At 44.4% G+C, this 144,179-nt stretch overlaps 2 protein-coding genes and 1 long non-coding RNA gene across 4 annotated transcripts; 1 reads left to right on the top strand and 2 right to left on the bottom strand.

The window, feature by feature from the left end:
* Positions 1-64,237: 64,237 nt before the first annotated feature.
* TMED3 (transmembrane p24 trafficking protein 3) lies at positions 64,238-75,465 on the bottom strand. Its single transcript, XM_004278339.4, has 3 exons — positions 74,896-75,465; positions 72,957-73,205; positions 64,238-65,099 (listed from the first exon to the last, which is right to left on the bottom strand). The coding sequence occupies exons 1-3, from the start codon at positions 75,448-75,450 to the stop codon at positions 64,863-64,865; spliced, it is 1,041 nt and encodes a 346-aa protein (XP_004278387.3). The 5' UTR covers positions 75,451-75,465; the 3' UTR covers positions 64,238-64,862.
* Positions 75,436-142,549, top strand: LOC117196013 (uncharacterized). Of its 2 annotated transcripts, none has more exons than XR_007474924.1 (4): positions 75,436-75,552; positions 102,193-102,306; positions 113,836-113,935; positions 125,747-142,549. It is a non-coding gene; the product is annotated as an uncharacterized LOC117196013 (long non-coding RNA). The 2 variants fall into 2 exon arrangements; XR_007474925.1 differs by lacking the exon at positions 75,436-75,552 and adding an exon at positions 96,569-99,577.
* ANKRD34C (ankyrin repeat domain 34C) lies at positions 82,752-89,621 on the bottom strand. The gene has a single exon (XM_049705061.1). The coding sequence runs from the start codon at positions 89,588-89,590 to the stop codon at positions 87,983-87,985; it is 1,608 nt and encodes a 535-aa protein (XP_049561018.1). The 5' UTR covers positions 89,591-89,621; the 3' UTR covers positions 82,752-87,982.
* Positions 142,550-144,179: the final 1,630 nt, after the last annotated feature.

Below are 144,179 nucleotides of genomic sequence, written 5' to 3'. Positions count from 1 at the left end.
TGTTTCAGAGTCTCTTTCTCACCGATATCCTCCAGATACTCTCTAAGTACATAGCATACATCTTTCTGCTTCTCCCCCTTCCTTCCCTTACTCTGCAATGTAGATCTACCTATTTTCTCCTCCCTCTAGACAGGGAAAGGGAAAACTGTGGTCGAAATCAGAATTCTCTTTAGTGGTAGAGGTAGGGGAGAAGGCTGTGTATATTCACACATTAATACCTTTTGGTCCATCATAATTAGATCTCCTCTGGGTACATTTTAAGTATATTGAAGTATTAGAAAAAGGCACTGGATGTGGTACCATTAGGCAAACATTTTTATCTCCAACTCACCTGCTGACTTGACACACACAGTTTCTTAACCTTTTCTGAGTTTCTGTTTCATCATCTCCAGAAGAGGAATAGGAACTTTCATAGGGTCATTGGGAAGACCGAACAAGTGCAAAGTTGGAAGTATCATAATAGGCACTCAGCAGATGTTTGTGGCTTTTCAGATGGCAGGAAGGAACGAAGAAAAGAAGGAAGGGAGGGAGGGAGGGAGGGAGGGAGGTTGGAGGGGAGGGAGAAGGGAGGAAGGAGAAGGCCTTGCATCTTGTGCGTCTAGACAAAATCTTGTTTGTACCAAAGAAAAAGAAATTGAAGCACAGGGAAACTGTTCCCTCCTCTGGCCTGAAAGGCTGAGCTGTAATCTACTTCTAGATCCCGAGAGGAGATGTTGCTTTGCTGGCCTGACATCATGCCCCTGGCATGGGTGCCCCATGGCTAATGCTTCGCACCTCACTCTCTGATTCTCCTCTGAGCAGCCCAAGAATCCTGTATCCTTACTGCTCCTGTGTATTCCAGGCTTTTCACCTGCCAGTACAGAACTCAGTAGGCCTCGCCCTGAACCTGGGTCTTCCTAGATCCCATCCTATTAAGGCTCACTTGTCCTGCATCAGAACTGACAACTTAAAAAGATATCTATCGAGCAGAAATAAATCCCAGAGATCATTTCAGACGTTGGTTTCAAACTATAGGAAGACAGTAGTCTCTACTTTACCTCCCAAAGAAAGCCTTTCTGATGTAACATCTTTTCCCAGGGGAATTGCAGCAGTGGCAGGGATTTCAAGTACAGTGACAGGCTTTCAAGACAACTTGGAGGTGTGGGTGTGGGGTACACAGTCACTCCCCACCCCCAATTACTTCACGGTGAGTTACATGGGTAGAGACTGTGTCAGCAGCTTACCAGTCATGAAATGAGGCCCAGAGGAGCTGTAAACTTCGAAGTCAAGCTGTGAATTAGTAACGGATCTGAAACTGGGACTGAGATCTTATGAATCCTCCGCCAGGGTTCACAGTGGGCTGCGGCCCAAATGTCCTGAAATGCTGCCGGGGGTGGGACGGGGCACGAGTTGTTCTCAGGCACCGCCATGCTGCCTAGGAACTTCCCTGACTCAGGCTGCAGACCAGGGCCTCTTCAGACCAAGCTGAGTCTCTCAGCACCCGTGGTCATTTTCTGAAGCCTGGGCCTTAGGTTGGACATACCCTAGTCGAATATGAACCCTTGGGTTCTACTCTCCGCTTTGCATGTGGCCCCTTCCAAGCAGAAGCTGTTGCGGTGGGCTGTTTGCCAGGTGGAAAGGACATTTGTTAACTTCTTTGGCTGCCCAGATTCTGAATTCTCTTCTTATTTCGGAGGAAGTTGACCCTTCGTGAAACTTCAATACCCCCTCTCCTCCCGAACCCCGGCGGATAGGGCATGTGGCTGAAGCTTGGCCAACCCAACGCTCTTGCCTGATGCTATGAATCTGAAGCCAGTGATGGTGCAAAAGAATCTGGTGACAGTCTGGTGACTGTCCTCTGTGCATCCCAGAATCCTTGCAAGCTTCTCACGGACGAGCTGAGGAAACAGAGGCCCGGAGAGTACAGTGCCTTTCCCAGGTGACACAGCCAGAGAGGAGAGAGGTGGGCCCGAGCCCAGACCGCCTGCCTACTTGGTCAGTGCACACCAGGCAGCTCATGCCTTGTGCACCGTGGCCCTGTGCCCCATGCAGGAGAGGGGGCTGCAGGAAGCGCTCTTTGCCTGGTGAGTTCAGCTCCCTTGTGGCTGGATGCTCGGAGCCGGACCTCATCCTGGTCTGCTGTCTGGGATTTCTACTCCCTTGGGGGTAGTGACCTCTAGGGTGCAATGCCCTGAGTTCAGTACTGGGAACAGCAGAGCCCTAAACAAGGCTTTGACTGTGATTCAGTCTTCACCCCACCCCCAGTTTCCCTCAGTGCATTTCCCAAGCCTGATTTTCTGGCCTTCCCACTCATTCAGTCAACTCCTAGGATCCTTCCAATAAACTCCCTTCTCACCCATGTAGACCAGAGTCAGGACCTGAGGTTGGCAACCCAGAGTCCTGACTGGCAATGAGAGGTTGGCTTTCCACTCTTGGAAATTCTCATACTCTGGAAGTCTCAGGGGTGCCCAGAAGAGAGTCCCTGAACCCTGTCCTAACTGCTAGGTTTTATCCCCTCAAAAAGTGAGGCTTCTGGGAGTGAGGGGGGAAGGTGGTGGGAAGGGAAAAGGAGTTCTGTCCATGGTTTGAGTGGTTTTTAAAAATTATCTATTATTTATTTATTTTTGGCAGCACCATGTGGCAGGTGGGACCTTAGTTCCTCAACCAGGGATGGAACCTGGGCCCCCTGCAGTGGAAATGCAGAGTCTTAACCACTGGACCACCAGGGAAGTCCCTGAGTTTTTTCATTTCATTGTGTGAGATGGGAGAGGAGAGAGACCAGGTGCTCTGGAACAAGGGTGAGTGGGGAAACCAAGAACTTTTGGGCATCGCGGTCTGGGGGACACAGTGCCTCCTAATTGCCTACTGATCTGCAGGGTCCGGATGAGATAAGAGTCACGCATTGTTACAGAAAAACTATGACTCCTTCTTACTGAGACCATAATTACACAAGGATGTTTAGACAATCCATAGATGTTATTGCTTATGGTAGAAGATGAGAATTGAAATAGGAATCCCCAAGGGAAATAATTAGGCTTCTCTTCTATTTCTTTTCAACAGCACCCAAGTATCTGACAGCATCCAATTTACTTGGAAAGCAAAAGGATGACTTTTTGTGGATTCTGACCACTATGTATCTCAGGCAGTGAAACAGTGCCTGAAACATAGTTTGGGGCTCAGTAAATATTTTTCAAATGATTTAGGTGTTCTTAGAAAATTATTTAACATGAATCTCATTAGTTTTTAAGTCCCCAGATCCAAGTAGAAGGACTGGCACACAGTATGTGCTCAGCCTGTCTGTAGAATCAGCTCTATATTTCCACAGTGTTTTATCTGGGCAGTTCCCAGCCCAAGCTTGATGTTAACCTCACAGTATCCTCGTGATGTCAGGGAGCAGGGGTTTGGTTTATATGTTTGTTGTCTTATCATGACTTGACAGACAGGAGAAGAAAGCCACAGCACTATGTATGAAATGACTCCACCAAGGTCATCCAGAAAGTAGGAATTCTCTAATGCTGATCTAACATTTTCTCCACTTGACTGAACTTCAAAAAGAAACTGGATTTCAATTCAGCCAACCTAAATAATATTTCCTGACAAAGAGGAGTTCATTGAAGGGAAACTCATTGGAGAAGAGTACTTAAGAAAAATCCATTTATGCTGTACTTGAATTGCTGGCATTTCAGGTGCTATTTTGTGATCAGATAAAGGCTGGCCTCTCTAGCTGAAAGTCTGGTAACTAAGCCTCATTCTGAGATCACATTATCTCCCTGGAGTTATCTGGATCCTTGAGATAAACAAAAATTTTTTAGGGTTGACACAAATGGGCATGCCTCCAGGTTTCTACCGAAATAACCATCTCCTTTATCATGTCAGGGATGTCAGGTTACTGGACAACTTGAATCATCCAGAATTATCAACCAGCTAAGCAAAAAGAAAGGCAGCTTTGTGAGCACTGGATCACAGCGGGGTATGCACCTGTTTATTCCTTGAAAACACCGAGTGCCACAATGTGCCAGGCCCTCTGTTAGCTGCCCCTGAGTGCAGAGATGTCACCAAGAGCTGACAGTCATTTGGAATTTAGTACATGCCAGATATCAGTTCTGAGTCTTACCTTACTTAATCCATACAAGAATCCTGTAAGATGGATAATACTATTATCCCCATTTACAGATGGAAAATTGAGGTGCATAGAGGTTAATTACTTCCTGAGGTCACAGACCTGGAGCAGGGATTTGAGCCTAGGTAGTCTGACTCTAGAACCTATGTTTTGAACCTTTACACTATACTGAGATGAGTGACATATGGCCCTCAAAAGTCTCACTGTCCACTGGGAAAGACAGATGCCAAGAAGCCCTTATAATTCAGGGTGATCAGTGAGTGCAGAATGGCGTGGGGACACCGAGGAGGCCATCGAGGAGTCATGGGAGTGGTACTTTGTTTATTGTTAAATAAATTGTTTAATTTATTGTTTTAAATAAGTAATACATTTACAACAGACAACAGTGCAAAATTTTACAATATTCTAAAGATACCAACCAGTTACCCTGTCTGGAGACAGCTGACTCACCAGTTTCTTACTTGTCCCTCCAAAGACAGACTATGAAAATAAAAGTAAATCAGCATAGTCTTTTATTTTTTTACACAACGACAACATTCTATACACGTTGTCTTATAAATTAATTTTTTTCACCATCAACAAGATATTTGGGGGATCAAACATCTATCAAGCTCCCTTCTTTTTTTAAATTAAACTTTTTATTTTGAGATATATGTAGATTTACATGTAATTGTCTTATTCTATTTTATGGTTGCATAATATTCCATTGTACAGACGCCCATAATTTATTTAATGAGTCTCCATGAATGGATATGTAGGTAATTTCAAAAGTTCTACTATTAAAACATTGATACAATGAATATTCTTGGTCAGATGATTTCACACCTTTGAGAGTAAACATCTGTAGGATAAATCCTCAAAAGTAGAACTGATGAGTCAAAGGGTAGATGTAATTTAACTTATCAATATTAAAAATTTACCCTGCATCTCAATAGATGCAGAAAAAGCTTTTGACAAAATTCAACACCCATTTATGAGAAAAACCCTCCAGAAAGTAAGCATAGAGGGAACTTACCTCAACATAATAAAGGCTATATATGACAAACCCACAGCCAAAATCATTCTCAATGGTGAAAAACTGAAACCATTTCCTCTAAGATCAGGAACAAAACAAGGTTGTCCACTCTCACCACTATTATTCAACATAGTTTTGGAAGTTTTAGCCACAGCAATCAGGAAAAAAAAAGAAATACAAGGAATCTAAATCAGCGAAGAAGAAGTAAAGCTGTGACTGTTTGCAGATGACATGACACTATACATAGAGAATCCTAAAGATGCTACCAGAAAACTACTAGAGCTAATCAATGAATCTGGTAAAGTAGCAGGATACAAAATTAATGCACAGAAATCTCTTGCATTCCTATACACTAATGATGAAAAATCTGAAAGGGAAATTAAGGAAACACTCCCGTTTACCACTGCAACAAAAAGAATAAAATACCTAGGAAGAAACCTACCTAAGGAGACAAAATACCTGTATGCAGAAAACGATAAGACACTGATGAAAGAAATCAAAGATGATACAAACAGATGGAGAGATATACCATGTTCTTGGATTGGCAGAATCAACATTGTGAAAATGACTATACTACCCAAAGCAATCTACAGATTCAGTGCAATCCCTATCAAACTACCAATGACATTTTTCACAAAACTAGAACAAAAAATTTCACAATTTTTATGGAAACACAAAAGACTCCGAATAGCCAAAGCAATCTTGAGAAAGAAAAATGGAGCTGGAGGAATCAGGCGCCTTCACTTCAGACTATACTACAAAGCTACAGTAATCAGGACAGTATGGTACTGGCACAGAAACAGAAATATTGGTCAATGGAACAGGATAGAAAGCCCAGAGATAAACCCACACACATATGGTCAACTTATATTTGATAAAGGAAACAAGAATATACAATGGAGAAAAGACAGCCTCTTCAATAAGTAGTGCTTGGAAAACTGGACAGCTACATGTAAAAGAATGAAATTAGAACACTCCCTAAAACCATATACAAAAATAAACTCAAATTGCTTAAAGACCTAAATGTATGGCCAGACACTATAAAACTCTTAGAGGAAAACACAGGCAGAACACTCAATTACATATATCACAGCAAGATCCTTTTTACCCACCTCCTAGAGAAATAGAAATAAAAACAAAAACAAACAAATATGACCTAATGAAACTTAAAAGCTTTTGCACAGCAAAGGAAACCATAAACAAGATGAAAAGACAACCCTCAGAATGGGAGAAAATATTTGCAAATGAAGCAACTGACAAAGGATTAATCTCCAAAAATTACAAGCAGCTCATGCAGCTCAATATCAAAAAAATAAACAACCCAATCCAAAAATGGGCAGAAGACCTAAACAGACATTTCTCCAAAGAAGATATACAGATTGCCAACAAACACATGAAAGAATGCTCAACATCATTAATCATTAGACAAATGCAAATCAAAACTACAATGAGGTATCATCTCACACCAGTCAGAATGGCCATCATCAAAAAATCTACAAACAATAAATGCTGGAGAGGGTGTGGAGAAAAGGGAACCCTCTTGCACTGTTGGTGGGAATGTAAATTGATACAGCCACTATGGAGAACAGTATGGAGGTTCCTTAAAAAACTACAAATAGAACTACCATACGACCCAGCAATCCCACTACTGGGCATATACCCTGAGAAAATCATAATTCAAAAAGAGTCATGTACCACAATGTTCATTGCAGCTCTATTTACAATAGCCAGGACATGGAAGCAACCTAAGTGTCCATGGACAGATGAATGGATAAAGAAGGTATGACACATATATACAATGGAATATTACTCAGCCATAAAAAGAAACGGAATTGAATTATTTGTAGTTAGGTGGATGGACCTAGAGACTGTCATACAGAGTGAATTAAGCCAGAAAGAGAAAAACAAATACCGTATGCTAACACATATATATGGAATCTAAAAAAAATAAATAAATAAAATAACAGTTCTGAAGAACTTAGGGGCAGTACAGGAATAAAGACACAGATGTAGAGAATGGACTTGAGGACATGGGGAGGGGGAAGGGTAAGCTGGGATCAAGTGGGAGAGTGGCATGGACTTATATATACTACCAAATGTAAAATAGATAGCTACTGGGAAGCAGCTGCATAGCACAGGGAGATCAGCTCGGTGCTTTGTGACCACCTAGAGGGGTGGGATAGGGAGGGTGGGAGGGAGAGGCAAGAGGGAGGAGATATGAGGATATATGTATACATATAGCTGATTCACTTTGTTATAAAGCAGAAACTAACACACCATGGTAATGCAATTATACTCCAATAAAGATGTTAAAACAAAATAAGAAAAAAAAATTTTTACCCTCCATTTAGATTATACCAATACACACTCCCCACAGAATAGAAAAACTTATCTGCATGATTTCAATTTGGGGGACAATTTGACATTTTCTTCATGGCTTGAATAATGGTCAGATTTTCTGAATTTTTGTTTGCTGAGCATAGACTTCAAAATATATCAGTTTATACCTTTTAAATATGTTACTTAGATTTTTTTTAATGCTCACTTTTTCTCCCTTGCTCTGTCATTGACTGAAGTAAGCTTGCTTAGTAATCATATGTTTTTGTCTGTTTCACCGTTCAGTTTCCATAGTTTTTGCTTTATGAATGTCCCTTCCACGTTATTTGGTACAGAGATATTCCACCTTGTCTGAATTTAAGATGGTAACCTTTGCTCTTTTCGTTTGTTTGTCTCTATTTTCTCAGTATGCCTTTGTCCAGTCTTTAATTTTCAACTTTTGAAGTTACCTTGTTTTAAGAGAGTTTTCAAATGTCACTTCACCCCAAGTAAGCAAATAAGCATATAATGAAAGAAACTCTAATACTAGGAAGCATGACATAAAATACGACAACAGAATCAAAACTAAAACGTAGGTCCTATTAATCTTTGTGAGTATTTTAAACTTACTTATTAAAGGTTGGATTACTATGCAAAATTCAACCATCAACTCTCCCAGGAGACACTTGGAAACTCTGCTAAAACAAGGTGACTTCAAAGCCATACTGCATCAGAGCGTGATTAGGAAGATCAAATGAGAAAATTAAATTACTGAAACCATATACAGTAAGTCCCCTACATACGTACCTTCAAGTTGCGGACTTTCAAAGATGTGAACGTGCATTCCCATGTCCAACCGCATAAATTAGTTCACGTGTCTGGCGTACATTGTCACGTACGTGCATCCTCTACAAGTGGTTGTGCTTTTTAGTACTTTACTGTACAGTACTGTATAGAGTATGGTAGTACAGCATCTTTATTTCAAGCCCAGGATGTCCAGAAGCAAGCAAAAAACCAGCAGTGATGTATTGATAGCTGGTACTACTGTACTTTTCAAGGTACTGTACCATGATTAAAATGTTTATTTTTTGTGTCTGTTTGTTTTGTATGTATTATTTGTGTGAAAAGTATTATAAACCTATTACAGCACGGTACATACTACATAACCGACTGTGTAGTTGGGTACCTAGGCTAACTTCGTTGGACTTACAAATTGGACTTATGAACAAATTGGACTTAGCTAGGCTAACAAATTGGACTTAAGAATGCACTCTCTGGGGCTTCCCTGGTGGCGCAGTGTTTAAGAATCCGCCTGCCAATACAGCGACACGGGTTCGAGCCCTGGTCCGGGAACATCCCGCATGCCGCAGAGCAACTAAGCCTGAGAACCACAACTACTGAGCCTGCAATCTAGAGCCCCCGAGCCACAGCTACTGAGGCCACGTGCCACAACTACTGCTCTGCAACAAGAGAAGCCCATGCACCGCAACGAAGAGTAGCCCCTGCTCGCCACAACTAGAGAAAGCCTAGGCGCAGCAACGAAGACCCAACGCGGCCACAAATAAATAAATATTTTTAAAAAGAGTTCCTGATTAGCTTGTGTAATATTTAAGATATTTGTTTTATGGTCTCATCTAGTAGAATTTATTTACCAAGAAGAAATATTTTCTATAACAGCTGACATTTCTTTAGGAACTCCTTTTAGTCTACCTGCTAATATAACCAGATTTGAAAATATCTGTCATGAAAAAATGAATAAAACACATTTTAGTTGGGATAGAGACTCCCTCTTTTTTTAAACTTGTTGAGCAAAAAACTTAACTGAATATTTTTACCAAAACTCCTTTCCAGTGACAGAACTGACCTATGCTAGTGAAATGACCTCCCCCCATCAAAACTTTCTGTTTTGAAAGTGCTTTCTTGTCAGCTCCCTGCTTTGATCCACACAGCAAATGGGGTAGCCCAGGTTGTTTGGAGACCACTCTGACCTGAATTTCATCTCTTCTCTCTTTGTTTTCAGTTACTACAGTGCCAAGAAGCAATTACGTGCCTGCAGGATAGATGGCTGGGGTAAGGGTGTAGGGAATCCATTGGAAAGCAACTCGAACGTTCTGTTTAGTTCCATTTCATGCTTACGCGTTCAAAAAGATTTCTTTAAAGACTTTCATTATCTTGCTGTCCTTATGAAAGTGATACTTGGACTTCTGCGTGAATGACAAAATAAACTTATGTGGAAAGACCCACCTCTTGCTCCGAAAACATACAAATGTTGCATAAAATATAACAACAAAAAATTTTTGAAATATAAAGCCAAGTTCAAAATCAAGAAAGAAAAGCAATACCAGGTGCAGGAGATGAAATAGACTATAAGAGATGGAGGGATGTGCTGGAATAGAGCAAATTGTCTGTCAAAGACTCTGGCTTGAATATATCCCTTAGAACAGGGGATGGCAGACTACGACCCAGGGGCCAAATTCAGCTCACAGCCTATTTCTGTACAGTTTGGGAGGTAAGAATTTTTTCATGTTTAAATGGTTACAACTTACATGGTTATATTATAAGTACCCTTGATTTTGCTTCTTGGTCCAAAAAGCCTAAAATATTTACTATTTAGCTCCTTGCAGAAAAAGTCTGCCAACCCAGCCTTATAATACCAATGCCCTCATGGGCACAGTCTGAGTCAAGGCCTCCAGCCCAGCGGGAGTCTGTATGTGAGCGCTCTGCGTAGAGAGGGGAAGCCCCCAGAGGGGCTTCTCCACCTGTGCACAGAGGTAGAAAGACTGCCCACAAGTTAGAGGTGTGTGTAATGACAGGCCCTACCTGCGTCACGGAAGAAGGAGGCTCACCCTTGAGAGTCGAAGAATCTAAGCCTGCATGGACTGTGCATGTGGGGATGAATTTCTACACCCATCCCCAGGATGGGTGTAGAAATTCAGATCAGACTTAGTGGGAGAGGGGTGGAAGGGTGTACACATGGAGCACCCTTCCAGGCATCTCAAGTCTCTGATTCCATTTCTCTGGTGAACATTCCCTGTGTCTTCCTAGGGAGAGACCTGGCTGCCTGTGTCCTGTGCAGAGGAGTGGACAGAGGGTGTGGAGGGTCATCTGGTCTCCAGTCTGAGTCTCCCCCATCTCCCTCTTTTCAGCCCTCTACCTCTTCTCTTGTGCCTCCGAGTGCCAGCCTCTCCAGGTTTTGTTGGGTAAACTGGCTCTCACCTCGGTACTCACCACAAGAAAACGGTTTCTTCCCTGGGTTAGATCACTTACCACTCCCCTATTTCCTTTCTTTTTCCAAAAAAAAAAAAAGTGTTTTTTCAGCTGATTTCCCCTCTCATACTCACACTGTTCTTTGGAATCTGTGCCTTTTTTTTATTCCCTTACCATCATTTTAGTGGATTTCATAAGAGAGAGGGTGATAACCTCATATGGTCAATAGACCATCTTTGTCTGAGTTCATTGCGAACTGAAAGCCTTAAAATTGTTTTAGAGATTTTCTGAAATGGCTCTATGGTGTAAATATATTGTCTAGACTTTAAACATCAAATATATGGTTGTTTCCTTTTCCACTATAACATATTTAGGATTTTCAGTTTAATTAAAGCTATATTTTTAAGCTATCTTTCAAAAATTATTTTTAATTGCACAAGTAATGTATGAATATATTCTCCATTTATAATTGATTCTTTTTCTCCCTACTAGTCTCTTCCTTATTCCTGCTGGAATATATCCTGTAGCCATTCTTTCAGGAGCATCTGTAGGTGGCAAGTTTACCTGAGTCCTTAGAAAAGTGCCTATATTTCATTCTTCCTGTAGAATGATAATCTACTGGATAGACCATTCTAGAAGCAAAAGGTTTTCTCCCCTCCCTCAGCACCTTAAAGATTTTCCTTCATTGTCTTTCATCCAATGTTGCTCAGGTAAATGTGATTCTCATTCATGCATAAATCTTCTATCTTTATTTCCTGGAAGTTTTTAGAATTTTCCTTATTTATCCTTGAAGTTTTGAAATTTCACTGCAGTTTGTCCAGGTGTTGTCTGTGGGTTTGTTTTCTAATTCATCCAACTCAACAAACAGTAGACGTTTTCAATCTGAAGATGAATGTCTTTCTATAGTTGTAGAAAATTCTTAGCTTTTTTTTTTTCCAGATCTTGCATCCCCCCCACCCCAACCCCCTTTCTGTCTATTCTCTTCTAAAACTGTTATTAGAAGGATTTTTTAATTTCTGGATTTATCCTTCATGTCTTTGAATATTTCCTTTAACCTGTCACTTTCTCCTTTAACCGTGACCTCAGAGAATTCCTCAGTTCAATCTGCAGTTCATTGATTCATTCTTCAATTCTATTCATTTGGCTATGCAACTCACTAATTGGAATTTTTATTTTAGCATTTATTTTTTTATTTCCAAGATCATTGTTATAAATTTATTTCTTATATCATAATTATATCTGCTCTTTGGGTGGGGGAAGTTCGAGGCTATTTTACTTACACAGGAAAGCCCTCTCAATGCAGGGGTGCATAATGGCGCAATCAGTGAAAGACCAGGGCCCAAACCAGCACGGCTGGCCTGCTGAGACGCACAGCGGTGCAACTATAAAATCCAAGTCCATCTAAGTTCCAGCTGAAGTATGGTACCAACCTGAGAGTGGTTGTCCGCTTTGGTTTGAATATCAGTAGAGACTCTTTCGAGTCATGTGGCTTCTGAGGTTTCCAGGGCATCAGGAATACCCCCAGAATTCTCCTAGCTAGTTAGGGTCATTTAATCAGCTCAGTCTCAGAATAATACCTGAGCATGAGGACTCTGCTCCCAGCTTCCCTGCCAGCCTTTTCCCTACCCCGTCTTGCCCTCTCTCCCCATCCCCACAAAGGCAAGAATGATATCCCGTGGCAGAAGTGGACCCACGCCAGTCACTTTACATCCAAAGTCACAGCATGGCAGCGTGTGCTACCTTAGGATTAAATTCGTCCTTTTTTTGAATGTCTTGTATCTTTTGCACGAGTTGCATGGCTCTTCTCAACTGTTAGCTGACTCTCATCTTATTAGCTGAGACTCCTAGTTAGCTGATCTGCGGCTGGCCCGGGAGGGGTCGGGGGAGAGGAAGAAGCATTCCTGCAGTCTGCACCGTGCTCAGTACAGTTAGGCAAGCTGGCCAGGCTCCCAGCGCAGTTTGGTCATCTAGGTGTGCATGTTCCCAATTCTCCCAGGAACAGGCTCTGCCTGTCCTTTCCAGTCCAAGTACCTGCAGTCATTCTTCCCACTGGAGGAAAACATAATTCCTGCTGCTTGGGGAAAGGAGAGAATGTTTGTATGGGGTCAACCCACCTGACTCTCTCCCCCACCCCCAGCTTCTCCCACCTCCTGACAGAAAGCAGCCTCAGTACTGTTCCCACCTTTCTGTGCCAGCACTCACTCACCCCTGGTGTCCTGAGCCATCTCTTCTGCAGGCTTGCCTTGCTGGTTCCTGACTGGTTTTGTTTTTTGGAGTATAGTTGCTTACAATGTTGTGTTGGTTTCTGCTCTACAGAAAAGTGAATCAGCTATACATATACATATATCCCCTCGTTTTTAGATTTTCTTCCCATTTAGGTCACCACTGAGCACTGAGTAGAGTTCCCTGTGCTACACAGTAGGTTCTCATTGGTTATCTATTTTCTACATAGTAGTGTATATCGGTCCTGACCATTTTTGATCTTTCAGGGACCCTTCACAGATTCAAGGCTGAGAGCATCCAGTGTTGTTTACAAAGGTGACTACACTTAAAAAAAAAAAAAGAAAAGAAAAGGCTTTTCTATCATTTCTATGGAGTTTGTCGATGGGCAGGGTGGACGCAGGGTCAGGGCAGAGGACCGCCCAAGTCAAAGGCATTAAAACCAGTCTTCACAGAGGTGTTTTTAAAAGCCAGTTTAAACCTAAATATCTTATTTAAATAACATCTGTTTAGGGCCCTTAATAGCTTTTCTGTGTGACTTGGGGCAAATCATTCTACCTCCTTGATTGCCTTTTTTCACCTGCAAAATGAAAGACGTAGACAAGATGATCTTAAGCTTCTTTCTCTCTGAAATCCTATATTTATATTTTAAACGCAGCTGCGTGTAACCAATGCAGTCAGGCTTCCTACCTCCAGATTCCCATAAACAATTCATAGCTTTCCTATCCTTTATTGCTAAGGAAAATCACACGATCCATTCTACCCTTCCTAGTCCCTGCGTCTGCACTTGGCATTACATTAAAACTCATTAACTTGGATGACACTAATTTAAATATATGATAATTCAGTGACTGGAGCAAAGTTTATCTTTGTTTAGTAAAACATGACTTCATCGCAAGTGCAGATAAACAGCATCAATAGCACTGCCAAACCAGTGTTCAATAGCCTTAAGAAGTAGCTATTTTTCAAGTCCCTGTGAGCATTTGCAACATATGCATTTATATCTACCCGGAACCAGCTTTTAACCCAGAGCATCAAACCAAATCTCCTGATGGTCAGGACTCTTGTCTGCTCTAAGCCTGGCTTCTTTCCCATTGGCACTGCTGTGTGCTTGCTCCATACTTTTGAAAATGGAAAAAATTCCCTGCCTCGTAAAAGGCGGAGTAACCCATGTTGCAGTGGAAATGAGATAGTCAGACAGAGACACTCTGGTCCTGCAGCAGCATATAGAGAATTTCTAACTGCAGCTGCTGCAGCCTAATGGAACGGGTACAACAGACTGAAGAGGGAATCTCTAATTAATGAGGGACAAGCCCTTCCGGGTGGCATTTACCATCACGGTCAGAGCCTGGCCAGTCATTTCAGCAGAAAGCCTTGCAGCTTTGGAGGAGAATCCTGTCTTCAGGATGTACATATTTCACAAGTGCCATAGGTGATGTCTAAGCCCACTCCTAGTTGAGAAATATTACGCTGATAAGAAGGTATTATTAACTGGTAGTTAATAAGACTCACCCTGCAGTGATGCCTGGAACTTATCTGGAATTTAATAGACAGGTGCTTAAGTTAATAGTTTGCTAAACTGTGTGATTTATATTCTTACTATTGTTAATGAGATATAGCTGAACTTTGTGAACTCAAACAATATTTGCAACCCAAATCCTTATGTCTGGAGCGGACAGAAAAGTTAAAAGCAGCCCCTTGCCAGGAATTGAACTTGGACAGAGAGTCTGTCCCTTTTGGAGCGTGTCAGCCCTCTCTGCAGGAAGACAAGGCCAGGTGAGCTGATTCAAGTTTACTTGTGCTGTAAATACGGTGCATGGCAGCTGTTCCCCTAAAGGGAAACTTTACAATTTCCTGGGAAGAGGGAGATTTTCCAGATTCCCTAGAGGAAAGAATTCATTGTCAGCTAACATCACAAGCTACCCTGGGTCCAGATGGGGTAGTCACGGTAAGGATGCCGAGTGGAGGGGGATCACATTGGGCATTTGGCTTCTTTTACTGTATAAATCTGAGGGGGAGGACGTCCTTAGAGACTGGGCAAACTTGTGAGCTGAGACGGTAGACCCTCAATGTCCCTATTAGCCAGCCACCGTGTCCCCAGTCTGTTCCACTCTTATGAATTTATAGCAGTCAGGAGTATGTTGTTAGATTTATTCTCACTTGTCCCATTTTCTACTCTAACTCCCTTCAGTGTCTTAAGTTATTTCCATAATAGTCCTCCCCACCACCACCACCTTCAAATTCGCCTTAGAGATCAAACTTTGCACGATGCTTGGAGATTTCTTTACTGTTCCATGAATCTGAAAGTAAACGACCCCATCAGAGAACACTGCTATCATCAGGGAAGTGATTCTCTCCTGGTAAGATGAGACTGAGAGCCCCTGGAAAGAGATCACGGAGCTGGTAAGCTGGGAATTTCTGATAATGGGCAGCTGATCCTGGCTGGCTGGGATTTCGGGCCAAGAAGTCTGTCCTATCACAAATCAGACCCTCCTCCCCAGAAGTGTCAGGCAAGAAACTTGCCAGATGCTTGAAATTTCCATACCAGGGGCCCAATTAACAGGCCAAACTGAGAATTTTAAGTCTGATTTATAAAAAGCCAGAGTAGGAAGCCAAGAGTGACATTTCCCCAAAGCTGTCCACCACGATATCTGCGACCGCTTTGTCTAGGATAGAAAAAAGTTTCCAGTGTTAAGAGAAGGGTTCTGAAAAGTGTGGTACGCTCTCTTAGATGGCATGTTCTTCAGTGCTAAACTCAAATTAATGTGGTATCTGAAAAAGAAAAAAGTTTATGGTGTGCTATGCTTAAAAACTACAAAAGGAATTATACACGTTACCATGGCAACAAAGAAAATACCTTTGCATGAGGACAAGGATTGGGAAGTATGGAGTAGGAAGGGAGATAAGAGTTGCTAGTTTTTGCTATAAAATTTTCATTAAAAGTATTACCTTACTCCAAAAAAAAAATTTTTCCTGTCACACCATGGTACCTTTGCTTATTAAATCCCCTGAGCTGTTTCCTGAGCTCTATGTTCTCAGCATATGGCCTGCAATTAAAATTTGTTTTGTGTTTCTTGACCTTGCTGGGAGCACTGCTTTTTTTTTTTTTTTTCCATTTTTGCGTTACACAGGCCTCTCACTGTTGTGGTCTCTCACTGGAGCACAGGCTCTGGACGCGCAGGCTCAGTAGTTGTGGCTCATGGGTCTAGTCGCTCCGCAGCACGTGGGATCCTCCCAGACCGAGGCACGAACCCGTGTCCCCTGCATCGGCCGGCAGACTCTCAACCACCGCGCCACCAGGGAAGCCCAGAGCACTGCTTTTTATATGGCTTTGATCTACTTAGACATCAGACCCTGGAACAACGCATACGGAAAGATCCAGCCAGTCCCAAGTGACCTGGTTTGACGGTGCCTGCATTGAGTTTCCACAACTACTATTGATTTTGATTTGTGACTTCAAAAAATTCAGCCACCGTGGGTAGAAAAATAATAAGTAATAAATCCATCCCCCAATTGTAATGACAAATGTGACTAGGAAATTGCTAATAACAAGGCAAACAACCTAAACTGGGCCACCTGCAGGCCCCTTCCTGCTTTGGAGCAAGAAGTTACATGTGTTGCTTTGCTAAAAATGGCTCATGGCCTGATCAAGCCACTGACATGTTCAGAGAGCGTCGGTGGCTGCTCCCCACTGCTGACCTTGCTAAGGCAGACCCCTCAACCCCGCTGTCGTGGGCCTCCCAGTAGTTGCCTGTTGGTCCCTGGGTGTGCCTGTCTCCATTTGAGCCAAAGGGCAACTCTCGGCTCTTCACGTAGATCCTGTGCTTTCCCCGCTCTGCTCTGCTGGACCTTGTCACTCCTTCCCCTGTGTGAGACCCATCCCGGAACCTCATTGGACTGTGTTAGGAACCCAATGTGGTATCTCTGTGAGTTCCCCATCCTGACATGAGCAACCTCTAAGATTCAATCTATGGTTTCTGAACACAGGCCTGCTGTTGAAATTTATGACTTACTTTTCTTACTCTTGCTGGAAAGCTCTGCTTTTCGTCACGAGTGGGATATGCTCAGGCTCTAAACCCCTCTGGAGCCCCAGCGTGCTGGCTTGCACCCCTCCCTGGAGCACTCGTTGAGTACTGCACTGAGCTATAATGATGGGTATCCTCCGGGTAATTTCCCCAACCTACCCCAACATGACCTGGTTTTATTCATCTCTGAATCTACAGTGCCTCCCTAGGCACACAGTAGGTCCTCAACAAATATTTATGAAATCGAGGTGACTAGTCCAAGGAGGCCACACGATGCCTTGAACCATGCTAGGATCAGCCCCCTCTACAGCTGTGCCATCCTCGTTCTTTCTTAACCTCCTTGTCCACCATACCCCAAACTGGATCTGTCCATCAAGACTCAGCTCATGGGCTTCCCTGGTGGCGCAGTGGTTGAGAGTCCGCCTGCCGATGCAATGGACGCGGGTTCGTGCCCCGGTCCGGGAAGATCCCACATGCCGCGGAGTGGCTGGGCCCATGAGCCATGGCCGCTGAGCCTGCGCGTCCGGAGCCTGTGCTCCGCAACGGGAGAGGCCACAACAGTGAGTGCGAGGCCCACATACCGAAAAAAAAAAAAAAAACAGCCTGGTGTGTCCAGTTCTGTAATTGGGTCAGTTCTGCCACTTATGACTGTCACGATAAGGCTAGTGTTAAGGCATCCCCACCCCTGCATGGTGCTGGGATGGGCACTGCCCAAGACTTGCATCTCCCTCTTTATCCCAACTAGACAGTGCGGTTCCTGCTAGAACAGGACCTACATAAAGTCCATTCCTGAGTCCTCCCACTTTCCAGCAATGATCTGTGCTCAATGAACATGCCTTTGCACAACTGAACTGGGACAAAGCAAGGGTTCCTTACCTGGATGACAGTTTCCCATCTTCAAACCTCATCCTCCATTTATTTTGAGAAGATGACTACTCCAAGAAGTTCATTGAAAGAATGAATCAAAACTTCCTGGTTGGGACTTCCCCGGTGGCACAGTTGTTAAGAATTTGCCTGTTGATGCAGGGGACACAGGTTCGTTCCCTGGTCCAGGAAGATCCCACATGCCGCAGAGCAACTAAGCCCGTGTGCCACAACTAGTGAGCCTGCGCCTTGGAGCCTGCAAGCCACAACTACTGAGCCCGTGTGCTGCAACTACTGAAGTCCGCGTGCCTAGAGCCCGTGCTCTGCAACAAGAGAAGCCACCGCGATGAGAAGCCCGCGCACCACAACGAAGAGTAGGCCCCGTTCGCCGCAACTAGAGAAAGACCTAATGCAGCCTAAATAAATAAATAAACAAAAAGCTTCCTGGTTGTTTCCACGGAAGAGCAGCTCCTCCCCTGGGTTCCGCAGAGCATCTGGCATGTGTCATACTCCTTGATGGGTCAATAATGGGACGAATCACAGAGCTCTAAGGGTAGCTGCCAATGTTGGAAAGTGATTGTCAGTGCATTTGGGGAGCAGCGTCTACAACTACAACCCTTCTCTGAATCTGACAATTGTTAAAAAGGACAAAAGGATTCAAATGACCAAATTCAGAGCCGTGAATGGGCCTGGATAAAGCCCTCCACTTGCATGCTGTATTTCTGTTGGTTACCCAGGCTCTTTGGGGAATAATTTACTTTGAATGGTGACCCGAATGATCTTCCCCTACCCAGGAAGGTCACACCTTCACCATTCAGAAGCTGCCAGCTCCTGGGAACCATCAAGTGTATTGAACAAGTTCTAGTTCTTGCTTTGTCCCTGTTGGCTGTGTGACCCTAGGTGAGTTACCCAACCTCTCTGAAAGTGTTTCTTCCTGCATACATTAAGTGATTAAACGCAATTATCAGGCCTGGAGTTCTGCAAATCTCTTTGCTGTTGCCAAGTGTGAAAAACCAAGATGTTTCCAGCGCTCAGGTTTCAAATCTGAAAGACAAAAACACAGAGGATGCTTTGAGGTCAGAGGTCAACAAGACTCACATCAAACACCTTATGGTAATGACGTGATCTTCCTGTCAACACATTCTGCATTCAAAAGGCAGGAACTGTTTCTGGAAATTTATTGTGATCGACTTGGGAAATTATAATTTAGATTGAATCTCTTCAAATCATTGCTTCTGAGATGTTGCTGCCAACATTCATAACTGTGTTTCTCCTTTATCCCAGGTACCCTCATTCCTACATATACATTTGTAAGAACATATATATGTCACACATCTATCTTATATTTTCCCCCTAATCTGAAGCTTAAACGCCTATGGGATATCATCAGGCAGCATTTCATAGGTCCCAAACAGCAGGCATTTCCTGTTAAATTAAGTTGGTCGTGGAATTTATTATGTTAACTAAACCAATGTCCTTGCAATTTCAGGGAAAATTCTGTCTGGTGTCTCGGCTCTCTGTGGTGCTGGCAGTCCTTTTCTGACCACATCACGGTAGCCCCTGCAAGGGTTCCCGCCAGTTAAGAAGATGCAATTTGACGGCAGCGTCCTCTTCTCTGCTGCCAGCAAAAGGGAATGGAGGCTTCATTCTCACAGACAGAACTAGGCTTTTTCACACTTATTAATAACCCGCATTAGAACGGGATGCGTTCTTTGTCATTTGACTTGGTTTGTATAGAGCTATCATGTTTAATGCCTTGTTTATAAAATCATGAGGTGATAAATGAAGGGAATGTTATAAACCATTCTCAGCAGACAGCATCATGGGCAAGAAATACAATAGTATGTTCTGTTTCCAGGAGGAAATATACAAACTCCCTAGGTCTATGGACTTAGTTCATTTTAAACATGTATTTGTTTAATGAATAGGTGGTATAAGTGTGTGTATGAAATTCATAGGGTCCAAAAGGTACGCAGGGTACGGTGCAAAGTACCTATCTGATGGAGTATGGCTCTTATGCAAATTCAGCACACCATTTCCTAAAACTGATCCCCAGCTAATCCGTTTACTTCTCTAGGGGCAACTAAGGTTACCAGCTTCTTGTATGTCCTATGGCTTGTTTTACGGTTAAGGAAAGCAAGGCTCAGAACAGCAAAATGCTTAATCGAAAGCCACCCAGGGAGTTTTTTGCTGCAGCCAGACCGGGGCCCCTTCTCCTCTGGAACACATTTGCACCCACAATATGTAGCTGTCAGCAAGCCCTAGGCAAACCAAAGACATTCTTTTCTTAAAAGGCAAACCAGAACTTTCTAATAAAACAGAAGGTTGAGGAAAACATTCAGACAAAGCGCCTGTATCTGGCTGAATGTTCAATAAAGGCACAGGATATATATTCTGAAAGAGAAGTGTAGGAAATCTATTCTAATGGCCTCAGCTGACAGTGGAGGAAACTGAGGCTCAGATAGGGAAATAAGTGTCCATCAAATAACTGTTGAGTGGGCCTATTTTCATGAACTCTGAGCAGTGCTTTTGACTTTGCAAATGCAGCCTAAGTTCCCCCTCACCCCAGCCCAGTCATTAGCTCTGGGTTCCCCTGGCTGTATCTGGGGCATTATAGCTGAGTTATACTGGAAAATGCAGGAGCACATTGATTTCCTATAATGGTTTTATCTATAGAAACTTGTGAGGACATCTTTTGGCCAGAGGATTTGGCATTGAATATCTGAAAATCTTGAACTGTTCCAAAACACTGCTTCCCAATTGAGACCAAATAAACCTTTGCTCCTCCAGAAAAGCCTTTTCTGCACCTGCAGACTGTAACTCCTTCACTTGTTCTTATTATAAGAGGCATCATGTTGGAAATGGGTTGCTAGACATTCAGGACATCTTGCTGTTTTCTTAGTAATGCAAGCTATAGGCTTCAGAAAAAAAACAATCACAGAATCAAGCTTTGGAGAGAAGCTATGTACTAACAAGGGGATCTGTGTGAAGTTTTCTCCTATCTTTCTAATTTAGATTGTATTAAGACAATGGAATTACAGAGACCCAAAGGGAGATTGAGAGCAAGATGAAAATGTAAACACAGTGAAGCCGCGGACGCTCCTTCCCTGTGCTGGGGAAGATGCTGAGTTTTTTAAAATGCCCCTACATGCAGTACTTCTACAGTCCTTTCTCTTCTGAATCTCACAATAAACCTGGGAGGCAGGAATTCTCACCATTTCCATTTTAAAGCTGAGAAAAATCAAAGCCCAGAGAGATCGAGTGATTTATCCAGAGTCGCACAACAAGGAAATGACAATCCCAGAATTAAACACAGGGTTTCTGACTTCCAGGTGCCATTCTTTCTGAACACCACCCCACCTCCCATTTCCCTTTTCACTCCTTCTCTAGCTCCTTGGTTCAATCCTTTCCTCCTTACGCTCACTGAAATTTAGGCATCCTTGTAGTTTCTCTCCTAGGAGCACTTCTCTTTTCTCTCCTCAAATGATTTTGTTTACAATACATTTATAGTTTCAAGCAGCACCTCTTTGAAGACCCCCTATCACTACCACCACCCCAAGTCAGTATCGAAAGTTCAAAACCCTCCTCTGCACCCATATCATAGATACTGTGGGTCTCTGAAAAGATTCTGGGGTTCACACATCAGGTGGGAGTCTGCAGAAGGTGAGAGCCAGCCTGGCAGAAGACCTGAGGCTGCAGCCCTGAGATTAGGGCTGAAGACCAAACCTGCAGGTCCTCCTGAGATGACCTGCACAGTCAGACAGGAAGGGGCTGATGAAGGACCTTTTCCCCAGCTGTGGCTTTGAAGGTCATGACATGGAGTAGCAAATAATGTAACTCCAAATTTTCCAGCCCTTTGTAGTTTTCCAGGTGATTTTTATATCCATCATATTATTTGGTCTTTATGTCAGCTTTGTAAAGTAGAAGGCATAGAAACTAGTACTTTCAGGTTTATAAACGAGAAAACTGAGGCTTCAAGATGTTGGGTGACTTGTCCCAGGTCTCGCAGTTAGTAACAGGCAGTGCTGTAAGGCTGGACAAATCCAGTCTGGTTCTCTACCCGTGCATGGCCCACTTCCTTGCCTACCTAACTCCTCTCTTCTTTGTTATGTTTCATTAGGCAGATATTATAAATCCTTAATGGAATCTATAGGCTCCAGGAAAAAGCAGGGGTTAGCCAACTTTTTCTGTAAAAGACCAGATAGGAAATGTTCTAGGCTTTGCAGACCAGAGTCTATCGCAACTATTCAACTCTGTTGTTTCAGCCTGGGAGCAGCTATAGGCAATACATAAATGAGCGGGGAGATGTTCCAATAAAACTTTATTTTCAAAAACAGGTGGTGAGGACTTCCCTGGCGGTCCAGTGGTTAAGACTCTGTGCTTCCACTGCAGGGGGCACAGGTTCGATCCCTGGTCGGGGAACTAAGATCCCACATGCCACGAGGCATGGCCAAAAAAAAGGGAGGGGGAGCCAGATTTGGCCTGCAGACTGTAGTTTGTCAGCCTTTGGCCTAAAACCCTGCAAGATGATATTTGCTTCCCCAAGGTCTGCCTCAAGGTCTGCCCCTCCTTCCCTCGTTGCCTCCAGACCAATAACAAAGGCCAGGCTTCAGCATGACCAGAACAGGGAAATAGGGTTCCTACTCCAGGAAGACACAGTGTGCAACCTCAAGACATTTCCAGACCTGGGTAACCCGTGCTGGCAGGAACTGGGGGAGCAAATGGCCCAGGGTCTTGGGCAGGGAAGGGGGGGTGAGGAGAATATAAAGCTGCCCTGGGGGGAATTGGCTGGCATAGAAGCACCACCTCACGAAGCAGCGTTTAATGCTCTCCTAAGGTCATGGGGAACAAGTCAAACGTGCTGCTGGCATATCTCCTCGAAGTTGTTTTTTTTTTTTTAATTATTTAACTTTATTTTTTATTTCTTTTTATTTTATTTTTTGCAGTATGTGGGCCTCTCACTGTTGCGGCCTCTCCCGTTGCGTAGCACAGGCTCCCGACGCGCAGGCTCAGCGGCCATGGCTCACGGGCCCAGCCGCTCCGCGGCATGTGGGATCCTCCCGGACCGAGGCACGAACCCGTGTCCCCTGCATCGGCAGGCGGACTCTCAATCACTGCGCCACCAGGGAAGCCCTTAATTTATTTTTTTTTAACATCTTTATTGGAGTATAATTGCTTTACGCTGGTGTGTTAGTTTCTGCTTTATAACAAAGTGAATCAGCTATTCCTCGAAGCTTCGACACAACAATAGCCGTCAGGAAACGAAGTAGAGATACTACATCAGCGTGGGCAGCATACTAACGAGGGGTCGGGGAGTTGGGAGAAAGGGAGAATCCATCACATGATGACGTCCCCGGAAAGGTGCCGAAGGCAATCAAAATCTGCTGACGGCAGAAGCATCTTTGAGACGCTCAGCGGCCACCGTGATCTGTTAGCCTGGATTGACGGTACACAATTCTGCCATAGAACTAGGCGATGGAGGTGACAGCATAAATAGTAAATGGAGGCGATAGAATTGCCACATAGCAAGCAACCCGTGGTCAGGGGCGAGATAAGCGTTTCCCCCAGTCCTTCTCCAAAGCGACTTGTGCCTATTTACCAGAGTAATTCTGTGTGTGCACTTTTTTTTTTAATTACTTAATTCTTATTTATTTATCTGGCCATGCTGCACAGCACGCAGGATCTTCACCAATTAGGGATCGAACCCAGGCCTCTTGCAGTGGAAGCCTGGTAAGGAATCCAAAATGCTGTCAAGGGTCCCTGCCTTCCCAGTTAGGGATTTAGGAGATGAGTTGGAGCTCGAGCCCAAGTTCTCTCACAGTGGATCCCTTGTATCCACAGATCTACCCTCCAGTTATTTTTCCTGGTTGCAAGTATATAATTATGCTGCATAGCTGGCAGAACTTCTCATTCATTCCCTGACCTGTGGAGGAAGAGATAAAAGAGGAAGGACAAGCAGAAGCCCCTGAAACAGCCTTTCACTCCAACCAAGACAGCAAATTAGAAGCCATACCACCTCCTGGGTGAAATGGCAAATACTAGTGCCACCCTCCAAGATTCCAAGAATGCAAGGGTGGTGGTTTTCATCATGTCTCTGTTATTCAATTCATCCACGTGTCTTTTGCAAAACATAGAAGGATTTAGTAGCTGCTGGTGGACGCTATAAACCAAGCCAAATGATAGCCCCAATTGCAGCTGCTGTGCTGGATGTGGTATCTTTACCCGAAGACGTAAACACAGCTTTGGGCACTAGGAATGTGGTTATTGATCTGGCACCTATGTTCCTTTCAAACCCCGTCAGTAAAGAGAATAAAAATCAGCTCACCTTTCTGTGGGAAGGACGAGAGTTCACATTCACCGTCTCGCTGTAGGGCCCATGGTAACCCTCTTGCTCTCTGTCGCAACAGAGCCCACAGAGATCTTGATTGTCTTGACATTCACAAAACGTCCTGATGGTCCACTATGTGGATGACATCAGGCTAACTGGACCTGATGAGCAGGAAGTGGTGCATATTTGAAAACACGTGCTGCCGGAATATGGAAGATAAAAGCCATGGAAATTCAGAGGATGGTCACACTGGTGCAGTTTCCAGGCATTTTGTGGTCTGAGCCTTGCTAGGCGTTCCCCTCTAAGGTGGGCTGTTAACCCTTGCACCCTCTACCACTGAGAATGAGGTTTGGTAGGCTTTTTTGGATTTTGAAAGCAGCATATACCCAGCCCTTGGGAATATTACTCCAGCCCGTTTCTCAGGCATGCTGGAAGGCTTCCAGTTTTGAGCAGGGCAAGAGTGAGAGAGAGGATTCTCTAATACATCCCAGTTTACATTGACACCCATTTGCACCAAGCTCCGTATCACTCAGGCCATAAGACTGGAGGATCCAGCTGGGCTTGAAGAACCTGTGGTGGGTAAGAATGCTCTGCGGATTCTCTGGCAAGCCTTATGGGAGAGATGTGGCTCAGAGCCCTAGAGTTCTAGATCAAGGCCATACTATCTGCAGCAGGAAGCCGCTTGCCGTCGGAAAAACATGGCTAGCGCGCAGCTGGTCGTGCCTGCCTTTCTGACCACGGGTTGCAAGGGACTATGGGATTAGAGCTAAGTAATTGTAAGCTGGTATTTTTGGCTGCGCTGAGTCATAATGGAGGTTATATATTCAGAATCGAGTCCAAACAGGTTCAGAGGTGGCCTCGATGGGAAGCCCAAAGCCCCAAGTCTCCTACCTGTGATGCAGCTCCTCAACTGATACCATGGCCTAGGGCAGGGGGCAGGGGAGGTTAATTGATTAACTGACGGAGGAAGAAAAACTCGGCCCTCGTTTATAAATGGATTGGCTCGCGCAAAAACAGGAATGCTGCCACCAACGTCCCCACTCAAGGGTGGTGCTGAAGGACATCCGTGAAGGGAATTCCTCCAGGCGAGCAGCGCTGAGCACATCAAACCTAGACGTCGGGACTTCCCTGGTGGTCCAGTGATTAAGACTTTGCCTTCCAATGCAGGGGGTGCTGGTTCGATCCTTGGATGGGGAGCTAAGATCCCACATGCCTCAGGGCCAAAAAAGCAAAACATAAAACAGAAGCAATATTGTAACATGTTCAGTGAAGACTTTAAAAATGGTCCACATCAAAAAATCTTAAAAAAAAAAAAACCATAGACAGAGAAGTGGCCTGAAGTTAGAGTGCACGTCAGCTTCTGAGTAGGGACAAATGCTTGGCTAATTAGTCAGGGGTCTGGAAGGAGCAACATGGGGAGAGCAGAGATCAGAAAGACTGAGGAAGAGACCTGAGGACAGACACACGGGAAGAGCATAGAGGGTACAGAATTTGTCTTACATGAAGCCGGTACAGAGGAGGCATTCAGCTAACTGCCATGGGGACAGGCTACTGTATCCTGTGAGTGGTAGCCAAGGTCTCTTCAACCGTCCCAGACCTTGGACAATGAGCTCATGGAGGGAGAGACTACAGAGGCAGGTGTAAATGCTACAAATGGGCACCACCTCATGGGCTCTCCCTCATCAACATGAATCCAACTACAGTAAGTCCCCCACATACGAACAAGCTCCGTTCCGAGAGCGCATTCGTAAGTCCAATTCGTTCGTTAAGTCCAACAAAGTTAGCCTAGGTACCCAACTAACACAATTGTCTATATACCACTGTTTTATGCTTGCTTCTAGACATTCTGGGCTTGAAACAAAGGTACTGTACTACTGTACTCTCTACAGTACTGTACAGTAAAGTACACAAAACACAACCACTTGCAGAGGATGCACACATGTGACAATGTACTCCAGGCTCGTGAACTAACTTACGTGATTGGACATGAAAATGCACGTTCGCAATTTTGAGAGTAAATGCCGAATTGGGGACAACGCCTGGAGAATTAGGGCTCTTTCCTCCAGAGAGAAATACGTGCAGTGAACCAAGGGCCATTCTGGTGCTATGCCCCCAGCATATAGAAAGTTCATGTTTGGGAACCAAGAGGCAGAAGTAGCAGTGGCCTCTCTTATCATCATTCCCAATGACTTTCTTGCAAAACATATGCTTCTGTCCCCATAGCTCTAAATTCTGCTGGGTCATAGGTTGTGATTCCCAGCAAGGGAGGACTTCTGCCAGGAATACAGTAAGGTTCCAGCTTCCACTGGAAGCTATGACTACCAGCTGGTCACGTGGGGCTTCTCAGGCCAGTAGACCGGCAGGAAGGAAAAGAGTTACCACATTGGCAGGATCACTGTCTCTGATTAACACTGGAAACGAGGGTTGTGGCTGCACAATGGGGTCTGAAAGGTGTATTAAGGAACCTCTGGGACTCTCTGAGATGTTCTTGGTGCTTTTTCACACAGGGATGAATCGTAAAAGGGCAAATGTAGCAATTACCAGCCTTGAGTATGCCTAGTGATGGACATTCTAGCAGTAACGGTAATTAGATAGTTTGCATCAGTTCTAGACCCTGGAAGTTATTTTTGCATCGCTCATTTAATTAGCAAATATTTATCAAATGCCTTTATGCACCAGGAAATGTTGTATTGGAAACTTGAAGGTGAACAAGGTAGTCCAAATTCCTGCCTTCATGGTACCTTCAATTTAGTAGGAGAGGTGGACAAGAAATAACTAAATACAGTAATAGGTGAAATGATTACAGTTCGTCAAAGAATCTGGGAAGGAAAAAAAACAAATGTTATGACAAAGAATAACAGAGTGATTTACTTGGATGAGGTAGTAAAGGAGGGCCTCTCTGTGGAAGTGACATCGAAGCTGAGACCTAAAGAATTAGAAGGAACCAGTGATGTGAGGAGTCAGAGCAAAATGCTCCCGCAACGGGAAGAGCAGGTACAAAGGTCCTGAGGCTGGAGTGTAGCATGTTTCACAGAGAGAAAGGAGGCTCCTGTGCCTGGAGCACAGTGAGATGGGCTAAAGAGAAAAGCAGGAGCTGGGCTTTGAGGTGGGGTTAGGTGTTTGGAGTTTATCCCTAGGACAGTAAGTCCCCTACATATGAACCTTCAAGTAGCGAACTTTCAAAGATGCGAAAGTGTGTTCGCATGTCCCATCATGTAAGTAGAATGGTACATGAAGGTTGCAGCAGCCATTCAGAATGCAATCCAGTGCTACCATGTCATCTATGACAAGAAAAAAAGAGCTACTACCCAGACATCGCTGGATCATTTTTTCAAGAGGGTAGATAGAATTGAATCCAGCGAGGAACCAGACCCTGTGCCATCCACGTCAGGCGTGAGTGACGTCACAGCTCGCCTTCCGTCTCCTGTTGCTGACGATCCTTCAGCTCTAGCATCTCCCACCTCCTCTCCCTCCTCCAGTCAGTAACTCTTCTTTCCTGTTCACTCCATGCCAGCCCCTGGATGCCAGCTGTTGTACTGTGCTACTGCACTTTTCAAGGTACTGTACTGTAAGAGTCAAAATGTTTTCTTTACTTTTTGTGTTTGTTTTTTATGTATTATTTGTGCGAAAATTATTATAAACCTATTATAGTACAGTACCATATAGCCGATTGCATTAGTTGGGTACCTAGGCTAACTTTGCTGGACTTAACAAACAAATTGGACTTATGAACGCGCTCTCAGAACGGAACTTGTTCATAGGTAGGGGGCTTACTGTACAGTGGAAAGCCATTGGTGTTGGGGGGTATGGGAGGGGAAGCAGTTTCCTGATCTCGTGTACCTTGTAAATCACCCAAGTTGCTAGGTAGAGAGGGGTCCTTGGCTGTAACAGGAGCTCAAAGGGTGGGAGAGGCTCTGCTCCCATGGGGACCGAAGCATCCCAAAGCGTGTACCAGCCCAGCTGGCTTGGATCCACACTCCCCAATTGCAGCTGGAGCTGCAGATAAGAGCAGGAGTACATTTGACAGTTCTCACAGATGCAATTCTGATTTAGCCTTTCCAGAGCCCGTTTAGGTTGGCATTTGAGTAATGAATACCAGGAGTGTTCCACCCAATACAGCGAGGCAGGTCGGAGACGTTTCTAAAATGCAAATCAGATTAAAACCCTGGCTTAAAACCCTTCATTGCATGCTGGATAAAGGACACATTGCCTGGCATGAAATTCAAGGTCCTCCAAGGTGTGGCCCTGGGTGCCATTCTTGCTCTTATCTGCCACCACTCCCGGCCCCATTCCCCCAGACCTTGAACTTCTGAGCCCCCTGAACACGTTATGTGGGTTCCATGCCCCCCAGGACTTCTCTTTCCTCTTCTTCCTTGGCTTTTTGGGCTCATGCAATGTAGGATGGGCAACTCACGCCAGGACTTTTTCAGTTGTAACCCTGGAGTCCCAGTTTGGGAAACCTTTCAGTCTGGGGCACATCAGAACAGTGGGTGTAGCTATGAATTTTGTGTGTAAACTGGACTGGGCCACAGGGTGCCCAGTTATTTGGTTGAATGTTCTTTTGGGTGTGTCTGTGAGAATGATTTTGGATGAGATTAACACTTCTATCAGTAGACTGAATAAAACAGACTGCCCTCCCTGGTGTGGGTGGGCCTCATCCGATCAGTTGAAGGCCCAGAACAAAAAACCCTGACTCTCCCCCAAGTAAGAGACAATTCCTCCCGCCTGACTGCCTTCAAACTGGGGTATCAGCTTTTTCCCACCTTTGGACTCAAACTGAAACATTGATTTTTTTTTTTTTTTGGAGTATAGTTGCTTTACAATGTTGTGTTAGTTTCTACTGTACAGCAAAGTGAAGCAGCTATACATATACATATATCCCCTCTTTTCTGGACTTCCTTCCCATTTAGTTCACGGCAGGGCATTTGAGTAGAGCTCTTTGTGCTATAGAGTAGGTTTTCATTAGTTATCTATTTTATACATATTATCAATAGTGTATATATGTCAATCCCCTTCTCCCAATTCATCCCACCTCCTCCCCTGCCCCCTTGGTATCCATACATTTGTTCTGTACACCTGTGTCTCTATTTCTGCTTTGTAAATAAGATCGTCTATACCACTTTTTTCAGATTCCACATATATGCGTTAATATACGATATTTGTTCTTCTCTTTCTGAGTTACTTCACTCTGCGTGACAGACCCATTATTCTTAATCACCATGTTCTACAGGTCCAGGTGGGGAGAGAAATTTGCACACAAAATATTATACACCGGGGGCTGGGGATCTGAGACAGTAGAGTAGAGAATAGAAAACAGGTTTAAAAGACTGAATGGGGGCTTCCCTGGTGGCGCAGTGGTTGAGAGTCCGTCTGCCGATGCAGGGGACACGGGTTCGTGCCCCGGTCCGGGAAGATCCCACATGCCGCGGAGAGGCTGGGCCCGTGAGCCACGACCGCTGAGCCTGCGCGTCCGGAGCCTGTGCTCCACAACGGGAGAGGCCACAACAGTGAGAGGCCCGCGTACCGCAAAAAAAAAAAAAAAAAAAAAGACTGAATGAATTCAAAATGACTCCTATTAACTCTCTGCAGATCCACTATTCAGGGGCCACTTTCCCCATCTCTGCCTCACTGGGCCTTTGTAGCAAAAAGGTCTGATTATTTCGTGTTATTGTAGGCTACATTATCCCCACCACCTCATCACCTAGCACACTAGACACAGTAGACAGGAGGGAATTTTGTTGCATTTGATTTCCCTTAAGCCCAAGGTATATTGCCAGGCGATTTCAGAATAAATCTCGCAGCTCTTGGCATCGCATAGGAAGCCCTTCCAGATCCGGCCCCTGCCCCATCTTCAGCCTCATCTCTGGCCACACATTTCTCCTCCAGCTGTACAAGCACCCTCACCTTTCCCAGACATGCTGCTCTTTCTCCAAGTCCTCCCTCTCCCTCTCCCTCCAAGTCCTTCATTCAGTATTAATCACATAGTACTGTAATTATTCATTTGCATTACTGTGTCTCCTGCTAGATGGTCAACTCTTCAAGGGGAGGGGCTTGGTCTCCCTGGGAATCAATCCTCTGCCTCCTCCCAGGAGATCCCATGCGGGATTTTCTCTGGAAATACAATGGAATAGGACAGAAGCTTAGAGATGCCAGAATGGAGGCAGTAAATTCTGAACAGAAGAAAGAAGGCAGCCTGGCGTGGGTCCCTGAGGTTCGGGACTGTTGCAGAAATATGAAGGTGTACATTACTTGGTACCTCTACCCTACTCGCGGTGGACAGGAAGCTATCAGGACCCCTGGGCCAGCTCAGAGCCCACCACTCTCGCATATGCATTGGAATTTTCCTCCCAGAGTTTTGCAGGATGGAAGATTCAGGGGCTCTTTGATGGTGGGAGATGAGTTTCTCCAATCTCCCCTCAGGACTGAATTATTCCCAGGAAACAGGACCATGGAATTATTGGGATCTTAATGCTTGTGCAGTAAAGGATGAACCTTACCCAAAAAAGGCTTGGCCCTTTGCCCCCAGCTCCTGCGACGGAACCTTTAAGCTGTGGAATGTTAAAAGAGGTTTTGTTTACCTTGGGCCAAGCCAGAGAGTCTACACCAACAGCGTGATTCATGGTGGGGGCCATGGGCCACATAATGTCACCTTGACCTCTGAGGCTAGAGACTAAGTTTGGCTGGAACAGTGTAGCCATGACTACAGCTCCAACTCCCCCAATAAAAACTCAGGTCTCCAAGACTCAAGTGAGCTGCCCTCACTGGCAATACTCCATGCATGTTGTCACACATCTACATGACTTCACAGGGAGAGGACACCTGGAAACCCCAGGCCTTACATTCTGCTCTATGTACCTCTTCCCTTTACCAATTCGAATCTGTATCCTTTGCTGTAATAGGTATAACCATGAGAAAAACAGCTTTGCTAAGTTCTGTGAGTCCCAGTGAATCATTGAACCTGTGAGTGGTCTTGGAGACCTAAACTTTCAGAGCTCCTGTTCAGTGCATTTCTTTTCTCCATCTAAGGGGGCACCATGGGGTCAAAAAGATATGATCTTTGAAAGCCTTGAAAATTGTCTCCCAAACCAGGAAATAGTGAACCACGTTGGAAATCAGGTGGCTGGCTGGTCCCTGGAGACGGATGATTGTACAGATAACAAGACCAGCAATGACCGGTGCATGGGAGAGGGACAAGGTGTGGCAGTAGAGCTGTTGGTGCCTCGTGCTCTAACTCTTAGAGGGCCATGACCCATGGAGCACGTGCTGGCAATAAACAGGCAGAACAGGTAAATCCCAGATGGCGATCACACTGGAACTCTTTGTGGTGGTCTTGGTATTGGTGGAGCCCTGAGGCCCTTGGAGAGGAAATTGGTCATACTGATGTCATTACAGTTGACTTTGGGTCAATGGGAATAAAGAACATACTCTTTTGTTAGGAACAAGCATATGAGACACTCATGAAATATAATCCAAAGGAAGCTCCCAGCCTCTGTGTCTAAAAACACTACTCCATAAGCAGAGGATCTGATCAAAATTCCAGGAATAGGGGATGAGGCAGGATAGATGGCTGGTGAAGCCAACAGCAGTGATGGTAGAAATTCAGTGAAGTGGAGGACACAGGAAAGAGTAAAAGTAAGGATTTCCAGCAGGGACCAGAGGGGGCGCGGTCAGAATCAACCACCTTGTAAATCTGATACCAACCAACGTTCTTGGCCTTCCCCAGTCAATAGATATTGATCAGAGGCCAGACAAGAAATTCAGGCAAGGCTTTATTGGGCCCCCCCGCCTTCCCCTGGGGAGAGCTTGCTCCTTATATGGGGTGAGGGTAGGGGTGCGTCCAGGGGTCGGGCCAGAGGGTTGGCTTAGATGTTCTGCCCATCCCCTTAGGTGGTGTTGTGTGCAGGGGGCATGCGCAGTACCCTGCGTTTGCTCCTGGCTCTTCAGAAATGGCAGTTGGGTTTTTTGGTCTTTTGTATCTTTTGTCCCGAATTTGCCCTAACTGCGCATGCACGCAGTTATTTTTAGTTCCATACAGTTTCCTCGTATTTTGTTGCTAGAGGAGAGGTGTGTCCAGGTGCCAGCACTGCAGCAAAGGGTCCCAGGTCCCAGCCGGTCTCAAACCAAAACAGCTAAGTACAAGAGGAACTGTGAGAAGCAGATGACAGACCACACCAGACTCTGGTAATTTGGGGAAGGCCAGCAGTGCCCCGTGGGGTGCACGCTGCCAGTGCAGACCAGACGTCCGCTGGCAGGATGGCTCATCCCTCTGCACCAGCATTTAGCGATGTTCTGGCCTGGTCCTCTCCCTGTGGGTATCAGCAGACGCAGCTGCAAGCAAGTACTGCTGTCAACTAAGAGAAGCTAGGGCTAGTCGCAGCTATTGTTTTCTGTAAGACAGATCAGAGAGGAAATGTCGGAGGTCCAGCCAGCTTAGGGCCTTCCTAGAAAGAAGTTCCTTCCAGGAGCGATGCCCGGGATAGGTGATCATTTCATTCTGGCTCCTGAGGACAGAGTCAGAAGCCAGCCGTGTAGAGAGCCCACGGCCTCCACGGGAGCTTGCATTGTAGTCTCGGTTTCTGTCTGTTCCTGGTCTTAGACTGCTGAGGGCTACCAGGAGGTTTGAGTGAGTTTCACGTCACCAACTGCAGAGCACAAAACTAAGAAGGGAGGGGATCCCTTCAGGTAAAGTCCAGGGAAATCCAAGCCTTAATCCTCGGGGGATGTGTTGCGGATAGAAGCTCCTCTAAAGCAGCTAGTTTAGAGGAGAACTCAATGCAGAATTCAATGCAAATAATTTTACGGATGAGAAAACTGAGGCACAGAAGGCTTAACTCACCTCCCGGCTAGTGGCAGAAATGGTCACGTTTGGGGGCAACGTTCCTGACTTCACAGGCTGCCTCTCAGCATTGACAGCCCCCTAAGCTCTGGGGGTGGGGTGGGGGGAGGAGACGGGGCTGTGGGGACAGGAGGGACACCTCTGATGTTGGTGAGCAGAGAGTCAGGGCTGACTTTGCAATCACACCGCACATAGAGCCTTTTAAGCAGTGTCAGAGTCAGACAAAGGAAAGTGCTTGTCACCCCCTCAGGGGCAGCAAGGAGCGCCATCGCGGTGCGTCCAGGTCAGAGTGGCCGTGGCATCACTTGTCCTCTCCGAAGTGTTCGGGCAAGGTACCAAATCTGGCCTCCCAGCCTGGGCCCCCTGGTGCAGGGAACAGACCCTCTGTGACAGCCAGCAATTGTTCTAGACAAAAGCTACTACCCAAGTGAGTTGGTCAGGAGCTAACGGCACAGGGCTTCCCTACGGGGAAAAAATGCGGACTCTTCCCACAGATCACTTGCTCCCTGCTCCCTGCGAGGACCTTTTAAGCTTCATCCTGTTCTGCTAATTGTGCACCTCCTGAGCCGTGCGTGCTGAAGTGAGCAGAAAATGAGGCTCAGAGATGTTCACCTTAGCTTCTGTCTTTGGTGGCTTTTTTCCCTTTGGGTTCATGAGGCTTGTGTGCACTTTGCCCTGGCTCAGGCCATGGGGTCAAGGCTGTCGAGGTTACAGACCTGCCCCGGTTTCTTCCCCTCCTTAAAGCTCACCAGCAATTAGGGGATGCTGCCACCCGGCAGTGGGAACTGCCTCCCATGGGGCAATTAAGCCAGTGAGCATCAAACCGTGATAAAAGAAGACTTTGCAAAAAATAAAAATAAAACATATAAAACTTCCAGAGCAAGAGTGAGCAAAACAGTGAGTCTTCCAAGTTAAGCAGATGTGATAAAAGCACGTTCATTTGATGTCTGTTTGGCTAATGAGAGCAAAAGCTTAATATACATTGTAGATTTCTCTTTCCTTCTTCCACTTGTTAAATTGTTGGTTGGTTTAAAAAGGAAATTATAAGAGCATGTTTAAATCATGTATCAATCATGTTTAAAAAGGAAATTATAAGAATATACTCTGCTTGAAATAGAGACACAGACATAGAGAACAAACATATGGATACCAAGGGGGGAGCGGGGGTGGGATGAACTGGGAGATTAGGATTGACATATATACACTACTATGTATAAAATAGATAACTAATGAGAACCTACTGTATAGCACAGGGAACTCTGCTCAATGCTCTGTGGTGACCTAAATGGGAAGGAAATCCAAAAAAGGGATATATGTATACGTATGGCTGATTCACTTTGCTGTACAGTAGAAAGTGACACAACATTGTAAAGCAACTATACTCCATTAAAAATTAATTTAAAAGAGTGAAAACTATGAAACCATAAAGATTCTAGAGGAAAGAAAAAGAATATACTCTGCTTTAAGATCTGAAAATTCATGTATCCTCGACTGAGTGAAATATATACACATATTTTTTTTATTAATGCATTGTCTGTCTTATCCAGGAATTAAGAGGTTGTAATTTATTGACAATTATCTTCAATAGTTTTAGTTGTGTGTTAAGCTGAGGAGGCTTAATGAGTTCAAATTTATATGTAAAAGGAACATTCAAGTCTCTCAGAACTGATTTCTAAGACTGAAGTCTCCTTAAGGATGCCTTAGTCACCCTTGGCCTATATAATTGATCTTTAAGTTATAAAATGAGATTTTCTGTTATTTTAGAAAAAGTGGGGGAGGAGGAGGAGGAGGGATATTTGGAGGAAAAGGGGAGGGGAGGGGGAGGGGGGGAGGGGAGGGGGGAGAGACTCGGCAAGGATCCCCCTTGCTTAGAGAGTTAAAAGGGGATCAATTTCTAGATGCCTCAACTCCCATTCCTAAAATCTGCCTGAGAACAGGTCGGAATGACCATGGAGATTTTTCCTTTCCCAGCTTCCCTTTCACAGTGGCTTTTTTGACAAAGAAGAAAGGAACGCCTTCGCCCATCCTTAATCTTACTACTGTACATTGCGCCGAGCTGTAAAAAACTGCGGGTGTCAAAGAGACAATTTAAAATACTGCCTTGGGAACAGCTCCTTTAATCAAAGCACAGTGGGCTTGTCTATGGCCCAGTCTCTGTCTGCAGGTCTTGGAGGCATTTCTATGAGGGTGAAGTAAAGCATTAGAACCCAGATGTGTCGGCCTGTGTTAGGATGCTCTGAAGTGGGATATATTGCAGAGAGAGGCAGTGAGAGGGGTTTCACCTCTTCCATCTCCCAAATACTGTCCAATAAAGGATCACTCTTGAGGGAGAATCCCCTGAGAACAGAGCAAAGAGCCCCAGAAAATGTGTTTCCTCCCGGTATTTAATGGTAAATGATTATTTTCAGATATATTTATGTCTGAAGGACAGGGGCAGCTGAGTGATGCTGATTCCTTTAGGCATGACTAGAATGCTTTCTGAGCTACCAGCATTTTTCAATATCCATTAAAGCCACCTGCAGATAAAAACATTCTGTGAATTTTCAGATTTGGTGGGCTTCATTCTGTAAGGTAGTGAAAGCCCATTCTAACACATCATATCACAAAATGTGTTATGTCATTTCATAAAGTGTTTAATATTTTTCTATCTCCTTTTAACAAAAAACAAAATTATGTGCCAGTTGTCAGGTTGATTTATGCTCACACTTTCATTAAATACATAAAAAAAGTTTGCTTGTGACACCTAACATAATTAATCATTTCTGATTTTTATACATGATTCTTACTGAATTATTTCAAAAAGCTCGACACCAGTGTTCAATATACAAGCACATACTTTGCAAATACCATGCTTCCTATACCTTGTTTCAAAAATAACAATATTTTAACTACACTTTACATTGCATATTAGTAAATAAAGAGTAATATGTTATATATATATATCACTTTGTTATTGATTGCTTTTGGTAATATATCCCACTAGATGTGCTGTTTAAGTTCTTTCTCAATTGTTCTTTTAAAAATAATGTTCTTTAAAACACATCAGAAAATGAAGTTGGTGTTCTCTAATTTTATTAAATGAAGAAAGTAAGCTCGAGTTGACTGACTGGTTTGCCAACAAGGACTGACTTTGCTATTTTGGTTATGTGGCAAATATCTTCCATCAACTTAATACACTAAATCTGAAGTCCCAAGATGTCCACCAAAATTAAAATACTTATAAAGCAGGTAACAATCCAAAAATGGGCAGAAGACCTAAACAGACATTTCTCCAAAGAAGATATACAGATTGCCAACAAACGCATGGAAGGATGCTCAACATCACTAATCATTAGAGAAATGCAAATCAAAACTGCAATGAGGTATCACCTCACACCGGTCAGAATGGCCGTCATCAAAAAATCTACAAACAATAAATGCTGGAGAGGGTGTGGAGAAAAGGGAACCCTCTTGCACTGTTGTAAAGTGGTACAGCCACTATGGAGAACAGTATGGAGGTTCCTTAAAAAACTAAAAATAGAACTACCATACGACCCAGCAATCCTACTACTGGGCATATACCCTGAGAAAACCATAATTCAAAAAGAGTCATGTACCACAATGTTCACTGCAGCTCTATTTACAATAGCCAGGACATGGAAGCAACCTAAGTGTCCATCGACAGATGAATGGATAAAGAAGATGTGGCACATATATACAATGGAATATTACTCAGCCATAAAAAGAAATGAAATTGAGTTATTTGTAGTGAGGTGGATGGACCTAGAGTCTATCATACAGAGTGAAGTAAGTCAGAAAGAGAAAAACAAATACCATATGCTAACACATATATATGGAATCTAAAAAAAAAAAAATGGTTCTGATGAACCTAGGGGCAGGACAGGAATAAAGACACAGATGTAGAGAATGGACTTGAGGACACGGGGAGGGGGAAGGGTAAGCTGGGACAAAGTGAGAGAGTAGCATTGACATATATACACTACCAAATGTAAAATAGATAGCTAGTGGGAAGCAGCTGCACAGCACAGGGAGACCAGCTTGGTGCTTTGTGACCACCTAGAGGTGTGGGATAGGGAGGGTGGGAGGGAGATGCAAGAGGGAGGGGATATATATATACATATAGCTGATTCATTTTGTTATACAGCAGAAACTAACACAACATTGTAAAGCAATTATACTCCAATAAAGATGTTAAACAAATAAAGTAAAATAAAGCAGGTAAAATAGTAAAGACATTTTATAAACTAATATTGTGTTGACAAAATTATATTGAAATTAAAATTTCAATTTTCCCAATCCTTTCTGATTAAATAAGGTGCCTGTAAGTGAAGGGGTGACATCATCACTTAATACAAATTGAGAAAGCTTTTTAGTTATTCCTCCCAGAAATTTAAATAAGGAATAACTTTGATGAAAGGGTAACATGCATTTACAAAAAGATAGTTCTATTTTTAATTTTTTGAGGAACTTCCATACTGTTTTCCATACCGGCTGCACCAACTTAACATTCCCAACAGTGAACAAGGTTCCTTTTCTTCCACATTCTCACCAACGCTTGTTATTTCTTGTCTTTTTAATAATAACCATTCTAGGGGCTTCCCTGGTGGCGCAGTGGTTGAGAGTCCGCCTGCCGATGCAGGGGACATGGGTTTGTGCTCCGGTCCGGGAGGATCCCACATGCCGCGGAACGGCTGGGCCCGTGAGCCATGGCCGCTGAGCCTACGCGTCCGGAGCCTGTGCTCCGCAACGGGAGAGGCCACAGCAGTGAGAGGCCCGCGTACCGCAAAATAATAATAATAATAATAATAATAATAATAATAATAACCATTCTAACAGGTGTGAGGTGATATCTTGCGGTTTTGATGTGCATTTCCCTAACGATTAGTGATCTTAAGCACATTTTCATATACCTATTGGTTATTTATATGTCTTCTTTGGAAAAATATCTATTCAGGGTCCTTTGCCCATTTTTCATTTGGGTTATTTGGTTTTTTTTGCTATTGAGTTGTATGAGTTCCTTGTGTATTTTGGATATCACCCCTTTATCGGATATGTGATTTAGAAATATTTTCTCCCATTCTGTAGATTGACTTTGCACTTTGTTGATTGTTCCCTTTGCTGTACAGAGCTTTTTAATGTGATGTAGTTCCACTTGTTTATTTTTGCTTTTTTTTTTTTTTTTACTGCGCTTTTAGTGTCATGCCAAAAAAATCATTGCCAAACCAAAGTCAAGGAACATTTTCCCTATGGAAAAAGGAGTTTTATGGTTTCAGGTCTTATATTTAAGTCTTTTTATTATTATTATTAATTTTTAAATTTATTTTTGGCTGCGTTGCGTCTTCGTTGCTGCGTGAGGGCTTCCTCTAGTTGCGGTGAACGAGAGCTACTCTTCATTGCGGTGCGCGGGCTTGTCACTGCAGTGGCTTCTCTTGTTGTGGAGCACCGGCTCTAGGCATGCGGGCTTCAGTAGTTGTGGCTCGTGGGCTCTAGAGCACAGGCTCAGTAGTTGTGGCGCACGGGCTTAGTTGCTCCACGGCACATGGGATCTTCCTGGACCAGGGCTCGAACCCATGTTCCCTGCATTGGCAGGCGGATTCTTAACCACTGCACCACCAGGGAAGCCCATATTTAAGTCTTTAATCCATTTGGAGTTGCTATTTGAATACCTCAGATGGTACATCCACTCCACCTCACAAAATGGGCCTGTGTAAACAAGAAAATGGTCCAACTTAAAATCGTAAAGAAAAGAGTTATCATGTTTATCGAGACATTCTGTACTTTTTTTTTTTTTTTTTTGCGGTACGCGGGCCTCTCACTGTTGTGGCCTTTCCCATTGCGGAGTACAGGCTCCGGACGCACAGGCTCAGCGGCCATGGCTCACGGGCCTAGCCGCTCCACGGCGTGTGGGATCTTCCCGGACTGGGGCACGAACCTGCGTCCCCTGCATCGGCAGGCGGACTCTCAACCACTGCGCCACCAGGGAAGCCCCATTCTGTACTTTTTAATGGCAGCTGTGATCTTTACTCTGTAATCTCTCTCTAATTCTCCCCAAAGTGGCTCTGCCAGTGGCCACTCCCAGGCTTTCTCAGCCTCATGAAGACCCCCCAGTAGCTGGATGTACAGCTCCCATCTCAACTTCCATTGATCAGAGGAGCCACTGAATACAATTCATACTTGGACTGGCCACGGGACCTGAGGCTTTTCTGAATGGCAATCCTCAAGTTCTGCAAAAACTGTAACAGTGATCCCATCTAGGCCAGCTGGCTGAAGCCAGGAAGGGGGAACAACGTCTGCACATACACTAAAAAATAATGAAAATAAATAAATAACAACAACCATAAAAATGGTAAACAAAAGATATTCTGAGGTTATGGTGACATGTCAACACTTCAGTGAGACCACAAAAAGGTTAATGCTATTTTAGAGACATTCATGGAAGCCTTGGTTCCAGAACAAAGGAGGGGTTGTTTGGGATCTCTCTGTGCTGGTCAGATCACCGCTGCACCACTGTTTTAATCTGGGTGCCTCAGTCTGTAAGCAGCCCTGACAAACTGAAGTTTCCTGATAAATTCCCTCCACCACTGCCATTCAAACACATGGGTCATTGCAGGGTCAAACTGGGGTGAGAAAGAAGTGGGTTGGACTGGGGCGTTATTGCAATTCTGGAATTTACAAAATCTTTGACACTGTATAACTTCCTTGAACTGTAATAAGCAAAATGACCAATAAAATCTATCTCCAAATGGCCTCTGTCTCTGCTATTGTTAAAATTACCCAAGAACTCCAGAAGTGATCAAATAGAGGTCCTGATGGACAGAAATTACAGGGTGCTATACTTTAATTTAATGGAAGAAACATTTTCTGTTAAGTAAATAGACTAAGTGTTAAGACTGTGAGTCCCTGAACTTGGAAGTGACCGTCAGAGGAGGTCTGGTAGAAGGGCAACTAATTGAATGAGGCAACCCTAACTCTAACCTGGTTTGCCCTGGCGGCCATATTTCTACTTTTTACCTTGGGTGCGGGGGTGAGAAGAGAATGGGTCTGGCAATCAGCCACCCACCTTCCTTCTCTGCATGGCTTCTGATGTCACCTAAAAGCATGTCCCCTCCGTTCTCCTGTGGTGATGGCTTTGGCCCAACACACTACCCTCTTTTCCCAAGCAGCGCACACAGAGGGATCACCCAAGAAGAGAGCAGTGGAGACACAAGGAATGTCTGCTCTTATCTAAGCAGGGAGAGACTGAGCAGAGGTGGGACACTGTGCTACTTGGTGGCCTGGAGAATGAGGGACAAACAGCCTCTCTCCCTCTCCCTCCTCAGGGCCCAGCACCAAAGGACTAGGGAATTGCGTCTGACTTGACAAGGATGAAAAGGCCAGAGCGATGTCAGCCTACCTGGTGTTTACTAGGCTCCTAATATGGGTCCTTTACATGAGGCCCTTGATACTCTGAGGATCAGACACTTTTATAGGGCTATATGGAATTCTGAAGGCCATGAAAAGCCATGGGTGAATCCAGCATGGGGGTGACATCGGATTAGCAATTTAGGGCCAGCTCTGGTGCGAAGGTTTAAGGAAGGAGAAAAAGAGAACTTCATATGTCTGCCTGGTTGCCCTGCCCAGCAACCAGGGCAGGGAGAAGGGCAGGGCTTTGGAGATGATGCTTTCTCCAGGAACAAAGAGCTTTGGTCAGTTTGAAACATCCCCTAGACCCTGTTTCTCGGGGCTCAGTATCTGGGAGGCAACTTGATAAAGGAGGTATGGCCCAAAGCGGGGTTGGTCTGATCCACCTGTTGACCTTGGTTCATTTGCAAATCAGCCTAAATAAGAAGACCCTCAAAATTAGCCATGCTTCATCCAGAAATATCCCTAAACCCCCAAATCCTTGTTAATGAAGCAGGTACTTGGACAGGCATATGGCCGAGAGAGAGGCTGGGGATAGGAGAGAATGTATTTGCATTTCATCCGTTTCCATCTTGGTTCTACTCAATTTTCCGTGTGGGAATTTTTAACTGAATCCACCTAAGCTTCGAGCGATTTCTAGCTGCTTAACAGATCCTAAAAGGTCATCTTACATCAGGCAGGAAAGGCCTCAAACCAACTATAGAGCCCATGAACCCCAGAGGCAGAGCAGCTCAAAGAGGCTGCCTAACCTTTCTTTGTATGCTGAGTTTGTCCTCACACCAGTACTTCATCTTCTGTTCATTTGCAGCAGTGAAAGGGACAGATGATTAAGTACTATTGGGAGGCACGGGAATTCATCGGAAGGTGGGCTTGCTTGCATTAAGCTGTACTTATAACATTTTGCAGTTGAAGACAATTGAGCAGCCAAAGAAAATAGCCCAAGAGGGAAACCAAAGAGATTTAAGATGTCTGATGGACAGTTCTTGACAAAGCTCCCAGACCAGTATAATCTGGTATAATCTCGTTGAAAATGCAGCCCTTTCCATCCTTTACTGGAAGGTAAAAGAGAAAACAGCCCATGACTGGTCTTATCTGCATGATTAGTGGTGTTTACAAAACACAGATTCATTGTGTAGCAAGAGATAACTAGTAGGAGCTTGTGTGCAGGTGTAAAATTTAAAAAGAAGCTGCAGAGACTTCTCTGGTGGTCCAGTGTTTAAGGCTTTGCCTTCCAATGCAGGGAGTGCGGGTTCAATCCCTGGCCAAGGAACTAAGATCCCACATGCCTCGGGGCCAAAAAACCAAAACATAAAATAGAAGAAATATTGTAACAAATTCAATAAAGACTTTGAAATTGGTCCACATCAAAAAAAAAAGAAAAATCTTAAAAAGAATCTGCAAACATCAGAAACACAAGGGCTCCATTCCCTTCCACCACCACTCATTAGATTGGTCTAAGGCAGGCTGTGAGCTGGGTCTGAAGAATCCCATATAGATAATCAAGAAACAGTGGATACGCCCTTTCAAGCTGATCAGACAAACAAGGGAAAAGCTCATTTTTTGGACATAACCTGAAAGTCCACTTGAAAAGGCTTGAGCACATTATGGGTACAGTAGGGGCACGGATAAGAAAGGAGAATTCTGGGTTTCCCTGGTGGCGCAGTGGTTGAGAGTCCGCCTGCCGGTGCAGGGGACACGGGTTCGTGCCCCGGTCCGGGAAGATCCCACGTGCTGCGGAGCGGCTGGGCCCGTGAGCCATGGCTGCTGAGCCTGCGCGTCCGGAGCCTGTGCTCCGCAACGGGAGAGGCCACAACAGTGAGAGGCCCGCATACCGCAAAAAACAAAAAGAATACACATTTCTGTGTGTATTTGGTTTTCCTGAAGTGGGACCTATCTGGCACATCTTTTAAAGATACAGTCTCAAATGTTTTAGAGTTTAAAACGTAAGGCAGTTTCAAGAGAACCCAACGCATATAGTTTCGGCTCGATTACCAGCAAACTATTAATAGCTTGTCTGCCTGTCTGCAGAAACTGGCTGGGAAAACTCTGCAATCAGATGCCTTTCACACCCCCTGTGACTGAGCTCTGACCAGTGCAGGGCTGCTTGTACTTTCAGGTGATAGAAAACACCCCCACAAAGAGAAAAGCCAGACCTGTGTCCACGCCAAAGCAAGCCACACAGGCAGAAGGCGTTCACGAAGCTGACGGTTTTCTTCACAGAGCCACCCTGAGCCAAAGGGCTTCCCCAACCTTCCTCCCATTTCAGAGCTCCCAGTCTCAAGCTGCTTGTGGATTCCTGAGGATCCACGGCCTCCGTTTGAAAAATACTTCGTTAATCATTAAATCCTGTCACTTGGGAGGTGAGAAAAGCAGAGGTAGACATTTGACATTGAAGAGCAGGCCTGCTTATAAACCAGCTTATCAACCAGTGTTCAGTTAGGAAAACTGGAACCACTCTAGCAATTTCAGAGGGTCAGAAGGGAAGGAGTAGCAGAGAGAGAAAGCGGAGTCCGCTCGCCCGTGGGAGCTGCAGGCAACTAGGAGCCTAGAGTTACCAGATGTCACTCATGCTGGAGCGGAGCCCAGGCTCTGTGCCGCTGCTTGAGCAGAACCCAGGAGCCTGCGCTGCCTGGGGGCTGCTGTTGCCGCTTGCTGGTGGTGACTTCAGATGCAGGGGGGGAAAAGGCATCTCCCTTCCTCCTGAGACAGAGACCAGCAGCCCCTGGCAGCCAGGAGCGGGCCTCGGACTTCTCCTGTGAACACGAACCCTTTCACAGAACATCCACATCAGACAAGGCCATCACTCTGGCCAAGCTGAGGCAAGACACAAACACGACCGCTCCACCATCGTGGGTGAACTTGGCCAACACAGGAGTACTGTTCAAACGACAACATGAGCAAACATCCCCATTCTGGCTGATGCGAGCATCTGCTGCTTCTTTACCAAGGCCAATTTGGGCCTCACACTGCTCGTCCGTCCTTCTAGATCAGATTTGTTAAGACACCCAGTCATGGAATTACCCCACTTCCTGACAGCATCTAACCCAGAGCAAGCTCCTCTCCCTAAACTCTCCCCCAGATCACCTGCCACAAGCCCAAACCCTATAATCGACTCTTTCTTACACTCTCAACGGAGACACCCCCAGTTCCCTCGTGGTCACCAGGTAGTCTAGGCAATTAAACAAGCATTGGCTAAGAACCAAGGTTAATAGCTTATTGATGTGTTACCAGCACACTACAAAAAAGAGGTAGGTGTATGGGATGAATTACACAATGCTTGTTTCGAATCACGTGGAACTGTCCTCTTATCTCTCGTCTTATTTCTCAACAGTTTTCCTTGTTTTTAATATCCTTTATCCATTCCATCTTAGTGCAGAAATCATGTCCACCTCACTAACTCAATTCTCTATCGTATCTAGTCAACTGCTGACTAGCTCTATTCTCGTACCATACTTGCATAATATTGGCCTATGTCGGGTACCAGATGAGGTGCATTCAGTTAAAGATGGCTCTAGGTCTCCACCCAAATCCTCCACCCAGAAGGAAGAATGGAACGCTCTGTGTTGTAATTTTGCATGACTAATCCAGGACCTAGCAGCCTGGGTCAGTTAAAAATGGAGCTTGGGCTGCAATCAGCTCTAGTTGAACCATGCAGAGAGTGGGAAAAGGAAAAGGGTGATTCCCAAGGAAAGCTAGAGAAGCTGTGACCAGAATTAGGGGAAATGGAGCCGAGCAGGGAAAAACCATGCGTGTCCACTACAGCATCCTTAACCGCTATTGCTGTTCACCTACCTATTTTGAGTGAAAACCTGTGCATTTTGGGGCTTCTTTCCTAATACCAGAGAAAAACGCTCCAATGCCACTTTTTTTCCTTGCCATTGTCACCAACAGCAGCACTGAGCCAGGTCTGTCATGGTCACCTCATGGTTTTTGGAGCTAACAGATTCTCAAAACTGCTGGTGCAACCCTAGCCCCTCCAGTGTAACATGGGGTCTGGTTCTACATATTTATATATTTTATTTTTGAATGTTTAGTATTTGGGCTTATAATTCAGAATAAGGTATAGAACTCCAGATGTCCAGGATAACCCTGGAAAGTTGAGGACCAATGAGGAATTTTTTTTTCCTAGACATATTGCAATATTGAAATTCCCTCTCAGCTCTCCAGACCAGGTAGTTGGAGCCAAGAGGCTCTACCAAACGATTCGTTTGGGAACTTGACAACCTGGAAGGTTTTATTTTCATCCACTTACCCAACAAACACAGGAATGAAAGCAATAATAAGTCATTCGATCATTACCAGAAATCATTAACAGGCATGAAGACACTCCCTATTTCTTTCTCTAGGACCGAGGGCTAATCGTGGCTTTTAACAACCACTATCTCTGTGAACTAAAAGATGCGAACCACCCAAGTATTAAGTCCATTCTGAATGCCCAGGGTGCTGAGGCCTACTTTGGAATGAATTAAACTGACTTAAAGAAGGTCCATTCATGTGGAGACAGGTGAGGCCGACGGCCACCTTATACATGAATGGGTGTAAGGAACGGGTTTTATTGGGGAAACGTACAAGCTAGTACGATGAGACATACAGTCCCCTGCTCTGTCCTCATCCATGGAGAAGTACAAAGGGGCAGAGTACATCGGGCAAACCATGGTATGCTCCAAGGGTAGCCCCTGCCTTGGCTACGTCATCTGCACAGTGCCAGCACAAAAGCAGCCTGGCATGCAGAGAGAGGAAACGCCAGTGCACGGGTGCCATGCTGTCCGAGTTCACACACCAGATGCTAGAACTTGGTGACTTTGTAAGAAGTGGCGTTCTAGCTTCAGGGACACAGGAGCCTCTAGTTCCATGGGAAACTAAGTGTGTGCCCAGCCTCTCAGCTGGCGGCAGGTGACCTTCAGTCCCAGGTAGCCCACTTCCAGACAACCTGAGGAGGGCTCTGGGGGTGATCAGTGAACAATTCTACCTGTCTCTCCACAATTTACAAGGCACAGATTCATCTCCAACTTTTTCTTAGTGGAAGTATGGAAGAATCCGTTCATCTTGAGGGAGCATAGAAAACGGAATTGAAACTATTCTGTGCCTTTTGAAAACAATAATGCAGCCATCGTTAATCTCTGCCACTGACTTGGAAGTTAGCATCCTCTGAGTTCAAACCCCGTCACTTGGCAATCGGTGAAAGAAAAAAATGCATCTTAAAGTACATCCTGTTAAATACACAGAGGGATGCTGGATTGCTCAGTGCCAAGGGTCCTGTGACTCCTTCCTCAAAGTCACACAGCCAATGGGACATTGACCATCACCCTGGAGAATTAGATTTGCAAGTCAGCCCCAGGCTATGTGCCTAACATTCAAGTAGTTTTGGGATCTCAGTGACTAGGCTTCCCAAAGACATGCATGATGGAAAGGCGCTCACAGGACAAAAAGAGTCAAATGTGCTTTTGCTTTACATTACAACTGAAGAAAATTGAGAATTTGCTTTTTAAATTATTGTTTTTGCTGCCCAGTTGTAAACTGTCCTATTCTTTTAGTATGAATATATATTGTTAGAGAGGATGAAATCGTTTTCATATATTTATTGACCATTTGTAGTTTGTGAATGATTTTTTTTCCTGCCTTTGGTTGTCATTTTCCACTTGGAGTTTTAAAAAGGAAATTGTAAGCATTCCTTACATATTAAAGTTATTGGCCATTTCTTTGTGATACAGTTTGCAAGGATTTTTCCTAGCTTGTTATTTGTCACATTTGGTATCTGACACACAAAGGTTGAACGAGTTATTAGCTGGGTCTATCAACCTTTTCTTTTCTAATTTCTACCTTTGTTTTATGAGTAAAAAGTCCTTTTAAAATAAAAGTTATGTAAGTAATTATATTTCCTTCTAGTGATTTTAAGGGTTTGTTTGAGGGGTTTTTTACATTTAAATCCACCTGAAATTTATGTTAATGTATGGGAGGAGATCACAAAATCTATTTTTTCAAATAGTTATCTGGTTATTCCTAATCTGTTTATTGACAAGTTCTTCCTCTTCAACATGAAATGCTACTTTTGTCATCTAATGAATTTTTATATATACCTGACCTGGATCTGGAATATTCTATTGCATGTGGGATCTTAGTTCCCCCACCAGGGATCGAACCCGTGCCCCCTGCATTGGAAGCTCAGTGTCTTAACCACTGGACTGCCAAGGAAGTCCCATATCCTTCCCCCTTTTTAATTTTTACAGCCATTTATATGCGTAAATAAATATTTTATATCAACTTTAAATAGTTTGGTAAATTTCCCTCCCAAAAATCCCACTGAAATGGGAATTGGAATTATAGTAAATGTATTAACTAATTCTGATAAATTAACTGGTTTTGCAATCCAGGACCTATAAAATAATGTCGTTCTACTTCTGTAAGTCATTGTTCATGACCTTGTTTTCCTTCTCATAGACCCTAGAATGTTTTATTATTCTCATAGACCCTAGAATGTTTAATTCCTATGGTATCTATTTTTCAATAATTAATGCGATCTTTTATTCTTTATATTATCCAAGTTATTAATGCTCTTATAAAGGAAAATAATTAGGTTTGGTATATTTATTTTATAACAGGACACATTTTGAAATCTCCTTTTAGTTCTAAATGCTTCACTTGATTCTCTTGAGATAACTTGGGGTCATCAATTTAATAGCTATTTAGGCAAAATATGTAAAAATTATAACTATAATTGAAAGTTTAAATAGTTTTATGATTTAAAATTAAATACTTTCACCTGGATTACCTCCTTTAATTCTCCCAAAACTTATATGAGATAAAATTTAGGGTCCTTATTTCACAGATGAAGGAACGCAGGCTGAATCGACACCACTGGCAAATGACAGCATTGAAACCTGAACGCAGAGAATTGGTTAAAAATCTCAATTACATATATTTATACAGAGTATTATACATTTATTGTACGTGATTCTGTCGAATACTGTCTAATTTAGTGTTTCTGTACTGTTTTTCACTTCACAGCACACATAGAAAATGAAAATATTGTATAATATTGTATGGGGCTAAGTGGACAGCCAGCTTGCAGCTCTGGCCCTCTAGACACCTATGTCTCAGGACATCTATAACCCATTTAAAGCACTGCATTTGGGATGCTCTGAATTACTGATGTGCAAAGACACCCATGTTGCAGTGTTACACCACAGTATGTCCCTGTGAGGAATAAATAAATAAAAACATGTAAAGCCCTTATTATGATGTCTGGGATATCAAACGCCCTCAGTAGTAGCTGTTATTGTCCCTTTTCTTCTGCCCTTAAGTCTGTACAGAGCAGGCCTCCTTCTTATGTTTCAGGAACGTCCTTTATCAAAAAAAAATTTAAGAGTAACTGTGTGCACCAGAAGATTCTGTTTACGCACCTAAACAGCCCTGGTTCTTCAGACAGCATAATCAAGTACATGCCATGCAAACCTGGACCCTCTATTTATTTATTTTTTGTAATGCTCATAGAATATTTATTTGTAATATCCCCAAACTGGAAACAAACCAAATGTCAATCAACACTTAAAGGAATAGATAATGGTATATTCATAAAACAGAAAAATTACTGCAATGAAAAGGAGTAAACTAGTGACACATACAGCCACGTGGATATATCATAAGATAAGTATGCTGTGTGAAGGAAACCAGATAAAAAAGAATAAATACTGCATTATTAATTTTTTAATAAAATTCCTAAAAATACAACCTAATCTCTAGTGGTAAAAATCAGAACAGTGGTTGTCCGGGATAAGAAGGCAAAAGAGGTGGGAAACACTCAAAAGGAACACGAAGAAATTTTGAGGTGATTTTATGTGCATTTGCTTGATTATGGTGATAGTTTTATGGATGTATACATATGTCACAACTCATTAAGATGTACACTTTAAATATTGGACCCTCTACTTTAGCGTCCATATAAAATGCTTCAAATCCCATCCCGTGTTCTGTGTGGATCCCGCCCAGCGCGGCCCCACCCCAAAGGTCCCAGGCATTTCCAAGTGGATTCAATACTCCGGTTGGTCCTACTTGCAGCCTGTTGCTTTCTCTGGACTCTTGTTCTCAGATTCTGGGGCTACCTTCCTCTCTCCCCACTCGCCGCCCCCTTCCCTGGCCCCAGCTCCTAACTCCATTTTCATGCAGTCTCACTAACCATCACTGGTTGGCTTTACCAGATTTTGCTAAAGGTTTGGAGTAATGGAGGGAGATTACAGCAAAGTACAGGCAACAGATTAAATCTAACACTAGACTTTAATGTCCTAAAAATGTATCGACTATTCCTCTGATGGGCCTTCCTGAATCGTAAGGAAGAGCCCTGCTCTGTGTGCACCTAAGGGGAAACAACAGCCACTCCTGAGGGCTCCTGGCCTTCCAGGTATTATAATAAGGTCTTTACGTGTCTGTACTCATGTACTTCTCTTGCTGGGTATGATCAGCTGACTGTCACCTTTTTGATACACACGTCTTCTCATTTCCCCTTCTCTCTCTTTTCTGTACTTGAGATCCCCTCAGTCATTCCAGCTGCCAGAAAACAGCTCCCAAACTCTGCATCCTTTATTTAGGGAGCCGTGTATTCCTCTTTTCTTTCCCCTCCTGCCCAGGGGAAGGGAAGCCTCCTCTTCAACTCAGAGGTCCATTAGGTGATTTTCTGTATAAGGATCCATCACCTTTCAATAAATTAGGCCACTTCTAAGTGTACAGATGCAGATACAGTGCTTTGGTTCTGAATTGCTTTTTTTTCCTTCTGGCTACATAAGCCTCCTGCCCCACATTGTCTCCCCCTCCTGGGCAAAATCTTATTTGTCCGAGAACCTCTCTCTGGGGCGTCCATGGCGTATCTCCTGCCACAAATGGGACTGCTGCTTCCACTCTCGGGTTCCAGCCCCCGTACCCCTAGTAAGTGCAGAGATGGTGTGCAGTCCAGACAAGGTGGGAAGAAAAGCCTCCCCATCCCCCCTTCTCTCTGCTCCCCCGATTTATCCAGACTGACCTTCAGGGACCTGTTCAGATCACAGCCCTCCTGCCCCACTCTCTGTTACTCACTTACCTGAAAAGTTTTCTGCAAACTGCTCCTTCAAGATGCAAATAGCTTACACCCAGGGAAAGCTGCATAGAGCTGGCCTACTTCCTGAGAAGCTTCCTTCTTAGCTTTGGCAGATAAGGAAATGTTGGGATCTTTGAAAGTAATTCTTCTTAGCTGAATATAAATCCCGCTGATGGAGTGGGGAGGCAGTGGTCGGAGGGCCTGGTGTGGACCCATGACCTTTTCTGGGCCAGGCCAGGGGATGCCTTTGTCCTCGACCTCCTGACCTTGAAGCCGGCCCCTTCAGGTGGCTGTCATAAAAGACACATTCCATCCCTGCCACCTTCCACCCCAGCCAGGCACTGGTCACTCTCAGTCTAAACTGCAATTCGTGGCCAACAAAATGGAACTTTCTTCAGTCAGGCCCATTGGTGGACCATTTGCCTAGACATACCCTGTAGGTCTGATACCTGAAACCCCAGAAAGAAAGAGTGAGTCACCTAAAGTTTTATGCTTCGAAGCGGCGAGATGGGTGTCACACCCAGGTGCGCTAGCTTCAAGTCCTGACCTCTGTCCGGCACGCCTCAAGGCCTCCACCTCTCCTAGCTGATGACAGGGTTTCCAAGACAGGCCACCTTCTTCCAGCACAGCCTTTCCCAGCATGGCACCCCTCAGCCCACTCTCCAGTGCCCTGGGCCCCCGATGGAGGACAATGGGCATGCCTGTTCCCCCAGGTCTGTCCCCATGTTCTGGTTTTCCTCACGTAAACAGGCACCCTTCACATGCCCATTCCCTTAGGGGTCTGTAGTCTGCTTTATCTGGTAAACCAACCTGTGCTCATGTAGAAACTGGGACTGACCAGTAGCTTAACAAAGCGTTTCGTCTCCCAAGAAGGATGTTGATACAGAATTTTCATGACATTTGGACTTACAATCACAGGATCAAAGAATCCTAGGGTATGACGGCATGGAGGGACTTCAGCGATGTTATAGACCAGTACATCCGTGTTCCAGATGGGGAAACTGAGATTTAGGAGGGGAAGTGAGTTTTGCAATGGTTTTCCATCATAATGAAGAAGTAGAGCCCATGGTTCCTGATTTCCAGGCCAGTGCTTTTCTTACTGACTCAGATATCAACTGAAATCAGAGAGGGCTCTGAATGCCCCAGGAGCTGGGTGGGGGAGGGGTATGAAGACACATCCACAGACAGAAGGACCCTAAGGAGAAGGAGGTATAACATTAGTTCAAGAAGAGTGTGTTTTGTTTAAAAACGAAAAACAAAAAACGTTTTAAATTCTAAAACTAATGCATGCTTTTGTTTTAAATATAGAAGAGTATAACATGGAAAACAGATCTCCCTTCCCCAGAGGCATTCGCTACTAAACTGGTGTATCCTTTCAAACATTTTTATCCATAAATAAACATACACATATTTGTATATGTTTGTGTATTTGTTTACAAATGTGCATATAGATACATACATTCTTTCACAAAAGAGAGCTCGTATTATACACTCTATTCTGAGATTTGCTTTTCTGCTTTACTTAATGTATTCAGTACATTTTGTCTACGTCAACACATACAAATGTCCCTCTTTTTGAATGTCTGCTTAGTAATCCATAGTGTCGATATATCCTAACTTATTTAACGTATTGATGGATATTTGCGTTGTTTCTAGTTTAAGGAAGTTATAAAGAATGCTGCAGTGAGAATCTCCATATAGATCTCTGTGCGTTGCTGAGATTCTGTGGGATAAATTTCTAAAAGTGGAAATGCCAGGTAAGGGAGATGAGCACTTTAAATTGTATTTTTTAGAGTGGGCTTTCCTGATCTCCTTTTCTAGCCCGCCACCATCTGCTGACCTTCTCCATCCCTTTACTCTGCTTTTTTTGGTTCTCCATCTGAGACGATATACATTTATTTATCATTCATCTTCCCTTCTGGAAACTCCTGACAGGAGGGGCTTTCGCTGTCAGTTCACAACTGCAGATGTTCACTGGTGTGATCCAGGTCTTAAACAGTGTCTAGCACATAATAGGTGTTAAATAAACGTTTTTTCACTCATTTATTCCTTCCTTCATTCACTAAGTGTATATTGAGCAACTATTACATGCCAACACTGTTCTAAAGCACTGGAAATACATCACTAATGAAAGCGGACAAAAATCCCACCCTGTTATTCAGTGAATGAAGGGCTCGTTCTAGTGGGGGAATATTTGGGGCTGGAGAACACTTTGAACTCTTCGGAGCAGACTGCTTTTCCTCCCCAGTCTAGCAAGACTCTGTTGGATTGCCGCATCCCTGCGGGAAAGCATCACACAGACCCACACTGATTCTAGGTCTAGAGGTGGTCTCTTCCTGTGTACTTGCTACACCAGACACGTGCCGGGGGGTCAGCAAACAGATCATCAGAACGTTCCATTAAGGCCAGCTCTCCCAGTAATGACAAAGAGCTGGATGAGAAAACTGTTATGTTGCTGACATCTCTGACATTTAATTTACAATAATGATGTTCGCTCGGGCCAAAACATCTACAATTAAACCTCTCACTTTAAAATTTAATATCAAATTGCACTTTCTTGAACTTTTGATCAGTCAATCCATTAAAAACTAGCTGTAAAGTGGGCAGCAGCTGACTCCCAGAAAATCACAGATGGAAAAGGTAAAGGACGGGCTCAGAGAAAGGGAGGACAAGCCAGGCAGGTGAGGGTCAAGGCTGACTCCTTGCAGCTGGATTTTTTTTTTTTTTTCTTTGCGGTACGCGGGCCTCTCACTGTTGTGGCCTCACCCGTTGCGGAGCACAGGCTCCGGACGCGCAGGCTCAGCGGCCATGGCTCACGGGCCCAGCCGCTCCACGGCATGTGGGATCTTCCCGGACCGGGACACGAACCCGTGTCCCCTGCATTGGCAGGCGGACTCTCAACCACTGCGCCACCAGGGAAGCCCCGAAGCTGGATTTCTTGAAGGCTCACATCTGCCAGCACGTCCACCCCAGATGCTGAGCCAGACCTGAACCAAGGGGCAAAGACTGGCACTTGTTCTTCTCCCACTCTCTAATCTGCTGTCCCTTTGGGGAGGGTCACAGTGTGCACCAAGCCAGGCAAGGGTGCATGGAGTGGTCGAGCCATGTCAGGTAACTGGTTATGATGGAGGTCTGGTTTGAAACTCCAGCCACTCCCAGGACTGGAGACCTGCTTGTGATGGGAAAGCTGGGGTCACTCAGTCCTCCCGAAGAGGTCAACCGTTGCACAATGGGAGGAATCAATAAAAATGAAGGAGTGGCACCATTTTGCTGAAGGTAGTGAGGCTTCCTTCTTTTTTAGATTTTGTTTTATTATAGAATATGTGTTCAGTTTTTTTTTTTTTAGTAGAAAACATAGATAAGCAAAACCCAAAACAAAATCTGCAAATCACACTGCAGCACCATTTATAATAGCCAAGACATGGAAGCAACTAAATGTCCACCGACAGATGAGTGGATAAAGAAGATATGGTACATATATTCAGTGGAATATTACTCAGCCATAAAAAGATTGAAATAATACCATTTGCAGCAACATGGATGCAACTAGAGATTATCATACTAAGTGAAGTAAGTCAGACAGAGAAAGACACATATCATATGATACGACTTATATGTAGAATCTAATTTTAAAAAGATACAAATGAACTTATTTACAAAACAAAAGCAGACTTATAGATATTGAAAACAAACTTATGGTTACCAAAGGGGAAACCTGGGGGAAGGGATAAATCCGGAGCTTGGGATTAACATACATACCCCACTATATAAAAAATAGATAACCAACAAGGACCTACTGTATAGCACAGGGAACTCTACCCAATATTCTGCGATAACCTATATGAGAAAAGAATCTAAAAAAGAATGAATATATGTATATGTATAACTGAATCACTTTGCTGTACACCTGAAACTAACACAACATTGTAAATCAACTATACTCCAATAAAATTAAAATATATTCTTTTAAGAAAACCTACATATCACACTTGATCTGCCATCAAGAAAAAAAAATACGTGGTGAAATTTTTATGATATTCTTTCTGGGATTTTTATCTATGCAAGAACGTGTGTGCATGTTGTGTGTGTGTTTGCATATTTTAACCCCAAATGGGACCGTACTGTGGATACTGCTTTATAACTCAAGGAAGTTATTTTCTTCATAATATTCCTGCACATTTAAGAAAGCTCTTTCCTCTAGTGGTATAATATATATAATTGTGTTGTTATAGTAAATGGGATCTTTTTTCCATTAAGTTTTCTAACCAGCTCTTGGTTTGCAAGAAAATATTGACTTTGTATATATTTTTAACCAGCCTCCTTACTGTACTCTTGTTAGTTCTAATAGATTTTTAATTAATTACCCTGGGGTTTCCACACACAGAATCGTCTTGGCTACAAATAAAGATTATTTTTAAATTATGACTTTTATTTTACTTTGAAAGCTTAAGTGCATAAAGCAAAATCAATTTTCAAAGGAACATGGCACATAAGTAAACCTTGTAAGCATCCCCCTGCTTTGCTGTATCTGAAATCGTATCAACAGCCCTGTTTGGGGTTGACCACAGGACACCCTGCATTCTGGGGCTGGACAGAGTTTGTCTCCAAAAAAATAACCATAGACTTGTGACAGGTGAATAGAGAGCCTTGAATGTTCACCAAGTACCAGAGCTAATTTGAATGCTGACCTGTGCTTTCTGGAGAGCCAGCAATGGGGGTGATTGTCCAAAAATGGAACCAATGGTCTGTGCCACATAAATGTGTGTCAAAGAGGATTTTTTAAACCCGATTTCCCCATTTAATTTTATGAAGTATTTTATTCGGAAAGAGAGGAGAAGGAATCTATTTTGAAGCACTAGTAATTGAAGATTTTTTTCTGGACACTTGACCCATTTTTTTCCATTGAGTTGGTAGTCTTTTTCATCTCAGTTTGTAGCTTTCCCTCTCTCTCTTTACTATTCCCCCTTTTCTCTCTCTACTTGAGCATTTCCATGAGATTCCCATATGTTGCACTACCCACCCTCTTTAGAAACAGTCTACCCCACATCTCCTTCTGGCTACAGCTCAAACACAGCAAAGCTTTAGAGCAAAACTCCTTTAAAACTTTATCCTCCAGCCTACAGCTCCTCATCTCTTTGGATGAGTCTCATAGAGTTGCAGTCAAGATGTTGGCTGGGGCTGAACTAGGTAGTTGAACTAGGTAGTTCTCAACAGCTCTTAAATTCCATGGCATTCTGTGACGCGTTGAATAGCCCTGAATAATTCCCACAAACTGAGTTCCTCGGCAGCACACCCGTCTCTGCTCCGAAGCAGTGACTAACCAGCCCAACCCTCCAAGCAAAAGTAGCTTTATTGATGTTTCTCTATTGCCCTCTTGTGGTCATTCCTCATATTGCCGCAGTTCTAAGAAAAAGATGGAATTCATTTGGTATTTACAGGAAAAAAAATACAGTGCTTAATACAGTACATCGAGCAGTGTTTGCTGGGAGTAGTGGGAGATACACATTCATGCAGTTTGCCTCTGTAGACTTTACTCTTTCCGTAGACGTAAGACACTCTGCCCAGAAGTGTATTCTATTTTGTGGCAGTGTGTGGTGAGGCACAGAACTGGATCACAGATCTGACTTTATTCCTTACACACGCCACCCTCACCACCACCAGCATCATCACCACGACCACTGTCACCTCCATCATAACCACTACCATAATCACTGCCAACACCACCCAAAGGTTGAAGCTATCAGACCACGTAGACTTTTGAAATGGAAGTTAACAGAATCAACAGCAAATGGAACAGATTAGCTATAAAATAATATTTGTAGAGAGCTTTTCATTTTGCAAAGAATTTTCACAAATACTCTTATGGAAACCTTGCGATAGCCTTAAGAGGTGAAGTAAGTACTATTACCATCCTTGTATTTACTTTGCTTTTGAAATTTTTAATACAGAAAAGTACAAAAGGTAATACAACAAACACCCATATATGTGCCACCCAGAATTAACGAATGCTAATATTTTGTCATATATACTTGAGATTTTTTTAATTTAAAAAAAGGAAAAAGGAATACCCCAAGATGAAATAGAAATCCCCCTCCATCCCTCCCCATCTCCATTTCCCATCCTCCATTCCCAAAGGTAACCATTCGTTTTACAACTTTGTATTCAGTGGGTGTCTTTATCATCTTAGTATGTACATTTATAGTATATTTAATACACACAGACATAAATTCATATGTTTCCATAAGCATACAGAATACTATTTTCTGTGTGTTTTTAGTGATACATAAGTAGTATCACACTGAACAATTTTCCAACTTTTTCTTTTCACTCAACAGTATGTTTTCAATACCATTTCATGTTGCTGTATAGGGAGCTATTCTATTTATTTCTAACCGTTGTATTCTCACATACTACATTTTGCTTCTCTCTTTTCCTGCTGATGGACATTTAGTTTATACCAATGTTTTATCACCACACACAATGCTGCAATGAACATCATTACCCATGTCCCTTAATATCACATCGTATCACAAATGAGAACGCAGAGGCTCTGAGCGGGGAGGCCATGTGATTTGCTCACCCTTGCACAGCTCCCAGATGGCAGAGTCAGGACGCGATTGCTACCAAACTGTTCTGCACTCCAGGCATCTCTGTGCATGTTCCCAATGAGACTGGAGTACGACCAATATCTCATAAAAGAAGCTGGGAAAAAAGTGACTGATTCAAGCTATGAAATGTATCTAATCTTGACAAAATAGAGGTTCTGAAAAGAACGTAATTTAATTTTTTTAAAGTAGAAAAAATTAAAAGAGTTGGATTTATCCAATTCCATCTGTTATGAGCCGAATTGCATCTCCCCCAAATTCATATTTATGTCCTAACATCCAATATCTCAGAATGAAACTCTATTTGGAGACAAGGCCTTTAAAGATGTAACTAAGTTAAAATGAGATCACTGAGGTGAACCCTAATCCAATATGATTGGCGTCCTTATAAGAGGAGATTTAGACACAGACGTGCACAGAAGGACTGTGTGAAGACACAAGGAAAAGATGGCCATTTACAAGACAGAGAGAGAGGCCTCAGAAGGAACCAACCCTGCTGACACCTTGATCTCAGACCTCCAGCCTCCAAAACCATGAGAAAATAAATCTGCTGTTTACACCACCCAGTCTGTGGTGTTTGTTACAGCAGCTCCAGCAAACTAATACAGCTTGCAAGAGAGAGCAGCTAAGGGGGGCGGGGGCGGGGGGGGGGGGTAGATACTTTGGATTCCAGTCAGTCAAGATGCAGCCTTGGTAATAGTGAAGCGTGGTCCTCCAGGGTCCACCACAGCCCGGATGGAATACTTAACAGAGGTTGCCAGCCCTCTGCTTTGATGACAGACTCCCAAAGCAACTTGTGGTGATTACTAATCGTGCCTTGATACTCAGAAGTTGGTGGAAATGTCCATGTCCCTCGATTCTGTAAACCAATCAATCCACTCTGGTAGGGAGAGTTTTCAGGATCTGATCCACCCAGAGTAACAATGTGGTTTGCCAACGGCTCAAAGTGTAGGAAGCGCCTAAAGTCTAGCTGACAAGCCAGCCTAGGGCGGGGCTCTATCTTTTTTTTTTTTTTTTTTTTGGCGTTTTCACATCTACCTGCTAGAGCTGAAGTTCAGGGAAGGGGATATTTCCAACCCAGGTGTGATGGTTAATTTAATATGTCAGCTTGACTAGGCTAAGAGATACACGGAGAGCAGGTAACATATTATTTGTGGGTGTGTCTGCAAGCCTATCTCAGGAAGAGATTAGCATTTGAATAGGTAGACTGAGTAAAGAAGATTGTATACCAATGTGGTGGGTATCATCCAATCCATTGAGGGACTGAAGAGAAAAAGGCAGAGGAATTTGCTTTCTCTGCTGGAGCTGGGACATCCCACTTCTGACCTCGGGCATCAGCACTTGTACTTATTTTATTTTTTTTAAACATCTATATTGGAGTATAATTGCTTTCCAATGGTGTGTTAGTTTCTGCTTTATAACAAAGTGAATCAGTTATACATATACATATGTCCCCATATTTCTTCCCTCTTGCGTCTCCCTCCCTCCCACCCTCCCTATCCCACCCCTCTAGGTGGTCACAAAGCACCAAGCTGATATCCCTGTGCTATGCGGCTGCTTCCCACTAGCTATCTATTTTACGTTTGGTAGTGTATATATGTCCATGCCACTCTCTCACTTTGTCCCAGTTTACCCTTCTCCCTCCCCGTATCCTCAAGTCCATTCTCTAGTAGGTCTGTGTCTTTATTCCTGTCTTGCCCCTAGGTTGTTCATGACCATTTTTTTTTTTTATAGATTCCATATATATGTGTTAGCATACGGTATTTTTTTTTCTCTTTCTGACTTACTTCACTTTGTATGACAGACTCTAGGTCCATCCACCTCACTACAAATTTCGTTTCTTTTTATGGCTGAGTAATATTCCATTGTATATATGTGCCACATCTTTATCCATTCATCTGTTGATGGACACTTAGGTTGCTTCCATGTCCTGGCTATTGTAAATAGAGCTGCAATGAACATTTTGGTACATGACTCTTTTTGAATTATGGTTTTCTCAGGGTATATGCCCAGTAGTGGGATTGCTGGGTCATATGGTAGTTCTATTTGTAGTTTTTTAAGGAACCTCCATACTGTTCTCCATAGTGGCTGTATCAATTTACATTCCCACCAACTGTGGAAGACGGTTCCCTTTTCTCCACACCCTCTCCAGCATTTATTGTTTGTAGATACTTTGATGATGGCCATTCTGACTGGTGTGAGGTGACACCTCATTGTAGTTTTGATTTGCATTTGTCTACTGATTAATGATGTTGAGCATCTTTTCATGTGTTTGTTGGCAATCTGTATATCTTCTTTGGAGAAATGTCTATTTAGGTCTTCTGCCCATTTTTGGATTGGGTTGTTTATTTTTTTGATATTGAGCTGCATGAGCTGCTTGTAATTTTTGGAGATTAATCCTTTGTCAGTTGCTTCATTTGCAAATATTTTCTCCCATTCTGAGGGTTGTCTTTTCATCTTGTTTATGGTTTCCTTTGCTGTGCAAAAGCTTTTAAGTTTAATTAGGTCCCATTTGTTTATTTTTGTTTTTATTTCCATTGCTCTAGGAGGTGGGTCAAAAAGGATCTTGCTGTGATTTATGTCATAGAGTGTTCTGCCTACGTTTTCCTCTAAGAGTTTGATAGTTTCTGGCCTTACATTTAGGTCTTTAATCCATTTTGAGTTTATTTTTGTGTATGGTGTTAGGAAGTGTTCTAATTTCATTCTTTTACATGTAGCTGTCCAGTTTTCCCAGCACCACTTATTGAAGAGGCTGTCTTTTCTCCACTGTATACTCTTGCCTCCTTTATCAAAGATAAGGTGACCCTATGTGCGTGGGTTTATCTCTGGGCTTTCTATCCTGTTCCATTGATCTATATTTCTGTTTTTGTGCCAGTACCATACTGTCCTGATTACTGTAGCTTTGTACTATAGTCTGAAGTCAGGGAGCCTGATTCCTCCAGCTCCGTTTTTCTTTCTCAAGACTGCTTTGGCTATTCGGGGTCTTTTGTGTTTCCATATAAATTGTGAAATTTTTTGTTCTAGTTCTGTGAAAAATGCCAGTGGTAGTTTGATAGGGATTGCACTGAATCTGTAGATTGCTTTTGGTAGTATAGTGATTTTCACAATGTTGATTCTTCCAATCCAAGAACATGGTATATCTCTTCATCTATTTGTATCATCTTTAATTTGTTTCATCAGTGTCTTATAATTTTCTGCATACAGGTCTTTTGTCTCCTTAGGTAGGTTTCTTCCTAGATATTTTATTCTTTTTGTTGCAATGGTAAATGGAAGTGTTTTCTTAATTTCACTTTCAGATTTTTCATCATTAGTGTATAGGAATGCAAGAGATTTCTGTCAGCACTTGTTCTTAGGCTTTCAGACCCAGACCAGGACTTTCACCATTGATCCCCTTGTTCTCAGGCCATTGGACTCAGACTGAGTTATGCCACCAGCTTTCCCGGGTCTCCAACTTGCAGACGGCAGATGGTGAACTTCTCAGCCTCCATAACCACGTGAGCCAATTCCTAAAATAAAATTCTTTGGTTTTATTGGTTCTTTTTCCTTGGAGAACTGTGACTAATACTCCAGTCTAGAAGAAATGTCCCACCTCAGGGGCACCAGAATCACAAAGGACAGAATCAGCTCCAGCCTGCAGCCACACTCCAGCTGCCACCCTTACACACCCCTGACCAATTATTCCTTGATCAGAAGTTTCTATCAGGAATGGATTTTACTAATCTTATTAACTTATTTTTCAAGGCCTCTTGAGATGACCAAATAGCCTTTCTCACTTGACACTTCCTAGCTGTATGGCCTTGGGACAAGTTGAATAAATTCTCTGCGCCTCAGTTTCTTCATCTATAAAATGGGAATATTAATAATCCTTATGTCATAGAGCTGTTGTGAGAATCAACTGAAATGATACACAGAGAGCACTTAGAAATGTGCACATAGCAAGAGCTCAATAGAATTTCTTTTGTAGTTGTCATAATTAGTATTCTTAAACCTTAAAAATAAGAACATTAGCATTTACACTTTCTCCTATCTTCCCCATTGCCTGTATTGTTCTTTTTAAATGATTAGAGTTTATAAAATTTATTCTAACTAGATTTTCCATAGTTGTCTCATCTCAGGGGTCTATTTTAATGGATGAAACACTTCCTGACCATCTGCCCTTTCTATGATGGCTTCTTTCCTTCCTGGTTCTCTAGAGCTTTTCAGGAGAGTAGCTTATTCAATAATGGTTCACGAGTGCTCTGTCCCCTGAGTTCCTTCCAGCTTTAGAATGGTCACCTGCTGCCTTTGTACATGAATGACAAGCTAGCAGTTTATAATCTTCTTTAGTCTACATTCTCTTTACCTAAATTCCTTGTAGACGCTACTTGGCCATCTGTCTCACAGTAAATGTCATAGAAAAGTTGGAGAGCACATGATTTCCTCTTGTCGATTGCTTGCACTTTTTGTCTTTGTTGTTAATGTAACATAGATGTTGATAGTTTCCTTATCTTTTTTTGAAGCTAAGTAACTTCACTAGGATATGTCTGTGTTGATCGTTCTTCTTCAATTTTTCCTAAAATGCAAGGTACCCTTTTAAACCAAGGATTGGGGTCTTCCTTTATTTCTATTAAAGCTTTCTTTTTTTATGTCTTTAGACTTGTTGTGGTGGTTCTACTTTCTTCTTCAAGGATCCCAATTACCTGCATGCCAGATATCCTTTGTTATACAGATCTCTCGGGTTTTCCCTGATAACTTCCAGCTCTTTGTTTTTTTCCATTTTATCTTTTTTAATTTCTTTATTTTTTACGTATTTTATTTTTGGCTGTGTTGGGTCTTCATCACCACATGTGGGCTTTCTCTAGTTGTGGCGAGCGGGGGCTACTCTTCCTTGTGGTGTGCGGGCTTCTCATTGTGGTGGCTTCTCTTGCTGCGGAGAACAGGCTCTAGGCACGCAGGCTTCAGTCGTTGCAGCAGGTGGGCTCGGTAGTTGTGGCTCACGGGCTCTAGAGTGCAGGCTCAGTAGTTGTGGTACACGGGCTTAGTTGCTCTGCAGCATGTGGGATCTTCCTGGACCAGGGCTCGAACCTGTGTCCGCTGCATTGGCAGGCAGATTCTTAACCACTGCACCACCAGGGAAGCCGTCTATTGATTTCTTAAAATCATCAATATCAGTATCTTTTCCCAAACGAGACAAGAACCTTTAGTATACCCTCATTCTCTTTAGTCTCTCTGCCTGCCTCTTAAACTCTCTGGATCTTGTTCAGAATGGCAGTATTTGGTTGGCATGTATCTTCTTTCCTCCTTTACTCTGGCCCAAGACTTTTAGACAATAAATATCAGTTCTCATATGTTTTACCGCTGCCTCTGAGGTTTAGTTCTCTTCTCCTCTGCTGTGGTCCTACGTGCCTGAGATTTCTCAGTGGGTTTTCATGTTTATAATTTGGCTAAAGTCCAGGGTTATTTTATTCTTGCCTTTTCTATTTAAAAAAATGTGCCCTCATTTTCTTCTTGCATGCAATGTTGCTGCTGAGAAATCTAATTTAAGTCTGATTGACAGAGGATTTGTTTTTCTCTCTGGAGGCATTTGGAATTCTCTCTTTGCCTTTGGTATTCTTAAATGTCATTACGTGTCCATATGGGGCTTCACCTGGTCAAACCTCAACCCTGTTTGTCACTCTGTGACGCTTTTGCTCTGAGATCTTTCCTTTCTTTCATTCCGATATATGTACTTTTATTATTTCTTCAAATATATTTTTTCTACTTCAGGTTCACCTATTATCCATCTCTTATCTCTTCTATTTTCACCTTTCCTATCTCTTAGCTTTTTTTTTTCCTTTTCCTTTTAATATTTTCTCCTTTTTTCCTGCTGCCATCTAGGACGGTTTTTCATACAGATCAGCTCTATGTCATGCTTTTATTTCCTCTGGAGTAGTCTTCATTTCTACTTTTATAATCCTCATCCGTAACATTTCCACTTGGTTCTGTATTACAACTTCTTGTTACAGCTAAATATTATTAACATTTTCTCGTTTAGAGTATATTTATTTTGTTACTTAAAAATTGGGGTCCACACGTTCCAACAACTTTGCTTCAAATGACATGGTTGAATGGTGGTCAAGGTGTTGTATCTTTTTGGTATCCTTCAGGGTCTGGTTGTTTCTGCCTGGGTATTCATGTTCCCTTGGGGTCTGGGAATGTGTATTGACAAGGGCTAAAGTCTAGGACCTAGCTGGTGTCTCTGCAGAGGATTTAATGAGGTGGCGGGGGAGGGAGCCCCAGGATGGAGAATCACAATGGGTAACCCTCATTTGCTAATACTTGCCAGCCTTGTTGTTCAATGTTCACTTTATATTTTTTATAATTCTTAATTTTTATTTTATTTTTGGCTGCATTGGGTCTTAGTTGTGGCTCACAAGCTCTTTGGTGCAGTACGTGGGCTCCTCTCAAGTTGTGGTGTGTGGGTTTTTTTCTCTCTCTAGCTGTGGCACACGGGCTCCAGAGCACGTGGGCTCTGTAGTTTGCACATGCAGGCTCTCTCATTGAGACGCGCAAGCTCAGCAGTTGCAGCGCGCAGGCTCAGTTGCTCCACGGCATGTGGCATCTTAGTTCCCAGACCAGGGATTGAACCAACATCCCCTGCATTGGAAGGCGGATTCTTTACCACTGGACCACCAGGGAAGTCCCTTAATGTTCACTTTAAACACTCGGAAAGAACAGCCTTGGGATGAGAGAGTGGCCTTAGTTTTTAATCCACCAGCCATGGATCTTAGGGAGGGGAGGACAGGGAAGAGTAGACGCCCTGGGGCAGCTGGTCAACCACCGCTCACCACCCAGGGACAGGGCCTTTGCTCTGTCCTGGTCGTGCCCTACACAGGCACCTGTGGCCTGGCTGCTGCCACTCAAATCATGGCAAAGGAAGGGGGCCATGGTAGCCCCAAGGCAAAATGCAGGAGAGGCAGGCACAGAATGTCAGCTTCTAAGAGGAAACAGTCACATTATATTGCTTAATCCAGGTAGTGGCACATAAGGATGTGCTGTATTGTTTTTCACTATACGGCAAACATATTTCAAAAAAAATCTTTTATATATACTTGGTACTTAGAGAAGAAATACCATCAAAACTCTATGAACAGGTATAAGTAGGATTTATCTTTCAATCAAGCTAAGTAAGGCTTATGGAGTTTCTATCTCATGGGATTGTTTATTTTGTTCCCTACAATGCACGGTTAACACTTGCTAGACAGCTCAGGATTTCAGATTTCTTGGTAGGTTTTTTTAGGACAGACATCATATCATCTTCCCTCAAGACCTACTATACAGACACTTGATCAGTATGCATTAATCTCTTACTAATGGGCAAGGCTGTTCATCTAATAACTAATATCTATTAAGAGCTTAGTATATATCAGGCATTATTCTACACACTAAGAAATACAGCAGTGAACAAAGTCCCTACCTTCATGGAGCTTACATCTAGACAATAAACAAACAGGTAAACATAACTGTCAATGGTGATAAATGACATACAGAGAAGTAAAGCAGAGACAGAGACACAGAGGGCCAGGGACAGGTGAGATGATGCCATCTTAAACAGAGTGGTTAGGAGAGACCTCACCGACAAGGTGACACTGCTTAGGAGGAAATGATGGAGCAGGTCATGCAGATATCAGGGAGAGGGTGTTCTAACAGAGGAAACAACCTGTGCAAAGGCCCTGGGGCAGAAGCATGGCCTGGTGTGATAGGAACAGCAGGACCTGGAAGACATGGGAGAAGTGAGTGGAGGGAGTAGGCTAGGGGATTTCCAGGGCCAGAGGCTGGGGTGCCAGAGGCTGGGGTGCCAGATGCAGGATTTCAGAGACCACGGTGAGGACTTTCATGAGCTGTGAATGACATGCAGAGCCTTGGGAAGGTTTTGAGCAGGAGTCTGACTTAGGTTTTAAAGAGACCACTGTAGCTGCTGTGGAAATGGCCTTGGAACAGCCACTCATCATTGCTCAGTCTTTTCTTTTTCTGTTCTTAGCCCCTCTATTTGGATTAAATGATGACTCAGTTGTTGACAGTAAGCACTAGGGTCTGAGAACACAAAATAACCAACTCCCTATTTCACTGTTTTCATTCAACTGAGAGCTGTTTACTACTCCCTCCACAAACGTCTACACATACAGATCTGAGGCATCACTTGCTCTATTATGCTGTAATTAATTATATGCACACCAGTGCTCCCCATTAAGCCGTGAGCTCCTTTAGAGCAAAGAAATAATGGCACAGGTCTCCATGGTGCTCACAGACAGTTTTTATTAGCCAGAGTCCTGCCTCCTAGGAGATACACAGCCAACCAAGGCACCCAGCTACCATTTTGTTCTTGCTTCAGGGCTGATTCCACGGCTCACCTGGGATGGGGACTTCTGCAAAGCCGCTTCAATGCCTGGTTTCCACAGGTACAGAGAGCTCCATGTGAGGAAAGGCCAGACAGGGCCCTGTCTCCTCTACGCGGGATAGGACACACAAGCCAAATGGGCCATGCGTCGTGGAGCAAAAAGAGAGCCCTGAGCTGCCCCCTGGAGGCCTGGGCCCTTGGGGTTGCTCCTACGAGCCAGGCCATTGGATGGCTGCCTGCCTGCCCTCCCACACTGGCCAATCCCCAGCCTGATTGTATTGTACCCTTTCTGCATTCAGTGTTACACACATGCTGCAGCTGGATGCCTTCCGCTTTCTGGGCTCTATGAGCTTTGGCTGCTGGAGTACAAGGACCAAGCATCTGAATAGAAGGCAAGGTGAGAACGTGTTACCCTGTGCTCTTCTCCAGGCAGCTCCTGGGTCGCACCCACCAGCCCCAGGAGCCGGTGACCAAAGGGAGCTGCTCCGCCCTGGGGTGGGAGGGGCCTGGGAGCAGAGCGCCCCAACTAAGAGTGGACCATCCTGCTGACGGGTCGTTTTTCTGTGAAGAAGCTTTTCAGCAGCAGCACCTGGCTGAAGCTGACCACGAACAGCGCAATCGTCTCACCGACAGACCAGTAAGAGACTCGGCTGTTCAGGTCCTCGGCCCGGGCCCTGTCCTGGGCCTCCCGGAGCCGGTAATGCGTCTGGGAGTCAATCACCGTCTTCAGAGCCTCGTGGATGGTCACACAGGCGGACTCCATCTAGGCAGGAAGAGAAAAGCAGTCACTGTGAACCCTCAGAAAAGAAGAACAGGACCCGGCACACACACAGCAAACGTGATCTTCAACATCCTCGGTAACTTCTCCTGGATGCTAACTGTGTGTCTGTGCTAAGGATGTGACACGGCTGTATTCATAATACGCCTAACTGAGGCTCAGAGAGGTTAAGTAACTTGTTCAGAGTCACACAGTTAGTAGATGGCAGAGTCAGGATTTAAACTCAACTGTCTGAGTCCTGAGCCTATGCTTTCAAATACTGCCCTGTGTTATTTAATACTCACCATACCCCTGACAGGCAGGGATCATTACTCCCAATGTCAAGGAGGACTGACTGATTGCTTACTGCATATACTGATGAGGAAATTGAGGCTCAAAGAGGCTACATGACTTGCCCAAGGTCACACAGCTAATGAATGGCAGGGCGTGAAGTAAACCACAATTGTGTTGGACTCTGAGTTCATTCTATTAAATTCGCAGCCTACACTTCTATGTATACACAGAAACACATGAAGACATACATTTCTCATGTACATAGAACCACACTCACATACAAACATGTGCAAAGACAGACATGTGTGCACATGAATGTGCACACACACATGCATATACTCACACGTAACGCACACTACTTCACAACTTCTTTACCTGCTAAAATATTACGTGTACCATGCCGGATTCTGAATACATCCCACCCCCACTACCAAGGTCCCCTGCTCCAATCCCAGGAAGCTGTGAATGTGATGAGCTGCCACTCCTGTGATTATGTTATATGTCACAGCTGACCTTAAGAGAGGGGGACCATCCAGTGGGCCTGACCGAATCACAGGAGCCCTTCGGAGCAGGGAGCTTTCTCCAGCTGGTGGCTGAAGGAGACGTCAGAGAGGCTGGATTCAAAGGAATTCAGTGCCCCGTTGCTGGCTCTCAAGATAGAGGTCACATGCAAGGACCAGAAAAAGGCCTCTAGGAGTGGACAGCACAACAGCCAACAAGGAAACAGGAACCTCAGTCCTACAGCTGCAAGGAACTAAATTCTGCCAACCACCTGAATGAGTGTGAGAGCAGACTCCTCCCCAGAGCCTCCAGAGAAGAGGCCAATGCAACCTGATTTCAGCCTTGAGACCCTGAGCAGAGAACCCAACTGAGCTGGCCCATGCTTAGAGCCCACAGAACTGTGAGATAATGAATGCCTGTTGTTTTCAGCCATTAGTAGTAATTATTGACTCAGCAATAGAAAACTAAGATACTATGCCTGTGAAAGAACATGTGTTCTTACTCACAGGCAACCTCTAAAGCAATCATTTTATCCAAAACCCAGCAAATTCTATCCCAACAATAAGTTCTTGTGCTACGGAAGTTCATAAGCATCCCACAGATGTTTGTTTCCCAAATTCCAAAGGTGAACTACTTATAAAGCTCAACGTAAGAAGCTAGAAGGGACCAAACCATTGTGTCACCACCTTGACGGACCCCCGTGAAACCCTCATTTCTCTCACAAATTGAACAGTTTCTGGACGCCAAAGGGGAGACTATGACCAAAAAAAGATGTTGCCCTTACTTGCTTCATAGATATCCTTGATTCTGGGCCATTCAAGGAGCTAAACTAGACTACGTAAGGAGAGAAAAGCTCCCCTTCAGCCTCTGTGTTGACAAGGCAGCATCTTCTGTCTGACAACTGGTTTACCGCCTAGGGATGTGGGTTTCCCCTGCACATGTTGGCTGACCCCCTCATTCTGATCTATAGGGAAGAAGTGGTGAAATGTCACGTGGAGGGAAAACTGACAAGGTCACTGTGTACGAGATGGAATTAGTGGCCCTCGACTAGGCATCGGGTCAAGGGGCAGAATCCATTGTAAAGAACAAGAACAAGGCCGTTTGTGCGTCACTTTTTCCCCCAAGGGGAACCCTGATCCTGCTTTCTCAGTGACACCTGCGTGTCCTATTTTTGGGCTATATTACGGTCTTCTCTTGCGACTGGAGGTAGCATGGGGCTTCTTCACCTTCCCCACATTTGGTAGGTAGGGTGTAGAGGGATACCTTGGAGATACTGCTGGTGTGTTTCCAGACCACCACAATAAAGCAAATGTCACAATAAAGTGAGTCACAGGGATTTTTTGGTTTCCCAGTGCATATAAAAGTTACGTTTACACTATACTGTAGTGCATTAAGACTGTAATAGCATTATGTCTAAAAAAAAAAAATCAATGTACATACCTTAATTAGAAAATACTTTATTGCTGAAAAAGATGCTAACCATCATCTGACAACACAGGGTTGCCCAAAACCTTCAACTGTAAAAAATACAGCACCTGTGAAGTGCAGTAGAACAAGATATGTCTGTACCTACAGATGTGTGATGTTGAGAAATGGACAAATGATCCTGAGAAGGGTTCCTGACATCAAGAAGTTGATTCCAAAGGGGACTCCTAAGTGACAACTGACTTCAGATGCCAGCCACCAGAGGAGACCTCTCAGGGTACAGACCTCTGTACTGGAGACGACGGTGGCATTGCCCCTCCTCGCTCTCCTGGTAATGCTTCCAGAGTTGATGAAGGCATGTCAACTGTCACAGAGGAAGGAAGGGGACTAAACTGTGAAGGAACCAGGAAAGAGGTCACAGAGTGGAGTCAGGCTTAACCTACGCAAACCTGTGTCCAAGTGGAACCAAGGTATGGCATTTGTAGACGCTTCCCTACTGTGCCCTTCCAGTCACTCCCTGTGACCATGACACAGGAAGGTTTGGTAAGGCCATTCGTTCTATATTTATAGCACCCTGGTGATCTTCGGAAGACCACGGTTATTGGGGGAACTCAGGAGAGACACCTCTCAAAATGACACTACAGGAATTCCAAATCATACTCGGTTTTCTCTGATAGCCCAAACTACACTAATTCATTCTTTCAAATGTTTATTTATTAAGTGCCTACTCGCCTTCCAGACATTGTGCGGGGCCCTAGGAACTGAGAGATGAAATGAGTCAGACACAGTCCTGGGTCCCAAGAAGGTCATAATTTATAGAATGTTATCAGCTTCCTGCAATGCCAAAAGAGCTAACAACAGAGGGGTGAGCGGAGCTGTAGGAACACCTCAGAGAAAGCTGCTAATCCTGCCAGAGATGGAGGCGTACCTGACACAGGGAAGAGATAAACTGAACCTTGACAGATGGGCAGCATGTCACCAGGCAGAGGATGAGGGGAAGGCATTCCACGCAGGAAAAGCATGGCAGGGCTACCCTGGTGGCACAATGGTTAAGTATCTGCCTGCCAAGGCAGCGGACACGGGTTCGAGCCCTGGTCGGGGAAGATCCCACATGCTGCGGAGCAACTAGGCCCGTGCACCACAACTACTGAGCCTGTGCTCTACAGCCCGTGAGCCACAACTACTGAGCCTGCGTGCCACAACTACTGAAGCCTGTGTGCCTAGAGCCTGTGCTCCGCAACAAGAGAAGCCACCGCAATGAGAAGCCCGCGCACCACAAGGAAGAATAGCTCCCGCTCACCACAACTAGAGAAAGCCCTCGCACAGCAACGAAGACCCAACGCGGCCAAAAATAAATAAATAAAATAAATTTATTTTTTAAAAAAAGGAAAGAAAAGCATGGCAAAGAGCACATGCAGAGCCCAGTATGTGCAGCCCATCGGGGATATGTGGGAAGGAAGTCACGGGTAGGTGGAAGCTCACGGTAAAGGCCTTGAGAGTCAAGACTTTAACACGAAGCTCTGTGAGCAGAAGATTGGCAAGGCAAGGATCCCACTTTAAGAGAACTTCCCTGCCAGCCATGATGCAGAGGCGGACTGGTGGTGGGGAAACCACTTTGGTGGCTGCAGTTCTGCTGGGAAGAAAAGACGAGGCCCTCAATTAAGAAGGTCACCAAGTGGGGTAAGAAGAGCGGATCTGGGAGCGATTCAGGGGACTCGGAAACAAAGTAGAGAAGATCATTCTTGAAATTAGTGGGATGAACAGAGATACACATATACGTGTGTATACATGCACACGCATGCCCGTGTGTCTGTGCATGCATATGCATGTGTACACACAGACATACATACACACATGTTTAGAATGTATAAATACACAGAGGCTTTGTTTTTAAACACTAGGGAAGGGCTCACTGGTTTTCCAGGCTAGAATTCCACCCTCCGTGTTTATTTCCATCACAAGCTCATTCAGAAACTCAAAATGTACATTACACTCACTTGAACTGGGAGCTCCTGGGACCCCTGAGCCCTAGCCCAGGCATTCAGCAGTATAGGCTGGTACCTCCAGCCTCCTCCCAGGGTCCAGAATCACTGGAGAAGGAGTGGGGGTGGGGGTGGGGGGGAGAGAAACGGAGGAGGACACAGAAACCACGGGTGCCGACACCCCGGGCAGAGGACACATCAGATATGCCACGCAAGGCATCACTTCAAAGACGTGGATCAGATGTCATCAGCCAGAGACCAGCACTGCGCTTCTATGAAGAGGGCCTGAGGTCTTTACAGGAACCACCTCAGATCTGATCAGTGACAGGGAAGGAAGCCAGTTTTCAGGAGGTAACAGAGCAGGAGGTGGTACTCTACGGCTTTCCTGGCGTCTAAAACCAGGAGACACCTTTAGAACCTGGCACGGGCCTCACAGGAGACCCCAGGGCCACACATCACCAAGATTCACAGACACCTGGAAGCATCCCCTTACCGTAAAAACATGCTACTTCCCTGTCCACTGGGATCTGCTGTTGGCGTTAGTCTAAGATACCACTTCAGCTTGTTCCCACAAAATTTCAGTTAGGCAACCCAGCCGGCCTGCTTCCTACCCAGCAGGAAGCCAGCAGAGGCCCTTCTGTTGCAAAGAGCCCTGTTCTCCCAGGGCCATGGGTCCCCAGCTCTCCTGCAGTGCGAACTTCACCCCGCTGAGACCTCCAGCCCTGGCTGGTTCAAAGTGTCCGGGCACCTCACGGGGATTGTGGGCACCACTCCATCATGACAGGTGGTCTCTGGAGACACCCTGACCTGTCTCCCTCCCAGGACCATCCCTTTCCTCCATCCCATGCCCACATCCCATCCCGTCTCTACCCCCTGCTGATGCCCAGGTCTTCACTCTGTAACCAGCAGCAAATTCCTGCAGCCTCACCTCATCAGGACCACCACGGATAGAAGCACTTGGCTCTTTTTTATTTTATTTTATTTTTTGGCCGCGCAGCACATGGGATCTTAGTTCCCCCAACCAGGGATCGAACTCGCACCCCCTGCAATGGAAGCGCAGAGTCTTAACCACTGGACTGCCAGGGAAGTCCGCACTTGATTCTTTAAATTCTTCAAGAGCTCAAAGGCAGCGTCGCAGGAGCTGGCCTCAGAGTAGAGTTAGGAAAACCTTTCATCTTCCCTCGATCACCACTGAGGCAGCCCCGGACCTTGGACCTCTGTCAGGAACCTTCAGCCTCCGCTAGGATCTGCCCAGACTCTCAGGACGCCCAGGGCACCTCAAGGTTGGCCTCCCTCAGCAGCATCTCTAGCCCATGTCCTCTGCCAGGAGCCTGGTCGTGCTGCAACTCAGGCCGAAGACAAGTCCCTCTGGCCTGGAGCCCTGGCCCGGGACGTGGTCACTCTGGATCCTATTCTTTCACCCTGGGGCTGCTGCTGGTGCCAGAACACACAGCCTCTGGCCCAGCACTGAGCCGGAGGAAGCCTCAGGGGAAGAGAGGAGACAGCTGCAGGTAGAAAGGGGATCCATGCCAAGCAAAATAGGATCAGGGCCGGTGAGGAAAGTAAAGTGATGCCCTGAACACCTGCACCTGCTGTTCTCCCCACCCAGGAGGCCTCTCCTCCTCCCGTGCCAGACACACTCCCAGGCAAGCACCCAGAGTGTCGCTTTAAGCTAAAACTCTCCCTGTGAAGACTTCCCTGACCCTCCTGGAAGAGTCAATTGGTCCATCCCCTGACAACCCTCACCCTTAAATCTCAGCTCTGATCAGAGCATCCTGGAGCTCCGTGGTTTACAGGGTCGCATTCCACACAGGGCTCCTGACAGCTGGGACAGCGCCCTCTGACCTCATACTCCCACCACCCAGTACAGTGTGCAGACTGAGCACGGGCCCACCACAGGCGAGGGGGAGCTGTCTGAGACAGGCACAGACCAGGCAGGGGGGTCAGAAGTACAGAAGGAGAAGGAAACAGCTCTTTTGTGGCTGGGCAGAAGGAAGGATGAGGTTCCCAGATGCAGAAGAGGGGAAGTGCAATCACTCCTTCCTGCAACAAAACCAAACTCTAATTCTAAGGCTCCAGGAAAGAACGTCTCTAGTGCACTAATCCACAAAGCCTTTTCTCTACTGGTTTCTTTTCCACTGCTTAGAGAGAGAAATCCTTCAGCTCAGCTTCTGGAGACTCATAAAATCTTCAAAACAGAAGCTATTTCATCAACGACCAACGAGAGGACAGGTTATGAAAGATCCTACACAGAAGACACACCCTGGGCTGGAACTTCTATCAGCAGTCATGCCGCTAAGTTCAAACGCACTGCTGTCCAGTGGAACTGTCCATGCGTGGGCACCAGCCACTTGTGACTACTGAACACTAGAAATGTTGGTACAGAGCAAACAAGGAAGGGAATTTTTAATTTAATTTTAATTAAATGTCAACAGCCATATGTAGATAGCTGTTACTGACCGGACAGTGCAGTGCTAACCTCCAAGTGCTCAGAGAACGAGCCCATGGTCAAAGCCACAGAGGAATGGAGCCTGTGGTCACCTTGGAGGGCAGCCCAGAAGGTAATCTGGCATTGCTGGAGACTCAGATGCTCCGGCTTTGGGTGTGGAACAGGTGCAGCCACAGAAGGTCATTCCTGTCTCGCAGGTTTCCCTGGGTCCTGCCCCTCAGTCATTTGATAACTATTTGGTGAGCTCTTATTCGGTGCCACACCCCAGGCACTGGGGCGCTGGGGATTCAGGGGTAATACAGAGTCCTAGCCTCAGAGCCTGCATATGGGAGGGAGGGAAAAGCTTAAATAGCAGGAGGGAAGACTGAGGGAGGAGGCTGGGGTCGGATTATAGTTAACTGTGACAGCCATGGGTGACAGAGATGACTATCCGTCCTCCAAAAGTGTCACCGTTTCTCTTCCAGATTGTGAAGTTTGTTGCTAGGAGTTGACTGCCCAACTGAACTGATTGCCGCCTTCGTTTCATCCAGTCTATCCACAGGACTATTCCTCAACAATGAGATATGAGTGGGTGTGATGGCATCACTTCTGGGCCAGGGCTTTTAAGAAGCAGATGGGACTTTATCATTCCTTCTTTTGGTGGCTAGAAACAGAGGACTCTGAAGCCCTAAGGGACATCAGAAAGATGACAAGAAAGAAGGAGCCTGGCTTCCTGAGTCACTCCATGGAGGAAAGTCCTCCACCCCTATCCCCACTCTCTGGATTATTATTTGAGTGAGAAAAAAAAAAAAACTTTCATTGTGCTAAGCCATTGATATTTGGGGTTTATTTGTTATAGCAGCCAGCCGTTGTTACCCTGACGAATATATACCACACAAAGGAGGACCGGTCTTTCTCATGCAGATACATCGTATCAGCAGAGAGGCATATGCTATGCGTACTTTGAAAGTGGTGCTGTGTCAAAGACTAAATGGGAACGCAGGAATACCAGAGGAAAGCATGGCAGGGATCCAGTTAAAGAATGGAGAGGAAGACCAAAAGGAGAACACAGGGTCTTGTAGGACTGGATGTGAACAGAGGGGCAGAGTCAATACTGAGACTTCAGACTGGAGCTGGAGAGCTGGTGACTGTTCATCAGGCAACACCGGCACAGACAAGGAGGAGCAGGCTGGGGGGGAGGGGGTTCATCTCAGCCTGTTAGCGTCCACTCACCTGGGTGAGAGCCGTGACTCTGTTGCCCATGTCTGGGAGAATGGGGGGCTCGTCGCCCACTTGAAAGTCAAAGTAGACGGTCTTGTGAGAGAAGGTGGAAAACTCATTACTGAAGCAAAACTGATAAACGCCCTTGACCTCAGCCTGGTGTGTGAAGCTGTCATACTGCTTCTTAGTTTCCCTGTAGATGGTGTTCCCCAGGGGGTCCTCCACATAGCAGTCAACGTCGTAGTGGCCTCCAGTGATGACCTGACAACCACAAAAGACACCCACAGTCTGCTGTTACCAGAGAGGCAAACACCACTTACCAAAGGCCGACCAGGCACTGTGATTACATGTCACAAACATTTTTTTCATTTAATCTTCATAGCCTTCTAAAGGCTGACACTCCCCAATTTACAGAGGATGACACTGAGGCTGAGAGAGTTGAAGTTAACTGGCCATGGTCATGCCGCTTGAAAGTGACAGAGCTAAGACTTGAATCCATGTCTGCCTGATTCCAAAAGTTTTGCTCTGCAAGAGTGCCAAGAGCCTAATCCTCCCCATTTTACAGAAGAGGTAACTGAGGCTCCGAGGTTAAGTAAACTGCTGAACGTGTCTGGTAAACGTTAATATTATTGCTGATGGAATGCAAGGGGAAAGCAAACATAGACTGAAGCCTTCACAGAATCAGTGATTACCAGAGGTGGGAGAGCCCTCGGGAATCATTAGTTCAAACTCTCAACACAGGAAAGATAAGACCTGCAAAGGGCAAAAATCACAGAGGTGGTCGATGACTATAACTAAGGTCCATCAAAGAACACAGTCAGTGGCCTCTATCTGCTTCCAAATATTAAAATTTCCTTTTGTTCAGATGGAAGAATTTGCTTTGTGATTAGTGAGCTTCCTAATGCTGGAGGTGTGTAAACTTATGCTGAACCTGCTGTAACAGGGGTTCCTGACCTGGCAGGGACCAGATGACCTCTCAGCCCCCTCCATCCTCACAACGATCATGTTTTGGTGACTGTATCTAGGTTACCCCTGTTAACCCAGCTGCAATTTCCACACTGTCCACGGACATGCGAAAGTGGCAACATCAGTGACTCGGAGGTCATCACACATTGTGCTGTCCCCAAGCACACACCTCTTTTAGTGGCTTTGGTCAGAGAGGGCCCACCACATGGCCTGCCCCTACTCCTGCTTCCTGTGCCAACTCATCTCTGTGATGCCTGTCAGTATGTGTCCACAAGCAGACGCGGGTCTGGGTATAATTCCCACTCAGCTCCCTACTCTTAGATCTGCTCACTAAACCTTAGGGGCAGATCTCTCACTCAAGACCTGCTCCCCTGAACTGTGAGCCATGAAATCTCTCAAAGGAGCCAGGACTGCAGGAGCTAGGAGCTTTTCTGAGCCATATGGCAGCAGCCACAACATCACTCCTTGGAAACACTGCCAGGGCTCAAAGCCTGCGCTGACACCTCCTTTCCAAAGCGCCATTTCTCATCACTTGCCGCGCTCACCCCAACTTGACTTCAAACACTGGAGAGAGGGAAAAATAATGCCAAGGACCCATTTCCTCTCGCTGCCATTTTTCAGTACAGGCGGGGACAAACTGGTCCAAAAAACTTGGGACAGAGAGCCTGTGTCCAGCTAATCAGACATGGCATTCCTTAGAGTCAAGGGGCCTGCAGGTCATTGAGGACAACTCCCCAGGATGCAGGACCCGCCCCCGGGCATCCGCAGCCAGGTAGCGCACCTGCGGCGCTACCTCCCGCCCTGGGTAGTCGGGCCTGTCTCGAGTGGGCTCTGACTTCCTCGCGGGGAAGTCAGCTGGTCTCTGGTCATTCCCGCCCCATTCAGCCTCTTTGGCTAATTCCAGCCACTCCAGCCTGGCGCGCACCAGTGACCAATGGAGACCTGGAAGGGGGAGAGGAGGCGCTGCCGGGCGCCAGGGCCTCACCTGGTAATCCAGGGAGAACTTCACGCCCTGCTCCACGTCCTCGTGGAAGCACTGCTTGGCGTTGTCAGGTAGCTCGAAGGTGAGCTCCGCGCCCCGCGGCCGCTCCGCCTGCAGCAGCAGCAGCAGAAGGGGCAGCGCGCAGGCGGAGCGCGAGGCCACGCTGCCCATGATGCTCCCGGTCCAGTCCGGTGGGCCGCGGCTCGGGCGTGCGCTCCTCGCGGATGGGACGGTGGCTGGGGGACCAGGGATAAGGTGCAGGGGCATACGTGGCGCTTGCGGGGCGCTGCGCTTCCGGGAGGGCGGGAGGCTCAGTGCGCAGCCGCGCGCTCGGGGGTGGTCCCGGGACCGAGGCCAGAGAGCGCCGCGGCCTCCCCCCGCCCCTTCTGCCCGCGGCGCCTGCGCGCTGGCTGGGCTGGCGAAGGGGACACGCCCCTTCCCCCGCCCCGCGCTGTTCTGCTGGGGCGTCTCGACGAAGGTGAGGCGGGACGCCCATCCCCAGCGCGCACCTCCCCGGAAGGGCCCTCTGCCAACATCCCCGATAGACGTTTTCTGCATCTTCTGGGACCCGCAGGCTTGAGGATTACCCGGAATTGGCCCAGGTCCACGCAGTCCATCCTCTCTGGCTGCAGCAGCACGAAGCCCATGGGGTTTTACAAGGTACAGGCTCTGCTTCTGACTGGCTCTGTAACTTGTCTCACGCTTCTCTGGAGAATCAGTCTCCTGGTCTAGAACTGGGGGTGCCCAAACCCACTATCCACAATAGCAAGGAAGGTTAGAGGAAAGATATGCAAAGTCTGGGGACCCAATTAACACCCCCTTTCTCATTCCCATCCCCTTCCCAAGGTGAAAAAGTATGCCACGGGGCAGGGGGGGTTGATTGGTGAGAGTAAGTGAAACCCCACAATTACATCTGTTCTGGGGAAAACCGGCAGGCGTGCTCACACACAAAGCTTCCTGAAGCTTCCTGAAGATACGAATACAGGTCCCTCACTCAGGGATTTCAGGTATCTCTTGGTTGTCTGTATAAGTTGAAGGTTCTTCTGGGACAAAACAATCTTTTTTTTTTCCCCTTTGACTTCTCGAAAGCGCTGAAAGCAGATAAATTAATTTACTGTCTTATCTATTACCATTGACCTAAGAAGATATTTTGTATAATCATTACTATAGCGTTTTATATTCACTATGATCAGGTAAAGACAAAGAAAAAAACGATTGTAGTCTCGCTACTCAGTAAAGAATTTTTTTCAGAACATCATTAGGTGAGGTGTATCTTGATTTTAGCAAAGAATTTTACTGCCTATATAGGTCTCCACGTGGATAAGACCGAAGTGTCCTGTCACTTAAAAAGCTTTTGCACAGCAAAGGAAATCATAAACATGATGAAAAGACAACCCTCCGAATGGGAGAAAATATTTGCAAATGAAGCAACTGACAAAGGATTAATCTCCAAAATATACAAGAAAAAACCCAATCCAAAAATGGGCAGAAGACCTAAATAGACATTTCTCCAAAGAAGAGATACAGATTGCCAACAAACACATGAAAGAATGCTCAACATCACTAATCATTAGAGAAATGCAAATCAAATCTACAATGAGGTGTCACCTCACACCAGTCAGAATGGCCATCATCAAAAAATCTACAAACAATAAATGCTGGAGAGGGAGTGGGGAAAAGGGAATCTTCTTGCACTGTTGGTGGGAATGTAAATTGATACAGCCACTATGGAGAACAGTATGAAGGTTCCTTAAAAAACTAAAAATAGAACTACCATACGACCCAGCAATCCCACTACTGGGCATATACGCTGAGAAAACGATAATTCAAAAAGAGTCATGTACTAAAATGTTCATTGCAGCTCTATTTACAATACCCAGGACATGGAAGCAACCTAAGTGTCCATCGACAGATGAATGGATAAAGAAGTGGCACATATATACAATGAAATATTACTTAGCCATAAAAAGAAATGAAATTGAGTTATTTGTAGTGAGGTGGATGGGCCTAGAGTCTATCATACAGAGTGAAGTAAGTGAGAAAGAGAAAAACAAATACCGTTTGCTAACACATATATATAGAATCTAAAAAAAAAAAAAAAAACTGGTTCTGAAGTACCTAGGGGCAGCACAGGAATAAAGACACAGATGTAGAGAATGAACTTGAGGACATGGGGAGTGGGAAGGGTAAGCTGGGACAAAATGAGAGAGTGGCATGGACATATATATACTACCAAATGTAAAATAGATAGCTAGTGGGAAGCAGCCTCATGGCTCAGGGAGATCAGCTCGGTGCTTGTGTCCACCTAGAGGGGTGGGATAGGGAGGGTGGGAGGGAGATGCAAGAGGGGAGAGATATTGGGATATATGTATATGTATAGCTGATTCACTTTGCTATAAAGCAGAATCTAACACACCATTGTAAAGCAATTATACTCCAATAAAAATTCTGATCTCTATGTCTGTGAGTCTGTTTCTGTTTTATAGACAGGTTCATTTGTGCTATATTATAGATTCCACATCTAAGTGATATCATATGATATTTGTCTTTATCTTTCTGACTTTCTTCACTTAGTATGCTAATCTCTAGTTACATCCATGTTGCTGCAAATGGCATTATTTCATTGTTTTTTATGGCTGAGTAGTATTCCATTGTATATACGTACCACATATTCTTTATCCCTTCATCTGTTGAGGGACATTTAGGTTGTTTCCATATTTTGGCTGTTGTGAATAGTGCTGCTGTGAATGTAGGGGTGCATGTATCGTTTTGAATTATAGTTTTGTCTGGGTATATACCCAGGAGTGGCATTGCTGGATCATATGGTAATTCTATTTTTAGTTTTCTGAGGAACCTCCATACTGTTTTCCGTAGTGGCTGTACCAACTTACATTCCCACCAACAGTGTAGGAGGGTTACCTTTTATCCACACCTTCTCCAGAATTTGTTATTTGTAGACTTTTTAATGATGGCCATTCTGACTGGTGTGAGGTGGTACCTCATTGTAGGAATACTAAACACTTTAAGTTTTATAAATGAAGGATAAAAAAGATGAAGATATGAATTTTTAGAGTAACAATTCATGTTTCTGCATTGGGAGACTTAATCTTTTAAAATGTTAATTTGCACTGAAATAACTAAATGTCAAAGAATCCCAGTCATAATCTCAGAACATTTTTAACATTTAATAAAATGATTTTACGAAATAATTTGTCCAATGAGAATTGAGAATGAATGTGACTCACCATTTGTGAAAGTGAGTTAAAACCCTACAGTAATTAAAATAGATGCTCTGATATGGAACAGAAAGACAAATACACCAATGGAGTGTAATACAATGGAACAGAATGGGGTGGAATGAAGTGGGATGGGATGAAATGAGGGAGTTTAGAAACAGACTCAAGAATTTTAAAAGCAGGAATTTAGCATGTTACAAGGATATTTTAAATCAGTGAATGATATCAAGATACTTTTAGCTTCAAGTAAATTTTTTAAACTCCAACTAGATTAAATGATATATAACCTATATTAAATAGACTATAGAATTCTAAAATATACTACTCATATCATATATATCAAAAAATATACCATTGAATATAGCAGAAAGTTCAGAGGTGAATTCAGCTTCAGGCATAGTGTGATAAGGGCTCCAGTCCATTTCCCTGCTTTTCTCTTGGCTACTCCCTCCTCTGCATGTTGGCTTTATTCTTAGGCTCTATTATTTTATTGTCACAAAAAGGTTGTCAAACCAAACAAACAAGCTTGAGCAACATGTTTATTTAGTCATGTCTATCAGAAGGAAGAGAACTATTTCCTTCACTCATGACCTGTATGTCCTTTCCTTCAGTACAATTGGGCCAACTTAGGTCATGTGCCCATATCTGGATCTAAGCCACTGACAAGGGGAAAGTCATGTACTGATCGGCTTAGGCTGGATCCTTTAGCCAATCACTGATAAGGAGAATGGGGATCGTCATAATTAACTCAGACCAATCAGGGCTTCCCTTGGAGCTCGGGATGAAGTCAAAAGGGCTGCAAGGATACGGGGTGACAGACTACATACACAAAATCAGGATCTAATGGGAAGGAGAAGCGAGGATCAAACTGGGTAGGCAACAATATCCAACTGAAGCAAAGAAAGGATTAAGTACTGATTAAATTGTAATGGGATAATTTAAAAATGTATTTAGACCCTTACCTCTCACCCCATGAGAATTCATTTTTGCCCTAGGTCAGGAGTGTCTGTGATTCTGGGTCCATCATCCCAGAGGAGGCAGAGGACTCCAGAAGGGACAGCCAGGTGGGCTTCTTTCATCAGGCTATTTGGACTGGTTCACACTGGCAAGACCTTGTCCATGAAAAATCTAATCAATAGTCAATCTAAGAAAAAATGGGAAATTTTATTCGAGCCAATCTGAGTATTATAACCCAGGGGACAGTCTCTCCAAGAGTTCTGAGAACAGTTCCAAAGAGGTAAAGGAGGAAGCTAGCCAAAATGTGATTTTGGCAAAGGGGGTACCTGCAGTCAGGCACACATCTTTCTCAGTAGAAGGTTGCTGCGAGTCACAGTAGCAGACATCTTGGTTAATGGTTTCAGTGCTTTTCTAAGTATGGGAAGATCTAAGAATCCAGGTTCATAAAAAATTTCTGCTAAAGATACTATCTGAGGGCCGGTTCTGTCAATTTTCCCAGAGCACAGAGTGCCTCATCCTGACCTTCGCCCTGAATTCCTTTCAGGGTGTGTCGTAGGTCAGCAACTGCAGTGGTGAATGACTTGATTCTTGCAGAACTAGAGATGCTGGGCAACAGTCCTTATTTGACAGTCCCTTCCCTTTTACTCTTTTTTTTTTTTTTTTGCGGTACGCGGGCCTCTCACTGTTGTGGCCTCTCCCGTGGCGGAGCACAGGCTCCGGACGCGCAGGCTCAGCGGCCATGGCTCACGGGCGCAGCTGCTCCGTGGCACGCGGGATCTTCCAGGACCGGGGCACGAACCTGCGTCCCCTGCATCGGCAGGCGGACTCTCAACCACTGCGCCACCAGGGAAGCCCCCTTTTACTCTTAATTTCAACCAACGTTTGGGGAGCATTTTGTGACCAATTTGTCTCATGGCACTAGGAATGCTCATTCCCAGGTCAAGTGAGGATTTTGTTGATAGGTCACTTTACATGCTATTACTGGACTATGCTCTGTTAACAATAGCCAAAAGCCTCTGGATCACCTGTCTTACGGTTATGGTCCAGGAAATGGTTCCCTCTTATTGCTTCTTTCCATATCTAGAGTTACACTATTACAATCGTTGATCTTATAGGACTATATATTTTGATCAATCATTGCAAACTGCCCAATCATCATTAATTTTATCTGTGGCTCCGTCACACATTTGGTAATGCAATAAACGATAATCTTGTGAAACAGGCAGAATGCAAGTAATATGACTAGCGACATTCATAGGTCATAGGGATTTAAGCTAAGCACTTCCATTAGGTGAGGCCCAGTATCTCCCAAGGTTCCTGCCATTCGGGAGGTCTGGTTAACATATAATGCAGTTGCACAGTGCACACCAGAGTGGGGGCTGGAGAAGGAGGTCAAAGGACAGAGAAAAAGGTTTGATGTTTCCATTTTTCTTGTCTTGCCTTAAAATGTGAATTTTTATTTCATCAACCTTGACCTCTTCTAGCCTTTCACTTCTTTCTCTTCTCTTCCTCTCCCCCGACCCCAATCCTCATGCGTAATGATTACCCTTTTCTCCGATGAAAATTGCTAGATTTTTAACTCTGTGCTTTCAGTCAGTCTACTGGAATTGGATCACAACATCACCTTCAGCTAAGGTGTCCTGGTGAGAATCACCAGACACTTATTCCTGTGTTGACTTATTAGATAATGCTACAGTTCTAAAATACTTACCTCCTTTCTTTTTCTGAGATCTGCTTCTTATTCTTGATGTCTTGCCGCAGATAGATTCCAAGTGTGAGCAAGTTTTCTTCCTTCCCACTGCATGCGTGCCATTTTGTAACTTGGACCGTAGTGTTGCAGGAAGGGGAACCCCTTCAACGGCCCAAGAATGGACTCTTGTCTAACACTCGGAAATGAATTGTCTGAGGAGACACACGTGCTGACAAAGCAGGACACTACTGGGAAGGGAAGCCCGGGCGGAGGGCAGCAGGGTAAGCGAACCCAGGGGGACTGCTCTGCCACGTGTCTCGCAGTCTCGGGTTTTACGGTGATGGGGTTAGTTTCCGGGTCGTCTCTGGCCAATCGTTCTGACTCAGGGTCCTTACTGGTGGTGCCCACATCGCTCAGCCAAGGTGGATTCCAGCGAGGAAGATTCTCTGAGGTTGGGAGGACATACAGACTGGTGTCTCCTTTTGACCTTTCCTGAATTCTTCCAGTTGGTGGTAGCTTGTTAGTTCCACGTTCTTTACCAGGACCTCCTGTGGTAAGATAACTCGTGCAAGTAGTTACTATCCTGTTTGGCCAGGGCCTGGCGTTTTTCCATCAGTGGTTCCCCTAACAACAGGACATGGACTGCTGTGAATTTCACCTCATTAACCTTTGGATGTGAGAAATGTCACATTTCTTTACTTTGCTAAATCAAGTTAAAATTGACTGTATTTCCCAACCCCTCCTTCCCAACACTGATAAGAAAATCCATCTCAGCCATGGTGGAGCTCTCTCCACTGTGTTCTGTAGATGTCTTAAGCAGTGCACAGCCTTCAGGTTCAGGGAGCCCTGGGGTCCTTGTGCCGATGTGTTCACTGTCCAAGCTCCAGTGTTTCTTCAAGGCAAGTGCATCAGCTGCCCTCGTGCCCCGCTTGACCCAGGCCCATTCTCCCAAGATGCACATGTCAGCTACAAATTGGCACTTGTCATGGGCACTTAACATCTACCTCTACAAGGATTAAAGCAGGTGCCGCTGCAGCTGCTGACTTTCAACACCCCCTGAAAGGGATTCAGGGTGAAGATCAGGAATGAGGCCCTCTGTGCTCTGGGAAAAACTGGGAGAACAGGTCTTCAGATAGTGAGATATTTTCAGGAGCCGATTTTACGAGCCCAATTCTTGCATCTCCTCATATCTAGAAAAGCTCTAAATTCCTTCATGGTGACGTCTGCTCCTCGTGACTAGCAGTAACCCTCAGGAGACTAGCAGAACCTTCTGCAAAAAATATGTGCTTGGGCTTCCCTGGTGGTGCAATGGTTAAGAATCTGCCTGCCAATGCAGGGGACACGGGTTCGAGCCCTGGTCCGGGAAGATCCCTCATGCCGCGGAGCAACTAAGCCCGTGCACCACAGCTACTGAGCCTGCGCTGTAGAGCCCACGAGCCACAACAACTGAGCCTGTGTGCCACAACTACTGAAGCCCACACGCCTAGACCCCGTGCTCTGCAACAAGAGAAGCCACCGCAATGAGAAGCCCGTGCACCGCAACGAAGAGTAGCCCCCGCTCACCACAACTAGAGAAAGCCTGTGCTCAACAAAGACCCAACTCAGCCAAAAACAAACAAACAAATTTATTTTAAAAAAAACAGTGCAAACTGCCAAGTATATTAAAAAATATATATATATGTGCTTCATTGTATGTACACCCCCTTCACCAAAATCACATATATACTGACCTTCCCCCCTGCCTCTTTGGAGCAGTTTCTCAGAGCTATGTGAAATGCTGTCTCCCAGGCTGCAGTCCTCATTTTGCCCCAAATAAAACTTAACTCGCAACTCTCACGTTGTACATTTTTTTAAGTCAACACACATCTAGCCACTCCCCTCTAAGGTTTTGCTCTGGAAAGGAGCAAGTTCCACACAAGGGACCCCAACTTCTGAGCCTCCTATAATCTTGGGAATGTACTCCCTCACTCGGGGGGGGGGGGGGGGGCCTTGTCCCTCATCACACCTCCACCTCCCCCAGCACTTTCTTCTCCTCCCAGGGGGTCCCTCCTAATCTCTCCTCAGAGGAGCTGGAAACAACATTGACCTCCCTTTCCTGCAGAAAGAAGTGAGGAAAAGACATGCTCAAACTAGTCCTTTCCCCTCCCCCGCTTTTTAAAAAATTTTTAATGGAGTATAGTTGTGTACAATGTTGTGTTAGTTTCTGCTGTACAGCAAAGTGAATCAGCTATACATATACATATATCCCCTGTTTTTTGGATTTCCTTCCCATTTAGGTCACCAGAGTATTGAGTAGAGTTCCCTTTTTCTATACAGTAGGTTCTCATTAGTTATCTATTTTATACAGAGTAGTGTATATATGTCGATCCCAATCTCCCAATTCATCCCACCCCCGCTTCCCCCCTTGGTAGGCATAAGTTTGTTCTCTACATCTGTGTCTCTATTTCACTTTTGCAGATAAGTTCATCTGTACCATTTTTCTAGATTCCAAATATAAGCGATATTATACGATATTTGTTTTTCTCTTTCTGACTTACTTCACCCTGTATGACAGTCTCTAGGTCCATCCAGGTCTCTGCAAATGGCACTATTTCATTTATTTTTATGGCTGAGTGATATTCTATTGTATGTGTATAAATACCACATCTTCTTTATCCATTCGTCTGTTGATGGACACTTAGGTTGCTTCCCTTTTCTCCCCCTTGCTAACTGTAGTGTAAGCCTGAGAGCTGGCTTTTCTTTTTGCCATGCAAGTGCCTGACTTAATTTTGATGTCTGAGGCATCCACTTCAAAGGCGGCCTCCACCTCAGAGATGCCTATCTCGATAAATACACATTGCCAGCCACAAAGGACTAAATAAAGAGCCAGGTCATGCCCCCACCCACTCCCCAGCTTTGTTTTAGAGATCTTGGTTGATTTCAGTGACTGAGCATTTGGGCCCCTTGTTTTTTCTCTTCTCACACTTTAAATTCCTTCTCTTATGTTTTAAATTCACTCATAAAGAGTGAACCCATGAAACCCTAGGTCCTCAGCTTGGACCCCAATAAAAGCAGAACCCCAGGCCTGGGCCCTCTGTCTACCCACAGCCTCACTGTGTGACCCCAGGTGTGCCACATAATTTTCAGGACCTGTAAGCAACAAACCTTTTTTTTTCAAAGTTTCCTGATGATTATTGCTGAGGGCTTCTTGCAACCACAATAAGAACCACAAGGGCTGGTCCAGCCATAACATTGGTTATCAACAGGCTGAGACGGGCACAAAACAATATAATTTATTTCAACCGTCTAGGAAGGAACCTAGGGGTAAGGTTTGGAACTTTCCAGGGAATCAGGAAGTCTGGATGAAGTCTGAATCACAGAATTCTAGAGTTTAAGAGAGAAGAGAGACCATCCACCTGGTTTATTTGATACTTACCAGCCTGCCCTGGAGTAAGAGCTAAGAGAAATCAGCTTATATTAACATTCATCGACATTAGAAATAGGGCCCAAGGAGGGATATCCAGGGACCTTACCAGTAGCAGATGGCAGGTGCAACCCTGGGGGGAACTGAGCAGAAGGGCCAGAGGAAAAGAATTCACCCCCATTGCGGCAATGCACCTTCTCATTCTTAGCTTTTTTTTTTAAACCAGAAAAGAAACTATAATACCTGTGTAGTTAAAAATTCATTTTCTAAATCACGTGTACATAAAATAGTAGGTGTTTGCTCAGGTCGATGTTACCAGGCAGTCATGCCAAACCCATCTTAAGGAAAAGGTAATATGTATAATTGAGATTTCACTAAGAAAAATGGGAAATACTTACTATTGAAGGATTGTAATATATCTTTTATTGACATATTAGAAATATCTAAATAGTTCCATTACATGGATTTTGATACATCCTTGAGCACATCGTCAGCTCGAGACTAGGATAGAACACGGTAGAGAACCAGTTCAAGCAACACACGATACATCTGAAGTACCAACACACACAAAGGAGGAAGGTCAGACAAAACCTGCGTTTACTTGATGAAATTCTAAGAGGCTCGACGATGGACTTAAGCAAGCAGACAAAGGCTTTAGAATGTCTAGAAATTGAACCCAAATTCCAGATTTGAAACTTTAGACTCACATTCTATAATATATTTTGATAAACATTCCAGAGAGTCTTAAGTAGATGGGTTATTGAAACTAGTTTGTGGCTATCTTCTGTAGTGACCCTAGGCTCCCCCAAATCTCTGATCTAGGAAGCGTGATTCAATCCAAATATGCTTTTAAAAAGCATTTCTCTGAGGTTTGTTAACACGAAGAAAATTGCCCATGTATGCATTAACCGTGATTAAGTATTGCAGTGGTTGTACTAGTTTGGAACAGTCTAGTTCAACTAATGCATCGTCAGATAGTGATGAAACAAGGTACTATCCTGATGACCGTCTACAGAAAGGCCAATGGAAAGGTCACAACTGATGGATGCAGGCAGTAAGTGGCATGAGCGTACCTGCTGTTACGCATCTGTGTGACGGATGGACAGGCTATTCCAAACGGGCAACTCATCATGTTTAGTGTTTCACCTAAGCTAATTGCTATGAATATACCACATTCACTACTTAGGATAAATTAGGCTTTCAAATCTTAGCTAAAGGTTTAGAAAAATTCCCTTATGCAGTGTCTTGCTATCGCCCCAGTTAGATACTATCAATACTGGCAGACGTTAGTTTTAACTGACACTGACGACCATTGGAAAAGTACTTAAAATGTGTAGTGTGTGTGCGTTCCTTTAATGAGCTGCTGAGAACAGTGGTTGTCTGTCTGGTTCTCTCTTTAATACATCAGAATTGTTGCTTTGCCTGTAATCGTGGCCAGTTGGTGAGAACTATTACCATCTAAATGGTCCTGAAGAGCGTATGGGTTGGGACACTCAACCGAGGTCATGAGCCCTAGAGTTTCACTAGCTTATGTGCTATTCTTCTCATTTTCTTCCCTTCCTGCCAAGTACAAGAGGCCATTAGCACTGAGGTCGAGAATCCTGAAGGCCCACGTTGTATATGAGTCATCTTACTAAGTTACAGTTTGAATTGCCCTGAAGTTAGTGGAACAGCCTAGCCAGCCAGCCAGACCTACACCTTCATGCAGTTTGGTTGCTCTTGGCATATTTCTACCGTGTACACAATCGTTCTCCTAGAGCAGTGGTGATCAGCTAAGGTGATATCACCTCCAGGAGATGTCTGGCCACGTCTGAAAGCGTTTTTGGTTGTCACAATTTAGGATGAGGATGCTACTGATATCTAATGGGTAGAGACCAGGAATGCTGCTAAACAACTTACAACGTACAGGACAGTCTCCCACAGGAAAGAATTATCCAGCCCGAAAGACCCATAGTGCCGAGGCTGAGCACGTGCCTTCCCTAAAGGAATTACTAAAGAACAAACACTCGGTGTATTTATAACCATCATTAGCACTTTTGATTGGGATATACAGATACCTTTCTAGCAAATGTCATTATAGAAATGGTCTGATGTGCAGAGCTTCTGTGGCAGAATTTCTTTTACTCTACAAGTGAGTTTAAGGCTCAGTATTGACAGAACCCCTGAGAATCTCAAGGGGCCCTTTGAATATTGCAGCTAGACTTTGCTTCACTTTGTGTAGGGTATTAGGTATTATTTGAGATTTTGAGGCTGCGGAGGTCTAAAGGAGCATGAAAATCAGCTGCCTCATTTCCAATTACTTCTACCTGTGCCAGGCACAGTTACAGGCACTTTCATACATTATCTCATTTAATTCTCACCACACACTTGTAAGGTGAAGCATTACTAACCCCATTTTACAGATGAGGGAGTGGAGGCTTGGAGAAGTTAAGCCACTTCCTCAAGGTCACGCAGCTGGTAAATGATGAAATAGAGATACAAACCCAAATCTCAAAGTCTCTCCTCTTTCCTCTATGTGATGCTATCCCCAAGGACTACTGAATTTTTTTAACCATAGAGCAAACATATCTAAGCAGCATGAAAGAAAACAGTAAATGGGAAAATAACCAGAAATATCTTCATCTAGAATGTGGCTACATTATACCAAACGTGCTAAATGTCTGCTTCCGTTCTTGGGTTCGTACAAAGTGGCTTGAAAAGGTTGTACAGGTTATTTCTACAAATCTCTCATCACATAGATAATTCAGGCAAAGAAGAAACCAGATGTTCTTGAATTTCCCAGAAAAGTGAAGGGGAAGTGACAGTTTGCATCCCTTAAAATTTTCAGGCTACAAGTGGTCCCCAGTGCCGCTGGCCTGAGAACCATCTACTCTACCTTGTAATATGTGCATCTCCCATCACCATGTATCATTCTAGTTTGGAGAGATCTTACCAAGTTTTTTTTTTTTAAAGAATAATCAGGAAACGCTTCTTATGGGTCTATTCTATGAGTTGTATGTACAAAACTCCAAATTAGCCAATAGCCCCTGACTGTTTTTCACAAGATTTCAACACAGAACCTGTGTCAGGGCAGGAGGCCAAGGCCAGTTTCGTTTCTGGGCAAGATTCGTCTCTGAGGCACCAGCTACTGTGACACAACAGAATTTGGGGGACACGTAGATCTAATATTTGGGGACTCAAAGCACACCCGAATTAGTACGTGGATAAAGCCTGTTACCGGAGTTCTGAAAGATCTCAACTATGCTACACTAGCCAGTGCCCCATGACATGGTAAGAGGCAGGACCCGAATACCAGAACCTCTCTGATGGGAGAATTCTACTTCTGTTCCTCCAGATGTGACACAGATACCCATATTTAACAGCCCAAAGATTGGTTTTGAGCTTTTGCACGTTCGAAAAAGCCTCGTTTTCTTTATAGGCACTTTATAGATTTATTACACATGACGTCCTCCAGATACCATCTTGTGATTTAAATTGTTTGTCTGATAGAAAATAATGGGTGTCAGCCGCTTAGATCATTGTACCTGCGGTGTGACTTTCAAACTCCAAAGGTTTTCTTCCTTTGGAGATTTTTTCATCTCCAAAACCCAATTATACTGGGCTCTTTTCAAGTAGGCCTATAAAAACCCAGATGTTCTTTCAGAAGGGAAGCAGCACCGTTTCCATCTCTCCTGAAGCAGCCACACACCCACAGTAAGGAGTGATCAAGATGCAGAGACTCTGCATGACCGTGTTGGTCTAGATTATGGTATTCATAAACTACGTAGATTTAAAAAAAAAAAAACAACCTCACTGAAAAAGCTTCTAGGTCATGATTTCTTCAAAGTCAGACAGCTGCTTCATCTGTTCAACTTGCATAGAGTGCCTTCTGAGGAGCTTCCTTTTACTTCTCAAGTCAACTCTCTTTGGTGAACTTGGAGCAACAGGTACCATGGATTTTAAGCCACTAGCAAGTGGAGAGGAAGGTTTGCTGCTCGATCTAATATCCGGGATAGGTGGGTTCAGATTTACATTTAAAGGCGGAAGGAAGCCAGGCCTGGTCTGGGAAATTCGGTCTAGTAGCAGAGTTCCGGAACCCCGTCTTTCTAGAAGATGGGGTGGCCTGTGGCGCGCTGAGCTGGGAGATGTGCAGGACGCAGCATCCAGGGCCTCCCTGGAGCCCTGGAAATGAGACAAGTGGGAGTTGTTGAGCTTCTTCCAATCTAAGGGTCCTTTGCCTGATTCAAGGGAGATGGAGTTGGGCGGATCGGCCCCCGGCTGTAAATCTAAATCATAGAGGTCATTTTCCAGCCGTTTGAGGGACGCTGCATCTTTGAGAGCAGAGGGGCCTGACGGGCCAATGCCACCCTTCTCTTGGTCAATAGGGAGAGTTCCTCTTCTGGCCAGACGTGGGTGGGGAGGCTGACTTTTCTCGTAGGCTGCCTTCCACGAGGCTGGTGCCGAAGAGGCTGGAATCTTCAGAACCTGCTCCGTGACCGTGAGGAAGAGGCTGGGGTCTTTGCCATCAGTACTGTTGGTTCTGGAAAGGGGGCCCCTTTTGGGGAAGGACATGTCACTGATGCTCTTGATGACCTCGCTGTCTGCACCTGCGCCATGGCTCTCATCCTGGCGCATAGAGGCGGCCAACACGGAGGGCGCAGTCAGGCCCCAGGGCTCAGATTGGAGCCTCTTCAGTTGAGGCAAACGGGCCCTTTTGAGGTTCCCGACCTTCCTAGTGAGTGACCCAGGATCATTAGGAGCCTTGGAGGTGTTGCAACCACCTGGATGCCCTGACTGGAGGCTAAAGAAGTCATCTTCCTTCTCACTGGGTGGAGAGCCCAGGCCTGGAGCCTTCAGTTCAATACCCGAGGGAGATGCACACAGTGGAGGTGACTGTCTGTCTTCCTCTTTGGGTGAAGGAGGGACATTAAGATACTGTTTGGTGGTTTTGGTGCCCGAAGACGATTTATCCGTTGTTATAATAATCACCTCCTTGCCTTTGGCTTTGCAGGCATCCAGGAGATGTTTCAATGCATCCTGGTCATCTGCATTTATTGCGTAAACCAGAGCTGAAGCCCCTGTGCGATCCTCGAGGCTGGGGTCTGCTCCATTCTCCAGTAGCAAGGAGACCACTTCTCCCCCAGCTCTTCTGATGCAAGCATGGATGAGGGCGGTCTTGCCCGACTTATCCTGAATATTGGGGTCTGCCCTGTTGTCCAGCAGATACTTCACCATCTTGGACTTGCTGATGCTCTGCTGGTCCACATGTTTGGTGATACATGCCACCATGAGAGCCGTTTCGCCTTTGTCGTTGCTTTCGTTGATATAAGCACCCCCTTCCAGGAGGAGTCTGGTCAGCCTGAGCCTCCCCAGCCACACGGCCTTTAAAAGTGAGTTTCCATCCGTCCTTAATTCGGTGTTGTCATCCATCATACTGGCTACAGCTCAGAGTCTCTGAGCCACAGTGGCGATCAGACCTAGCAAGGGAAGAAGAGAGAAAAGGGTCACGTATTCTATAGAGCTGATCTGAGCAGCAAGGCTGTTAGAGACTCTGGATACAGCCGTGTCCCAGTTTGATCCCAAGTTATGCCACCTTGCCTGGTTATTTAACCTCTCTGGGTTTATTTCTTCATCTGTAACATGGCAGGGGTGACTGTGGTGATAGTGGCAAACTACCTGACTTTGTGAAGATTAAATGAGACACTGTACCACACGTAAAGCGGTTGGCACGACGCCTAGGAGAGAGCAAGCAATAAAACGTGCAAAGCTCTTACTGGGTTGACTGCATGACACTTATCACAAATGCAGTTTTGTGATAACAGAAACTTTGTTTTCTGTCTGTCGGCATCACTAAAGTCTAAGCTTCCATAAGGAAAGGTCTGAGTCTATCTTGTTCACTGTTGTAGCCTCAGCATTTAGCAATGAGTCACACTAAATGGGTTACCTCGTAAATAATGGTTTAATGCAGTGTAGTTCTAGGTGTGCATCAAAAAGACCAGTAGGAAATATGCCAAAATGGTGATAGGATTATGAAGAGTTTTCCTTTTTGCTGTACTTCCTAAACTAAACGTGTATCACCATTGTCGTAGGGGGGAAATATCGTAAAACAAAAGCAATCCAGCTGTCCATTTCCATGTTGTAGTCCCCACTATTCGAGCAGATGTCCGAGTTCTCATCCACCTCATTCAGGCTCTCAGAATAGCTCAAATAATGCAATGCTACGTCGTCCTCTCTGGTTGAACAGATCTGAGGCAGAGGATGGACAAGGGGATTGCCATTTTGCTCACGAATGTTAGGAAATAAAGCTCTTTCCAGAGCTCCCCCCGCTGAGGTCTGTCAAACCTGGGTTTTCTGCTTTGGTTCTCCTCATGTCAATTACCTAATTCCTGGACTCAGAGCTTCCAAAATGGGTGTTGGTCACGAGGTCTCCCACGAATAAGGAGAAATGGTCTCCCAGAATTGATGCCCTACCAGCCCAGGGTCCCTCACTGGCCATGCTCTGCCAGCATGGCCCCTCCATGTGGACTTTTTGTCCCTCAGGCTCCGCTGGGCAGGTGTCACAATGCCTGAGTTTTCCTTCTCTGATGCATATCATCCTTCCTCTTACCCCACTACCCTGAGCAGTTATTGATCAATTTCTATTCCTCTATTAAACAGGAAGTCAGCAGCTTTTCTTGGCTAAAGTTGAGAGATGGGTGTATTGCCTTTTAAAACTTTTAATCCATGAATAGATACTTTGTTTAAAAGAAAAAAAAGCCCAAATCACAGTTAAGTATATAAAGAAGAAGAGTACCCTTTACACGCCCCCAGCCCACCTTGAAGCCACTCATCTCTTCAGAATTAACTGTGGTTAACAGTCTAGGTTGTATCTTTCTGCTTCAGATCATTTTCTGCTTCTTCCAAATGCATTATTCTGATAATGCCATCTCAGTCTGATCTTGTTGCACTTGTGTTTGTGTGTTCCTATAAGATTTTCTGTAAAATCCCTACCATCCAAAGACACTGTATATTATTAAATGTATTCACAAGACGTTTGTTTCTGTCTCTTCAACTCTATGCTTCTTTCTTCAATCTCCTACTGAGTCCTTCTTCCTCTCTCCCTCTCTGTCTCTACCCGCCTGCGCCCCCCAAATGTGGCCATTCTCTCTCTTCTGTTTCTGCCATTTTAACTCTTCTGTGGTCATATGATCATTTTATTACAGTTCTATGTGTCTATAAGCTTGTTAGTCCCCAAACTCTGGACATCTAAAGCGGAATTTTCAAGGGCTAAATAAAGAAAAGGCAATGTGCAGTGAAAACATGCTGTTTTCCATTCCATCCAAGGGGCCCTTCACCTCCTGGCCACACCTCTTCAGCATCTGCCCTGCTACTCCTGTTCTCTTTATGCTCCATCTATCTTGAAATCTGGTCATTTCTCAAATGCCCCACTTTTTATTTCTCTTCCTTCTAACCCTGTTCATGTTTCTAACTCTAAGACCTCCCTGCTCTTCTTTAATTATTCATCATCCCTCAAATCTCAGCTCAAATGTTACTTCCTTTTTAATCAAGAGAAAAATCACTCAGACTGGAAGGGAGAAAGAGGAATAAAATGACAACTGACTCATATCCAGACTATATAAAGAACTCCTACAAATCACTTCCTCCAAAAGAGGATACACAAATGGCCAATAAGCCCAGAAAAAGGTGCTCAGCCCTGTTAGTAATCAAGGAAAATCAAATTACAGCACAATGAGATACCAGTACACCCTCCAGAGCAGCTAAAATTAGACCGACAGTACCAAGGATGGAGAAAGATGGGAAGATTCAGGAACACATTGGTGGGAGCACAAATGGCTCCGCTAAATTAATGCCTACACTCTGACCCAGTAATTCCATGCCTGGGCTTAGCTGTGTGCTAGACTGAAAAGCATAGCCACAAAGTCCTGCCATCCCAGTGTGCACACCACTTGCAATGAGGTCTTGCCTCTCCTCCCATGGAGAGGAGGCGTCAGCATGTGATCTGCTTTGACCAGTAAAATGCAGCAGAGCTAACTTTGTGTGACATTCAAGGCATGGCCCCAGTGAACCTTGCAGCTTCAAGATTTGCTCTCTTGGAATCCAACTGCCATGTGCAGAAGTCTGGGGTATCCCTAACCAGAAAGGACACAGGGCGCTTCAGCTGACAGCCCCAGCGAACATCAGAGTATGCCCGAGGCCATCTCAGGCCAGCCAAAGCCCCAGATGATTGCAACTGTGTGAGGGAACCCAGGTGAGGCCAGCAGAAGTTCCCAGAGGCTGGTCCAGATCGCAGAAATACAAGCAAACAAATGATTATTGTTTTAAGCCACTCATTTTGCAATACTTTGTTCTCAGGAATAGATTACTGGTAAATATGCATAGCAGAACGTGTGCAGACACGATCCTAGCAGTGAAAACTGGAAACAACCCGTCAAGAAGAAAACAAAGAAACTGTAGTATATTCGTATTCATACACTGGAATATTATACATCATCTTTACGTTCTCTCTCGCTCTCTCTTGTGCGTGTGCTCTCTCTCTCTCTCACACACACACACACACACACACATGCACACACACGCACTCACACACACTACATACCAAAAGAAAAAAGTGGATACTGCATCCCCTGGGTTCAGCTTTCTCCGTTGAAGTATTGATCTGGTTCATCATCTGGGTCTACCTCCTCCCCATATCTCTGAGCCCCTCGAGGCAGGAAAACTGTCTTTCTCCCCCATCAGCTGTGTGATAATTTGAAAGTAAGAAAGGAAAAGATGGAGGAAGGGAGGAAGAGAAAAAGGAAAGGAAGATGGGAAGGAGACGTGGGTGGAGCATTGGGTTATCTCTCTATGTTGTGTGTGGTGCAAATCACATAGCTCTGGACTACCTCGAAGTCTGGGGAGGGGGTGCAGGGAGTAGGGGAGGCAGGTAGGGGACAAAAGAGAAAAGGAAAGCGGGGAAGAAGATGGAATATCTGGGAGATGTTTCTCTCCCTTCACTTGGAATCAGTGGCCACCTCCTCCCCGGAGCCCAGGCTTGTCCCCAGTCAACACTGCCCTGGCCCCTAAGGAGAGAGCAGCATCTGAGTAGTTCTCTGAGGTCTGGAATGTCTAGCCCATCTATAGAGATAACATTCTCTGTCCACAGTGAGCTACTTTTTGGGTTGTCTCTAACCATTTTTTCACTGTGGGCCTCCCCACTGAAATTACTTAAATGACGAAAATGCAGGAGCTCCGTGTGAGGACAGAATCAGACCCTTCCCTCATTATTATTATTACTTTTTTGAAGATGTTGGGGGTAGGAGTTTATTAATTAATTTATTTATTTTTGCTGTGTTGGGTCTTCGTTTCTGTGCGAGGGCTTTCTCTAGTTGTGGCAAGCGGGGGCCCCTCTTCATCGCGGTGCGCGGGCCTCTCACTATCGCGGCCTCTCTTGTTGCGGAGCACAGGCTCCAGACGCGCAGGCTCAGTAGTTGTGGCTCACGGGCCTAGTTGCTCCGCGGCATGTGGGATCTTCCCAGACCAGGGCTCGAACCCGTGTCCCCTGCATTAGCAGGCAGATTCTCAACCACTGCACCACCAGGGAAGCCCCCTTCCGTCATTCCTATAGCCCAGATAAAATGTGCTGCCTGAACATTAACTGTTGGTGTGCTGCATGTGCCTTACACTTTTCATGTCAAGAAAATTGGGTTGAAAAGATTGCAGTTCACACAGATGTAGAGAATGGACATATTGATACTGGGTGCGGGGGGAAGGAGGCGTGGGGTGAGTTGGGAGATTGGGATTGACATATATACACTACTGTGTATAAAATAGATAACTAATGAGAACCTACTGGATAGCACAGGGGACTCTACTCAGTGCCCTGTGGTGACCTAAATGGGAAGGAAATCCAAAAAAGAGGGGCTATATGTATACTTATAACTGATTTACTTTGCTGTATAGCAGAAACTAACACAACATTGTAAAGCAACTATACTCCAATAAAAGTTAATTTAAAAAAATAAAAGTAAAAGATTGCAGTTCACGTAGCTGGTTGACAAGAGCCTTGCCAATGATGCCAGACTCACTGTATGTATCATCCCAGTTTCACACAGCCCTGTCTGCTTACCCTCTCTGGGGGTTGGCCGCTCACCTTGCTCTCTTGCCTGAGTGGCCTTAGCGAGTTCTATACCTCAGTCTTAGAGTCAGGACACTGCTGCTGCTGTCACTGCTACAGATGGCTGAGCCCCACACCTGGTTCCAACTGATCAGGAGAAACTGACTATTGTAGAAAGTGTTTCTCCAACAGCTGCCTGGAGAGACAGAATTACTCAGCTCAGAAGTGTGGGGGGATTAGTCCTTTGTAGAGCAAAATATTGACCAATGGGAGATGGGAAGTAGATGTCAGGAAAACGCTTTTCCCTTGCGTCTCCTAATAGCCTGGTTTTGGTGAGTTTAAAAGATTTGGGTGGGATGCAGTGGATTATACAACTTCCGCAAGACTGAGCAATCAGTGCACTTGTCTTTAACACGTGAGTAGCTCAATAATGTAGTGCTTGTATTTGCTCTTCCTCTTGCCTGGCCTCGTGTTCCATTTCCCCTTATTCCTACTTCCCAAGGGTTTTGTTTGTTTGGTTTTTATTTTTTAATTTTTATTGGAGTATAGTTGATTTACAATGTTGTGTTAGTTTCAGGTGTACAGCAAAGTGAATCAGTTATACATATACGTATATCCACTATTTTTTTAGATTATTTTCCCATATAGGTCATTACAGAGTATTGAGTAGAGTTCCCTGTGCTATACAGTAGATTCTTTTTTTTTTTAAATTGGAGTATAGTTGCTTTACAATGTTGTGTTAGTTTCTGCCATGCAGCAAAGTCAGCTGCATGAATCAGCTATATGTATACATATATCCCCTCTTTTTTGGATTTCCTTCCCATTTAGGTCACCGCAGAGCATTGAATAGAGTCCCCCGTGCTATGCAGCAGGTTCTCATTAGACTTCCCAAGGTTTTATAACCCAATGAAGTGTTAATGCATATGTTTTTGCCCCAGGCTGATACCAGCTGCCTTCTTTGAAGCGTCAAATGGCCCTATCAGATGTCCTCTCTCCCCCATTTAACAAATGAAGAAACTGAAGCCAAGAGTGAAGAGTTGGCTTGCCCTGGGTCATTCAGAGATCAGTGAGTGGGTGACTCCTCTGAGATGTCCCCCCAGCCCACACTGACCCTTCTCTCTGTCATCCAACTCCCCGCACAGTGTTCAGCTTTTGCTAGGTGACTTTGTACTCTCTGACCTGCCCCATGTGCTTGACTGACTTGACCTTGGGTAGAATTTGACATTGAGACTGAGAAACACCAGTTGTCTTGGGCTGTTTGTAGGAACTGAAGTGTTAGGGACTCTGGAGATAAGGCTGCTTTGGTCAGGTAGCCACATGCACAGAGAAGCAGAAAGGCTGAAGTGCACAGTGAGAAGAATGAAGTTAACACACTGAGAAGCTGATATGAGAGGTGGAGAGAATCCCCGTTCTCTTCAGCAGTTCAGCTCCCTCTGGGGTCTGTGAACACTCGAGGAGCCATGTTTCTGTTTAGCAGAGCTTGAGTTAATTTTTATTATTTATAAAATGGTAAACCTTCACTAAAACACTGGCATTACTTGCTGGCTCATTCATTCATATATTCACCATCAAACACTCAATGTGTCTACTCCACATTAGGTGTTGAAGAAATCTGTAGAATTCTAAAGAAATCTATAGAATTCAGGATTGGAAGGGTGAGACGGGAGGCTGGAGGAGCCTCTGAGAGATGACGAGGCTCAGAAGCACCAAAATGAGGAAGTTATGGAAGAATCAAGCTGCAGAGATGTTCGAAAGCTAGAATTGAATAGTGACCCATCGAATGTGGGAGTCAACCAAGACCAAATTTACTTTTTTTAAATTTTTTTTGGCTGCATTAGGTCTTCGTTATTGTGCACAGGCTTTCTCTAGTTGCGGCGAGCAGGGGCTACTCTTCATTGCAGTGCACAGGCTTCTCATTGTGGTGGCTTCGCTTGTTGCAGAGCACGGGCTCTAGGCGCGTAGGCTTCAGTAGTTGTGGCACGCAGGCTCAGTAGTTGTGGCACACAGGCTTAGTTGCTCCATGACATGTGGGATCTTCCCAGACCAGGGCTCGAACCCATGTCCCCTTCATTGGCAGGCAGATTCTTAACCACTGTGCCACCAGGGAAGTCCCCGAATTTATTTTAATTTGGGAATTTATCTCCTACTGTGCATCACACAGAATGAATGTTAAAAACACCTAATGCTGGAAACAGCAGATGCCTTTCAGGCTTTCTAAGCTTCTTGGAAGAAAAGGAAGCAGTCCTGAGTGAAAAGAGCTGGTACATGCCCAGAATTTTGAAATCCCATCCCCTTTGGCTGCTCTAGGCACCACGTTTTTATCTTTAAAAATTAGCAACCCCAAAGTGGTGAGGTGTTTCTTTAAGTGTTTCAGAAAAGGAGTAAACTGAGAAGTGAGCAAAGTTTGGCGGGTTCCTCCCTGTCGTGCTCCCTTCCCACCCCCACCTCCCACCCCCGCCATCCTTTTCACTTTTCAGGGCTGTTTTCTGTTTAATTCATCTCCACTATAATGGTGACTAACATAATTTCTGAAGGCACAGGGACTGGAAAAGAAATGCTGAAAACTAAAACATCACTAACACCCAAAAAAAAAAATTGTTTTGATGGAGGGGATGAATGGGTGGAATTATTTGCCTTTTTTGTCCAGAAATCTTTGAATTATTTCATTATCCACAAAATTATGGAAGTCTTAGACTTTTGAAGCTGAGAGGAGCCATCTTGTTCAATCTTTCCCAGTTTATAAGTGGGAAGTTTAAAGACAGAGATTGAGTCTTTAATCTCACTGAATCTAGGCTCCTTCACTCCCATGTCTTCCCAGACCTTTAGCCTGATTAGTGTAGAACAAGGCTGCATAATACTGGGCTGAGGGCTAAATGTGGTGCACAGTTATGTATTGCTCCACTGGAACAGTGCTTTAACTTTTTTTTTTTTTTTTTTGCGGTACACGGGGCTCTCACTGTCGTGGCCTCCCCCGTTGCGGAGCACAGGCTCCGGACGCACAGGCTCAGCGGCCATGGCTCACGGGCCCAGCCACTCCGCGGCACGTGGGATCTTCCCGGACTGGGGCACGAACCCGTGTCCCCCCTGCATCGGCAGGCAGACTCTCAACCACTACGCCACCAGGGAAGCCCCGCTTTAACTTTTTTTTTTTAATTTGAATGTTTTAAGATGGATTATTCATTGTCCAGTTTGACAAAGGCCCTGCCATTCTCTGTAGTCTTACATTTGGCCCAGTTCACACATTCAAGTTACTTACCTAGCCTCTGTAGGTATGTGGGTTTATGACATGAAGCATAAAGACTAAAATACATGGGCTACAAGTCATGATGTTGTGTTTTTGTTCTTCCCCTCACTTCCTAGTTTCTTACCTCTACAGGTTTGTTAGGAGGCTCCAACGAGCTGATGGATACAGAAGCCCTTTTTATAAACTTTAAAGTATGATGTGCTTGTGTGAACCATTATAAATAGCTAACACTTCATTACTTCAGTGCAGATAAAATACCATTTGCTTTATCTCCCCTTTCTTGAGTCTCATTGGCATCAGATTTCCAGTTAAACTTCCCTTGTTTGGCACAGTGGTAAATCTTTCAGAGGGTTGAGGCATTGCATTGGTTTCAAGACTACTTATATTAGTGCTAGCAGAAAAATTATGCAAATTGGAGGAGCAACAGACTCCTACAAACGTCTGCAAAGTTTCTCATATCCCTATGCAAGGGACTGGATATACACTTTATTGTACTTTGTGACCCAAAGCAAGTTTCTAGGACCTTATAATATGCATATTTTATATTCATCTTATTTCTGGCTACAGCCTTCATCTTGTTTCTCCTCTATTTTCTTGACTGCTTCTAATATATATAAACCTGGCATCTTGTGGATCTTTATAAGTTGTTTTAAATTCTTTGTGGAACAAAATAGAATATAATCAATGAACATTTATTAAATTGGTCCATATGACATTACTGTGTCTGTAGGTAAAAAATGGTCAAACCATCATCAGTTTCACACGGTCCAACCTGATATTTACAGTGCTTATCTCAATATATTTTGGTGCTGTAATTGCTCCGTAATCCAAGCTCTGGAGGATGCACCAGTCATGGTGGAAGGATTACAGGATAGAGAAGCAGGAGATCTGGATTCTAACGTCAGCTCTGCTACTAGGTAGCTGAGTAATTAAGGGCAAGCGTCGTCTTTCCAAATGAATAGGACTCCGATTCTGCCTTACAAGATTGTTATAAGGATCAAAGGGTAGGCTATATGTGAACACTATCTACAAAGTCCTCTAAGAGCCACGGGGTTATTATGTTGAATTAAGCTCATCCAGAATCCTACCTCTAAGCCCTCCCAGCACCCTGGAGAGTGCCACTAATGCCATTACCAGTCCTCTTTCTCTTCCAGTCACCTGCTGCCTCCTTTCTTGCCTCCACCACCCAACCACAATTCAAAGTTTGCTGAGTCTTTCCACATTCATGATCTCTTTGACCACCCTCCCCTCACACTTCTGCAAGGGAAGCTTTATTATCCTAATTTTACACATACAGAGTCTGAAGTTCAGACGTGTTAAGTAATTTTGCCCAAGAGCACACGTTTGTAAGTGGTATAGCTTGGATTCAAACTCTGTTCCTCTGAGCCCAAGTTCAGAGCTCTTTCACTGTGAGAATTCTGCTCGGACACATCTCCTGACTACTGCAGCCGGGAGTGGAGTTTAAGAACACAGCTCTACCATTCGGTGGTTGTATAAACTGGGCCAAGTTACTCAGCCTCTCTTGCCTCAGTTTTCTCATCTGTAAAATGGGGATAATCACAGACACATTTGTGGTGTGCTATAACAATAAAATAACTCAGGTAGAGCTCCTAGCACAGGGCCTTGGCACATGGAAAACGCTCAATAAATGTTAAAATTTGAAGAAGTTTGGGTACACCTTTCCAAATCCAGGAGGCCACCCCGTTCAGCTGTAGTATTTGCAGAAGCTTGGGGGCTATCGTTATACTCCGCCTCTTCCTTCTACAGTCACGGGAAGCAGTTAGAAGCGGATCAGAAACTGAGTTCCACGTTTGCTCTTGCGATTCGAAAATCCTTTCTCCCAGCTCTAGGGGCGGGGTTAGGTAGTCGCCCTCAGAGGCGAGCCGCGGTGGCCTGGGGCGAAGGAGACAGGACGCCCTGTGCTCACCGGGCGCCGCGCGCAGCCCTTTTGGGCTCTGTCCGAGGTGCTGAACGCCGCGGGTCCCGGGCGCGCGGGCAGTGCGTGAGGGCGTCCACTGTTGTCAGTGTCTGTGAGCATCTTCGTGGAGAAGGCAGAGCACGGGGGTCAGGTGAAACCAGGACGGTAAGTGCTTCTCCCGTCATTTCTCTAAAATGCTTAGATTCATACTCTTTACCATTTCTTGCACATTTTCAGGCTCATAACCTCTCACCTCCCGTTCATCATAGGTTTCTGCAATAATGTGGACTTTGCTCCCCCTTCAGTCCCTGCAGAAATTCAGACGCCTGTCTCCAGCCCCGATCCACAACCATTTCCTACAAAAATTCATCCCCCTATGCATCTCATCCCCGCGCGTCAATGCAAAAATTTTTAAAAAAGGAATATTTTTTTTAACCATCTTTCACTCCTATCTCCCACAATTTCCTGTGATAAAAGCAGACTCTCTCCTACCAACCTCCCACTCATGCATGTGGCTAAACTGTGCAGACTTACTTCTTAGGAGCTGAAGGTCCCACCCAGGTGACCAGTGGAGACCCCGGGAGTGCGCTTACCTGGTGGGGACGCTCACCAAGCGAGGCCACCTGGGTCCACGTCACGGGTCGTGTCATTACTCCAAAAGCAAAGTCAGAGGGCGCCCCGCACCCGTGCCTGAGGCTGTGGGTTGGCTTGCCAGGCTGAGCCAGCGCCGGGAGCTGGGGTTACCTGGGGCCTCGCGGGTCCTGTTGAGTGACTTGCCCAGAACTTCTTTAAGGTTTATAAATAAAACTTCTACGTCAGTTCCTTCAAACCACTCCTTGTTCCTCCAAGTTACAGTGGGAACAAGGGAGGGTTTTTTTAAGAGAAAGAAAGAAGCATGAAAGAAAGATAAGAATTGTCCCCCGTTGTGGTTTGCAGATCTCCTGCGCAACCCCAGCCCTCCAGCTCTCTATTCGGCTCTACTGGCTGCCGAGGCTCTGCTGCCCGCTGGCGCCTGAGAGCATCTCTCCAGCCGCGACGCGAGCGGTTTGTGTGGGTGTGTGTGCTGGGGAGGAAGGAGGAAGGAGGGGGCAGCGGGGGTGGGGATGTGCCTACCTGCAGCTGCGGGCAGAGGCGCCGGCCACCCCGCCCCCTCATCTCCAGCTCTTGAGGGATTAGACTCGCTTAACAACTTAACTTGAGCCTCCAGGAGCCCCAGAGGGTGGGTGCAGATGGGACACGGCGACCCTTGGATCAGGCGAAGTGAGGGGACGCTCCCAAAGTCTGACACTGCAGATCCCAGACTAGGGTAGGGATTTGAACTCCTGTCTCCTTTGCTCTTTCCGCGGCTCTGCCTTCCTTCATAAAACGCCCTCGGATCTCAGGATGTCTGTCCACAGTGTGGGAAGGAGAGGGAGAGAAGAGGGGGCGAGTGAGACTGTAAGACCTGGGAGGAATCTGATTATCACAGACAAACCATTGGATTCCATTCCAACTCCATCCTTTAGCCCACCTCCTGCTTGTTCCTAGGACTTCCCGGGGAGCCATTCACCAACAATATTTGCTCCCTTTCTAACAGAAGTAATTCGTGGCTTGTATAGAATTCAAAGCACGCGGCATTATATTTAGAAAGCAGCTGTCCCCCCTCAGCCTAGCTGGTCACCTTCCATTATTAGTCCCATTCCCCGAGGCAACCTGCATTTTCAAACCACAAACCCACTGATATATATTATCTATCTATATCTGTATCTGTCTATCTATACACACACACACAAAGTTCTATTTTTCCTTTACAAAAAAAGTCCTACTTCTTGAGTCAATTTTAGTCATTTACATTTTCCTAGAAAATTGTCCATCTCACAATTTCAAGTTCACAGGCACAAAGTTACAACTAGTATTACCTTATAGTGTTTGCTTTTCTCTGAAATTATACCCCCTTTTCATTCTTAATATTGTTGATTTGTATTTTCTCCCTCCCCATGCCAATTTTTTTTTACCAAACTTGCCAGAGCGTTATCGATTTTATCAATCTTAAAAATATAAATATTGTTCTGTAGTTTGCCTTTGTCACTTAACGTTTCCGTAGTGTTACCTATGGAAATGTTTTCATGTGGCATCCATTATTTGTTAAGTACTGAATAATATTGAGGGGGGTCTTTCTCTGTAAAGCAGTTACAAGGTTTTGTGTACTCAAATCTGTAAGTCTTATCTTTCATGGCTTCTAGTTTTCCTACCTTGCTTAAGGAGACCCAGAATCGCAAGAATAATTGCTTAAATGTTCTAGTAACTTAGAACTTTTTTGTTACTGTTTTTGTTGATGGTGATATTGTTGGTTAGGTTATCGATTCATCTGGAAATTAGATTTATGCATAAGGTAGGGCAAGGATTTGATGAAGGCGAGAAGCCAGCTGTCCCAACACCAAATCTGAATAGTCCTTCCTCCTCTTACTGATTCAAGATGCCACCCTTAATTATACCACATATATATTCCCCCAACAAACGTTATGTGGTCAATGTATGTTCTTTTATTAAAATACACTGTTGGATTGGAATTATTTATTTACCTTAGGGCTTTTAGGGGGCATCTATATTAATAAATAAAATTATTTTTTTCCTTTTTAGGGGACGGTGAGGTTCTCATTCAAATTTGATACAAGGTTATGCTAACTTTCTAGGATGATTTTGAAAGCATCCTGGTTTTTTCCTACACACTGGTTTTTTTGTTGTTGTTGTTGTTTTTGCGGTACGCGGGCCTCTCACTGTTGTGGCCTCTCCCGTTGCAGAGCACAGGCTCCAGACGCGCAGGCTCAGCAGCCATGGCTCACGGGCCCAGCCGCTCCGCGGCATATGGGATCTTCCCGGACCAGGGCACAAACTGTCAACCACTGCGCCACCAGGTAAGCCCCACACTGGTATTTTTAAATTATCAAGATATCTATCTGCTCATTGATGATTTAAAGAATGCATCTACAAAACAATCTGGACTTGATGGATTTTAGAAGGCTATACCTTTAATTATTCTTTCCAAAGTTATTGGTAAGTAATGGAGTATTCATTTTCTGATTCTTCTTGAGTCAATTTTGGATCATTTATCTTTGCTTAGAAAATAAGTCTGTCTCATTTACGTTTTCAAATTTATTGGCATAAAGTTACAAATAGAACACCTTTATAATTTTTCATCTCCTCTGAATCTGTTCTTATATCCCCTTTTTCATTCCTGATATTTCATTCCTGCTTTCCCCCTGTTATTTTTGGTATTTATAGCTAATGTTATTTTGCTGTGGTCAAATTATATGATCTACGTAATTTCCACTCTGTGGCCTATGAAATGACCAATTAAAAATACGCAAAGAGCATTTTTCCCTCATACTCAAGGAAGAAAAAAATGTACTTTCTGTGTTTTTAGATACAAACAACACAAATCTGCCTGCAAAGTTAATTGCACATTATTACTCTCTATATCTTTATTTTGTACTGCAAGGCAGTAAAGCATGTTGGTTATGAGCGCAGGCTCTGAAGTCAGACTACCTGGATTTAAATCCTCACTCAGCCACCTACCTGCCATGGGACCCCTGGTGAACCACTAAACCGCCCTGTGCCTCAGTTTTCACCTCCATAAAACTGAGTTCATAATAGTATCTACTTCATGGGATGGGGACCAGAGACAGCTGAGTTAATACATGTTCAGTGTTTAGTGCAGTTCCTGGTAGGGAGTAAGCACTATATGTGTCTTAGCTATGTTTGTCTACCTGATCTATTAATGTTTAAATTAAACTGTTAAAGTCTCCCAGGATGCTTGAATTCATTCATTCAGGAAAAATTTACTGAGGTGAGGCTACATGATGTGACCTGCTTTCCTTTGCATGCTGGAGACTCAGCTGTGAATGGGAAAGACAAGTTTTCTCCCTTTGTGGAGGAACCTTCTAAAGATTGAGATTTGTCAGTATCTGTGTGTGTGTGTGTGTGTGTGTGTGTGTGTGTGTGTGTGTGTGTGGTGTGTATCAGGGCTCTGCCATCCATTTCATACAAGACAATGTGAAACAAAGGCCTTTTGCAACCTATTCCAAGTCTGCCTTCTGGTGGTATCTCAGCCACATCCCCAGAGATGCACCTTATATGCTAGACTCACATGATTAATAACAATACAAGTCCCCTACATACAAACGAGCTCCATTCCGAGAGCGCGTTCATAAGTCCAGTTTTTTCATAAGTACAACAAAGTTAGCCTAGGTACCCAACTAACACAATCAGCTATATACCTCTGCTTTTATTTTTGCTTCTGGACATCCACTGTACTCTATACAGCACTGTACAGTGAAGTACACAAAAGCACAACCACTTGTAGAGGATGCACGCACATGACAATGTACTCCAGACTCGTGAATTAACTTACGTGATCGGACACGAGAACACACGTTCACATCTTTTAAAGTTCGCAACTTGAAGGTTCGTATGTAGGGGACTTACTGTAATAATTATTTTTTAAAATAATAATTGCTGGGACTTCCCTCGTGGTGCAGTGGTTAAGAATCCGCCTGCCAATGCAGGGGACACGGGTTCAAGCCCTGGTCCGGGAAGATTCCACATGCCACGGAGCAACTAAGCCTGTGCGCCACAACTACTGAGGCTGCACTCTAGAGCCCGCGAGCCACAACTACTGAGCCTGCAAGCCTAGAGCCCATGCTCCGCAACAAGAGAAGCCCTGCTCACCGCAACTAGAGAAAGCCCGTGTGCAACAACGAAGACCCAACACAGCCAAATAAATAAATTTATAAAATAGCAATTGCTAATAATAGCAATAAATGGTTTTGAATGCTTAATATTGTCAGTGCCCTCTAATCAAAGACCTCCAGGAACACACCTGTAGTTGAACAAGTTGGATTTATTACCTGTTGCAGCAAGGGGGAAAGCACACCATGGAAAAGCATGGAGCATCTCAGTAAGAAGGTGTTAGAAAGAACGTGTTATAGAATTTGGGCTTTGGTTGGGAGATTTGGGGAGAGTTCCCTCCACACTTAACAGAAGAGAATCACATTAGATGGTATTCTGACACCACAAAGAAAATTATAAAGTGATCTTTGGTGGCTTAGTTCCCTGTGCACTCTGGGTTTGTTGTTGTTGTTTGTTTTTTATTGATATAATTATATCATTATGTTATAGCATTATGTTAGTTTCAAGTGTATAACATAATGATTCGATACTTGTATATATTGTGAAATAAATGTCTGGTTAACATCGTCACCATACATAGTTACAAGATTTTCTGTGTATGTGGTGAAAACTTTTGAGATTGACTGTCTCAGCAACTTTCAAATATACATACAGTACAGTGTTATTAACTATAGTCCCCATGCTGTACATTACATCTCCATGACTTATTTTATAGCTGGGAGTTTGCATTGTTTAACCCCCTTTTCCCATTTCACCCACACCCCCCATGCCCTCCCCACTTCTGGTAACCACCAATCTGGTCTCTGTATCCATGAGTATGCCCTCTCTTTTTGTTTTTTTAAATTTATTTATACTTTATTTATTTATTTTTGGCTGTGTTGGTGAGTGCGGGCTTTTCTCTAGTTGCAGCGAGCAGGAGCTACTCTTCGTTGCGGTGCTCAAGCTTCTCATTGCGGTGGCTTCTCTTGTTGCGGAGCACGGGCTCTAGGCGCGCAGGCTTCAGTAGTTGTGGCTCACGGGCTCTAGAGCACAGGCTCAGTAGTTGTGGCGCACGAGCTTAGTTGCTCCGTGGCATGTGGGATCTTCCCGGACCAGGGCTCGAACCCGTGTCCCCTGCATTGGCAGCTGGATTCTTAACCACTGCGCCACTAGGGAAGTCCCTGCCCCCTGTTTTTAAGCCAAGGAAGTATAGTGTTTATTTCCCATTCTTGAGCAGTTTCCCTGCATAGAGTATCTGTTCAATCAGTCATTGTCCATAGGGAAGAGAATGACAGACTCAGAGACGAGCACTGAGCTCTTTCGCTGGAGCTGCTAACAAGGAGCCTTAAGAATCATTTGATTCCTTGTCACTACACAGTTTGGGAGGCTGAGTTCTAGAATGATGAGGTGCTTTCCCAAGATCACACAGCAAATCAATACCAGGACTGCCAGGTCTTGGGAGACCAGCATTGCCGGGATTGGATGTGCTCCAGACTATTAGAAAATTTGAAATAACTTTTACTGGATTATTATTACAAATGCGTTACAGGTATATTCTAGAAAATACAGATAAGATACAGACTTATTCTTCCAGTCCTTTTTTTCCACTTTTTTTAAAATCATTGTTTTTATCAGAAAGTTATTTTTTTTTAATTTTTTATTAATTAATTAATTTAGTTTTGGCTGTGTTGGGTCTTCATTTCTGTGCGAGGGCTTTCTCTAGTTGCAGCGAGCGGGGGCCACTCTTCATCGCGGTGCGCGGGCCTCTCACTATCGCGGCCTCTCTTGTTGCGGAGCACAGGCTCCAGACGCGCAGGCTCAGCAGTTGTGGCTCACGGGCTTAGTTGCTCCGCGGCATGTGGGATCCTCCCAGACCAGGGCTCGAACCCGTGTCCCCTGCATTGGCAGGCGGATTCTCAGCCACTGTGCCACCAGGGAAGCCCTCCACCTCTTAATTTTTTTAAAAAAATAGTTTCTTTCAAGCGTTTTTAGGGCACATTTAAATCAGTTAGAAATGCTTTCTGCTGCAAGTAACAGAAAACTCCATCTAAACAGAGGGACTTGTTTTCTTACATAACAAAATGTCTGAAGGTGGGCAGTTGTTACTGATGGTTCAGAGGCTCAGAACTTTCAGGACCAGCAGTGATGCTGGTAGCCTTTCCCTTAAGTGTGCTAGAAGGCCATGACTATGGCTCCAGCCACGACATCCACTTTCCAGACAGGAAAACTGCCAAGAGTAGAGCCAGACACATCTGTCCCTTCTATCAGATGAACACACCTTCCCCGGTACATCTCACAGCCGACTCCTCCTTGAATCTTTGTTAGAAATCAGTCAGATGCAAGACATGTTGGGGAAACAGAAAGCAAGATTGCTATGGTTGGCTTAGACCAAGAAATGACGCCTTTCTTTGGTAGGGTCTAATGCCACCCCAATGAAAATAGAATTCTGTTAGCAAGAAAAAAATAGGAAATGGATAAGGTGACCATAGCAGGGTTTGTTATTGAAAACTTGGAAAGTGCAGATGAGCAATAAAAAGAGATTATATACAATATTTATAATATGTAATATAAGTATAATTTTACAAAGCTAGAATTAAACAGAGTATACTCTATACTGCATCCTTTCCTTCCTCAAAACATCAGCTCTAAAGCTATCGATTTAAATTATATATTTTTTCACTCTGAGAACTTATTTCCACATGATTTCATGCTGTTCTTCTACTTCATTGTTAATGGCTACATTATATTTTGATGTATGCATGAACCATAATTTCTTTACTCAATTCTGCTAAAGATGTGAAGGTTTCACAGAGTTTCTCTTTTTTGTAAATAACGTTGCACTGAAGATCTTTTAGTTAATCTTTTTCAGATTTCAGAATTATTTCCTTAGAGCAAAATAGTTGAGATTTTAGACAAAAAGGTATGCAAAATTTTAATATTTTTCATACAGATTGCAAATGTGTCCTCCAGAAAGATTGTACCAATTTTCATTACCCCTTGCTCATTTTTAAATGCATCATCAACCACACTGGATCTCATTTTTGTTTTTTTAACTTTGAATACAAGTCACAGTTAATTTTATTTGACCTGCATAGCATTTTGGAATTTTTCAATTAGTTGCCAACGTTTAAAAATGGGACGATTTCTTATTAAACTTCAGATTTTACTTTTTCTAAAAAAAATTGGAAAATCTGACACTGGGTTTGCTTCCTCGCTTGGCAAAAACGTCTTGGAGGTGAGTAGTGGATGCCTCTTTAGAAAGGATGTGTCCTCTCTGTTCACCGTAGTCCCTGGTCATCCCACTTCACTCACTCTGAGACTTCCTACTCCCGCAGACGCCTGAGTCTTCACGTCCTGGACTAGGTAATCTTCCTGGTCCCTGATGGTTCAAGTTCACTTATTCTCTTAACTCTGTCCAGTGGAGGTTGTCACATCTATCGGGCTTTTCCCCACAGCTATATTTTCTCTTTCCAATATTTTGAATCAGTCTTTCTAGTATGCATCTGTTCTTTTTTGTATCATTTTTTTAAATTAAAATTTTAATTTTGAGGTAATTGTAGATTGACATGCAGTCGTGAGAAAGAACACACAGAGATCCTGGGTGCCTTTCTGGATCTCATTATTAAAGAAATGTGCCAGTAGGATCATTTTAAAATGTATCAGGTCATTGTTTTAATTTTTATTTTTTTATTACTAGTCAAGTTGATTTTTTTTAATGCTTATTGTCTATCTTTCTGTAAAATTACTCATTATATCTTCTAATCCTTTTTCTGTTGGTGTTTCACAGTTGATTAGAAAATAGACATAAAGTAAATAAAATTGTTCATAATTTCCCTAACCACAGATAATCACTATTATTCATCTATTATTCATATGGGTTATATATTTGTTTCTCTCTCTCCCTCTCGCATCTCCCATCTATCCAACTATTTATCATTCAATCTATCTATCCACCTACCTAGCTTGTGATTATTTCATTCAAGTTTGAACAGCATTGAATTTCAGCAGTGGTTCTCACGCAGGCTGTCCATTAGAATTTACCTGGAGTATTAAAAAAAAAAAGTATCCATACCTGGGCCCCACCCTCAGAAGTTGTTTACTTGAATGGAGGAGAACACAAGCATGAATGTTTTTTTTGTTTTTTGTTTTTTTTTTTTGCGGTACGCGGGCCTCTCACTGCTGTGGCCTCTCCCGTTGCGGAGCACAGGCTCCAGATGCACAGGCTCAGCGGCCATGGCTCACGGGCCCAGCCACTCCGCGGCATGTGGGATCCTCCCGGACCGGGGCAGGAACCCGTGTTCCCTGCATCGGCAGGCGGACTCTCAGCCACTGCACCACCAGGGAAGCCCTCGTGAATGGTTTTAAAAGATTTCCAGATAATGTTAATGTGGAAGCAGGACTAAGGCTCTCAGGTATACCATTCCTCCAAGACTCCCTAACTCTTTCTGAGAAGCAGGGGTGCAAGTGCTCCTGGACGAGGCACAATGACAATGGTCTGGGTGGCTGGAACCCATCCCTGGCAAGTTGCCTGAAAACCAAATCCCAAAACCTGAATGCATCCACAATTCCCAACCGCCCATTTCCACCCAATGGAAGGAGTCATTGCCTCCTTGGAACTTTAGTTATTATCCTATCCCTTTGGGAAGATGAAAGCTGTGGGAAAACCAACAGAGGCACCAAGCTCACAACATTTGTTTCATGCCAAGTTTATGCTGTCATCTCTGCTCTGGTTCCTTAGCTTCACTCTAAAGAAATGGCATTGAATGTATCAGAAAGTGTCACAACATAAGTGCTACAGTGTTATGATCACCATCTTCCTTCCCACCCTCTTCTAAAGGCTCCTACAGAAATTGTTTTTATCTTTTCAGATTTGAAGTGCTTTATAAAAATACTCAGCAAATATTTCAGCAAAAATAAATGTCCCTAAATAGTCACTCTATCCAGTGTAAGTCATGATCACCAGTGTTCCCCTGAAAAGCCTAAAATAGAGTCTGTGCTAGCAGTTCCCTCCAAGGAGTGTCCTTGTTTAGCTAACCTAGTTAGAAGCTGTGAGTTTGTGCTTTTGGGTCCTGTGAGAGCCTTGTGTTTTTAAAATAATTTTGTCTAAAAACCCTTCTCAACTCTCAAAGGAGATTCATGATATGCAAATTTCCAGGAACTGGGAGCACTGAGCTGACCTGTTTGTAGAGGTACAGCTCTTGTCTGCACAACCCCAGGGAAGAGCCGTATTGTTTGTACCGGGAACAGTATCTGAGTAGAAGACCCTTTGGAGCCCCTCAGCCATGTTTCCTTTGGGCTGTGTTTCTCCGCTGGTGGCGTGGGCCGGTGTGGAGCCCCTTCTCCTGCTCTGACACTTTTGTCAGTCCCTCTAGAGCAACAGACGTGGAGGAAAATTCCTGCATTTTAATCTGATTCCTGCCATGATTGGGGAGAGAAGCGGGCATGGTCTTCACCTGTTGTGGAGAGAACATACTTGTATCAGAGTGAGGAGAGTGTCCTCACTGCTAACCTCAGAAGTCAACTAAGACAGTGGCGATAAAGCCTACTGGTGCCTGTGATGACAGCAGTGACCAACTCATCCTGATTTGCCCGGGACTTTCACAGTTTCAGCACTGAAAAGGCCATTGTCCCAAGAACCCTCTCAGTCCTGGGCAAACCAGAACAACTGGTGACCCTAGGTGGCAGCCCAAAGCCACCACTCTTATGATGTGGAAGGGTAGCCCCTGCTGAGTATCATGATGAAATGTTATAAAATTTAAAATTAAAAAACCAAAGATTTCATGTACAAGAGTCAGATGGGTACGGCTATTAACCAAACCTCCATTTTCGGGAGAGATGAAGGTAGATCGGCTTCAGTTTCCGGTCCAAAGGGCCAGAGCTAAGACAAAGGACCCCACCCAAAGCAGCCAGCTGCGGAGGGTACTGGGGAGCTGAGGCCAGCACAGAACAGAGCCAGCCAGGGTGCGAGTCATGTGAGAGTCAGAGGGAAGAGGGCCAGAGCCACGGTCAGGAGAAGACTCCGTCTGCAGCACAGCAGGTTCCCTTTCCTGGTCCAGGAGCCTGCCTAAAATAGGCAGGCAAAGGACAGATGCCTCAGGCAGCTACTGGCTGCTACAGAGACTCTTTGAAGGATGAAGGGTAAAGAAAAATGTTAAATCATGTCCTTCTATACTATAAAAGGAATACATTTATAATGGAGGAAAATGTGAAAAGTACAGACAAATATACAGAAGAAAATTAAAATAATACAGAAAGCCACCACCCTGAACAAACCATTTGTAATGTTGCCATATATATATATATATTTTTTTTTATTGGAGTATAGTTGCTTTGCACTGCTGTGTCAGTTTCTGCTGTACAGCAAAGTGAATCAGCTATACGTATACACATATCCACTCATTTTTGGATTTCCTTCCCATTTAGGTCACCACAGGGCACCGAGTAGTTCCCTGTGCTATACAGTAGCTATTAAACATAGTAGTGTATATATGTCAATCCCAATCTCCCAGGTCATCCCACCCTACTCCCTTCCCCCTTGGTATGCATACGTTTGTTCTCTACATCTGTGTCTCTATTTCTGCTTTGCAAGTAAGTTCATCTGTACCATTTTTCTAGATTCCACACGTATTCATTAACATGCGATATTTGTTTTTCTCTTTTTGACTTACTTCACTCTGTATGATAGCCTCTAGGTCCATCCACATCTCTGCAAATGACACAATTTTGTTCCTTTTTACGATATTGCCATATATTTCTTTCTCCCTAAAAAAGCCAAGAATTTATGTGGTCCAGTGCCAGCAAGTAATCAAAAGCCATTGAGATCTTCACCAGAGATTCTTAAAGAAAATCAAAGGCAATCTCATTTATAATCAATAGAAACACTTCTTAAAATTTTCTTTCCCATTTCCATCCTCTTGTCACCTCCCACACCCTGCAGCTTCCCCCAAACTCCTTAGCCCTCACTCTCACCTACCAGCAAAAGTCTCTCATAAAGCCCAACATCAAGGGGTTTCTCTTCCCTTTTTCCCTCCCTCACCTTTTTCAAGTTTCTTTTTCCTCTCAGAGACTCTGCTTCCATTCCCAATATTAAATTAATTAAACTTGTTTCACTTCTTGCAGTTCATCTTTTCTTTCTGCCCATTTCCCCAATTCTACCTGGAAGAATCTGAGCTAAGCAGATACATTCCTTCCCCCAGAAATTGGAGGAGAAGAAGCCAAGCCATCAATGAGAGAATACTCTTTCGCGAGCAACAGGAGGAAAAAATATTGCAAAATACGCAAAGGCCCATAATGTAACATCTTTTTTAAAAAATCTTTAAATATTTTAAATATATTTTTCTACAAAACTCATTATACTGTAGGTGCAATTTTATATTGTGCTCTGTAAACTTTACATTAATGAATTCGTTCACTCAGCGAATAGTTTTGTGGGCTTACTGAATAGTTTTGTGGGCTTACGAAGGAAACATCAATGAACAAAATACGCAAAAATTAATGCGCTCATGAAGCTTAGTCAATTAGTAAGAGATAGACAACAAATATAAAAGGAAGTTGTACATTATGCTAAAAGGTCATGGATACCCTGTAATTTTTTTAAGCGAAGTGGGTCAGGAGTGCTGGCTAGAGGGCTGGTTCCTTCTCAGTTCAGTGAGGTGACTTATGGACACAGCCTTGAGAGAAGAGAGGGCGTGAAGCATGCAGGTTGCGAGGAGGAGCCCTCCAGCGGGGACAGCACAGCCAGTACAACGGCCCAAAGACTGGACGGTGCTTGGCATTTTCTAGGAATAACAAGAAACCGAGTGTGGCCAGAGTTTGGACGTAGGATGTGAGAGATCGAAGCCGTTGATAGTTCCGTGATTTTCAGATTCTGGGCGGAATCTGGGGTGCAGCTTTGGACATGTTGAGTTTTAGTTGGTTCTTAGCCATCCAAGTGGAAAAATAGGGGATGCTGTTGAGAAAAATATTTCCCTGAGTCTTTAAATATTATTAGGAAATCTAAATTTTAAATAGGTAATGCTTTATTATAAATTTAAAGAACTTAAAAAAGGATATACAATGAAAACTAAGTTTATTTCCCTTTCCTCCACCTAGCCACCCATCTCTTCTCCCCAGATACATCCTCTTTTACAAGTTTTTCATATATCCTTCCAGAAACCGTCTACACTTTTATAAGTATACGTTTTCCTTTTCTGTCCAATAAAATTTTAGCATGATATAAACACAATTTTCCCCCATGCCTTTTTCACTTAACCAGATGTCTTGCAATATTTCCATATCAGTAAGGAAAGAGCATTGTCATTTTTCATAATGACATAATTTTCACAGTTTTCACTTGTATGAATACATGTAACGTATACAGTATTATTTTTAACTCCCTTGTTGATAGACATTTAAGCTTTTGTTTCCAATCTTTTGCTGTTACAAGCAATATTAAAAGACATAATGACCTTTATATATATTTCATTTAAATGTGCAATTATATTTATAAAGTAAATATTTAGGAGTGAAATTATTGCTGAGTCAGAGGGTATATGCGTTTTTATTTAGCTAGATATCACTACATTTCAATACAGCAGAGCATAAGAGGACATGTTTTCCCACACCATCCCCAACACAGTGTTATCAAATTTTTTATAATTTTCTGATACAGTAAGTCTGAAAAAAATTTTTTTTTTTTTTGCGGTACACGGGCCTCTCACTGTTGTGGCCTCTCCTGTTGAGGAGCACAGGCTCCGGACGCACAGGCTCAGCGGCCATGGTTCACGGGCCCAGCCGCTGCGCGGCATGTGGGATCTTCCCGGAACAGGGCACGAACCCATGTCCCCTGCATCGGCAGGCGGACTCTCAACCACTGCGCCACCAGGGAAGCCCTAAGTCTGAAAAAAAGTTTTAAGAAAAATATTATCCCACAGTCATATTGTTTATGGTTTCTGCAGCATACTTTAAAAGGCCTTCCTCTCTCTGAGTTTGCTCTTTTAAAAAAAACTGCCCAATTTTTAAAGGTACATTTATAGGTTTTTTTTTTCTTTAAATCTTTCATATAGAATTAATTGGGGGGAAGGTGTGAGGTAGGGATCCAGGTTTTCTTTCCAAATGGCTGTCCAGTTGTCCTAATATTTTTGCTCTCTGATCAGAAATGCCACCTATAAGATACAATAAATTCCCACATACTTTGGTGTTTATTTCTGAACATTTTCTCCTTTTCCATTGTTCTGTCTCTCTCCTATGTTCCACATTAATTTCATTACTCAAACTTTACGTTTTGTTTTCATAGTTGGTTGGATGAATTGCCCCTCATTACTTATATTTTCTGAAGTTTTGGCTTTGAACAGTGGCAGACTCTTGGCATATTAACACCTTTCTGACTAGAGAAGTGTTGCCATTTGACTTTCCAACTGGTACTGTAATAGCATGACTACCTCACTATACTTCTGTGAGCACTAAGTATTTTGGGGTTCTTAAAAGTTCCATTTCATATTTCAAAAGTGGTGAATACTTCATTTTTCCTGTGTTTATGGTATTGTGGTATTCCTTCTGTGAATCATCAGGTCAGGACTTTTGCCCATTTTTATATTATATGTCCACCTTTTTCTTAAACTTTTAAAAGATGGTCATATAGTAAGGTTATAAAAGGAAACTTAGAAAAATATTCTCATATATTCACAAACACAGTTCTTTTCCCTTTATTTTTTTTAAAGAGTTTTTTCAATGTGAACCTTTTTTTTTAAAGTCTTTATTGAATTGGTTATAATACTGCTTCTGTTTTATGTTTTTAGTTTTTTGGCCACGAGGCATGTGGGATCTTAGCTCCTCGACCAGGGATAGAACATGCACCCCCTTCACTGGAAGGTGAAGTCTTAACCACTGTACCGCCAGGTAAGTCCCTCTTTTCCCTTTAACGCAGGGGTTTGCAAACTGACCCGTGGGCCAAATCCAGCCTGCAACCTGTTTTTGTAAATAAAGTTTTATTAGAAAGCAGCCATGCTCATTCATTCACATACTGTATGTCTATGGCTGCTTTCACACTACAGGGGCAGTACTGAGTACTGGGCAGTGACAGAGACCATCCGGCCTGTAAAGCCTAAAATATTTCCTATCTGGCCCTTTACAGAAAAAGTTTGCCAAGCTTCATTTTAAAGTATTATCTAAAGTTGTATTCGAATGTGTGTGTATTAAAACATTGTAACAATTGTTGAGAATCTATTGAGAATCTATTTCAAGCTTTCTCTTTTCATTTTGTCAGGTAGAGTTTTAAATTTTACTATTTAGTATTTGTCTTTATTATTCAACAGCTGATCAATGATCTATCAAGAAGTAGTATCATTCACAAGTGGTTTAACCATTAATTGCTTATTTGACTACATGCTGCCTTATTCCTAACAGGATTAAGTCAGTTATTATCCTTCTGTTGTATAATGATGTTCTTATAAATAATGCCGAAATGAACACCTTCATACATAAGTTTTTCATCTCTTTGAGAGACGTCCGTTGGAAAAAAATATCCAGAAATAGTATTTGAAAAGCAATCGACAGTAATCTGAAAGGTCATCAAAATGGTCATATCCTTTAACTCACTTATCATGTTTCTGGAAATGTTTTCCAGTTCAATAAGGCATGATGAGGCTTTTATTCTAGGAAATAGACATATATGAATGAGTCCAAAGTAGCTGGAGGAACAGAAATAGGCTCACAGACATAGAGAACAGACTTGTGGTTGCCAAAGCAGTGGGGTATAGGGAGGGATGGACTGGAAGTTTGGGGTTAGTAGATGCAAACTATTACATATAGCATGGATAAACAACAAGGTCCTACTGTATAGCACAGGGAACTATATCCACTATCCTGGATAAATCATAATGGAAAAGAATATTTTTAAATGTATATATGTGTATAACTGAGTCACTTTGCTGTACAGCAGAAATTAACACAACATTGTAAATCAACTATACTTCAATAAAAAACAAAAAATACCTGGAGGAGATGGAGGGTAAGAGAAAGGATCTAGTACTCTTAAGGGCTTACCCTGTGCTAGGCACTTTGTAAGAAATGTATACATATCATGCAATTTAATCTTTACAAAGCCATTTGGAGTAGGTATTGTCATCCCCACTTTTTACCTAAGAAATCCAAGGATCAGAGAGTTTGACACAACATTGTAAATCAAATATACTTCAATAAAAAAAAATTTAGGGCTTCCCTGGTGGCGCACTGGTTAAGAATCCACCTGCCAATGCAGGGGACACAGGTTCGATCCCTGGTCCAGGAAGATCCCACGTGCGGCAGAGCAACTAAGCCCGTGTGCCACAACTACTGAGCCCACGTGCCTAGAGCCTATGCTCCACAACAAGAGAAGCCCCCGCAATAAGAAGCCCACGCACCGCAACGAAGAGTAGCCCCCGCTCTCCGCAACTAGAGAAAGTCCGCAACGAAGACCCAACGCAGCCAAAAATAAAAAATTAATTCAAAAAAAAAGGATTAGAGAGTTTGGGAAACTTATCCATGCAAGTGGCAGGCCTGGGATTCAGATCTGCTTTACCTGTCTTCAAAGACCCATGTGCTTTCCACTACCATCCTTTAAGGTATGCATGGGTGTCTAAAGAAATATTGAGTGAACCCTTAGCAAATATTTCTGCCTGAATCTGAGTAGGCGCTGAGGAGACAGCAGAAGCAGACAGCGATGGCAGTGTGCTCCATCGGGCACCTTGGCTCAGGTCCACCCTCCCCCTCATCCTCCCTTCCTCCCTTTCTCCCCCTGGAGTTCCCTGAGCATCAGTCTGACTCCTTTCCCCTCCCTGCCCTCATCTCGCTCAGGTTCCTGGAGCGCCTGGGACCCCAAGTCCCTTCTCACTGTCCCCTCGTGCTGCACCCAAGCACCATGCCCGCTACAGGCTCTCCTTCCACCCCGCCTGATTATCTGCCACCCCAAGGACATGCAACCATGACCTTGGCATGTGGAGTCTCCACCATGTCAATACCTAGGCCATTCAGGCAAAGCAGAGCAAGAATGGGGAGGGCTTCCCTGGTGGCTCAGTGGTTAAAGAATCCACCTGCCAATGCAGGGGAAACGGGTTCGACCCCTGGTCTGGGAAGATCCCACATGCCGCGGAGCAACTAGGCCCGTGAGCCACAACTACTGAGCCTGCGCGTCTGGAGCCTGTGCTCCGCAACGGGAGAGGCCGCGACAGTGAGAGGCCCGCGCATCGCGATGAAGAGTGGCCCCCGCTCGCCGCCACTGGAGAAAGCCCTTGCACAGAAACGAAGACCCAACACAGCCAAAAATAAATATAAATTAATTAATTAATTTTAAAAAAAAGAATGGGGATGGGGAGAACATGAGAACTCTGGGTGACACTAGGGCCCTTGCACTTAACAAATGGGGTTGTCAGTGTGTGAGTGTGTATATGTGTGTGTGCACTTTAATGACTGTGAGTTACCGTAGGGGGTATGGCTCCATGTGTGTGGTTCAGTAAATATGAGTGCGGGCATCTGTGCAGACAAACACGTACATGTATCTTTCTGCATGCATCTACATGCGTATCGGGGATACCTTTTTACGAATGTTAGTGTGTATAAGCATATCTGTATTAGTTGTCATGTAGGTGAGAATTAAGCTCTATGGAATGTCTTGTTTCTGAGAATAAAAAAATACTCTGCAAATATATATCTTATTGCGGGGAGGGGTGGGGCTAAGTCTAGAAGCTAAGATTCTTGGGTATGACTGTTTCCCTAGAACAGGATGCCTCAACTTTGGCCTTACTGACCTTTTAGCCCGGGTGTTGCGGGAGCTATCCTGTGCATTGCAAGATGTTTAGCAGCATCCCTGATCTCTCACCACTAGATGCCCGTGGCATGCCCGTGCTGTGACAACAAATAATGTCTCCAGATTTCGCCAAGCGTCCCGTGATATGCAAAATTGCGCCCAGAGAACCACTGTCCTGGACCAGTAGTTCTCGTCGCTGGCTGCACGTTCAGCTCGCCTGGGGAGCTCACAGATGCTCAGACTCCACCTCAGGTCACCCAAACCAGGATCCCTGGGAGCTGGGGCCTGAGCAGCAGGAATTTTAGAAGCTCCTTGGGACTTCTCTAATGTGATTCTAACATGCAGCCTTGGTGGAGGACCCTGGCCTTAATCCAGTGGTTCTCACACTTGAGCGTGCATCAGAATCACCCCGAGGCTTGTCAGAACACAGCCTGCCCAGCCCACCCTCAGAGTTCCCGATGCAGGTGGCATGGACAAGGCCAGAGAACTTGCATTTCTAACAAGTACCCCGGATGAGAACCACTACCCTAGAAAAGTGACATTCAGACTTTGGTGTACACAGGGACAACCTGGAGAGCTGATTGAAAATGTCCATCTCTGTGCCCAAATATTCTGACTCTATATATCCTGTGCAGGGCTCAGGAATTAACTTTTTAACCAGCAGTATCCAAGGTTATTCTGATGCAGGGGCTCTGGAAAACCACTTTGGGAAACTCTGCCACATGTCAGACAGAAGTTCAGTGGCAGTGGGAGGTACTGGACTTGGTCAGTGAGGCCCGTTTTCTGGAAGCAGGCTCAGTAAGGATGGGGGTAGGGTGGCTGAAACTGGGCTAGGAGAACTATCTCAGCAGCAGGAGCACAGGGACCAGGGATCACCTCTCACTGATTTCTAAACGGGAGGGAAGGGCAACGGCCCAGGTCAAGAATGCAGCACCCGGCCCAAACCCCTCCTACTGAACTACCATATAACCCAGGAATCCCACTCCTGGGCATATACCCTGAGAAAACCATAATTCAACAATATACATGCACCCCAGTGTTCATTGCAGTACTGTTTACAGTAGCCAGGTCATGGAAGTAACCTAAATGTCCATCGACAGATGAATGGATAAAGAAGATGTGGCACATATATACAATGGAATATTACTCAGCCATAAAAAGGAATGAAACTGAGTTATTTGTAGTGAGGTGGATGGACCTAGAGACTGTCATACAGAGTGAAGTAAGTCAGAAAGAGAAAAACAAATATCGTATATTAACGCATATATGTGGAATCTAGAAAAATGGTACAGATGAACGTATTTGCAAAGCAGAAATAGAGACATAGATGTAGAGAACAAACATGTGGACACCAAGGGGGGGAAGTTGGGGTGGGATGAATTGGGAGATTGGGATTAATGTATATATGCCGCTGGGTATGAAATAGATAACTAGTGAGGACCTACTGTATAGCACGGGGAACTCTACTCAGTGCTCTGTGGTGACCTGGATGGAGGGAAATCCAAAAGGGAGGGGATATGTGTATATATATGGCTGGTTCACTTCGCGGTGCAGCAGGAGCTAGACAACATTGTAAAGCAACTATACCCCAATTAAAAACAAACAAACAAAGAAGTGCTAAGAACTCTAAGAGAAGAACAACTATGGCTGCTGTCCTGCCCCTCAGACGCTGCCTAATCGATTGAGACCCTCATGACCTCACAGTTCTACCACGGGGGCCGCACTCCGTGCCCAGGGCAGCCGACATGCCCTCTCCCTGCAAGGCTGCCGGGCCCCCTCACTCATCTTCAGAGGCCCTGCATGGACTTCCCTGAGCCTCAACCACCCTGAGGAATTTTCTGGAATCTCCTCATATGCTCCCACTGCACTATTAGGGCATTTTTCTTCCGGAATGGCTTGGTTTCATTGTCTTTCTCCTCCACTAGACTGTGAACAGAGACCACCTCTGCTCCTCTCTGTGTCCCCAGGGCCCAGTAGAAGAGGGTCAGCTTGTGCCGACTGCTCTATATGACCTAAGGCAGCGTACACACTCACCCCCATCACCTTCACAAAAGACTGGCTGCACCTTGACCAGGAAAGCTCTAGCACTTCACCTGGAGCCCCGCACACTGTAGGTGTGAGTCAGCAATTGAACGAATGGATGTCGTCCACTGATCTGTCACCCTCTTTCAGTTCTCATCAGAGTACTTACCACTGTGTGAACATGTTCATATTAATTAGCTGTATTATTTTCCTTTCCTTATCGGAATGTAAGCTCCAGGGTAGCAGGAATATTTCCTGCCTTGTTCTGAGCTCTGCTTGGCACCTGTGACAATAAGAATAGCAATTAGAGCAACCTATGGGGCATTGCCTCTTTGCGGTATGGCATGGATGAATGAATAAATGAGTGAATGAAATGACACATTAGAAAAGAGAGCATTCCTAATTAAAAACTATGCTGAGATAACATCTTTTACACATACTGATGAAAATACAAGAGTTGAATAATACAGGCTGCCAGCAGGGCTATGGAAAACAACTCTCACAGACTGTTGGTAGGGATGAAAAATGACACAGTATCTATGAGGGGAACTTGGCAATATCTAGCCAAACTGCATATGTGGTTGCCATTTGACCCAGCAAACGCATGTCTAAGAATCGATCAAAAAGATACACTGGCAAATGGAATAAATTACACACGCACGGGCTATTTATTGTAGCACTGTTTTTGCGATAGCAAAAAGGAAAGCTGAAACAACACAAATGTCCATCAATAGAGGACTGCTTGAATAAGTTACTGGTTGAATAAGTTACGCCATGGGGTTCGATGCCACTGTAGAAATGAATGAGGACAACCGGTGATTCCATTTCTAGGAATCTAGCCAATAGAAATCAAAGTATATGTTCATACAAAGATACATATGTGAATGTTCACAGCAGTGTTATCCATAATAGCCCCAAACTGGAAGCAATCCGAATGCCCATTGACGGGTGAATGGATAAACAAAATGTGGTACCGTCGTACAGTGGAACACAATTAGACATTTAAAGTGAACAAAGTGCTGACACATTCTGCAGCATGAATGAAGCTAGAAACGTTATGCTAAGTGAAAGAAGTGAGACATAAAAGACCATATGACCACATAAAATATTTAGGAAAAGCTGTTTTAAAGAAAAAAATAAAAAAGCAGACCAGTGGTTTCCTAGGGCTGGAGTTGTTAGGATTGACTACTGATAGGAGCTTTTTGGGGTGATGGAAATGTTCTAAGATGCACCGGGCTACGCTTGCACAACTCTATAAATTTACTAAAATTATTGAATAATATACTTATAATGAGTAGATTTTATGCTATGTAAATGATACCTCAGTAAAACTGTTCAACCAAAATGGTTAAGGAAAGACTTCTGTGTTCTACCATGGAGGGCTCTCCAGGCTACGGTGACAAATTTAAATTTAAGGAAAAAAAAAAAGCACAGGGCTTCCCTGGTGGCGCAGTGGTTGAGAGTCCACCTGCCGATGCAGGGGACGCGGGTTCGTGCCCTGGTCTGGGAAGATCCCACATGCCGCGGAGCGGCTGGGCCCGTGAGCCATGGCCGCTGAGCCTGCGCGTCCGGAGCCTGTGCTCCGCAACGGGAGAGGCCACAACAGTGAGAGGCCCGCGTACTGCAAAAAGAATTCAGCTCTCTTCTATTAAGAATCCAGTTGTCTTCTATTAACCAGACATTGGAAAGACTTGTAAAAAACGTAAAACAATGCCACTCTTCTTACTAGTTTACGTATAGTTATTTTTCCTTAAAAAGCATGTCATTTATGTTAACATGTAATAAGTGTTATAATTTTTACATGAATTAATAAGTAAATATTTTAAAGTTTCTCAGTTTTAATATCTAATAGAAGTATCAAAAATTTAACTCACATAAACCAAAACTTTTGGGGGTCCTTCATATCTTTTGAAAGTGCAAGGGAGTCCTGAGACCAAAAAGTTTGAGAAACCCTGCTTTCAAATGATCTTGATACAGCACAGGGAATTAGACTCAGTATTTTGTAATAACCTATAAGAGAAAAGAATCTTAAAAGTTTTATATATAAAACTGGATCACTATGCTGTACACCTGAAACTAACACGATATTGTAAATCAGCTCTATTTGGGGACTTCCCTGGCAGTCTAGTGGTTGAGACTCTGAGCTTCCAGTGCAGGGGGTGCGGGTTCCATCCCTGGTCCAGGAAACTAAGATCCCACATGCCGTGTGGAGCAGTGAAAAGAAAAAATCAACTATACTCCAATAAATAAATAGTTTTTTAAAAAAAGAATGACAAAAAAATTAAAAAATAAAATAAAATGATATTGAACAAAACCAAACAAAAAGGTGTTGAGGGGAAGGAGACTTACATGTATGACAGGAGTGAGTTGAAGTTGGGGACTGGATGCATGCAGATTCTTTTGTACTAGTCTCTCTCTTCTTAGTACGCTTCAAATTTCTGTAATTAATTATGTTTTTAAAGAGAGCATTTCCCTCCCTGGGATGTTGATAACTACACCTGCTCATGCTTTCCCGTGATTTCAAGGCCTGGGAGCCCAGCCAGAGGTAAGAAAATCCTCTGTAAGCAACGCGGAGTTCCCACTCCTTTCCAAGGGCGCCTAAGGACAGGGGCCTGGAGGGTGAAGGAAAACAACGTCAGATCAAATGCCCTTACCTGGGGCCAAGACTCCCAGCTCATCGCAGGGGTATCTTTGATGGCCATGCCTAGTGGCCCCTGGGAAATCACAGTGGGAATTGGGAAGGGTCTGAGGTCACTTCTGTGCACCACTAGACATGTGCTGAGGACCACAGACTCCTCTCGGGGCTACAGTTGGACCAGATGATCTTTGAGAGCCCTTCCAGCTAAAGCACTCTGTGAAAAGCTATTCCTCTTGGTCCCATGAGTTTCCATTCATTTAGTAATTATAAGTGTTGATTGTCTCTCAGGCATCAGGGTCTGCCTTGTACAGGACAAGAATACAAAGCACAGTAGCATCTGTGATTTCAGTGACATCAGAAGACCCAGATGCCCCGGCCACCCTTCCATCGTTCTATTCCCAAAATTCAGCTATTAATGGAACACTGCTTTGATTTCTTTCAAAATGACTCACTGACACTTTAACAGGGAGATGAGTCTGACCCTTCCCAAAGATAGAAACCAAAGGGGAGGGCTGTATTAGCAGAGAAGATATTTAATTTTATTTGAGACACATCGATTTTATGGCTCTAGGGGATGTCTTAATGGGAGTGTCCAGTTGGGTATATTGATCGGGAGCTCAGAAGAGCCGTCGGAGTTAAGAGGTAGAGATTTGAGAATGGACCACATTTACAAAGTAGTGAAGGTATGTTTGGGCTCAATCAGAGTCTGAGAGAGGAGAAGAAGCAAGGAGGAAGGCTGAGGAAAAGCACATTCAAGGAGGGACACTTACAAAGGGGACCAGCAAAGAATGAGCAGAGGGGAGGAGATGGGAGGGAGCCCAGGAAGCAGGAGAGTTTGTGGTCCAGGAAGACAAGGGAAAGAGGGAGGAGGAGGTAGTGTCAAAGGCAAGAGGCCCGGGAAGAATAAAGACAGAGGTGCCTAGTGGATCTGGCAGCACTGGGAGCCCATGCCCAAGCAATCTGGGTGGGGCTGTGGGACAGCAACCAGACTGAGATTGAGAAAGGGGGATGGGGAAGAGAGATGATGGGTATAGACAGCCCATAGGAAGTTCGGCTGGCAAAGGAAGTTTGGCTGACATAGCATTCAGCAAGAGTTTTTACTTATTTATTTAAAAAGGGAGAGACTTGAGCGTGTTTTAAAAATCAACACTTTAAAATTTTATTTTATTGATGTATAGTTGGTTTACAATGTTGTGTTAGTTTCTGGTGTACAGCAAAGTGATTCAGGTATACATATAGATTCTTTTTCAGATTCTTTTCCATTATAGGTTATTACAAGATGTTGAATATAGTTCCCTGTGCTATACAGTTAGTCCTTGTTGTTCATCTATTTTATGTACAGTAGTTTGTACCTGCTAATCCCAAACTTCCAATTTATCCCTACCCTCCTTCCCGTGTGGTAACCGTAAGTCTGTTCTCTAGGTCTGTGAGTCTGTTTCTGTTTTGTAAATAAGTTCATCTGTATCATATTTTAGATTCCACATATAAGTAATATCATATGATATTTGTCTTTCTGTGTCTGGCTTACTTCACTTAGTGTGATAATCTTTAGGTCCATCCATGTTGCTGCAAATGGCATTATTTCATTCTTTTTTATGGCTGAATTGTATTCCATTGTATATATATACCAAATCTTCTTTATCCACTCATCTGTCCATGGACGTTTAGGTTGCTTCCATGTCCTGGCTATTGTGAATAGTGCTGCTGTGAACACGGGGGTGCATGTATCTTTTTGGATTATGATTTTCTCCAGATATATGCCCAGGAGTGGGATTGCTGGGTCATATGGTAGTTCTATTTTTAGTTTTTTAAGGAACATCCATACTGTTCTTGGTAGTGGCTCCACAAATTTACATTCCCACCAACAGTGTAGGAGGCTTCCCTTTTCTCCGCACCTTCTCCAGAATTTATTATTGAAATCAACATTTTAATTGATTGTATTGATTGGTGGAAAGGAGGCAACACAGAGGGAGAAGTTGAAGAGACAGCAAAGATGGTGGATAATCAGAGGCTAAGGGTGGGGTCCAGAGCCCCAAACTTGGAAGTGGCAGGAACACACAGCACCTTCACACACCATGAAAGCATGAGGCGTACCCTCCTGTGGACAGAGGGTACGACCGAGCAATTCCAAGAAACATGAATGACCAACAGAAAACTTCAAATTCAGGCAACAGTGAGATACTATTTTTCATCAACCAATTTGGCTGTTTACAGATAAGGAAACTGAGGCACAGAAAGGTTCCAATCAAGACGACACAGGCAGCACACAACAGAGCCAGGATTAGAACCCAAACCTGGCTCCAGTGTCTAAGCTCTCAAACACGATTTGACATCTTTTTTCTAAAAAGAATTACACGTTGCATAAATACGCATTTCTATAAATAAATGTGCATACACGTATGTGCATGTATAATACATACTCATGCAGAAAAGACTAGATACCATAATATGAAGAGTGATTATCTCTGAGCAATTGGATTACAGCTGGTTCTTTTTCTTTGTTCTTTTCTGCATTTCTAAATCTACAGAGTGTCAATTACTTGTGTTCTAAGAAAAAATAAAAGTTATTTTTAAAAACCAGCCTGGGGAGGAGACTAGGATGACGACATAGATCAGACCCCCGTTGTTCAAGTCCAGCCTTCATGGATAACCTTGGCGGGAGGGAGGGAGGGCAAAGGGTGAATGGGTGAGCCGGTCTCTCAGCTACACAGACAGAACCAACAGGTTGTCTCCTTTGTTTTCCAGAAAGTTCCAACTACTGCTTAAATGCTCTTTAATGCTCTGCAAAAGCCTGGACCATTTTTCCTGGGGATGGCTATCTCCTGTCTCAAGCAAAACTACTGTGACCTGAAGGGACCCTGACATAGGGTCTTCACCTCTTCAATCAGAAGTTCCCTCCAGTTTTCCCCACGACCCCCCAGAGGAGGAATCAAGATGCATTCCCTCCGGATATGCTCCTTCCCTCCATCAAGGGCATGTTTCTCAGCCTCTTTGCAGAACCAAGACCAGATCAAAAGCCTCCCCAGGGCTCAGGGCCCTGAGGTCAGGCTTCCAGGCCATGTGGCTCTCCATGACACCATGCAGGTGAGCAGTCTGTCCCAGCCTTGTGCTCCCAGGAACCACTCCTTCCCCTCCATGGCAGCTCTTCTCCAGAAAGACATCACTTCCTGCCAGCTGACCTCTCCCTGGCTGCAGGCATCATAGAGCTTAACCATTTTATTTACTAGATTGTCGGTTTATTATAAAAGGATATAACTCGGAAACAGCCAGATGGAAGAGATGCAGAGGGCAAGGTACAGGGAAAGGGCGCAGAGCTCCCAGCACCTCCACATGCTTACCAACCCAGAAGCTCTCCAAATCCCATCCTTTTGTGTTTTCACGGAGGAGGCGTTTTTACATAGCCATGATGGATTACATCATCGGCAATTGGTGACTGAACTCAATCTCCAGCCCCTGTCCTCTCCCCAGAGTTCAGAGGGGTGGAACTGTTCCACCCTTCTCATCCCATGGTCAGTTCCTCTGATGACCAGCACTCAACCATAGGTGACTTAGGGGCATTTCAAAAGTCAGCTAACTTTACATAACAAAAGACACTTTGATCATGCTCAGTCCTTAGGAAATTCCAGAGATTTTAGGAGCTCTGCCAGAAATGGGAAGACCAAATATATATTTCTTTTTTTTTTAAATTTTATTTATTTTGGGCTGCATTGGGTCTTTGTTGCTGCGCGCGGGCTTTCCCTAGTTGCCGCGAGCTGGGGCTACTCTTTTTTGCGGTGCGCCGACTTCTCATCGCGGAGGCTTCTCTTGTTGTGGAGCACGGGCTCTAGGCACACAGGCTTCAGTAGTTGCAGCATACAGGCTCGGTAGTTGCAGCATGCAGGCTCAGTAGCTGTGATTCGCGGGCTCTAGAGCACAGGCTCAGTAGTTGTGGCACACAGGCTTCAGTAGTTGTAGCACGGGGGCTCAGTAGTTGTGGCTCACGGGCTCTAGGTGCGCAGGCTTCAGTAGTTGTGGTGCATGCACTCAGTAGTTGTGGCACACAGGCTTAGTTGCTCCACGGAATGTGGGATCTTGCCAGACCAGGAATCAAACCCATGTCCCCTGCATTGGCAGGCGGATTCTTAACCACTGTACCACCAGGGAAGTCCCAAATATATATTTCTTATTATAAATCACAATGTCACACTTGCACTCTCCATTGGCCCTTGTATTCCTTCCTTCCTTTCTTCATTCAATAAATACTAATCAAGTGTCTACCTGTCCCCAGGGCCTGGTGCTGGGTGCTGGGGTACAAGGTGAAAAGACACACAGTCCCGGCCCTCAAGGAGTAAAGACAAGGCAGGGATCCAGGTATGTAACTGCAAAAAGCCCAGTGGCAGAGAGAGCTCCCTGTCTGCATTAGCTCCCACCTCTGCCAGGGAGAGAGGCAGGCCCTTGACCTGGTCCTGCAGGGGGTCTGGAAAGTCTGGAAACGTGGGCAAATGTGCAGAATGTCAAGGACATCACCAGTCTGTCAAGAAAGAAATGATACTGCCTATGTTTCCAGACTTCGTGGAAACCTGTAGAAGGCTCACGGGCATCAGCCCATAAAGCAGAGATGAAGGGCAGAAGGGGGTGGGGATTGGTGTTGCCATTAAGACCTGGGCCAGGACTTCCCTGGTGGTCCAGTGGTTAAGACTTCGCCTTCCGGTGCAGGGGGTACAGGCTCCATCCCTGGTCGGTGAACTAAGATCCCACGTGCCTCGGGACCAAAAAACCAAAACATAAAACAGAAGGAATATTGTAACAAATTCAATAAAGACTTTGAAAATGGTCCACATCAAAACATCTTTAAAAAAAATAAAAAGAAAGCAAGAAAGAAACTAACATGGGCCATGCAGAGTGCATTCATGCATTAACGACTTAATTTGATTCCCACAACAGACCCACAAAGGGAGATGTTTTGTGGGTTTTGGGTTTTGTTTTATTAAAATCCCTACTTTGCAGATGAGGAAGCACAGAGTGGTGTCTGGGCTCCAGCTCTGCCAATAGAAGGCGGGAATTTAATGTAGATTATCTCGGCTCTGGCACGCAGGGGATTAAGTGAGATGAGAGGGCAGCCAGCATCTTGACTGCTGTCAGAAAGGCCACATCTTTCCCAGCGGTTCTCACGCTGCCATGGCGACAGGCAGTTAAAAATAGTTCAGGCACAAGTTGAGGCATCAGTGCGCACTGACACTGGGAAAGCTCCCGTCGGCGGTCTGGAAGGATGAGTGCATTCCCTCCCAGCACGGGGTGCTCCTTGCAAAGTGTGGGGTGCACCACATCCTCTGGGCGCTTCCGAGATTTTTCCTATGGAGATAGAGGTGGGCCAGGAACATCCTGTGGGAACGTTGTCAGAGAGTGGAGGGAGGGAGCAGAACTATTGGAACAGCCTCCTCTCCGGCCTCCCTGCCACCCTCCCCCCCACACGCACCCCTCACACTGTGCAACTACTGCCCCAGTCGCGTGCCCTCCACTAGACTCTTATGGGGGCCCCTGGAGCACCTTTGCTCCCCTTTACCTCACCTGCAGCTACCACGGTGCCTGACTTTCAGTGGGTGCTCCATACATACTTATTGCATAAATACATAAGACCTTGAAAATTACCATTTTTAACTCCTTGTTTTGAGCCATATTTTAATATTTCTGACTCATGCGCTAGCAAGCGCTGACTTGTATAGGTTGGCTAGAATCATACTCAGCACGTCTGGGCCGGGTCTTGACGGCTCACGCAGCTCTACACCCGCATTTCACAGAAATTCAGAGAGAGACGTGTGCTTAGTTGGACAGCATCCACCTCCTGAGTCCACCCCAAGCCCACCCGCCCCGTGCAATGCTTTCTCTTTCCTCATTTTTCTTATTGAGAAAGAGAAACTGACTTTATCTGAGCATTCTCATAGCCAGAATTGTTTTAAAACAATTCTGGCAAATGAAGATTGTTGTTTTTCAAGAGATGCTTACATCCAGGAGGCCTTCAGGTACCCGGAGGAAGAAGGCAAGGGCTGTGTGTGGGCAGCAGCAGACCATTCCAGAATCCTGGGAGAGGAGAGGAAGGAGTGAAGGACCAGCCAGCCCTGTCTGTGCCGCAGGACAGGTTATTTGCATAATGAGCCCCGCGCATACCGTAGCTCCCGATTCCTCACAGCTCCGAGGAGTGAATGGGTATTATTAGTGTCATCTTATCTAGAACTGGGTCACACCAGAAAAGACTGACTTTCCAGATGGCTCCCAGGGATCCGACTGTGCTCAGGCACGTTGAAGACACCAGCAAAAGCTGCTGCCCTGTTCAAGCCTGTCAACCATCACAGCCCTTCCTCTAGGAAATAGAGAATCAACCATCCTCTCCCCTGCGGGGCTGGGGCCTCTTGCCTTCTCACTTACATCCTCCGTTGCTTCTGAACCAAATGGGGTCTGCTTGCCCGGCGCGGTGGGCAGCAAAGGCAATCTGTTGACACCAGGTTGTGGTGAAGGAAAAGACAGTGTTTATTGCAGGGTGCCAAGCAAGGGAGTGGAAGACAAGCCTCAGACCACTCCCACTCGGTCTTTGAGTTTGGGGTTTTCTTCTTTAAGAACAAAGAAGCCGGGGTTACTCATATCTTGGGACATTGCTTAATCATAGTTTTGGGAGTCAAGGTATCTCTGGTTTGTGATTCTCTGACCAAGTTCACAGCTGGGGGTCCGTTAGCTCATCTTGCCCTGGAGAAACAACCTGAGTTTGTACGTTAATGATGTGATCTATAACAGTAATTTTAGTACATTTACAATGTTACTGACAGCAGCAGTGGTAGTCATCTGACTTTTCAGTTAGCACAGGATTGAGGTCAGAGGGGACAAGAAAAGGAATAACGTTTTGGATAGAGAGATTAATCATAAACTCGGTAAGGGAACTCAGTTTTAGGGGGACTCAGTTTCACCATCAGTAACTCACCCATTTCAATCACCTTGGACTTAGAAGGTGAATGAAAGCCAAATCTTTATCTCCAGCCTACCTTTCTCTCCAAAGTTTCAGACATTTATATCCCTCTGCCCAAGAGATGTCTCCACTTGGTGGTGCCAGGGCCCAAACGACACATCCAAAGCCAAACGCAGCGTCTACCCCTGAAGCTATTTTCCTCCTTAAGTCCCTGTCTTGGTGGTTGTCATTGTAGCCAGAGCACAAGTGAGTCACCTCCCCCTGCCACACATTCACCCTCAGATCACTGTCCTGTCCGTTTCTCTCCACCTCTGTGAAACTCACCTGCATAATGACGGCAGCACCCAGAGTGGCTTCTGTCTCTCATCATGGCCTCTACAGCACCCACCCAAATCAGTTCTCCAGAACTCCACCTGGGTAAACTTTCTGATCCAACTGTGACACTCCTCTGTGTGACAGCATTCTGGGCTCCCCAAGGCTGTGAGATTGAGACCTTGGCCCGGCCCCGGGAGCTCTGTGACCTCTGCCCGGCTCCAGTCTCACCTCCACAACCCTGCCTGCACAAAGTCATATCCCCTGTGCCCCGGACATTCTCCCTCCTCGCAGGCCCCCAAATCCACCATGCTGTCTCTCACAGCACGTCCTCCGCTGCTGCCACAGCCCTTTGAAGCCTGGGGAGAGGAGAGCTCGGTATGTTTAAAATATAAAGAAATCCCCATCCAGGGTTTCCAAAAAGGCAGCGTATTTTCAATGTTTACAACTAATTCGCTAATGCCTTTGTCACAAAGACCTTATAATGCAATGTAATTGTGCCAGTCAGAGGATAATGAGAATCTTAAAAAAAGATAAATGATACAAATGAACTTATTTACAAAACAGAAACAGACTCACAGACTTAGAGAACAAACTTATGGTTACCAGAGGGGAAGGGTTGTGGGGAGGGATAGTTAGGGAGTATGGGATTGACATGTACACACCTCTATATTTAAAACAGATAACCAACAAGGACCTCCTGTATAGCACAGGGCACTCTGCTCAATATTCTGTAACAACTAATTGGGAAAAGAATTTGAAAAAAGAATAGATACATGTATATGTATAATTGAATCACTTCCTGGTACACCTAAAGCTAACACAACATTGTTAATCAACTGTACTCCAATATAAAATAAAGAGTTAGGGCTTCCCTGGTGGCGCAGTGGTTGAGAGTCCGCCTGCCGATGCAGGGGACACGGGTTCGTGCCCCGGTCCGGGAGGATCCCACATGCCACGGAGCAGCTGGGCCCGTGAGCCATGGCCGCTGAGCCTGTGCGTCCGGAGCCTGTGCTCCGCAGCGGGAGAGGCCACAACAGTGAGAGGACCACATACCGGAAAAAAAATAAAATAAAATAAAATAAGAGTTAAAAATGAAACAAAAAGAAGTTAATGAAAGGGTTTATGGAATATAATCATTCAGGCTGCCCTTCCAGCCCATCTCTCTGGGTCTGCCAGGGCTAAGGGGTTTCCCAGGAAGCAGGACTGTCAGTGGTAAAATCAGGAAAGGCCTGGGCAAAGCAGGACACGCTGGTCACCGTAAGTATAAAACAGCGGTTGACAGGCGTATGATGGCCTTCTTCCTTCAGAACCGTCAGTGTATCTCTGTGGCTGTCTGCCTGATGTTAGCTTAAAGGCCACGTTGGAGGCCGTGGAGAGTGGGAAGCCGAACCTCTCCGGCCCGGTGCTCCCTGCTGCTTGCCCTTCCTGCCGCTACCAACCAAGGAGTTCCTGCTCGTCCTTCTGGGCTCAGCTCGCCCCAGTGTTGGCCTGATGACTGTTCCCTCCCACGTTCCCTCAGCATCCCCAACACGCCTCCTAGCAGGCGGCACGCTGTGTTGTGGTTTTCTGTGAGCGTGTCAGTTTCCACCTTTAGGCGGTGAGCAAGTTCAGGGCTGGGCTGACCCACAGAAGACACTCGGTGGGCGATGAACAAACAGGACTGTGCATGGCCCACCGAGAAATCCCATCTGACATGTCTGCTGGGCCCAGACAACTCACAGGTTTCCTGGGCACCTCCTGTGTGCCAGGCTCGAGCACAGCCTCAGCCTCAAGGAGCTTAGAACCACGTGTTCTAAAGGCACCCAGGAGAGCAGACAAAGGAAGCTAGCAGTACTTGTTTCATGCCTGCATGATGATAAAACACCACCTAATTCCTATAGCAAGGTTGAAGTGCCCAGGGAGGGCTGCCTGGAATGTGTGTAGGTGGCAAAGAAGACACCTGTACCAGACATGAGTAGCAAGAAGGCAGATGCCTTGTTGTCTAAAAAAAAAATTAAAATGTAAAAGAAACAGAAATGCCAAGTTACAGGAGAGGTTGCTCCCAGCAGCAAGACATGGAAGCAAGTTCTGATGGCCCCTTCTCCAGAAGGAGGGCTGAGCAACATGACCTCCACAGCTCCTTCCAGATTCTATTATTTAACCTTGGCATTGCCAGCAGGGAGCAAGCCACAGATGCAGGAATTGAGCAGGGGTATTCTGGGTACAGTGCTAGTACCGACCAAGTGGGTCAGAGCACATGGGAGAGGAGTCTGGACGCGTGGACGGAGCTTGAATTGGGACCTCCAGACTCCCCTGGACGTGTTTGGTGAAACAGTGAGGCGTTTGGGAGCCAGGGAGCAGCAACTATCTCAGGGGCAGAACTACTGCAGGACGTGAATGTTTGCCTGTGTGCCACCTCTGCTTCCTTCTCTCCTCCTCACACATTTCTCACGATGGAATTTCAGGGCTTATCACTAACCACAAAGATGGAAATCAATCCAGCCCTTTCCCCCCTGGGTCCCCAGCAGTGTGACAAAGGAGGCTTCAGAGAGCCAGATCGATAGCTGCGAAAGCTCCCCTGGAAAAGCATCTTGACTCGGCAGCCACAGTCTGTTTTCCCAATACTTTCCTCTGAATTGGGCTTACCCACTTCAAACTACAGGCATATCCCAACCAGGGCAGAGCCCGCCATGGTCAGCAGCATGGAGGGGTGGACCAGGGGGGAAACAGGTGCTCGTGTGCAGGGGGGTCAAAGGGGAGGACGCTTGGGAGGGGCTGGCGGGCGCAATCTCAGGCTCTTTCTCCAATCTCATCAGGTGTATCAGACTCTCCCCTTTGCCCCAGGGAGGAAGAGTAAGAGACAGGCTGGGAAAGCCTTCAGGGAGCAAGGAGATCACAGCTCCCTGTCTCTGGAGGTAGCAGGTGCTGGGTCCCATGTGAGGTCCCCACAGACGTCTTTATGGCTACTGGTGCTCCAGACTCCAGTCTGGTTCTGCCTGTTGGTCTTACCCTCCTACGTATGTGCAGGGTACAGGAGGGAGGCTTTGTTCCATCTGCACAGGCTCTACAGGAACCCAACAGTTGAGTAGGTACCAGTTATGGATCCAAACAGAGCATTACGTTTAACTCCCACCTTCCCAATGGCAGTCGTAATCAAAGGCTGTGACCCATTTCTCTCCAGAAAGCATAGAGGATGTCAGAGTCCAACTTGTGACAGGGGCCTTGCTGAGAAGGGCATGGGATCATAGTAAACAGAGCTGGGTTTGAATCTTAGACAACTACCCACTTCGAGATGCTGTGTAACATGTCACTCTCCAAGGTACTGTTCCATCATCAGTACGACGATGATAGTATCACAAGATGCTGTGGGAATTATTGATAATGTGCGAGCCTGTCACGTAGAGGTGATTACTAAACAGCAGGCTCTTCCTCCCCTGTGTAACAGCCTGTCACTCCAGGCAAACATCACCACCCCTAGCCCTGGGCAGGACTTGACCCAAGTTCTCTGGCCAGATCTCTGCAGCTCCAGCATGGGTTCCAGCATCCAGGCTGTGCTTCCAGATCATGGGCTGCAAAGTTCCTGTGGCCTCGTAAGTCTGCAGGATGGAGGCTGCTGCACTCCTTCTGTCTCCTTCCAAATTGGCTCTGGAATGGGGATGGGGTAAGATGTACAGATGGGATCCTCAGAACCTCAGATCCACATGAGGGCCTCAGGGGAGACAGAAGCAGATGCAAGCAAGCAGGACACTGTATAGCATCACCCTTTAAGCCTGTAACAAGGTAACGAAGCCTATGCCGTAGTGATGATCAGTTCATGCACAGCCGGGGATTCCAGCTCCAGCTCTGCCGCCAACCACTGAGCAGGTCCCTGCACCTCCTAGAGCCTTAGCATCCTCATCCGCAAAATGGGATGACATGACCTTCCTTGAAGGCGGGTTTCTGTCACCCTGGGTGTGAGCACTTCTTTGTAAGTTGCCAAGATGTATGCAATTGGAAGGAGTGGCGATTATGGAAGTGTCATCGGAGGCACATTTGTTGCTGTGGGAAATGCAGGCGCTGGACCATTTTCTCATCTTTCCACAGGTTGCTAGAATCACAACTTATAATTAACGCACAGTGATATGGCTTGACCCAGTTTCCGAAATTAGAATGTTTCAACTACAAGTGATGAAAGATGTGAAATTCTTGTCTACCTAGCAGAACTAGCCGGATAAACCTCCTTTCCCTGGACTTCAAGTTTTCTTCAGAGCTAATGAATAAATGCACACGTTAAGCAAATGTATAAATTCGCTTATTCAATAAATATCGATTGATCGCCTACTCTGCACCATTTATTATGCTTAACGCTTTACCTGACTTGTCCATTTAATCCCCACATGAATTCTGTGAGGTGGGCACCCTGATGTGAAAATTAGGAAACTAAAGCTCAGAGGGGTTAGGTTACTGGATCAAGGCCATGGCCCTAGAAAGCGACAAAGCACAATTAAACCCAAGTTTTCTTGACCTCTCATGCACCTGCTCTTTCATGATACCACGTGGCTTCTCCAGGCCCCTAGGAAGGGGAGTTAAGGTTATGTCTGGTAGAAGGAAGGAGTAGGGATGGACCACAAATTACGGCTGTTGTGTGCCCCAGTGTCACCACATGAAACATCCCAACCTTTCCTGGGACCCAGCCATCCATCCTGCTTCCCAGCTCCAGGCAGGCGGCCCCTGGAACGCACTTACTGCCCCTGCTCTCCTGGCCGGACTCATCAGCTCTGTGCCACTGTGCAGCTGCCTTGTCCTCAACCTCGGTTATGACTTGTTTCACTTTCTACCACCCCAGGTCCATCTAGGAACGGGCTGGCTCTGAACTAGGCACCCCATCTCCCTTGGACCCCTTGGGCTGGTGGGCAGCGACTGGGCAGTACAGGGCATGGAGTCAGACAGAGTGAGGCGCTTCTGATTGCTCTCCATTTGAGAAAGTAACTGGTTTCTCTGTGCCTCAGTTTCCTTATCTGAAAGTTGAGGGTAATCCCTGTCTCACAGGGTTGCTGAGAGTCCTGATGGGATAAGGTAATACATGTGTGGCATACAGTAGGCACTCAGCAGGTGCTATTTCCTTCACCTCCCCGCCCCATACTTGCAAAGTACAGCAGATGGTACATCCTGATCATGCTACGTTTTCCTCTGTGATTTCTTAGTTTTAAATATTTGACTCTCATGTTGGTGAGTAGGGCAAGGAGGTACAAATCTAATTCCTTTTTCAAACTCAATCTTCAGTCTTCCAACATGATTTATTAAGTGAGCTTTCCCTTCCATATTGCTTACTCATCATATATGACAGTCTCTCATATAATTTGGTCTAATTCTTGGCCCTCTTCTGCATAACTTAGATATAGTTTTGTCTTTGTAGCTGCACTCCAGCTGTTTTTATTACTATTTGCTCTAAAATAGGTTCTTATAACCAGACAGATAAATCTTCCCCACCCCTGCTCTCCCACCCCCACCTGAATTATTTATTTTTCTTGGCCACTTATTCTTCCAGCCATACTCTTTTGTCAGGTTCCATGAGAAATTCTGGAGCTTTAAATGAGGATTTGCTGGGTACACAGAGGATGTGAGGGCTAGCACTTTGGGGAATTCCACAAGCCTTGAAATCTCAAGTGGTCACACACATACACACACACATGCACATATGCACACACACATATATACACACACATATATGCACGTACACAGTACACATACATGCACACACACACATACATGGACATACACACGTACACATATATACACAGCCAACCCTGTTCCCTGCTTGCCCCTCCAATCCTTCCCCACCGATAGGAAGAAGACAGTAAATGACAACCATCTGGTACCCAATTATGACCCCTTGCCAGGCCTGCCTCGCGTTAAAAGGCATAGGGATGAGGCTGGATATTAGTCCAGTGATGGGCAAGTTCAAGGGAAATCCTAAGAACCTCGGAGTCTAGACCTGCTTTACTAGTTTCCCATTACATTGACCTCTAAGGCATTTGACTAACCCAGTGGATTTCCAGGTGCAAGGCTCCCTACCAGCAGCCCCTGGGAACTTGATAGAAATGTAAATTCTTGGGCCTCACCCCAAGAATTGAATCTGGGTGTGGAGCCCAGCAATCTGTTTTTTTAACAAGCCTCCCCATGACTGAATGCTTGAAATTGAGAGCCACTGGATTAAACAAGCATAGATTTACTCAAAGTCTACCTCTGCTTATTTCTGAGATCTCAGGCATGCTGGTAGCCTGGTCAGCTGCGCAGAAGAAACTTTGAAGGATGCCTGCAAATGTAGAAGAGCTGCAACAAAGCCAGATTCGTTGTATCAATAATTGGACCACACGTGACCTATACATGAGGAGGGTCGATATCTTCACAATATTACTCGTGCTTGCCAGGAAAATGCAATTCTCCTTCTGCTCTCCTGCAGGAATCACAAGTATTATGGTTTTCTCTACCCGGTCACAAACATCCTGCATTGAGTTTATTCCAAAGTACTTACTATATTTTGTTACTGTGAATGGGCTCTCCTTAGCTGTGGATTTTCTAACTGACGATGCCTGGTATTCATATAGCATCCTGTGCATTCATCGGTAATCACTCATTTTTCTGACCTCTTTACTTCTAGTCCTTTTTTACAGCTGGTTTGTTTGTCTTTCTCAAGGTGTCTTTTGAATAATAACACTGCCGACTTTGGGCCTAATGTTTATTATTTGCATTTCCGCTTCAGGGGCCCACCTGGATGAGTGGACAGATTTGACAAAAGATGGTGGAAGGAAGGGCATTTAGGGGGCCAGACTTGTCCTGGAACACACTTCCCACCTGGCCACCTACCTGAGCTTAACATAGCCTTTGGGACTCACCTGGTAAATTCACCTTTGGGTTTTTGGAGTTTTTTTACCTTTGTTTTAATCCAAGTTTTAAAATTTGTTTGCATAGAGTTATACAGACAATTCTGTAATCATTCTCTTACTTTAGCTTTTATAGATCCATTTTTGTATATAACTCTTGGATCCATATGGAATTTCTTTGCATGTGAAGAATAAGGTAATGTTACAGGGGAGAACAAAATCTGGCTACGTGTTAGATCTGTTTCTTTTACTCCCATTGCTTTTGTTCACTAAAAGGATACTGTTTATACATAATGGCCTGCCTTGGGGAGCCCTGCCCCTCTGCCTGAATGTTAAACCAAAGTGCCTTTGTTCAGGGGAACATCCGGACCCTGTCCACCTGTGGATGGCTGCAAGAAAGAAGAAATTAACACATCCTCTCCCGGAGGCTGGCCATTCCAGGAGATATTTGCAAGACTTATGATCTTTTTACTTTACTTCCTCACCTTCTCCCTGTCTCTGTTTTATAAAAGAAACTGACATCCAGGCCCTGATAAGACGGTTATTTAGAGACATTAGTCTGCCGTCTTCTCGGTCTTCCGGCTTTCCGAATAAAGTCGTATTCCTTTGCCTCTACACCTTGTCTCCGATTCACTGGCCTGTCACACGGTGAGCAGAGCGAGCTTGGACTTGGTAACAGTAATAAATCATTTCTTTCCTTCAGATAACTAACCAGTTTTCCCAATGCAGTTTATTGAATGCCCCATCCGTGCTGATAAATTTAATGATGCCATTTTAATCAAATACTCATTTCCCATACGTGCTTGAATTTATTTTTTGACGCTCTTACATTGATTTCTTGGTCTATTCCTACTCTGAAATGTCTGTGGCCTTAAACAATGGTTTAATATACCTGATAGTATCATAGTCATACTTGTTATTCTTTTTCAGATCTTTCTCTGCTTCCAATCATGTGTTTATTTTACGAGATGAAATTTAGCTTTAATAGCTCAAATTCCAAACAAAAATCTGTTGGTAATTGGGCTGGGAACACACTTAATTTAGAGATTAAATTCAGGAATTAAAACTACCCTACTGAATAGTCTTCCAAAGAAAAACAGGGGAGGTTTTTCACTTACTAAAATAATTTGTGCAGCTTTTAATAGGAATTTTAAGTTTTTAGCATAGGGTTAGGACTACACTGTACTGTACTATATATATAAGGTTAGGACTGTACTAACATTGATTAATACATTTGTTCTTAAGTATTTTTATGTTTCTATTGTAAATGGCATCTTTTCTTCCCTTAGATTTTCTAACTGGTTATTATTTGTAATATAGTAAAGGTTTGATTTTTGGCATAAACTTTACAACCAGATGCCTCTTCCTTTCTGAGTTTTGTATCTCTTATATCTTTCTCGTATATGATAGTGGGAGTTCTTGTTTCTGACTTTAACGGGAATGTTTCTGGCTTTTCACGTTAAGCTGTGCTAGCTTTTTGGATGGAAGATTATAATATTTTATAATGTTAAGGAAATATCCATTAGTATTTATTTTGTTAATTTAAAAAAAACTGAGGGACTTCCATGGTGGTCCAGTGTCTAAGACTCCATGCTCCCAATGCAGGGGACCCAGGTTCAAACCCTGGTTGGGGAACTAGATCCCACATGCCACAACTAAGAGTTCACGTGTCGCAACGAAAGATCCCACATGCTGCGACTAAGACCTGGCACAGTCAAATAAACAAAGTTTTTTAAAGTGGTCCTAATAACTTCTGCATAAAAATCAAAAAAGGTTAAGATTTTAAATAAGTAAATAAATAAATAAAATACAAACTGAAATGAAGGTTGCACGATAGCAAATGCATTCTTTAGCATAAAATTTTCTGATATTAAACCATCCTTACATTCTTCAGATTGATCTCTCTTCATGTATCTTTCTTTTAGTGTCTTCTGCTTCTCTTTGCTGATATTATATTAAGGATTTTTGCGTTGGTTGTCATAACTGAGTTTGATCTGTAGATGTCTTTCTTTTCTCTTTCGGCTTTTTCTTTCAGGCTTTGGTAAAGTTTTGGTGAGATTCTCCTGTCTCTGGGAACAGTTTAAGTAGCACTGTGGTTATCTGTTTCTCAAAGGTTTGGAAGAAGTTACCTGTGAAATCTAGGGACTTAGTACTTTTAAAGAGAGTAGCTTTATTATGATTTTATCAATTGAGTTCTGTACCTTAGAACCTTTATTATTTTTTTAACGTCTTTATTGGAGTATAATTGCTTTACAATGGTGTGTTAGTTTCTGCTGTATAACAAAGTGAATCAGCTATACATATACATACATCCCCACCTTCGAACCTTTAAACAGTCATCATAACTCCTTATATTTTCCGTACAGATGGAATTCACCTACGAAACCAGCCTCATCCTTGTGGAGGTGGGATGGTTGAAAGGGGTAGGTCTTAGGTCCCTTTCCCAATTTCTTCCATGGTCTGACTCCTCTTTATTAAATTTTGATGACATAATTTTTTTTAGAAAATTATGCATTTTATCTAGATTTTCTAATGTTTAACCACAGAGGTTGTGCAAATCACTCTATAATCATTTTTTAAAATTTAATTTCTTTTTTTTCTTAATTCAAATTTTGTTTGCGTTTTCTCCACTTAAAAAAAATAGGTAAGGCAGTGGTTATTATACTTTATAATTTTTTCAGCAAATCTTCAATTTATGTTCTTGAATCTCTGTATCATTTTTGTTCTGTCTTCTAAATTGCTTGCTACTTTTCTCTTCATTAGTGTCTTCCCTCTACTTTCCTTAGGTTAGTTTAATTATGTTTTCTAAATTCTTATATTAATTGCTTAATTTTATTTCATTTCACTCTTTCTTACTTAGTAGCATAGATATGTAAGCTAGTAATTTTTTCCAAACACTGCTCTAGCCACATTCTATAGTGTTTAATATGTAGTGTTTATTGTGTCATCACATTTTATTTTTGTGGATATTCTAGAGCAGAACTACCAATAGAAATATAATGTGACATCATCTGTCATTTTACAGTGTACAGTATCCACATTTAAAAAGTAGAAAGAAGAAACAGGTGAAATTATTTTAATAATATTTATTATTTAACCCAGTATACCCCAAATATTATCATCTAAACGTGTAATCAATAAAAATATCAATACATTAATGAGATATTTTACATTCTTTTTTCATGTTAAGTCTTGGAAATCCAGTGTGTTCACGCCCACAGCAATTCAGACTAGCCACGTGTCAGGCGCCACGTTTCAATAGCTGCATGGGGCTAGTAGCTGCCATATGGAGCTGCACTGCTTCAGAATTTCAGCTTTGGTCTCCTCTACAACAGAGGTGTTTAAGGAAGAGATTAAGACGTAAGCAGAGGTAGGCTTTTTGTTTATGTTTTGTCTTTATAGTTTGATTACGCTGGGATCAAGGAATATGATCTATTCGATTGTTGATGGGAAAATATGATATTTTCCATTTTTTGAAACTGGCTGATGTATGTCATATTAATATTAATCATATTTTTAAATAAATGTTCCATGGGTCCTTGCAAAAGAGATGAATTGTCTGTTTTTTGGGTGTAGTGTCCGTTTCATTGTTTATGTCTATTATGTGGGGGGGAGGTCTACCATGAACCAAGTGATATACATCTATCTACCATAAAACCACCATAAACTAATGTAACATCTCCTATTATTATTATTATTATTATTATTTGGCTGTGTTGGGTCTTCGTTTCTGCACATGGGCTTTCTCTAGTTGTGGCGAGAGGGCTTCTCATTGCAGTGGCTTCTCTTGTTGCGGAGCACAGGCTCTAGGTGCATGGGCTTCAGTAGTTGTGGCTCGTGGGCTCTAGAGCGCAGGCTTAGTAGTTGTGACATACGGGCTTAGTTGCTCCGCAGCATGTGGGATCTTCCCAGACCAGGGATTGAACCCATGTCGCCTGCATTGGCAGGCAGATTCTTATCCACTCTGCCACCAGGGAAGCCCTCTTATTATTTTGTATCTATTCATTTCCCTCTTTTTTTTGGCAACTTCTAAAAAGTTTACATTGATGTTATTTTACTTAGTATTTAAGGATTTCATTGGAAACTGTAAATTTTATCTGTATGAAATTCCCCCATTTGTGTTTCTCTTTTTATCTTACATTTTTATTGATGTTAATATACTTCTGCTTTTGTTTGCGTTTTCCTGATACGCATTTGTATGCATTTTCCTTTTGTTTGCATTTTACTGATCTGAATTGCTCTTTTAGATGAGTTTTTTTGTAGACAGCATACAGCTGGGTTTTCACTGAGCTGATACATACCATCCAAGTAACCAGTAAACACAGAGAATATGGTCAGAGAAAAACAAAATATTTCCTCCACTCCCAGTGAATACAATTTATCCCTAGACGGAAGATGAGAGCTCTTACATCTATAGCAGGATCTCAACCTCGGCACTATTGACTTCTGGGGCTGGAATATTCCTTGCGGTGGGGCTGTCCTGTGCACTGTAGGATACTTCACAGCATCCCTGGCTTCTACCCACTAAGTACCAGTAGCACTCCCCCATCCCCACCCCTGGTTGTGACAACCAAGAATGTCTCCAAACATTGCCAAGCGTTTGTTGGAGGACAAAAATCTCCCCTGTTTAGGAAGGGCCCTTCCACACCTAGAAGGGCCGTTCCACACCTCTCTGTCAGGCTTCTCACCCACCTATCCGCGCCTGTTCCCTCCAAATACAGGTTTCAGAGTGAGATGTATGGCAGACATGCTGCTTCTCAGCTGTGGAGAAAGCCACTGCTCGGAGTTCTAGAAACTTCCATCTCTGATGACGCCTTTCACATTTGTGGTCAGAGGTTTCAGTCCTTGCCTTACTTGAACATGACCCCTTGATCCTCTGCCGGTGTGCCTCCTCTGTCTGTTTCTTATTAAGTGTACGGAGAAGGAGGTTACATGTTCGTCTGTACTTCACCATCATGCACAGCCATCTCCCCTCTAGTCCCCAATCTGAGCTCTTTTCCCTGCATGTCTGACAGAGAGATGTCAGGTTTCAGTAAAACAATAATTAAATCTATAGTCAACTCTGATCAGATGGCATTAAACAGAGGAACACGGAACAAGGAACAATGTTCTCTGAAGGGAGAAATATTTTTACATGAATATTTTGGTATTTGTTAATGTACTGGAATTAATAGAGAGGTGTAGGAGGTGCTGAATAAAAATCCAATTTGTACTGATTATTCCCAAATTAAGATTAGCACAGAAACCTGTCTGGAGTGGGAGGCGAAGTCTGCTGTTCCAAAGAAGAGGTTTTAAAGGTGTAGGTGGGGTGAGTGAGAGAAACTGAACGTAAATGTTCTTGCAAAAAGAATGAGGAAAGAGCCTGCGGATCTCCTGACAGCCAGGGGCAACCCTTTGAGAAGGCCCAGCCCTCAGCCCAGAGAAGACCAGGAGGGGCTATTCCCTAATCCTGACCCTTCCAGCATCCCTTAAATTCATTGGGTAGCTTACGGCTTACAAAGAGCTTTTGTATACTTAGCATTTCAAATAAAATGGATAAATACACGTGATAGCCTAATAAAGGGATTTATTATGGGATTCCTAAATAGATGGAGAGATTTGAATAAGCTATATTAGTTGCATAGAACTATTACTTCATCGCATAGATGTTTGTAGAGTGCCTGTTGGGTTTCACATACCAGCTATGGTGTGGAAATGATTCTTCCGCACCCTGCCATCAAAAGGTTGACAGTCTACTGTGGAGACAGAAGTGAAGTACCAATTACAAAGCAACGTCACCAGCCCCATGATAGAGACCTGATGTCTGTCCAAAGGAAGGGCGCTTAATACTGTTTGGGAGGGAGAGAAGGGAGAGAAGTCAGGGAAGGCTTCCGGGAGGAATTAAGACAGAGCTGAGTGTGACTGGAGGAGTAGAAGTTAGCCTAGTGAAGGTGGCAAAGGCATTCCTGGTAGAGCAGTCCACATGAGCAAAGGCACTGAGATCAGAAACAGCATAGTGTGTCCTGGAGGCAAAAGCAGGTTCATATTATGGGCGCATCAAGTCCAGGGCAGGCAGTGGCCATGAAGCACCTTGGGTCCTCTCTTCCAAGTCTTGGTATTTCATCAAGTTAGTGATGGGGACCCGCTGACCAAACCGTCTTTGCTGAATCACTTTCTGCCCTTGGCTTCTGCACTGGACACTCCTGATTTTCCTCCTCAGTAGCTTCTCTGAGTGGTCTCCTTGTCGTGATCCTCCCCCTTTTCCACCCTCTAAGTACGAGCATGCCCCAAGGCTCAGTTTTTGGCCTGTTTCTCTTCTCCATACCTACACACTCCCGTAGCTTTCAGTACCATCTCTCTGCTGATGAATCCCAAATTTACATCACTAGCTTCAATCCTTACCTCCCAGATCCAGATGCATATATTCAATCGCCTACACCCCATCTCTACTTGGGTCTCAATTAATGTTCAGTTGCATGTAGCAAAGACCCAAAATGTCGGTGAATTTAAAAGGATAAAAGCTCAGCTATAGGCCATTTGTGGCCAGCATGGTGGCTCCACAGACATCTAGGACCCAAACGTTACTAGATTTCTACTCCAACACACTTAGTGTGGCCTTCAACCTCGTGGCACAAGATGGAGCCCCATCCGTCGTAACAGAGTTCCAAGCAGCATGATGAAGGAAGGGGTGATGAAGGAGCTGTTGCAGGTCAAATTCCGCGGGCGGCACACTCGGAGACGGTTGCTTGCATACAAGAATTTCATTGGGATGTACACCTAAGGTCAACCGCTGGGGGTGAGTAACAGAAGTTGGACTGGGCAGAAGGAGAAGTTGGGCTATAAGACCTCAGCCAATCCTACAGGAAATTCTGCAGATGGTCCTCAAGAGTTTTCCCAAATGGGGCAAGGGGACCAGATCATTTTATCCCCACTTCACCCAGTCACCAGATGCAGGCTGCACTAGGAAGGGGCATCACTTGGGGAGGGGTGGCTCTCATAGCTAAGGACAATCACTGGAGAAAGGGACTCAGCTGAAAACTGTCAGCACTTACCATTCTTTGTAGCTGGGAGAACAAGTGCTGCAGTACTGAACATGGGAGAAATCTGGGTGGGAAATGACAGAATCCACTACAGTCCATCCCTTGAGCTACTCAGATCCACTTGCTTTGTATATGTTTTGAGAGGAGCACCGTCAGGATTCCGGTGGGCCTCTTTTCCTGGGGGAAACTTACAAAGAGAAGGCTTTGCCGGTGCAGCTTGTCTCAGGGTCATAACTGGTACTCATCAGCTCCCTCCTCTACTACCCCTGTGAGATCCCCCCACTCTGAGGAAGCACCTCTTCTGATCTAGGTGGTTTCCTTTTGTGGGTTACCCTGTGATCTGAGCTCCTGGTCATTACGCCCTTCTCAGGCTGTGGCTACAACACTTGACCATTTACCATCAAATTTGGACGGGGGAGACCTAAGAGACGCCCTTGTGGATCACTTTGGTGCCAGATGTATTCTTCTTTGCCCCCTTTGCATGACAGGAGCCCTATTTTCACCTGGTGATGAATCAGTTACCACTGCCAAGATGGTGACTCCCTTTTTGTCCCTGTCAGCACAAAGAGCCCAAAGGGAGCAGGCAGTAGCCATAATTTGAAATTTAGTGGAACTCATGTTATCTCCTTTGATGGAATCATTCCCCACCCCGCCTCGAGGGTCAAGACCTCCAAACCCACTGAGTCCAAAGTTGTGGGAACAGGATGCAGACATTCTGAAAGTGGGTCCTGGGAGCAGGCCCACTCTTCCTTCATCTCTTAGTTCCTAGACCTATATCTTAGGGAATCATTGAAGTGTTTTGAGTAGAGAAATAGCAATTCCAAATCAGCAGTGTTGAGGATAGACCATAAAGGAAAGTATTTAAAGCGGGAAGACCAGTGATGAGGCTGTTAGAATAGTCCAGGCAGGAAATTATGTGGGCCTAATAATGGAATATTATTAGAACCTGACATTTCCCTCAGCAGGAAAGCAAGCACTTAGTATCCAATTAGTGTCTCTGGGTACATCAGGAGGCATACTGTAGGTTAGGAGAGACATTTGTTAAGCTCGCCCTGCACTCATAGAAGCAAAACGATTACAGAATCATTCCAAAAATAACCCAGCCAAACTGGTGAACCGTAGCTTGGCTATATGTCAGCTCGATCAGCAGAGACACAGAAATAAGACAGCCAGGCAGGTAGACTGTTTCTCTCAGCCCCACCCAGAGTGGGGCCGGGGATTCTTCCCCTAGACCTTGATCTCTGCTTATTTCTCTGTTCCAGAACATTTACCATCATCTACCTGGAAGTCAAGATGTTTACCTATCTGCTTGCCCTGCTCTAGACTGCGATCTCATAGAACAGGAAGTTCTTCCTGCCCTCTTTCGTGCCTATCACAGTCACAAAGAGACAAAACTCAGTCACTTTGGAATGGAATTGAAAAAGAAAACAAGCTCAGAACGAGCTCAGTCACTTTTGAACGGAATTGAAAAAAAACCTTTGCAAGTGAGATCGCTGAACTGCTATCAGGGATCAACAATATTAACAATAATAACAATGACAGGTAACATTGTGGAGGCCCCTCCTATGGGCCAGGCACACTTCGAAAGGA

Source organism: Orcinus orca, chromosome 2 (genome assembly GCF_937001465.1).
Source record: "Orcinus orca chromosome 2, mOrcOrc1.1, whole genome shotgun sequence".
NCBI lineage: Eukaryota > Metazoa > Chordata > Mammalia > Artiodactyla > Delphinidae > Orcinus > Orcinus orca.
Note: the sequence above shows the minus strand (reverse complement) of the source record. Positions and strands in the feature narration are given on the sequence as shown.

What these genes read in the sequence shown, in the direction of transcription:
- TMED3 (XM_004278339.4), bottom strand. Translation starts at nt 75,450, where the DNA reads ATGCAGAAAACGTCTATCGGGGATGTTGGCAGAGGGCCCTTCCGGGGA. An exon ending in AGTTCTCCCTGGATTACCAG is followed by an intron (nt 73,206 to 74,895) that starts GTGAGGCCCTGG and finishes TGTGGTTGTCAG; the next exon opens with GTCATCACTGGAGGCCACTA. An exon ending in GAGTCACGGCTCTCACCCAG is followed by an intron (nt 65,100 to 72,956) that starts GTGAGTGGACGC and finishes CTTCCTGCCTAG; the next exon opens with ATGGAGTCCGCCTGTGTGAC.
- ANKRD34C (XM_049705061.1), bottom strand. Translation starts at nt 89,590, where the DNA reads ATGATGGATGACAACACCGAATTAAGGACGGATGGAAACTCACTTTTA.